The 121,896-nt window shown below is 39.3% G+C and overlaps 4 protein-coding genes across 4 annotated transcripts; 2 read left to right on the top strand and 2 right to left on the bottom strand.

Moving 5' to 3' along the window:
• Positions 1-2,466: 2,466 nt before the first annotated feature.
• LOC308666610 (di-N-acetylchitobiase-like) lies at positions 2,467-14,459 on the top strand (the record flags this gene model as incomplete). The annotated part of the gene is made up of 7 exons (XM_081325504.1): positions 2,467-2,653; positions 3,803-3,941; positions 5,746-5,954; positions 10,651-10,819; positions 12,178-12,275; positions 13,187-13,348; positions 14,274-14,459. The coding sequence occupies exons 1-7, from the start codon at positions 2,516-2,518 to the stop codon at positions 14,457-14,459; spliced, it is 1,101 nt and encodes a 366-aa protein (XP_081181630.1). The 5' UTR covers positions 2,467-2,515.
• Positions 14,460-16,987: 2,528 nt separating this feature from the next.
• On the bottom strand, positions 16,988-44,903 carry SPATA1 (spermatogenesis associated 1; the record flags this gene model as incomplete). Its single annotated transcript, XM_081325501.1, has 14 exons — positions 16,988-17,826; positions 21,212-21,310; positions 24,464-24,642; positions 24,869-24,994; positions 26,809-26,932; positions 27,618-27,678; positions 27,986-28,121; positions 29,517-29,738; positions 30,500-30,728; positions 30,821-30,874; positions 31,974-32,091; positions 35,072-35,178; positions 42,747-42,816; positions 44,854-44,903. The coding sequence occupies 14 exons, from the start codon at positions 44,901-44,903 to the stop codon at positions 17,722-17,724; spliced, it is 1,680 nt and encodes a 559-aa protein (XP_081181627.1). The 3' UTR covers positions 16,988-17,721.
• An 8,977-nt stretch (positions 44,904-53,880) lies between these two features.
• GNG5 (G protein subunit gamma 5) lies at positions 53,881-62,116 on the top strand. The gene is made up of 3 exons (XM_081324616.1): positions 53,881-54,341; positions 57,111-57,240; positions 60,750-62,116. Exons 1-2 carry the CDS (start codon positions 54,261-54,263, stop codon positions 57,234-57,236), a joined length of 207 nt encoding a protein of 68 aa, XP_081180742.1. The 5' UTR covers positions 53,881-54,260; the 3' UTR covers positions 57,237-57,240; positions 60,750-62,116.
• Positions 62,117-62,195: 79 nt separating this feature from the next.
• On the bottom strand, positions 62,196-70,543 carry RPF1 (ribosome production factor 1 homolog). The gene is made up of 9 exons (XM_081324608.1): positions 70,248-70,543; positions 69,511-69,567; positions 67,330-67,410; positions 66,593-66,688; positions 65,138-65,291; positions 64,817-64,899; positions 64,556-64,737; positions 64,353-64,479; positions 62,196-62,602 (listed from the first exon to the last, which is right to left on the bottom strand). The coding sequence occupies exons 1-9, from the start codon at positions 70,452-70,454 to the stop codon at positions 62,561-62,563; spliced, it is 1,029 nt and encodes a 342-aa protein (XP_081180734.1). The 5' UTR covers positions 70,455-70,543; the 3' UTR covers positions 62,196-62,560.
• Positions 70,544-121,896: the final 51,353 nt, after the last annotated feature.

Genomic DNA, 121,896 nt, shown 5'->3' with positions numbered 1-121,896 from the left:
TCTGTAAGGTGTGGCTGAACTCCTGTGTGTGTTTCAGTCCACCAAGCCTTTGCAAACGTTTCTTTTGAAATAAAACTTTGTTGCTGGAATTCCAAGTGTTTGTTTTGTTTTGGATCTTGAGCCACGTTCCAAACATTGGAAATCCAAAACTGCCACAGCAACCTGTAATGAGTGTAATTCTGTACAAAAGAATTCAGATAGAGTAGCTTTTCTCAATTGAGATTCCATGAGAGGTATGATTGAAGAAAAATGAACATTTTTGGGACTTGATTGTAATGTACTGGCCTTTTATATGCTGTTTGCTTGTGTTGTACTGTTTGTTAATTGCTTAATTCACGTGTATGTTTTGTAATGGTTGCTGGGCCGGCCTAGACTGGCTGTCTCCAGCTGGTTAAGAAGGTTTTGGGTGGGAAACTGTTGTTTTAAACCTGTTGGTCGCCGCCTACTGGCCAACCATATAAATAGCTGCGCAGCAGCTTCTAGTTGCTTCTGTTATGTTCTAACCTTCAGTAAAGCCTGTTGCTGTTTGAACCTCCCATCTTACTCAATGCCTGCAAAGTACCGACTACACAACTGTAGGAAGAAAAGTCTTCATCATGGTTCCTCCAAGCGGGGAATAAACATGGCAACTGTTTTGGGAAGAAGGTTGTAGTTTATTGCAGAGGAAAGCCAGACAGAAAGATGGATCCAACAGAAAAAAAGGACTGACCACATGTGGGTAATGAGTTTTTATACCCCCTGGACTCTATTGTTTGGAGTTATTTCCTGTTTCAAGCTTTGTGTATTCTGTCCTGAGCCTAGGTATGCCCCTCTAGGATTCTTGATGGTTGTGGGTATGTCCTATTATGTCCCCTGCTTCCCTGGGGCTGTGGTTGATGTTGACTCTAGAGATCTTTCTTCCTAATCCCAGTTTCCTGATGAGATTTATCACATCTGCATTCCTGCAGATTTGGTTTGTGCATGGGACAGAGAGACTTGGGGGCAGGGTTGGTTTCTGCTTTTAAAATCCTCTAGGGAAATATATTCTTCCCTTTTAATATTTCCTTCTCTGGGGAGCTGGCTTCCCACACAACATTGAGCTTAATGTTGAATGTATGGCCTGGAAACCAGACTGTGTTCTAGGTCTCCCTTAAGCGTAAAAGCCTTTGGATCAATCACTCTCTCTCAGCCTAGCCCACCTCACAGGGTGGTTGTTCTGGGAAGAGGCAGGAGCTTTAGGTATGTTGGTTGCCTTGAGCAGGATACAAATAGAATAATAATTCCATGGACTGTGCAATGTTAAAACTCACGAGTGATAGAAATTCTTACACACCACAACTTAATTTAATTCTAATTTATTCCTCCATTTGCATGACAAGATAAGCAATGGGTGATCAGGACTGTGGTGAACAGTCATCGCTTTCCTATCTTGGACTAACTTTGCCCAAAATGCAGTATCGTAAACCATAGATTACAAACCACAGTAGTTTAACTACTCAAATACAAATCTCATATTAAGCTTTAGTGTGTGAATTTAGCTACTGCATGCAACCGTAAATTGGTTTGTTTCTTTTGGGTTAGCTAGGCCCATGGCATCAGGGTTGCAATATTCTAACCCAGGGGTAGGCAACCTCGGCTCTTTTATGACTCGTGGACTTCAACTCCCAGAATTCCTGAGCCAGCCAAGCTGGCTCAGGAATTCTGGAAGTTGAAGTCCACGAGTCATAAAAGAGCCGAGGTTGCCTACCCCTGTTCTAACCAGCAGCACAGTCAAGAGTTTTCTGAATCACTTTGCTGCCACCTAGCAGTAGATCAAAATATTGGTAAAGATACTGGTCAAGGAGCCCAGGTGTTTTCAACTTCTCTAGAACCTAGGGCCAGTTAAGTTCTTGAACCAAATGCGGGTGCTGATGGCGGTATTGGTTGAGACGATGTGAACCCCAGAGCCTTGGTGGAGCAGTGGGCTAATGCCTCCTTAAGTAACACCAGCTGCCTGCAATTAGTGCAGGTTCGAGTCCCACCAGGCTCAAGGTTGACTCAGCCTTCCAGCCTTCCGAGGTAGGTAAAATGAGGACCCAGATTGTTGGGGGCAATTAAGCTGACTTTGTAATAATGCTGCTTGGGGGTGTGTGTGAAAGCCCTAATAAGCAGGCATATACATAGAATGAAGGCTACTGCTAAGCTTGTAAGCCGCCCTGAGTCTTCGGAGAAGGGCGGGATATAAATGGAATGAAAATAAATAAAATAAAATAAATAAATATTTGATTGACAATATATCAAAGCCTAGGTGCCTTTGTTATTTGTGAGCATTTATCACTTTTAGTCTTTTTCAAGCGAGGGAGGGAAAAAAAAATGGGGAAAAAAATCCATGCAGAGTTCTCAAAGCGCTCGAAGCAAATAAAATTGGCCCATCCCACTTTCCATCGCTCGTTTCAACGCCCGCGCAGCAGGCAGGCGGGTGGGTGGAAGGAAAGGGAAAGGATAAGAATATCCACAGTAACAAAAGAAACTGATTCCAAGCGGGGAAATCTCCGGGATGAGGCGGTTGCTAGGTGACGGGGGCGCGCTCCTCTGCCTCGCGCTCCTCCTCCGCCGCTGGCTCTTGGGCTCCAGCGCGTGCCCGTGCGAGCATCCTGCGCTTTGCAAACCTATCTCGACTCACTGCGACTTCGAGGTGCGCAGACGGAGGGTCTTCTCAAACGGCGCAACGGGGGAATTCCAAGGGCAGGAATGGAGAGACACGTGTTACTGCCATCGGCCCTTCGATCTGCAGCTCTCTCAATAGGTTGCCGCAATGTTTCTGAGCGGTCACTTAAAATGTCAAAAGTGCTTCAGCGTAAGCCCACGTTAACTACTGTGGCTCCTCGCCTTTTGAAGTCGGGGCACAGTAGCTTTACAACGTGGGTAAGGATCTAGCATAGCAGCTGCGCTTGCCGGATCTGATGAGCTTTGTTGGCATTAAACGTGGTCAGGTTTTTTTTTTTTTTGTTGTGGCTTAAGAGAATCATGGGAACCTGATTTCTTTAGTAGTGGCTTCGTGGTTCCAGGCATTGTTTGAAGGTAGTTAGTGGTTTATGTAGCGTTCAGATGATTGAGTGGCGACCAGTGCTAAATCTCTAGACTTTGGGCAGATGGAAAAGCTCCCTACTTCATTTCGGACTGCTAGATTATGAAAGGTATTATGAAAGGGCCTTGTTGGTGAGGAATGGAGGACAGAGGCAATCTTAATACTGTTATTATATACAACTCATATTTTACACTTGTTAACTGGATAAAGTCTCTTATAACAAAATGCTAGCCTGCTGGCAAAATTGTGGCACCTTTGAATCGTTGTTATTAAATAGCAACTTCATTTAAAAAATTGCCACTCTACATTTTATGAATTGAAAAACACAATTTTAATATTTGATCATGATCGTTTCTTGTGGAATACATTAAGGAATATGCCTATCTGCCAAATCTAATTCTAATGCCAAAAAATATCATGTCAAGAGTTAACACCAGCTGCCTGCAATTAGTGCAGGTTCGAGTCCCACCAGGCTCAAGGTTAACTCAGCCTTCCATCCTTCCAAGGTAGGTAAAATGAGGACCCAGATTGTTGGGGGCAATTAAGCTGACTTTGTAAAAATGCCGCTTTGGGGGGGGCGAAAGCCCTAATAAGCAGGCATATACATAGAATGAAGGCTATTGCTAAGCACATTGATTTGTGCTTCTTAGATTGTAAGCCGCCCTGAGTCTTCGGAGAAGGGCGGGATATAAATGGGATTTTAAAAAAAAGAGAAAGAAGGGGAAAGAGATATTATTTTTTGCTGTGCCTTTCTAGGTCTTTGTATTTGATGTTGGTGGGAAGACCTGGAAATCTTATGACTGGACACAAATTACAACAGTGGCAACTTTTGGAGACTATGACCCCGAGCTTATATGTTATGCTCATTCAAAAGGATCCAGAGTTGTTTTAAAAGGTTTGTTTTATCCAGAGTAACATAAATTATTAACAATTGCATTTTATACAATTTAGCTGCTATGAGTCCTTTTTGTTGTAGTCAATTAACTTTATTCCTTGGACATGTGCCTAATTATAACCCATAAGAATTATTCAAGAATGATGTCTTATTTTTCATACGTTTATAGTGACTATGCCAACATTTTATGGATACCTCGTGTTCTCCGTTATGTGAAGCCCCCCTCCCCCAATAAATGGAAGATATGTTGACTGAATTGCCCTAGAAATCTATTTTAAATAGAAAAACATCCTACTGGTTTTTAAGTAAGTTTTGTCAAACAGGTGTCAATCTGGGTTGGCTGTCACCAAGCCAGTCTGTTCCTAAATAATATTAAATTGCTCAGCTCAGCATGATAGTTCGAAACGGATAAAGTGTTAGAACAGTACTGGTGAGACCACACTTGGAATACTGCATCCAGTTCTGTCATTGTGATACAAAGAAGATATTGAGATTCTGAAAAATACAGAGAAGAGCAGCAAAAATGATAAAGGGTGTGGAAGCTAAATTGTATGATGAATGGTTGAAACCTAAGTATGTCTTGCCTGTTGAAGAGAAGGATCAAGGGCGGACATGATAACTGTCTCCCAGTACCTGGAGGAGATAAAGAAGAGGAGATTGAGTTATTCTCTAAGATGCCACAGGGCAGGACAAGAATTAATGGGTGGAAGCTTTCAAAGAGAGGTACAACTTAGAAGAAGAAATACTGACAGTAAGAACAATCAGTGAAATAGCTTGCCTTCTGGGGTTGTGGTTGCTCCATCAATGAAGGTCTTCAAAAATAGACTGGACAACAACCATTTGACTATGATGGTATTAGACGCCTGCCCTGAGCAGGGGGTTGGACTAGAAAACCTCCGAGGTCCCTTCCAGCCATATGATCTATGATTCTATAATAATTAGAAATAGACCATTCTCCTGGGTGAGGGGAAAAACGAGCACAGCTGGTTTTAAGATGTTGGTTGCATCCTGCTATTTCCTTTCAAAAATTGCTTGTATTTTTTAAATTCTATAGACCTGTTATTTAAGAAATATTTTTAGCTACTTAAATGTGCTTTAAGCTCTAGAAACTGTTTATGATACATTACTCGCAGGTATTCTGTAGTACAGGGGTCCCCAACCCTCGAGCATGCTAGTAACCGGTCCACACAAACAAGCAAAGCTCCATCCGTGAGGTGCAGGCAGCACACAAAACCACACCCTCCAGTCTGTGGAAAAACCTCTCCACAGAACCGGTCCCTGGTGCCCAAAAGGCTGGGGACCTATGCTGTAGTATAATACAAGTAGCCTTGTTCAAGGTGGTTCCCCCCCCCCGTGGAAATTCTCAAAGGAATAATACTACATAAATTCCTCATTTCAATTTATGTTTGAAGGAAAAAGGCCATATGGCCAATGCATTTGGAGATAAATGATATTGTGGTAATTTAAAAGAATTAAATATATGTGACTATTGATGATATGCATATGATAATGAGTGTTACTATTTGGAACTTCATTGTTGAGTATAGCTGCAGTAGAAACAGTATTTTATTTTGAATCATTTTTCATACGTGCTTTGCCTCATAAAACCAATTCCAGATCATTCATTCAGAGAAATGGAACTGAATTAATGTAGCTGTGATATAAGTTTCCTTCTCTCTCTCCCCACACCCCCCACCCCAGTCTCATGGGACATAACTTCAGGGCAAACATCTGGGTGATTTCTTTTTAAAATTCCTTTTAGTGGTGCAAACATAATGGCAATTAATTGTTATGTGTTGTTTAGGAAACTTATCTATGAAGAAAATTTTAAAACCTGCTCTTCGAACAGCCTGGATAAAACAAAAAATCAGCCTGGCTAAAAAGCAATATATGGATGGAATCAATATAGACATTGAACAAACAGTTAAAAAATCCTCAGCTGAATATTATGCATTAACTGCTTTAGTTAAAGAAACAACAGAAGTTTTTCACAAAGAAATTCCTGGTTCTCAGGTAAACTAGAAGGAAAGATTATGTTTTACATTAAATTCTCCATTTAGTCAATCCTCAGTCTTAACATACGAGTTTCTTTTGACAGTATTGGCTGTTATGAGCACACATTTTAATGCTGCATATTTGTTGGTGCTAATATATTGTCAAACCAGCATCAACACAACTAAAGGCTTTTCTTCACCGATACTTAACTTACTTAGCATGGGAACCTCTATTTTTCACTATGTTGCCCTGACGTTCTCCTTCATCTTCCCCTTTCATCTTCAAGTCAGCCCAGTCTATTTTTAAAGACATTTTAGCATTTCTAGTGTTCAAGTAGTGTTTTTCCCTTAAGTAGACAACAACCATAACAGTTTTACCATGGGTATCATCTGTTATGCTTCACTCAGCCATTTTGTTGTTCCTGTCAGGTGACCCCGACAGAGTGTTAAGAGTGTCTCCATGCTCAAAGTTGGCCACTTCAGACTGGAGTAAGGACATTTCATCTGTATCAAGCACTGGTTTCTGTCCTGCTTTCAGCAGCAAAAGAGCCTGGTTTTTCAAACCTGGCTCTCTCCCTATACCTGCCAGGCTCCAAGCTGATCACTGGCTCAAGATCAGCCCTGGCAAAGTAAGGGGGAGGAAGCTGCACTTGAGGAACGAGCACGCTTCTGCTTCATAGTACAGTCTACCTATTGAACCCCTTAGCTGTTGTTTGGAATTTTAAACATGGGCGCAGTTCTGACTTATACCCACACTAGCTGTTGCTGTTGGAACTATGCTAAACACGCTTGTTGTTAACCATAAGATGTGCTGCTGGATAACGGCTTTAGCTGGTTTCAAAAAAGGATCGAATCAATTCCTGGAAGTCATGCGGATGTATGACTACTCACCTTGATGGCAGCGTAATCGACTCATAGACATCCTTCTGCCGGGAGACTAGCGGTTTCATGTACAGTTGGTTGACCACTGTGAGAACAGACTGCTGGACTAGATGGGCCAAGGGTCCGATCCAGTTTACTGCTTCTTATAATCCAGGCCTATGAGCTGGTGATTACCTCAAAAGCTGTTGGATAAAGGTCTCCCCTTTTCTCTGTTTGGTCAGTTGTTACACACACAAAAGGAGGTAGAGAAAGCAGAAGCAAGTTTTGACAGTTGGCTAAACTTGCAGGTATGGCTTCACTATCAGTGAAAACCATCAACAATCACAATTGTGTTATGATTGACAGATGACTTTTCCCCTGGTTTGGGAAAGGTGGGAGAGTAGAGACCAGTGCTACGTGGGAAATGTTAGACATCCATCTAATGACTACAACCCAGAACAAAGGAGTTGGGATTGGTAGCAGGAACAGTATAATCTGTGCTGGTTTAGTTTTCTGCTGGCTCATCAATAGGAAGGGAGCGTTTTAATTGAGCCATGATGAAGAACGGAAAGGTGACTAACAATAGAGTCACACTAGAAACAAAACAATTATATTTGGGAGGCCACAGCAATCTGAATTTTAATTTTCTGAATGATATATTCTATCCTTGTAAATTACAAACGACATTTTACAAATAGTCATAAAGTAAAATTAAAATGAAGATGGTAGCAGGAAAACAATGTGAATAACCCTGTTTTCATTAAAAATGTAAAGGAAAAAGAATATTTTACATGGCATTTAAAAGATACAACTGAGATATATAATAAGCCCGTCCTTTTCTACTAATTTGAAACCCCAACCTATAGCTTGCCTTTTTGGCTATTTACTGCTAATACATCATGTTGTGAGTATGGAATCCAATAAATTCACATATAGGTAGTCCTCAATATATGACTGGTCACGGAATGACTGTTTGAAATTATGACAGATTCACCCCTGACCCTGTTTCAAAGTTACAATAGCTGCATTCCCCACATCATGTAATCTCATTTTGGAGGCTTGGCAACTGGCCATTTGCATGTGACTTTGATTTTTGACAGTTTTTTTGCTGGTTTACTTCTGATTTCCAGCAAAAAAAAACCCACATTGTAGAAAATGGCAACTGCAGCAAAAAATGCAGAAAAAATGGGTCTAGTTGCGTGATGCCTCATTTTATGACTGTAGTGATTTACAACTAATTCAAGGCTCAACTATAATTGTTAGTGAAGGACTATGTGGCAACTCCAGATTAGCACATAGCTTTTCTGTACCAATCAAATAATAATGACATTAAGTGCTCTCAACCCAAAGGAGATTATTTTTTAAATTTCCAAATAAACTGCCTGAAATTTGGATTGGTACCTTGAAACTAACAGACTTGAAACTATTTGCCTTTGAATTTGAACAGCATAGACAAAATAGCTGGTGAGGAGCAGAATGCAGAATTAGATTCTCAGCATCCTTAATTGCACTGATATATAAAATTATGGTTGAAAAATATATGCCACAGTCTTTTCTGGTCAAATTGTTGCTTTGTATAATATTTTTAAAAATTTATCACTCATTGTGAACTATACTAATACATTCAAATTCTCACATCAAGTGAACAATGCTAATGTAAAGGACATATAATTCAAAGTTTCTTCATATTGTATATCAAGGCTATACAAGTTTTGAAAAATAACAAGAAAAGATGGGTCAGAATTTAATGATCAAACATCACTACTTTTTTTCAGATGTGGCCGCTTTCAAGGAAGTGCTGTTCCTGCATTTTGTTTATTCTAAAGTATCTTCCAATCATTTTCAAAGCATACATATCGCTATTATGTAGCTTAATTAAATATGTTTAGATTTGTTTTAACCACATTTTAGGCAACTGTGGGTTTTGCAATAAACTATGAAAAAAATTAAATCATTCCAGCACATCTTTACTCATACTAGAACCTTTGCAATTTACTAATTAAATCCCTGGTACTCAGCCCATATACCCAATGTGTGTGCCAATGTGTGCATTTTAGTTCCCAGAATCCTCAGTAATCACTGTGTGGACCAGTGTTTTTCAACTTTAGCAATTTTAAGATGTGTGGACTTCAACTCTCATAATTCCATTTGAAGTCCACACATCTTAAAGTTACTAAGGTTGAGAAACACAAATGTTGGGATTTGTTCCACTTGTTTACAGATTTCCCAGATTTGGGAATATAGTTTTAGCCTGAACCACCTTGATAAAATAATTCTAGAACAAATTAGTCAAATTACTACCACAAATTCCTTTCCCAAGGTTAACATTATTAAAAAGAGTTTCAGTTGTAAAGCTTACTAAAATTATAGGGCAGCTAGCTTCCACTAAAATTATGAGCTGCATTTAGACTTTGCTGATGAGCCCTGACACAACAATATCCTCAATGCTTTTTGCATTGCATTTTCTCCCCACCCCCCACTGTATCATCATTTTGTATGGCTCCTAACTTAGACAACTAAGGTTTCTCTTTGTGCTGGGTTGGGAAATCCAGGTTGGAAGATAATGGGTAGGAGATGTCCACAGGACCAAAATCAGTGTAATTTACATGGGTTATTATAGGATTTATAGCCTGCCTTTGTCCTGTGAACATATGACAGAACTTACGGATAAACTGTGGGTTGAAAGAAAATGACTATGTTGAACCCATTAGCAAGCCTTTTGATCAGGTAGGTTTTGAGGCTTTATTCTATTTAGCCTATGTTTATCACCTATTTTCTCCCCCACAAAATTCATAAATTACACACAAAAGTCAAACCTAATTAGAAGGTTTGCAAGCTTTACATATAAACGTGTGTAGAGAATGCTTATTCACAGCCAAATCTGTACAGCAAGCTTGTGGGAAAATGCCCCAAATATATACCAACTACAAAGAAACTGATTTTTCAAAGAGCAGGATGTTGAGATAAAGGAGAAAGCTGCATGTTCTGTGAAATGTAGGTTGCAGGTGGAGAGTCTATGAGATTTAATTGGATATGCATCTTTGAACTCTTCAAACGAAGTCTAAAACACTCAGAGGATTATGCTGAAAGACATAGAATTTTATCACAAAATGTTTCCAAAAGAAATCTTTATATTCTTTTAAAAATACAGGTAGTCCCCAAATTACTACAACAGTGATCAAATTTCCTTTATTAAGCAAAGTGGTTGTTAAGTATGTCATGCCTGATTTTATGCTCTTTTTTAACCATGGTTGTTAAGTGAATCACTACAGTTAAGTGACCCATTCATTCATTAAACAAATCTAACTTCCACTGACTTTGCTTGTCAAAAGCTGGCTAGGAAAGTCATAAATGGTAATCACATGATTCTGGGACACTGCAACTATCGTAAATGCTGTTTGTTCAACGCCCAAATTTTGATCTTAAGTGTGAGGATGGTCATAAGTCAGTGCCATCGTAACTTTGAATGGTTGCTAAACAAATGGTTGTAAATCAAGAACTACCTATAATGGACATGGCTGTGGTTTTAATGATTTAAAAATAATTTAAATTTAATAATTTTAAAAAGTTATTTAATGGTGAAGTATAGCCTCGGCTTGGTCAACAGTCTGAAAAGTTGGGCAGATTTGAAAAAGCTGAATTACGATGATTGTTTAATCCAGCATCTTGAAAAGAGGCAATAGCAAGACATTCTTGTATTGCTGCTACATCATAGTGCTTATCAAGAGGCAAACGTGACTGAAAGAAAAATTTCACCTAACTTTTTTTCTTTGTATACATTAGAAATGATTTTGGGGTAGTAAAAATGAAGAAAAGAAGAGAGATATACTGCTTGTGCTTTTCTTTCTCTGCAGGTAACTTTTGATGTGCCTTGGTCTCCTGAATGTACAGACAGATGTTACAACTATACTGGAATTGCTGACTCCTGTGATTTCCTATTTGTGATGTCTTACGATGAACAGAGTCCATTGTGGTCCAACTGCATAGCAAGGGCCAATGCCCCATACAAACAAACTTTAGTGGGTAGGAATCAGTTTCATCTCCAGAGTATAAAGAATTATTAGCTTCTTTAGTTGGGAAAAAATGAAGACTGGATCTTTGTATAAAACACCATAGGTCTTATGGCATAGGGGACTGAATCAAAATCAGCCCTAGTCCTACAAACTCTCTATAACCAGTTTCCAAGCTAGAAGGCACATTTCCCTTCTCCAAGTATTGGACCATACTATACTGCAAGACCTGGATACATGTAAACCTAGCTACTTATTAGTGTTCTGGTCCTCTTTTTACTTCCCGACGCGGTGGCTCAGTGGGTTAGGACGCTGAGCCTGTCGATCAGAAGGTCGGCAGTTTGGCGGATCGAATCCCGAGTGCCGTGTAGCAGAGTGAGCGCCTGTTACTCGTCCCAGCTTCTGCCAACCTAGCAGTTCGAAAGCACGTAAAAATGCAAGTAGAAAAATAGGGACCACTACGGTGGGAAGGTAACAGCGTTCCGTGCGCCTTTGGCGTCTAGTCATGCTGGCCACATGACCACGGAGACGTCCTCGGACAAGCGCTGGCTCTTTGGCTTTGAAATGGAGATGAGCACCGGCCCCTAGAGTCGGAAACGATTAGCACACATGTGCGGGGGAACCTTTACCTTATGTATCATTTTATCAGACTTGCGATAAGCTTTTTGGATAGCCAGATGGTTTTTTTTCTGTTAGCTTTTCTCTCCCCTCCCACCCTGTAATTGTTTGCAATTCTGCCCTAATTATCTCCTGTTTTAGGTTTGTCCACCCATTCTAAGCACTTTTTTTCCCTAATGCCTTCTGCCATGAAATCCTACTTAACATTTCTATGATGTTATTAAAATCCAAGGTATATGCTAGATTACAAATACTTTTAAATTTCCTAAGTTTCTAGAATTCCAAGTCTTTCCCAAATTTCCCACTAATTCCACTTTATGTACTAAGACTTCTGGTTGATTAGGATCAAATCAGGAGTGGCTGATTCCCTTATACCTTCCTTTCTTTTCTAATCCGAACAGTCATTTGTAGATTTGGGAGGCAAGATTTTGGCAAGATGTCAGAGAAGGATTGTATACAATTAAGATTCCTATTAACCCATAGGAATCTTAATTGTGTACAATCCTCCTCTGATATCTTTAAATCTATTAACACTTCTTTTCTTCCTGAATAAATAGAAATAAATAAAGTAAATTATATCTAAATTAAATATAAAATTAAAGAATAAAATGCTATATGAAAAAACCCTCTACTGGTTTGGTTTCACTTTGAATGCCTATTTTAATTACTTTTGTCTGGTTGATATTACAAGTGTAGATTCCTGAATGCAAATAAGTATAGCAACCATGAGAGTACATTTCTGTATTAAATCAGGATATGACCATTACATTCGCATGGGCATTAATCCAAAGAAACTGGTGATGGGCGTTCCATGGTACGGCTATGATTATACATGTCCAAACTTAGTTAAGGTAGGAAAAAAACAATTCATTTCTATGTTTTTGTGGGCATGAATTTCACCCCAGGACTATAAGTCAAATAATGTTAATAACCAGTTTGTCTGCCAGGTCTTAGCTTTAGATTCTCAGTCTCTAGAATCTTAAATAAGCAGTTGTATTTAAACAGGAAACCACAAGAGAAGGCTCCAAAAGTAACCAGTGGGGTGGAGGGGAAAATAAAATAAAATAAAATCTTAAAAGAAAATTTTTTAAAAGAAAGAAGAGTGATTAGGATAGAGCAGCATGGATTTTTTTTCCCTCCCTATTATAAATTCAACAAAAATGGCCACCATTCAGAGAAAGAAATCCTGTAAAATGAGATGTGTGGACTGCAGAATTCTGGGAGTTAAAAGTCCATATATCTTGAAGTTGTCAATTTTGAAAAATATTGGTCTAAAGTGACATGGAATTTCTTCTGAAAAAAAATGAAAAAATCCCAGTGATACTGGCTATATCCACATTCAGGCTGCACAAATGCCCCCCCACTACAAATGATTCAAACACTGCTGCAGGAGATGACAACTGCTGAATGAAAAGCTAAAGCGATTGAAGGAACCTCGGTAAGATTTGAAACTCTTGCTTAGTTTGTAGTCTGAAATGTGGTTCTGGAATCAATAAAACCCACTTCTAAGATAACACTGAAAGTCCTGAGGTACCCCTCTTGCCTTAGATAATGATTATTCTTCAAAATACCTGTCTTCCTATAATAGCGTACACAAGCTTACCACTTAATTTTGGAAATTGAGATTTTCTCATGCATCAGACAAATAAGAATTTATAAAGTTTTCCAGTGCTGCATATTTGAGAAATGATTGTGTGTATTAATAACAGAACCCTTTTTGAAGTTTACTGTAACTATATAATGGAAATTACCCTTTTTTCAGGATCATGTTTGCTTCTTTGCAAATAATGTTTTCTCAGGGGCTCCGTGCAATAACGCCACAATAAGACAAGCCCCCTACAGAATCATCATGACATTGGAAAAGACCTCTACATCTAAGATCCTGTGGGATGAGGAACAAAAAGCTCCCTTTTTAGAATACAAGGTAAATTGTTCTAAGGGTTCCTTTGCATAGAAAGTACACATTTATAAATATATATATGTGTAAACAACAAAAATATATTAGTACAAAATTAATGTATATTTTCCTGGCTCCATGTGAACATCTTTTGTACACTTCAAATTCCTCTGTTTAGATTTTTAAATTCCCACCACTCTTATGGCTTTATACATATACTAAAAGGGAAAAGTACAAATTACGAGCAATAGATTGCAACTCAGGAAAGTAAAGATAGAAGTGTAGAGGATAAGAAATAAGATATTTTTTAATTAAAAAATCAGGGAGACAATATAGCCATCCCAAGATCTCCACAGTCTCTAGTATAAGTACATTTTAATTCCTCTTACAGCCATTTTTATCAGTGGCCTTAAGCAATGGAGTTAGGGTTATTAATGGAAGGAGTATTAGTGCATCCTATTTTATGCATCTTGTTCAAAGACATATTCATGGTTCATATGCTTGGCTGAATGAATTGTTTAATAGAAAATGTATAAAAAATAACATTCTGAGTTAATTAAAAATATATTCTTCAAACTATAAACTGAAGCTCTTGTTCATGGGTTGTTTTAATAATTTGTTGTTTAATTTCAGAAACTTCTTTGTATAGTAGTTTTTATTCAGTTTTTCCTTCAAAATGAAACTATGAGGATGCCTATTTTCATTTTATAGAGAGCAAAATCAGACTTACAGGACCCATTAATTTCACAATAGAAACTTGTCTGAAAGCTCCTTTTGCTTAGCCTGGCTTACCTTGCAAGATTTTTGAGAGTAAAACTGTGTGGGAGACAGTAGCCCTATCAGCTCCATTTTAGTATGTTTAATGGACATGTAATGAAGTGTTGTTTCTCATTAGCAGCATTTTCTGACCTGGATAACTAGTTAACACATTCTTTCTTTTGGCCCTTTGCAGGACTCAAAGGGTGCTTTTCACCAAGTGTGGTTTGACAATCCCAAGAGCATTTCTCTGAAATCAGCCTATGCAAAAGAACGTGGTCTGAGGGGCATTGGGATGTGGAATGCAAATTGCCTGGATTACTCAAGTGATGCAGCTCAACAGCAAACAGAAACAATGTGGAAAGCCTTGAAAGGCACATAATTTATGAATTCAGACAACCAGGAATGATTAATTAAGTTTTTAAATGGATACAGTATAGTGCACAGGAAAAAGCTTGGAAGACTACTTGATGTTAATTTACCTTGTTCCACAATGAGACGTGTGCCTCGTTCATAAGAGCTGTGACATTTTATTTCTCCATAAGGAAAATAATTTACATCAACCATTCTAAGCATGTCCTCTACTTCCAAGAAAGGAAAGGGGAAATATATGTTATAAATATGGCAAATAAAAGTGGTTTTTTATAGTTATAGTAAAAGGTTTTTGCTTAAAGCTGTAACTTATAAAATCAATAATTGGAGGGGAAGTGGAGGGAGCGAAAAATGGTTGCATCAATGAACTGTTTTTAATTTACAGTTTGATTCAGAATATGTTGTTCTGTGTACTTAGTGAAGCAGGTTTGATTTTTCAGATTATGTATAATGTTTTTGTTTAGTATATACCAGAATTAGAATTATTTGGAATGTAAAAGTCGAGTTCTTCTGGAAAGTGTTGTAAAATTTTAATATCCTCTTTCTTATCTTCTTTTCCTCAAAGCAATTTGTACTTTTCTATCAACAGCACATTGTGGCCTAAATTCCTTGGTGTAGGGATAGATTTACAACTTGTCTTTCAGGCTGAAGAATTTGAAGAAAGAGCTTGTCTGGGTTTACCACAATGAGATTTACATTCCAGAAACTCATTCTTTAAGGACAAGAAAAGGTCCCAAATCTAAGTGCCTGTTTTTTAAGCAAACTATTAAATATATCTCTAGATTGCTTGGCCTTGTAAAATTAACCCTGTTTCAGTCTTTCCAAAGGAAAACACACTTGCTAACAAGTAATAATAGCTCCAACAGATTATGGAGCCAAGGAATTTGTGTAGGCTAGTTCACATAATCTGCTTCTTACATTCCTTCATTTGTTTGTCACAAGGAACATTAAAACATTCCCACCCATCTATAGGAACAAAGCACCTCATCAGTGGCAATTCTGACTCAAGACCATTTCTGATGCAATGTTATATTGTCCTTAACAGTAATAGCAGCTTTTGTATCTTTTCAATGTGCTTCTTTCTGGTATTGTTATTATCACTAAGAAGCTCAAAGCAGCAATATTGCAGTTACGAGAAGACATTTGCCTAGAATGGTATTTTTACCTATTCAAACGTGCTCAGTTATACCTTTTTATGGTATATTAGGGCAGAGGCAATGTTAATGATTTTCCCATGTTTTGGTAGTATTTCTGTAAAGCTTTGAGAGCTCACTGGCCCTAATCCATCCATCTTCCCTCCCTCCCTCCCTCCCTCCCTCCCTCCCTTCTTCTGGGTCATGGTCATGCCAATTCAGAAATGTGTTTACCATTCAGCCTTCTTTAGGTAAACTTGTTCCTATATCACTTTAATGATGTAATATGTATTAGCTATTAATTTTACAAAACTTGTGCAGGAAGACAGAATTTTGTTAATTCAGGATTAGTAAAATCCTTGCGAGTAGAACACACATTTATTAGTTTGGAAACATGAGCAACATGATAACTTTACTTTATTGTCACTTTGAATGTACACCAATCGGCATACATCAAAATGAAATTTCGTTGCATATAGCTCTCAAAGGGTCACCACCTCTGATATATACTCCTTGTTCGGGGCCCGCTCAAATTTCACATTGTCCATTTTAGTCTAGGGAGTGAACGATGGCAAACAGGACAGATGGAAATGGGGCTCCATGTGGATTAGCCCTCAAATTAGCTTGTATTCTGACAACCTCGCCTTCTTTCCTTTTTCTGATCCTGACTCTTCCACCCTTTCCTTAAAGAGGCCTTGCTTCTTTTCGCCCCTGGAGCACTCTCCCACCAACTCCTCCAAAAGCCTCTCTCTCTTCCTCTGGGCCTGCCGACAGCCTTATCCAGTTCCTTTGCTCCATAAGCTCCAGGTCCTCTCCTCCTCTGGCTCCTCTGGAAACAGCCCTGATTTGCAATACAATCCATCACTGGGCCAGCAGTCAGATCTTGCTGCTGGTAGAACAAATTCAAACAGCACCAACGACTTTTAACGGTCTCACCAACAGTTCCAAAACAACTAGAAACTCGCCATGCCAGCAAAGATTGTTGGTCGTATGTCGTATGTTACCTTAGTTCCACCATGTTGCTCAAAACACATTAAAATCTTCCTGATCATGTGGCCTATAGCCCTTACTATCCCTCCCAAAACTATTCGCCTTCAAGAGCCAATGCAGCCGCAGCCATTCCAGGCGCCACCATCTTAGAACATCAAAGGAAAGCTCTAATTTTGATACAAGCAAAAATATAGACATGCTTGAGCTTCAAACATTTAAATATTAGAATGTAACTGAAGAAAAGAATTCATTTCTCTAGCTTCGTTTTATAGTAGTTGGAAACTGGCAGTCTGATTGTTTGAAAGTGCTGTTAAGCTTGAGAACAAGAAAAAAAAGTGTTGTATTATGAGATAAAAGCAATCAATCTTCTGTATACCAAAATTGCATCTGGACGGAGGAGATCAAATGTGTCAAGAATCCAAATAGAGTTTTGCTACATTATATATAGAGAGAGAGGGAGAGGGAGGGGGGGAACTGGTTCTGTTTGCCCAGGTTCAATTTCCCATATTCACAGATTCTTAGTAAACATTTATTCATTCAGCTATACCAGGAAACAAAACTGAAAACAGACACTTACTTTATATAGTAGTTTTTTTACAGTAATAAAAAGTGTATTGGTATACATGACAATTCAGTAACACAGCCATCAAATGAATGTGGCTTACAGTAAATAAAAGGCAACCAAAAAAGCTGAAAAGAAATTGAGAAATAAAAAAATTGTTTGCAATAGGGAAAAAATTACTAATAATTCTCTAGTCATTCTTCTCCCTAACCCAGATGTGCTATCATTATAGCAAACTGTTCAGTTAAATAGACTAAAGTCATTCTACTCCAAGAGATGATACACAATGGAGGATAGGGGCTTGAAGTCAATCCAGGGATTTCTTCACCATCTCCTAGTAGTTCTTCCAAATATTTATTTGGAGGTTTTCTCTCCCCATTAACAATGCTGTTGCAATGGATGCAACTGGGGTTCCCTCCTCCAAGCTTGTTATTTCTGGTTTGCAGTGCTGTTGTCACATCAGCAATAGAACCAATGAGTGGTTTAGCAATGAATAATTTTTCACTAGAACGAGCTTTGTTATTTTTAATCAAAACAACTAGGTTTTTGAGTAACTACAGACTGAAGAATTTCATTAAAAAGGTTAACTAGAATATTTGCTTTCCAGACAGAAATCTTAAAGATGACTGAACCTTCTTGTGCACCAGTTCTGCCTTCAGCGTTTGTAAATCAGAAGTTGCTTGTTTTTTCATCTGCAAAAGATCCAGAGATTATGACAGGAAGAATTAAATTACAACTATTATTTTATAGATAAGAGTCAACTTTTGAGTGCGCAATCTTGGTCTTCAAATTTTATAGCCTAACCAGTTACAGTACGATGCATTCTGAGACATGTTAATGCCTCAGGTCATGGTGGATTTTAATATACATAAGGCATCATGTTTGATTTGACGTAAATGGGAAATTGGCTAAAGAAACAATTTTAAAGAATTTTTGTTGTGTTGTGTTGTATTCTGGGAGATGAAGTCCACACATCTTCAAGTTGCCATGGTTGAGAAACACTGCTGTAGATTGTATTACAGATTTCTAAAGCTCAGTCTTCTATTCATATCATTTTTCTATCTAAGGCAAATGCCTAAAATAATTATGATGATTGTACACTAGCTTCAATGTGTAACATACTAAAAAGGAGTACAGAGAAGAGCACTGAAGATGATTAGGCGACGAGGCTAAAACATATAAGGAATGGTTGCTGGAATTGGGCATGTCTAGTTTAATGAAAAGAAGGATTAGGGGTGACATGAAGGCAGGACAAGAAGCAATGGATGGAAACTAATCAAGAAGAGAAGCAACCTAGAACTAAGGAGATTTCTTGACAGAACAATTAATCAGTGGAATGACCTGCCTCCAGAAGTTGTGGGTACTCCAACACTGGAGGTTTTAAAGAAGAGGTTGGACAATCATCTGTCTGAAATAGTATAGTTTCCTGCCTGAGCAGGGGGTTGGACTAGAAGGCTTCCAAAGTCCCAACTATGTAATTCTGTTATTTTATAAGCAAATAAAACCTTCCAAAAAGTATGCTTTGTGAAGGATTTTCTGATACACAAGAAGAATGAGCAACAGCACTCATGCCTTTTGTTTCTGATTTTAGCCTCCCACTGCTATATCTGCACAAGGGCAATTTGGAAGTAAGGTCTTACTAATATATAGGCGTTCTTGGCTGTGCTGCCTCAGACGCTGAGAATTGTAGGAGTTAGTTTGAGAAGTATTCAGTAATATGATTGGTTTGAATGACAGGACTATAAATGACAAAGTAAAGGTCATTTGTTAACTGCCATTCATCTTTCTACTGAGAAATCTATGACAACTTTCCAGATCATAGTTTCAAAACCATTGGAATAAGTGTTTATTAACACACAGTGTAAAATTATTTGTTAATATATGACAATTATGTGCAAATATGCTCTGAACCTACTGTGCAGTATAAGTGTATCTACATATGAAAGATGTATTAAAATGGCTATGCTTTACACCTATTAATAGCATTATACCACTAGATGGGGCTATAGAGCAACAACAACACACACACAATTATATGCTGAGGCATGACAATACAGGTTCATAGTATTAGATATACCACAGAAAAAGGAATTTCTCTTCTTTTGCACGTTCAGCTTTCAGATTAATGGAATCCTTTAAATTAAGATAGTAATCTCCCCAGGGCTTCAAATGTTGCAAAATTTTATCAGCTGGATTAATCAGAAATTTCAAAATCCTAATAACTGAAGGTTAATTTAACAGCTATTTGATGGACGCCACTGAGAAGAACAGGTGTTCCATGTTGCTGGAGCCTCATCCTCTATGCACTACTATAGTCTATGTTGTTGTTGTTAGTTGCAAAGTCGTGTCCAACCCCATGAACAACGTTCCCCCAGGCCTTCCTGTCCTCTACCATCTTCTGGGGTCCATTTAAGCTCACGTCTACTTCTTCAGTGACTCCATCCAGCCACCTCATTCTCTGTTGTCCCCTTCTTCTCTTGCCCTCAATCTTTCCCAGCATTAGGCTCTTCTCCAGTGAGTCCTTCCTTCTCATTAGGTGGCCAAAGTATTTGAGTTTTAGCTTCAGGATCTGGCCTTCTAAAGAGCAGTCTGGGTTGATCTCCTCTAGGACTGACCGGTTTGAAGGCCTTGCAGTAGAAGGGACTTGCAGGAGTCTTTTCCAGCACCATAGTTCAAAGGCCTCAATTCTTTGGTGCTCAGCCTTTCTTATGGTCTAACTTTCACAGCCATACATTGCAACTGGGAAGACCATAGCCTTGACTATACACACTTTTGTTGGCAGGGTGATGTCTCTGCTTTTTAGTGTGCTGTCTAGATTTGCCATAGCTTTCCTCCCCAGGAACAAGCTTTTTTTAATTTCTTGGCTGCATTCCCCATCTGCGGTGATCTTGGAGCCCAGGAAAATAAAATCTGTCACTATCTCCATTTCTTCCACATCTATTTGCCAGGAATTGAAAGGGCCGGATGCCATGATCTTGGTTTTCTTAATGTTAAGTTTCAACCCAACTTTTGCACTCTCCTTCTTCACTCGCAACAAGAGGCTCTTTATTCCTCTTCACTTTCTGCCATTACAGTGGTATCATCTGCATATCTTAGGTTGTTGATATTTCTCCCGGCAATCTTAATTCCAACTTTTGATTCATCTACCCCTACCTTTCTCATGATGTGCTCTGCATATAAATTAAATAGGCAGGGTGACAGTATACAGCCTTGCCGGACTCCTTTCCCAATTTTGAACCAATCAGTGGTTCCGTGTCCAGTTCTCACTGTTACTTCTTGACCTACATATAGGTTTCTCATTATAGTCTATAATGAGGTACAATATTTGTCTTTTCAAACGGTCCTTATGGCTGGCATAGAGATACAGCTCATGTATAGACTGACCCTTGGACAAGACGTTTTTAAAAGTTACTGTTGATGAATGAAACAGTGATACACAAACGTCTATAGGCAATTTTCACCAGTATTTTTCCATGCCACAAAGCCATCTTCTAGTCTTAATTTCTTTTATTTTTTCTTAGTCCTTTTATAAATTATCAGTGTAAGCCTATATGGGGTATGTTCAAAAGCAAAGCACAGTTGATTCAATGTATGCACTTACAAAAGCAAATGTGGAATCATTTACTCCAAGCGATTGATAAAATGGAACTGATTTTCTGTATAGCTATATAGATAATTTACTGTTGTGATACTATTGTGCGGGTTTCTGAAACAAGTAGCATTAGCTGAAACTGATTCTTCTGAGAACTAAAACAAAGTACCTGGTGTGGAACAGTGATAGGCACCTGTAACCAAAGAAATGCGCATGTGCACAGAGCAATTGGTAACCAAAACAAGTAACCGTCCCCTCCCCAAACCGTAATTAAGATTTCTTGACTGGAGTGTGTACACTTTGGAAGACAGCCCTCTATGCTTCATTCTCAAAATATATTTCAAGAACTACTACTATTTTCCTTGATTTCCAGTTGTGCAAGCCCAGTCTTCAAAAAAACCCTTTGATTTGTTACTGGCTTCACTATGTGCATATATGTGTATGTGTATAAGTGCAAGGACACGTGTAATAAATTAGTACAGTACCTTAATTTCTATGACAAGCTTCATTTTGGCATTGTCTAGCTTTCTCTTTAGCTGGTCAATTTCCCGCTCCAGGGTTGTAATCTGGATTATTACAGTATTCTGTCAAACAACCCCCCAAAATTCATTTAGAATATAACTTCATATATAAATACACTCATTTTGTGATATAACTGTTATTAATATAAGTTAAACTGATGCCTAGATGCTCTCCATGAGTTTCTTTTTAAATATATTTTAAGTCTTTTAGCACTCTGAATACCTGTATGTCAGAGGCCCCCAACCTTTTGGGCACCAGGGACCAGTTCTGTGGAGAGAGGTTTTTCTGTGGAGCAGAGAGTGCATGGTTTTGTGTGCTACCTGCATCCCCCGGATGGGGGCTTCTCTTGTTTGCGTGGACCAGTTTCTGGCATGCTGCGGACCAGTGCCAGTCCACAGACCCCACTGAATGTCATCCTTCCTCAGAAAAATATAGTTACTATCTCCATATATTATATCTCACATAAGATGATGGATTGACCATAGAGTAGAGCCATGGTGGCAAACCTATGGCACGCGTGCCACAGGTGGCATGCAGAGCCCTCTCTGTGGGCAAAAGCTCCGTCGCCCCAGTCCTAGGCCTTCAGCTGGGTTTTATAAAACCTTTTTGCTTTAGGCCTTCACTGCCGTGTGCAAAAAAAGGAAAAGGTTCAATTAATCAATCAACTTCTTGCAGGAAAAAAAAAGATCTCGCAAAGTTGGAATTGATTGATTGAACTTTTTAGTCCCACCCAGTCTTCCGTTACCACTGCAGCCACGCCCACCCAATGGGCCATGCCCACCCAATGAGCCACATCCACCCAATTGGCCACACCCAGCCAATGGGCCACGCCCACCCAGCACCTGACGATACATAAGTGGGTTTTGGGTTGCAGTTTGGGCACTCGGTCTCCAAAAGGTTCACCACCACTGTGCTATGAGGTATTGAGTGTTCATTGCGTAGTATCATCAGCATTTATCCCTTGCAACCCCCTTTTAGTGCTGCTTCTGTGTTCTAGCTACTGCTTTCTTTCTTTCTTTTCAATATCCGTCTCCCATCATGCAACATCCACCTCTCACTTTCTTCTACTTCTCATGTTTCTCTCTTTCCATATTTCTATAGTACATTCTTGTTCCTTGGTGGAGCAGTGGGCTAATGCCTCCTTAAGTAACACCAGCTGCCTGCAATTAGTGCAGGTTCGCATCCCACCAGGCTCAAGGTTGACTCAGCCTTCCATCCTTCTGAGGTAGGTAAAATGAGGACCCAGATTGTTGGGGGCAATTAAGCTGACTTTGTAATAATGCCGCTTGGGAGGTGTGTGAAAGCCCTAATAAGCAGGCATATACATAGAATGAAGGCTACTGCTAAGCTTGTAAGCCGCCCTGAGTCTTCGGAGAAGGGCGGGATATAAATGGAATTAAAATAAAAAATAAAATAAAAAAATTCTAAAGCTTGTGTTAAGGCATACAATTCCAACAATTTTAATGCATGTAATTCCCAAGTCTGTGCAAACCAACTTAAAAGCAACTTTCCTGTTTCTTCCTTCTATTATTCCATTCCTTCATTTCCCTTCTGCCACTCTGGCCTAACTTCAGTCTTTTCTGCTTCCACAAGTACAGCTTCTATCAACTTTTACATGAGCCAATTGTTTCCCTTAGCTATTAATCATGATTTATTGTTGTACTCTTATTTATTTGCCACATTCTTATGGTAGTGTTTCCTTTAAAAATTATGTTAATAATTACCACATTCTCTAGTAAGTGTGTGCTTTAGATTTCAGTGACTGTTGTGTCGGTGGCCTTAATATTTATTGAAGATATTAATCTTTGTTTTGGCCGAAGTTACACATTCTTTGGCCAATTTTCTCGGATGCAAGATATAACACATGCCTTTGGCAAGAACAACTGATGCCCTTTTTTCTTTTTTTGTTCCTCTCCACGTTTGTTTCCTTTGTCATCATTCTTTTCCCTTGTTTTTGTCTTGTTCTTTGTTTTTAAATGTTTTTAACAAATGCAAACTGCCCAGAGTTGTTGGGAGACAATGGCACATGAAATGAATAAATGAACTATATGAATTATAAATGAACTAATGAACTATGACATGCTAAAAATGATCCTAGCAAAAAATGATCCAGTGACCTTTGAGATGACTCTGCTGCTATTAGTACTTGAAGTCTTCTTAAACAATCCTCCTTTTTCCTAGTTATCATAGTCTAGAAAGATATGTATTAGATACAAGGAGACCACTGTATATTTGACCTACTTAAGTTAAAGCTACAAATGAGAAACAACAGACATAGATGTTTAAAATTAGTAATTACATTTTTTAAAAAATAAATTTATAACATCATTGTTTTGTGAAACACTGGACACAAACTTATAAAAAAAATTCAGAAAATTCCTCTCACACAGTTTCACTGCAATCTATGCTTCTCTTCCTATTGTGATCAAAACAAAACTGAATGAAATTGACATATTTTATCCCTCACTCAGAGAACTTTGCTTCTTTACTAGAGAAACAGTAAAAGAATTACTGTTAATCTTAACTAAAACTTTAGAAAGTTCTACAGTTTGATGAAGATATTGAATCCAACTGTAGGACTGAATAGACACCACAAAGTAAGTTTTCAGTATCCTCCTTAGAGAAATATAAGGCATATAGCTGAATATATGAAATTGTGACTTAGCTGGAAAAAAAACCTTAACAACAGGAGAAAGTTTACTAGGTGGGAAAAAATGATAGAACATTTCTTAAACTTATTAACCAAATTCTCTTGATATTAAAAAATCATGATTCATATGGGAAGTATTTAATTACTTTTAAACTTTATTCTCATGAATTTTATTGTTGAACTAGGAAGAAAAAGATCATAGGTATATCATGTTATAATAAGAGAATGAGGATTTACGGTAAATCATTTTAGCAACTTGTAACACTAATTCAACTCAAGGGAAAAGAACCTGCAAAATATTCTTCTTCGTTCTTGCCAACGGTACTTTCTTTTTATTAATTAGGATCGTGATATATTTATAATAATTTATGTTAAATCTTAATTAGACTATAAATATACTCATTTTATAAGCTGTTTAATTTTTGCATAAATTTTGCTTTCAGCATTTTTCAAATATATTAGCAATCTGTTTAAAACTGCATGATCATTAAGATTCCAAGATTTGCTGTACTGATTGACAAAGCTTAGTTTTTATAGGCAAGGAAAGTTTAAAAAAGTTAATTACCTTTGAATTGCTGGTTTGTGTTAAATTATTTCTTTTTTTCTTCATATCTCTAGCTTCTAGCTGCTTCAATAATTTTTGGTGGCGTAGTTCTATATTTTCCTGCAATTTATTTAAAGCTTCCTCTGAGAAAACTGTGACTTTCTTCATTTCAAAATATTTTTTTTTCCAGGAATCACGGACTGCAAGATTAAAAAAAAGGATTCCATGCAGTTCAATAGCAGCTCAATAATTTATTCTAAATGAATGTATAGAGATCACAGCTAAAGAATCAGGGAAGTATATATTTGATTCAATAATGAAAAGTTAAAAAAAATATTTTATAAAACTCAGACTTGGTGCTGGACAGCATTAGTTTTTATAATTGTTGGTCAATGGAAAAATTGGATGTATCAACCTAGAACATACCATGGCATCTCCTGAGCCTGTGCTGTTCAATCAAGTTTTTCACTTTTTTAACCAGTTCCTCTCTAGTGTTTTCCAGATGTCTTCTTTCTATCTTAATAAGTTTCAGCTGCTTATGTAATTCATGGCCTGAGGAAGAAGAAATCCCATACTATCATATATGCAAAAGTTAATAATGAGAACAATTCTGAATAAAATTAAAGTAAAAATGTGTCATACTTCTATTGGTAAACACAGGGTTGATCCACTACAATGAAATAAAATGAAATCAACCAAAGATTGATGTAATGGTTGGTGTGGGGTTGAAAAGATAAATATCTGTGTATTTTCATTTGAAGCAATTGTCTGGTATGTGGGATCTACATAAACAGATTACAGTACTCAGCAGATAATATGAAGGAACAATCATGGTGTCCAGACCCCTGTATTCTATCAAGAATTTCTTTCCATGCTTTGAATCATGAATTAAAGGTGGAAAAAAAATCTATATACTGATTTCTGCAAGAAAAAATGTGGCAGAACACTGGAAAAGGTAAACTTTGTGATGCTATTAGGTTAGATTAAAATTAGAGAATACTGTATGTTGCAATATACATTGCAACAAAACTGATGATATCTATCCATAATAGAAGTTTAGTCAAACTCAAATAGGTATGGTTCCTTTACATACAACACATTACACAGCAAGGCAAATTTAGACCTTTGAATTATAGTCTGTAGAACTTAAACAGAAGCTAGCCACAATCTTAAGTGTTCAGTGTACAGTATAGCTGTCTGAACTGTGGTCAGCATTTGGGGACACAAGGGAAGAATATGTTACTAGTTACTCCTTTTTTATCTATCTATCTATCATCTATCTATCTATCTATCTATCTATCTATCTATCTATCTATCTATCTATCTATCTATCTATCTATCATCTATCATCTATCTATTTATAAATACACACACATAATTCTTCAGTTTTCTCCTATTTTGTGTCTTTCCCTTTCATTTTTTTAACAATAAAAATGTTTAAAAACTAAAAAATTATGAAGAATCCATACACACACATACAATATAAACTTCTGTAGCTAAACTATAAGCAAACTAATAAAGACCTGAAAAGCACTTTTAAAATATGCCTAAACTGATACAAATAATAATACTCTTAGAATGGCTTTTGCACAATCTCTCTGAAGAACATATTTTTATTTTTGAAAAAAAGTACTAGAAACTAAGAGTCATTCCTAGAAACCTGTGCTAATCGTATATACATAATGAGCCAAATGTGAACATAAGGGATTCAAAATGCTATCCATTCACAATTACTGTTGGGTTTGGAGGAAAAAGAGGAGACGATAACTTTAGGGAGAAAAACTAACAATCCAGTTAATGGTGATTGTTGTCAGTAGACACAGAATGAGGCCCAGTTGGTGGGGTAAAGGAAGAGAGAATAAAGAAAAAAAAACTGAGTAGATGGAATATGTACAAAGTTTTCAATCCTGAATAGAAGTACTCGAAGTAACATGCTTTTTAGGGCAATTGTATGTGGGTTGCAAAAGTCCAGAGTACCACAAGAGGGCAGCAAACTCTTTGTGATATGGTTATCAGAATTTTTATCTTCCAATATCCTGTGCTTGGTAGGCATGGAGATAGTGGCTAGACAAATTCTATAGCTGAATAAAAATACCCATTTAGCCTTTTCCAAAGTCATTTATACAAAAAGAAGGTACGAATTACGCTATCTGAATTATTGCCTTAAGAAAACTGCTGATACTCACAAATGACCCTTTAGAGGCTTTTTGATTATGTTTACGAGACATATGAAAACACACCTTGGCTTTCAAGCAAACCTGATCTCCTTCTTCAAAGGCAAGAGGGCAAAATCCCTACCAACCCTGCTGCTGAAACTTTTTGTCACACCCTTAACCTCATGAGAGGTCTTGGACAGATTTCCTCACCTTCTGTTGGAAAACCTTTGTGAGGAAGTTGAACTCTATTTACTGAGACAGCCAGAAGAGGTGGTGGAGGAGGGGAAAGATAGTGACTGGGATGTGCAGAGTCATTAAGGTTATTCCCATCAGCCTAGGATCAAATAAAAACGTGTCAGTGTTCATTGTTATTTTTAGGATATAAGAACTCTGGGCTTAAAAAATTATACATGTAAAGCTAAAAACTCAAAAAAAAGAAGAAAAGAAAAGAAACAAGAGGGGACCTTTCTGACAATCCTAACAGAACATGAGTCAAACCATAGGAGACATTAGAAAATGACTTTGCCTGGGGTGTCAAAATGTCTACAGCCAGCCCTGATATCATGTGTAAGTGTGTCTTGAGTTACAGCAAACTTTTACATTTTGAACATCTCTCAAACGTTAAGAGTGCCTAATTTATTTTAGATTTTGAATGTAGTCCAAAGCGTTTTAGTTCTAAGCCAACAGGCATAGACTTATTCTGTCCCTTATCTGATACTTTATTATATCTATATTATATACACGTATTATATTATATACGCAGAGAGAGAGAGAGAGAGAGAGAGAGAGAGAGACAATACTCACTGCTTGTAATGTATGTCCTACTTTAAAAACATTGCTTTCAAATCAGTTCAGAAACTGGCTAGATATGTAATGATTAATCACAAGAGTTATATGTAATTGCAGCAAATCTTAATTAATCTTAATAGTCAAAATTCATTCAACCCAAGTGACAGAAATGTGTTAACAAACCATTTTAACCAACTCAGTTGTGGTGCTAGACTCTTCTGGGAACACACCTGATTATTCTGCACATTACCAGGGTCAGCAGCAGTCTTAGTAATTCCAGGATGTTGTTGGCTAAAGATGAGATCAAAGGAACAGCTACATTAGATAGAAATTTCTGATTAAACCTGTTGGGGCTGAAAGTTGCTTTGATTGAGTTATTAATCTGAAAAATAAGATAGTAAAATCAGACTGGAAGAGACTTTTGGTGACAAACTGGATTAAGAACAAGTATTCCAAGGCTGCACTAACCTCACACACAGGAAATTAAGCTAGATGAACTAGTTTCTCATGCTTAATTATGTTTATCTGAAAACTAATTAAAGGGCTTTTTCCATTATTCAATATATTAGAAGTTCTTAATATATATCTATCTCCTTACCTCCTCTTCTTGGCTGAGTATGTCATGTCTCGGTCTTCCAAGGATTTTGGGATTCCAGAATCAGCAGTAGTAGTACGCTCTCCATTTTCATTTCCTGTTAAATTCCCTCCATTTTCCATATGGAGAGAAACCCCTTCTGCATCAAAGGTCAAAATATTATCTCTCTCTACATGAATGTGTATGCATATATACATATATATGTCAATTGCCAATAGCCTTAATACAGAGCATAATTGGCTACTTTTTGGTAGTCATCAAAACAAAAATACTTCCAATATTTTTTAATACTTTATTAAACAAGTTTTAAATAAAAACAACAAGAACATTATTACAAAATACTGAAGAGTGCATCGAATAGAAAAACACCAAAACACCCTATACTTCCAATATTTTGAATAAATGGGAGTTCCCCAAGTTCCACATATTTTCTGAATTTGAAATCTTTTGCAGATATAGTTAAGATCTCATCAGATACATGCTATCCACACCTGGATTTGAAAGATCACAAATATACTGTGGTGTTATATGCTCCCTTCCTAATTATATCAATTGTCTTATAGTTCTCTATTACTCTGGAGTCTAGCCTTAGTTTGTTGTAACTTAAACCAGACAGCTCTGGTTAGATCTAAACCCCAAAATACTGACACCATTTCACTTCAAAACACAAAAATCACAGACTGAAAATTAAATGTAATCATATCTTTGCTCTGTTTTGATACCACTGCAAGCAATTAAACTGGTATTTAAAATTAGAGAGCAAAGTTGGGAAAGAAAGGAAGGGAGGGAGGGAGGGAGGGAGGGAGGGAGGGAGAAAGGAAGGAAGGAAGGAAGGAAGGAAGGAAGGAAGGAAGGAAGGAAGGAAGGAAGGAAGGAAGGAAGGAAAGGAAGGCATGCACCTGTGGCTATTTCCAGTCCTCTAAGCAGCGTTGCTTTTGATAAAATGTGGTATTTAACAGGAATTTTACAAGAGAACTATAGTAACTTGTGCAAGACGAAATTCTGAGATAAAGAAGTGTTAAAAACATCCAGAAAAAGCATGTAATATGTTTTAATAAAAAGAGTCCAACCCTACAGCACAGAAGGAGGCAACAACCAGGAAATGGGATGCTGGCTGGATCTAAGCTATCAATTTACTATTTCCTGGATTGCATTTTCCTCATTTTTTTATACCACTGTCATCTACAGAATCTATTTTTTCAATTACATCAAGAGCAGAAATTGTCACTTTAATTTTCTAACTTGGTCTCATTTTAAGGTCACCTAAGTATATTTCCAGTAAAGCTATCCTCGTAGAAAACCTAGATCCATTCATTCAAAGAATTTATTTTGCATCAACAAGTAAAGAAATGTTCTTCCACTTGAAATACCAGTATTTTTTATCATCAGGACTTAGAAATGCCAACTTCTTACAAAAAGTGTAAATTGGGACAAGAGCAGAGAAAGTTGTAACTGAATACATTCCTTACACTACTAATTGCAGATACAAATGCAAATAAAACTTATACGCAATACTTCATGCAACAAGGTATACCTTTTGGCTTCTGTGAGATGGGACTTTTTTCATTGTTCTGATCTATCTTTGGAGATGCGACTGTCTTTCTGTATTTTTCATCCTTTCCTGGAATATTATGGCTTTCTGTGGTTGGGCTGAAAGTCTTTTTCTGATACATTTTCACTGGTGCTGATTTCTTTGCAGGGTGATGTTTTGAGGATGGAACAGATTCTGTTTTGTTGATGTTACAACTGATTTTGCCTTAAAAATGACACAATGATATAGTAATAAACATAAATAGACATAGACAGTGCTGTAAACTCTTACTTTCCAATATAGAAAGTATATACACATTTATATTTATTTATAATTTAAAGACATGATATTAATAAAATATAAGACAAATGTCCTATTTTCTAGAATATATGAGAAAGATAAAACAATCAGATCAGATTAACAAATATGTTTACAAATATATGTATATGTTTATTTCTTCTGTCATGTTCGCATCATACAATTAATAATAGACAGACAAAAAGACTAAAATGCAAGTCAAACTCTGCAAGTAACATGGCAGAGATGTCACACACAGCCATAAATTATTATAAATTATATAAGGCAATCCAAAAGTTCCATTGCTCAATTATTGACATGTTGCTAGAAAATCCTGATACCCCCAAGTTTCCAGGAGCTCATTTTAATCAATTATCTCTGTGCTGTAAATGCAATACTGAAGTGGAATTTTAGGAATTGAAACCAAAGAAAGGAGAACAGGAAATATTGCTGTAGATCTAATAGCAAAACTAGATATATCTTATTTGAAAAATTACGATAACTCTTCCATTAGTGGAAAAAAAATTACCTTATTTATAATTTGACTTTTATAGGATGCTATTTAAATTCCAAAGTCTCACCTTTCCTTTATTGTGAACTACTTTTTCTTTGAATACTTTCATTTTTTTGTTGCTCAGAGCTTTGCTTTTTATGTAGAACTGGAAGAGTTTCCTTTTCATTCCATTCACCTAAATCAGCTTTTTCCTGAGTCTGACTAAGATTGTTTTTGAAGCAGCTATCCAACATTGTTGAGTTTTGATAAATATCAGGATTGGGAGAAATTAAACTATGTGGTCTTTCATATGATGCAGATGTAAGCACATATTCTGGATTATTATGGTGTTTCTCTGGAGTGGATGACAAAGATGAATAAATACTTTCTATTCCTGGTAACAAATAAAGTTCTGGATGAAATGCCTGCAATATGAAACATGGTAGAAAATAAACTAAGAACTAAAAAATTTAGCTTTGTTCTTAAAATTGAAATAATTATAATATACTGTACATACATACGGAGGAGCAAATGATTTGAGCTTCAGTTCCATCTCTTGTTTTGTTTTCACCTTGGAACATTACAACAAAGGTAATATTATCAAAATGCTTCCAAATGTCCCATCACCTTTATTTATAGAAATTGGGCAAAGTTTCAATTTCACATGAATAAAAATACAGTTTTGCATCATTCTCCTGAAGTTCTGTAAAACTCCAAAAATTTACCAGGAACAAGGGTTGGAAGACCCTTTGCAAAAGACATCTTTTCTCCTCCAGTAAATTATGTCCCAAGCATAAAACATTACTTTGTTTTAGATGTCATATTCAAGAGCAAGAACAAAATCATAGCTCATTGTAAAAGATACTTATATAAGATTTTGTTGGTTTAGAAAGACTTTTTAGCGTTATTCCATTGTTTTATTTATTTTTAATTTTAGTTTTCACATTTTATTTTTCTCAATGTGATTGTTTAATGCACTGTTTTATGTAACCTTCATCCCTGCTTTTTTTTAATAAAAAGTATTTCATCAAGCTTGTTAAAAGGAAAAAAAAATACTTTGGAAAACTTTAAAGCCCAGTATAAGTAGCATTCAACAAATGTTTGTTTATACTGATTTAATTTCAGAGTTGCTTTTCAAATCTTATGCAGCACTTTCAACATTCTCAAAGGGATGCTTATATTTATAAAAGCCTGATTTGAAATGTATAAAACTAAATGAAACCTGCAGAGGAACTCTAAGGCATGTGTTTTCAGCAAATTATAATTTGCAAATTGGGAGGATATCTTTGGAACCTACAAAATGTCTGTTCCCCACTCTTTTCCCTCCCCTTGTAAGAGTTTTTCCTATAGGATGCTTAAATAATCTTCCAGCCTCTCTCATGGTACTTATGGAAGTTTTTACTATTGATAGAAAAGCAGGATTTTAAATGAGAACAAACCTTTAGGTCACTTAGGTTTTTCATTTCCTCTGCAGACTAGTTAGAACATCTTAATTGATGAAATGCTCTTGGAGTTATATTATGCAACTTTATAGAATTTTAGTATATAAGTTTTACATACTACGTACATAGATATCATATTATTCATTTTGTTCTCAAGTGAGATTCTTGATTATATTGTGTATGTTGGCAATCCTATAAGACAATCAGCAAGAAACATGAAATACTTACCACCACAAGTTTCTCTCCAATACATTTTAGAAAGACATACTTATCTACAACTGCTTCTTCACCCAGGTATTCTCCAAGGTTTTCTCTTAATATTTTCAATGTCATATGAGGTGACACCCTAGAACATCAGATGTTATTGCTGCATTTAATATGGTGTGTAAGATAATGCTTATATTGTACAGTATTTAGTTTTAGAGAGGTGGGAATATAAAGGGAATAAAACATACATAGAAGACACCTGAATGTTAGAATTGAGATATTAACCCCTATAATGGAACTGGAACTTTGAGCAGCATTCAAGATTGCAGTGCAATTTTATTAAGTCTTATTCACTTTTATAGAAATAATGAAAAGAAAGTCTAAAATATAAAGTAGGGTAGGTACAATATTCTTTGGATGTGTACCTGTTTGCGAACAGCTATCACTGACCCTCTTAAGATTAAATTGACACAGTAACGTCTCTGTGGTTTGATATGATAAGATAGAAAGCCAGTTTGGTATAGTGGTTAAAGTGCTGACTTAGAAACCAGGAAACTGTTGAGTTCTAGGCTGCCCTGGGCACAAAGCTGGCTGAGTACACTAACTTTGGGCCATTTTCTCTCTATCACCCAACTCACTTCACAAGGTTGTTGTGGGGAAAATAGAGGCAGAGGTATTAGGTATGCTTGTTGCCTTGAGTTATATATATAAAAAGGCAGGATAAAAAGTATTAATAATAAAAAGCATGAAGCTTTACATTTCATGAATCATGTTTATTGCCATAACCTGAATCAAAAATAAAAAATAAAGTTTTTTGTTTTCTTATAAATTCAGTTAAAAGCTTAAATGTTTCTATTTACAAAACAAGTATAACAAAAATTCTTTTATACATGATAATCTCGTCAAACGTCTACCTATGGATTATTGAACCTTACATTATTTTTCATAGACCTCTATGACTATTGTGGATATATTTTCTAAATATTGATTATAACAAAAGGAAATGGCAGAAGTATGAAATACAACAACTCTTTATTCCCAATGATTCATTCAGGTTATGTGGGAGAGCAGTCATACCATTCGGGAAAGGAGCTCAAGTGGGGAATTAATCTGGATTTTACCAATAGGTAAACTCAAGAGGGCAAGGTCTGACCCTCTCTGAATGGCCTTGAGTCCTCCTCCAGGCTAGAGGGGAATTATGAATAATTGAGATGATGCTGTTAATTTCACTTTTAAATAGCATCAGTGCTAAAATTTCTGGCATTCTCAGTAATTTTGTAAATTACCTTGAACTTTTTTAGTCCCATTTTTTCCCCCGGGACTGCACATGGCAGAGGAGGACTGGAAGCCGCAGGAGACGGCTTAAAGATCCGCGGGTTGCCAATCCGTGAATTAGCAAACTGTTAGAAACTGGTGTCCTTGGTAAGCAACTTGATCTGTCCATAACTTATGCTCCTTTTTCTTTGTGGAAATGTTTAGACTATGTCAATGCAAAGCAGTTTTAAAAATGGTATATTATAGAGATGGTCATACTGTTCAAGTGAAATGTAATATTTATTCAATATCAGAACATTCCACCACTATGAAAATATTTCTATCCCTCCAAAAATATTGATGTGCTAAATTCTCTGCATAGGAATTATCAATGCATAAATTACAAAGAAGAGAGCAATAATTCCAAAATAATGCCATGAAAATAAAGTCTCCCTAGTTACATAAAGCTATATTATAAATTACATCCTTCCATTTTTTTCCACAAGCAATGACTAAAATGAACAAAGAGTTTGCTTGCCTTCCATATTTTCCATTCCATTCAAAATTTTATTCTCTATGAAAGAAGATACAAGGTGCATGAATGTTTCCCATATAGAGAAAAACAATTTGCATGAGAGTTTCAGCAGGGAGATCAAAGTTTCCCTTTTTGCCAGTTTCTTTGCTCATGATTTCTATTTATTTATTTATTTATTTATTTATTTATTTATTTATTTATTTATTTATTTATTTATTTATTTATTTATTTAATTTTATTAGATTTATATACACCCTTTCCCGAAGGACTGAGGGCGGTTTACAGAGTATTTAAAAATCAAACCAATACAAAATACAAAAGTTAAAAAACAATTAAAAAGATTAAATTATCCCTAAAAATAAAAACCCCAGTTAAAAATTCTCAGCCTGGGCCGGAGAGCTCAAAGAGCCAGGTCTTCAGGTCCCGGCGGAATGAACGAAGGTCAGGGGCAGTCCTAAGCTCCACAGGCAGCTGGTTCCAGAGGGCAGGCGCACCAACAGAGAAGGCCCTCCCCCTGGGTGTTATCCGCCGGCAATCTTTTACCGGCGGCACCCTGAGAAGACCCTCCCTGTGTGAGTGCACTGGACGAAGGGAACTTGATGCTGGCAGCAGGTGTTCCCTCAAATATCCCGGACCCAAGCCATTAAGGGCTTTATAGGTCATCACCAGCACCTTGAATCTCACCCGGAAGCCAATGCAGCTCGCGGAGTAGAGGTGTTACATGGGAGTATCGGGAAACCCCCATCACAACTCGCGCGGCCGCATTCTGCACTAGCTGAAGCCTCCAAGTGGTCCTCAAGGGCAGCCCCATGTAGAGAGCATTGCAGTAGTCTAAACAGGAGGTCACGCGCGCATGAGTGACTGTGCGTAGGGCATCTCGGTCCAGGTAGGGTCGCAATTGGCGCACCAGGCGAACCTGGGCAAAAGCCCCCCTGGTCACGGCTCCTATATGGTCTTCAAAATTGAGCCGTGAATCCAGGAGGATGCCCAAGTTGCGAGCCCTATCAAATTATCATAGCAGTTTTTGTTTTTTTCTAAAGAAGTTAGAAGATTCATAGAAATTCCTTATCAAATGTTTAGTCTTTGGAGAGCTAAAACTTTTGTGTAGGTGTTTTAATCAATTGCTAAATAGTTACAAGAATTGCTAAATATTAAGGCAAGCCTATTTATTTATTTGATTTTTATCCTGCCTTTTTTATACATAACTCAAAGCAGCAAGCATACCTAATACCTCTGCTTCTATTTTCCCCACAACCTTGTGAAGTGGGTTGGGCAGAGAGAGAGTGACTGGCTGTAAGTCACCCATTATTATTATTTTATTGCATCTTACCTTATAAATCCAGCTGAGAAGAATTTGCTAATAACTTCTATAGAAACTGTATTCAACTTGAAATTCCATACTTCTTCAGGAACATAAAATACATGCAGCTCTAAAAGCTAAAAATATGTAAAAAGAAACTGTTTAGCATTTATCATAGCCAATTTTAATAATGGAGATAATATCTGACAATATATGGTAATGATTTGTTCTTAAGCAAAATGATGCAAACTATGAAAATGGAATATCATGCTGTAAATGGACATATAATTTTGGAACAATGTTTAAATATTTCTCTCAGCTCAAAACTGCATGCAAAAATGAATAATTTTGACAAGTTGCATATAAAAAGTGAACCTTTTGTAAAACTTGTAAAAAGGGATTAGTTGTAGAAATTGTATAAAAAGATATTGGGTGTGTGGAGAGACAGAAACAAATATATATAGGTTAGTCAGGTTTGTTTGGATATTCGGTATGGAATTTTTTAAGTAGCTTAGGTGTGTTAATGTGGCATTTGTGGACCCATTCGTTTTGGGAGGGTGGTGTTTCCATGCTACCAGGTATTGGGTTGACCCATGGTGTTTCCTGGAGTCTAGGATTTCTTTGATTTTAAAATGCTGTTCTTTTTCAACAATAATGGGTGGAGGAGGCGGAGCGACAGTTGGTCTTAAGGGTGAGTGTTGCTCACGTTTTAGGAGGCTGCAGTGAAAGATCGGGTGGATTTGTCTGAGGGATTTTGGTAGTTTTAATTCCACTGTTACAGGGTTTGTGATTCTAATGAAGGGGAATGGTCCTACATATTTGGGTCCTAGTTTCTTTGATGGCTGCAATAACTTTTAAGTATTTAGTGGATAGGTAAACCATTTTCCCTACAACAAAAGGTTTTAGCTCGACCCTTTTTTTGTCTGCCTGGGTTTTGTATGCTTGTCTAGCCTTGTCTAGTGCCTTCCTAACTACTGGCCACATATTTTGCAACTGTGCGAATCCACTCTTTTAAAGAGGGGATGGCAGGTTCGGTAGGCGACAGTTCTGGCATCGGGTTGAAGCTTTGTCCGGTAGCTACTTGAAATGGCGTGTAGCCCATGCTGGAATGAATAGCGTTGTTGTAGGCGACTTTGGCAAACGGAAGTAGATCTGTCCAGTTTGTCTGTTGGTAATTACTAAAGTATCTAAGATATTGTTCAAGTACTGAGCTTGAACGTTCAGTCCCACCATTCGTTTATGGATGATGACTAGATGACAGCCCCTGGATGGTCCCTAAAAGGGACAGAAACTCCTTCCAGAATTCTGATGTCAGATATGATGCGCTGGGGGCTCCCATGCAAGCGATAGATGTGTTGAACAAACTGCTTTGTTAGTGTCTTTGCCGTGAAGATTTTTGTGCAGGGAATAATATGTACTTGTTTGGAAAATAGGTCAGTCACGATCCAAATTACTGTGTTTCCATTGCTCTCTGGTAGTTCTACTATAAAATCCATGGAGATTTCCTTCCAGGGTGCTGAGAGGATTGCTACCGGTGTAGCAGTCCAGGCAACCTTCCTTGTAGTCTTTTTGCTGATGCACATGTTGGCCACCAAAACTGCCTTTAACTAAGTGTAGTGTTTTCATGAGTCCAAAATGGTCTGCCGATTTTGAATCATGGCAGAGTTGCATGAATGTCAACCTTTGTATGTATAGCTTCTCTCCCACCCAGGGTAGCCCATCTGTAATAGTGCACAAATTTTTGTGACTCAGGAGCCATTCATTTGTTTCTAGCACTTTTCTGAATTCGATCCCTGCCTGGCTTGCTAGTGGTTTTTGTAGTCTGGGTGCTCGGGTGGTTACTTGTGCTGCCAGCTGTGTTTTGGGCATGAGTGGTTTTGTTACACTGGGTCAGTTGCTGTTGTATTGAGGCATTCTGGATAGCGCATCTGCCAGAAAGTTCTTTCCCCGGTAGGTATTTTATAGTGAAGTTAAATTGGTGGAAATGTTGCAGCCACTGCGCTTGTTTAGGGGTACGTTTTCTGGGCATTTTCAATGCTTCCAGATTCTTAAGATCAGTCCACACCTGGAAGGGGATTTTATTCCCTTCCAGAAAGTGCCACCAGGTGAGAAGCACCCATCTTACAGCATATGCCTCCTTTTCCCAGATTGTCCATCTTTGCTCAGTTTCGGTTAATTTTCTTGAGGTGTATGCACAAGGTTGTAGGCTCCTTTTATCGTTTTTTTGTAGCAATACAACCCCCACTGCTACATCACTAGCGTCTGCTTGGATTACAAAAGGTTTGTTGGTGTCGGGGTGCTGCAGCACAGGTTTGGCAGAGAACAGCCGTTTTAGTCTCTCAAATGCAGCTTGGCATTCTACTGTCCATTTTACCTGTTGGCTGAGTTTAGGTTTGCCTTCCCCTCTGGTTTTTAATAAGTTTGTGATGGGCAAGGCTATTTGGGAAAATGAGGGAATAAATTGGTGATAGAAGTTGGCAAATCCCAGGAAGCTTTGCAATTGCTTTCTTGTGTGGGGTGGTGCCCATTCTAACACCGCCCTGACCTTTTCAGGGTCCATTTCTATGCCCTCGGGGGAGATGCGGTATCCTAGGTAGTCTATTTTCTCTTTGTGAAATTCACACTTAGACGGTTTGGCATAGAGGTGTGCTGCCCGTAATTTGTTTAGGACAGCTCTGACCAATTTTACATGCTCCTCCATAGTTTCTGTGAATATGAGAATATCAGCCAGGTAAACCAATACACCATTGAGTAAGTGCTCCCTTAGTACATTGTTTATTAGTTGCATAAAGATGGCCGGGGCTCCTTGTAGCCCAAATGGTAGGATCTGGAACTGGGAGCACCCTAGTGGGCAATTGAATGCAGTTTTCCATTCATCTCCTTCCTTAATCCTGATTTGGTAGTACGCCTCCCTGAGGTCTAATTTAGTAAAAATCTTTCCTTTTGAAAGATGGGACAACATGTCCTTCATGAGGGGAAGTGGGTATAGGTCAGTGATGGCAAACCTTTTAGAGACCGAGTGCCCAAACTGCAACCCAAAACCCACTTATGTATCATCAGGTGCTGGGTGGGCATGGCCCACTGGGTGGGTGGGGCCAATTGGGTGGGTATGGCTGTGGTGGTAACAGCAGACTGGGTGGAACTAAAAAGTTCAATTAATCAATTCCAACTTTACAAGATCTTTTTTTCCTGCGAGTTGAAATTGATTGATTGATTGAACCTTCTTTTTTTTGCACACAGCGGTGGAGGCCTAAAGCGAAAAGGTTTTATAAAACCCAGCTGAAGGACTGGGGCGACGGCGCACGTGCCCACAGAGAGGGCTCTACGTGCCCCCTGTGGCACGCGTGTCACAGGTTCACCACCACGGGTATAGATTGCTTTCGCTTATGGTGTTCAGAGTCCTATAATCCATGCAGAGACCCATCCTTCTTTTCTCTGAACAAAACAGGAGCCACCATTTTTGGTTTAGCTGGTTGGATGAAACCCCTCTAAATTTTTATCTATGAATTTCTGCATCTCCTTCAGTTCCTTGGGGCTCATAGAATATAGTCTGGGTTTGGGGAGTTTTGCCTCTGGTCTGATCTCTATGGCACAGTCCATGGGCTGATGCGGTGGCAACTCGTCTGAACTCTTCTCGCTGAACACTTCAGCCTAGTCCCTGTATTCCTTGGGTATTTCAGGCAGTTCCCTTTCCCCCGTCGCTGTTTTCTCTGTTGGGGTCTCTTGAGAGGGGGGTCGGTTTGGTGTCTTGGTTGATTTCTCCTTTGGGAATCTAAGCTCCGCTGTTCTCCAGTCCACCCGTGGATTCCATTTGGCCAGCCACACCATGCCCAGGATTATGGGACATTCCATGCCAGGGGTTACCACAAATGTTACAGTCTCTATGTGGCCCCCCAGGGTGAGTTGGAGTGGTACCATCGCTAGGGTAGCCGGCATGCCCCCTGCTATGGACCCATCTAATTGACCAAATAAAATTGGTGTATGGTTCCGATTAATGAGACAGATCAAAGAACACTGCATGATTGTTTATTCCAAAAAAGTCTATAATAATGAGAATGGAGCATCGACACTCATGGATGGATGCCAGAATCTGAATTCTCCTCCCCTTTACACATTATATCATACAGAATCTCCCTCCCTTAATTACATCATACAGAATCTCCCTCCCTTAATTACATGTCATGAATCACATTCACCAATTAGTTTAACACACGAAGTTTCACTTCCCTTCTGAAGCACGCTCTTATCCTCTCAAAACATCCGGGTTGAATTCCTCCTGCGCTTTAGGACAGGCAGGGAATTAGCATAGCACATTCCTAAATATAAAGTAACACTGAGAAGGCACACTGAAAAGTTCTTAATTTTTCAACACCTGGACAGATTCAGCTACAGTTTCAACCCAAATCCAAAAGCGCTAGAGAATTCCTGGAAGCTTGGCACTGAGACAAATAAGCAATCAATAGACACATAAGATGAACTACATTTATATGCCATTTAATAAATACAACAAAAAGCAAAGGAAAGCGAAGGAAAGAAAAAAGACCAAAACACATCCCCTCCAGGGACCACACCCAGATAAGCAGGGACCAATGGACCAGGGCTTTTCAACATTTTTACCCATTGTACCACTTTTAGGATATGGCAACTTCCGAGTACCACCAGTTGCCTAGCAAGGTATCAAAAACTTGATAACCCCCCTCCCCAAAAAGGAAAAAAGAGATTAAGTACAGGTAGTCCTTGACTTACAACAGTTCACTTAGTGACTGTTTGAAGTTACAATGGCACTGAAAAAAGTGCCCCCCAAGCCACAGCCAAGCAAGACACCTGTCTGCCTGCCCGGCGGCACTTTCCTCCTGTCCGAGGTTTTCATTGTTGTGAGCATTTCTGTTGAGGATTGGCAGCGGGGGTGGGGTGGGGTGGGTGTTTGGTTTTTATTCCATCTGCTGGGTGGTTGCAGGAGGTTTTGGTCACTTCACATGACCCTGGGACACTGTGACCATCATAAATATGAATCAGTTGCCAAGCATCTTAATCTAAATCACAAGACCCTGGAGATGCTGCAACATTCCAGCTGATTGACACTTCCTTTGGGCTCAGAGGCGCCAGGTTCAGTGCCGAGCTCCAGCTGGAGCCCGGCGCTTATCCTGGTGCTTTCGCTAAGCCCTGACAGCCCTGCAGCTCCAGCCATCTCTCGCTCAGGCTTGCGCGATGCTGCCACCGGTTCAGCTCATTCCCCTCCCCTGCTACCACTTTTCTAGGATGGTTGCGTACCACCTGCCAGGTGCCAATGTACCACAGGTGGTACCTGTACCACTGGTTGAAAAGCCCTGCACTGGACAAGCAACCAAACAAAAGTAAAAACCCTTAATCAAGGAGCTATCAAAGAAAAAAAACCACATGCCCACCAAAACTGGCAGGGCAAGCTAGTATAAAGTAAAGGTAAAGGTTCCCCTGCACATGTGTGCTAGTCGTTTCCAATTCTAGGAGCCGGTGCTCATCTCCATTTCACTGTGTCCAATATCAGTTTATAATCAAGTGGTGGGATGTATTCATCCATTTCATTGTTGTTTGCAGTTAAATCTTCCATGGAGGCTGTTTTAATAATAGTCATAGATTTTCCACCTCCTGAAGAGTTGTATTCAGTGCCAGGTGTTTCCACCCTTATCTTAGTGTCAAGGACAGCTCTGTTATTCAGTGAGCTCTCACAACAAAAAAAGGAAATTTACTTGCTGCACCAGGTTTCGCCACAAGATGTCATCAGTAACATATAACATACAATGTAGGAATTTTCTTTTCCTTTTTTTCAAATTAATATAGAACTTTTGTAGAATTAGTCCAAATTTTTCCTTAATTCACAGCTTAGAGAAAAGATAGGGTAGTGGATTCCCAGCAACAAATTGAAACTTTTTAGTAAATACAGATGAAATTACTTAATTTCTTTGCTGAATTAAAGTTCTTTTGTAGCTTTGAGGCTTTAAGATTTGTTCCCAGAGTAGATATTCGCCGTTTTCTCAAAAAATGGGGAAGGAGGTTTTCAGGAAAGTCCCACAGGAAGATGGTTAGGGAATGAGAAAAGTAAAAGCTCACCCAGGTCCTCCAGATTGCTTCTTAGTGCTAGGTAGTGCTTTGGCTTTCGGCAAGGAGCGGCTTAATGATCGGCCATCTTTATGGCTGGTCTCTTCTTCGGGCCAAAGGAGATGATTCCAGATTCCAGCGGAGGGCTGCCATCCTTCCGCAATCGCAGGAAAGTCCCTCCAGGGCGATTTTTGACCCTTTCCAGGGTCCTCCAAAAAAGAAACGGACGGCAGGAAGCAGGCTGTTCCTGCACGTCCGGAAGCGCCGTGCATGCAAACCGGAAGCCCTTAGCAACTTTCTTAATGGTATGAAGTTCCACAGGTGTAGAGAATAGAAAACTATTAATAATTGACAATTAGTTTATTTTATCCTTCAGGTTTCCCAGGTACAAACTCTGCAAGGCTTTCAACTTCAGAACCACTATCTTTCATGTAGATTCTTACCAGCAATTAAAATGCTGACTTAAAAGCAATGCTTATATACTCCTGAAGCTGTACAAGCAATTAATAATAACTGCTACACTTTGGTATAGCTGAAATTTCAGAATTGTCTCTAGGGCAGACACATGTACATCACACAGTAGTCCAAATGAGACTGGACTGCACCCCATTCCTAATGAAGTGATACCACTGTCATCCAATCAGATGTGATTATATCCCTGTAAAGGAGGTGCAGATCTTCCTGAGATAAATAATTCCTAAATATGCTTTTTGTTGTTTAAGCAAATTATCATCACTGAACTATTTTGGTATCATTCAGAAGATGAGACAGGGAAAGAGACAGAAACACCACTCTTCCATTCATTCTAAAAATACTGTATTTTCTTTAGACTTGAAACTGGTATCACTAGAAATGTTATTGCCTGTATTTGGGTCCATTATCAGGGATAGGAAATCTGTGGTCAAGTTGTTGATGAACACCAACTCTAAAAATCCATTCACTGATCCTGCTAGCAGAGTATTGCAACTTGTAGATCAATACCTAGCTGTTATTTTTATTGCATAATTCCTTTACTTAAATTAGGAAAACATGAGTTTGACATTGCAGAGAAGCTATTCCTCTTTTTAGTATGCACATTTGTACTATACTTACTGCTACTAGTGCTGGTTCAGACCCAGCAATTTAGGGCAACTACTCATAGTGCAGTACTACAGAACCTGACACTTATGACATTCTGTTGCTAATATCTTTTTGTCTCTATTTAGTCAAAGAGCACTGGAATCATTCCTGCATGTACCTAGCAACAGGTGCAACCATATTAATTGAATTATTTCTGACTGCAGGACCATGACCCTGTGCTTAAATGTTTATGGTGCCAAATAAAGGAACAGCTATGAAACCAATTGTTCTTGCAATCTGGAGGGAAGAGAATTATGGTAATCACCTGATTAAAAACTGTAAAATCTTGATCACTGCCTATGTCTGTAATTAGCATAACTAAATACTAATAATAATGTTTTCAAATATTAGTTATTATTATAGTTTAAATTTAACCTATATGTAATTCCATTTTTGAAAGATCTAACAAGTTTCTTTATATATTTGTATTCTTATCAACCAACAACAGAAAATATTGCAGTATAGCATACATAAAATTTATCTATGGTTATTACAATCCATTATTTCTTACCTCTGAAGTGTGTGGTCTGCTTTGATTGGACAGCATATTCCTTGATGTCATTTCTGATTTATGCAGAAGTCTGGAATTGTTTTTTTAATCACATATGGAATTCCATGTATTATTTAACACTATAAAGATAAATCCTATAGGTATTTAAGTTGCAATATTCCATATTTTAGAATAGTTTCCATATCCTGTAAATTTGGATATAAAACAGGGATAGCTTCAGGGCAGAAACTTTTGTTTCTTGTTAACTGAAAGGAGCCAAACATTTGCTAATACAGGAGCTGAACCACTCCCTCTGTGTAAGTAAAATCACCTTAGTAACACAATGAAGTACCTAGCCAGGACTGTGCACCTGCGATTTGCTGCAGTAATCCAACTCTGCTTTACTTGTGTTGCTTACATCATCCGTGTTTCAACAAGTGTTCCATAACCAGGGCAATGCAATTTAGGGAATAAAAAGCCTTGATCAGAACTCCATATAAATATTTACTTAGTACTATGAAGAATTAAGGGTCTTACTGCTTGTTTTCTGTTCTTTCTCTTCAATAACAGCAGTAATTATATCTGCTTTAATTCAATTGACTAAAATGGACCTTATAGCTCCCTTAAAATGTATACTTGACAAGACAGGAATGAATACCAACCAATCTTAAACACAATATTCTGGTTCATCCAACAGGCTTGGCTGTATTTGTTTAATACACAACCAAATTCCCAAAGAATCTTACCAGATTTCAGGAATACAATAACAATTAAAATATCATGGTCAGCATCCAAATGCATGCATACATGTATTACTAAAAACATATGCAGTACACCAAAATCATCAACACTCTCTGGAAGGGCTCTCTTTTCAACTTATTTGAGGAAGCAGTTTGGGTAGGAACTAAACTAATTGCTTTATGACAGGACATTCTAATCTAGAGAACTGGTGGCAACTCAAAGTCCACTCTCCCTCATCATATGAAAATGGGAATCTACCAGCTGTTTACCCAGCAAAACTGAATTCATGAGGCCAATTCTAGTGGGCAAATGCAGTCCTGAAAAATAACTTGGTGCTAAGCCCTGGGCCTTAATATAGGTTAAAACCAGCACTTTAAATTGGAAGCCTATGGGGGAAACTAGTGCAGGATTCAAAGTGAAGGTGTAATATATTTTATTGTAGAGTCACCAAACCAATCTTTCCTCTTTTACCATCAAGTAAAACCATTCATTGAAGGAGCAGAACCACTGCAAAAAAGTACCACCAATTCTCAATTACCGTAGTCCGTCAAGAAGTGTACCAAGGGCATTGATAATGGCCACTGAAAGATCTAAAAGAACTAAGAGAGGATATTATCCCACCCAGGTCCCAACAATTATGTCCTAGATAAACTATACTATCTGTCCCATGCCCCGATTGACAAGGGTCCAGAAAATCTGCTTCATTTAGGATGCTTTGCAGTTGATTTGTTCTTATTGTCTCAAAAACCTTTGTTAGTAAAGAAGGTAAGAGACCAGGAAGTAGTTGTCTAACCTTTCTTGACCTAAAAAATGCCTTTTAATGAGGGAGTGTACCAAAGCCTCTTTTAAAACTATCGACAGTGGCTTCTCCCACAATAAGGTGCTAACAATTTCCCTGATATAGGAACTCTCCCTCTTCCAAATGCCTGATAGAGGCAAGAGGGACTACAATTCTGCCTCCATGTAGCAGAGGACATCCTAGAGAGCACCCAATCTACTTTCTCAAATTACAAACCAAAAAGGAATACCAGATAACAGGGAAGACAATACCCTACTCACTGGTGCTGCATGCCTCAGGGACTACCCTATGAATGGTTTGATGTGGGTATAGAACCTGGTAGTAAAGGCAAATATTCAAACTCCTAATTGGTTACTAACTATCAAGCATAATGTATATTACATCTGATACCAGAATTCTCAGTAAAAGTAGTTTAAGGACTACAAGTAGGAGAATGTCCCAGCTTGTAGCTTTTCATAACCATCTGACTGGTAGATGAAGAGTCAAAATATTCAATTAGTTAATCTTCGTACAAACTTGATCTAAATGATATACAGGCTAGATTTGCTGTGCTACTGCACTATAATCTTCTGATTAAACCTCAGTTACCTGGGTTTGTACAATACACTTAAGCCACTATTTGTATTTGCCAGCAGCATGGCTACATTCATGCAATTCACAGTAAGCAAAAGCCAACTCCATTATGATGCAGCATGTTTTTTTGAATTATACTACTAATTTGTTTAAAATCTGACCTGAATGAAGCTCACAAACTATTGACACAATAAATGTCTTGTCACACAAAATTTTTCTTCATTTTAAAATTTCAGTTTAGGGTAGCAGAAACCATGTTTTATTAATGCAACTATAAGATGACTGGGCTTATAAGACGACCCCCCAACTTTTGAGAAGATTTTCATGGGTTAAAAAGTCGTCTTTTACGCCGGAAAATACGGTAGATACCAGAGGGGTATCCATGGCAATAAGAGTTTGAAGAGGAGGGACGCCTCCCCGGCCAGTGTGCCCGCCAATAAGGAAAAAAGGAAAGGTATTTACATTCCGGAATGAACCCCCTTAGGGAGATGGGAATCCCTTAGGGAGAATGTTGAAGTATTTTAAGTCAATGCTTTAAACCAGGGCTTTTCAACCTTTTCACCCATTGTACCACTTTTAGGATATGGCAACATCCGAGTACCACCAGTTGCCTAGCTCCATCCATCTCTCGCTTAGGCTTCTGTGGTGCTGCCACCAGTTCAGCTCATTCCCCTCCCCCGCTACTTTTCTAGGATGGCCACGTACCACCTGCTAGGTGCCAATGTACCACCGGTGGTACCCGTACCACTGGTTGAAAAGCCCTGCTTTAAACAAGGTATTTGAACAGAGGAAGGATGATACATTACAGTATATATCTGGCCTAAGTACATGTTTGGCCACCCAATAAATTAAATTGGGCTTCTCAGCTTGGCTTAGAGGGCTAGGGGAATGGATGGGAAGTGGTTAAGGTCTATCAGAAATGCTTCTTGCATTTCCCCACTGCCTGGAGAAAAAGTTGCAAGTTGCCCCAAAAGAGTAAAAGAGGAAATTTAAAGGGACACAAACCTCCAAAGGTCTGGAAGTGATGTTTAAGGGTCTCTGTGTTTGTGTGTTTGTGTTGGCTCATTCCTAAAGACTGAGGGATGGGGGGAGAGACCCTCTAACAGTAATATACAAAACAACAAGGCCTTATTCCAAAAGGAAATTGGCTTGTGAAAAAGCTTCTTGAAAATAATGATTGTTTTGCCTGGGATGAAGTATTTGGAAATTTTTTGTGTCTGGTGTAATTGCAAGAAAGGGTGAAAAAGGTTAGTTTTTTTAGTAATTAGAAGGAGAATAGAAGGTGTTAAAAGAATGGAAATAATCAGATGGAAGAGAGGAGAGAGAGAGAGAGAGAGAAAGAAAGGAGCTGTGTGAAGTTTTATGTATGGCCATGATGAAAGGGGAGAACTCTGATCTGCTATTTTGTGTGTGAGAGTTAAGTAGAAAGCTATCTATTTCTTGAGGTTCCTATAGTTTGGAAGATGACAAGAGAGGGGAAAACCCCTCTCCAAGAGGGGAAAAAATGCTGGCCCTAACAGCTTTTGAAATCAGGCAATTTAGGAAAGAATTGCCCAAAGTAACAGAAGATCCTATTGAAGTAGGAAAACAGGGTAGAAATATTTTTAGGACCAATGGAATATTCATGGGGAGAAATGCAATCCATTTTTAACAGGTTTACACCAGAAGAGAATGAGATGATTAGGTGAGTAGCTAGGGAACAGCGTAAGAAAAAGTTTCACAAAAGAATGAACAGGCTGAGATCCCTGATGCAGATCCAAAGTGGGATGGTAACAGGAGTGCAGAGAGAAATGCTATGGCTGATTATAAGGGATAGAAGGTATTTAAATATGCAGTGCCTCAGAGTCTTAGCATTCAGAAGGCACTGTGATTAGAACAAGGAAAGGAGGAAGTATGACTGAATGGTTAGAGAGATTAAAAAGCCAACTTCAAATGTATGGACATTTGGATCCTGGTCATCCAGGACATCAAATGATTTTGAAATATCAGTTTGTAGGGAAAGCATGGGAAGATATTAGGGTAAAAATGCAGAAATTAGATACATGGAAAACTAAAACAATGGAAGATTTATTACCGGTAAGAGATGCTCAGAAAGTATATGCAAAGAGAGAAGAGGAGAGAGATAAGCATAAGATAAGATAAAAATGATGGCTCAATTGGTGCAAACAGGCCAGCAAAGAGGATGGGGAGTAGTAATCAGGAAATTAGTAAGGGGTCTTGGGAGAGGTCTAGGCTGGGGGTGAGGACAGCCATTTGGCACCAGGCGATATAGACCCCTAAGAAAAAAAATTCCCCAGTCCGTAAAAAATAAATAAATAAATGTGCCTTTTGTAAGGAGGAAGGACACTGTAAAATGAGGAAGGAGGGGGAAGAACTAACAAATGTAGTGATTTTTGAGGATTAGGGGTGTCAGATCCAGCTGTTATCTGGTCCAGCTTTTTAGGAACTTCTGATAAAACTTAAAGATTGGACCCCTGGAGGAGGCGGAAAGGGTGTACTCGGTGGATGCCGGAGCCACCAGATTTACCCTGAACTATATACCTCCAGGAATGCAAATTGGGCAAGGGAAGATTAAGGATCAGGGAATTAGGGACATGTAGTAGAAGCAACAATATTTAAATCTGCGATGGTCCAGACAGTAGCAAAAGGACCTGAACTATGGTGCAACTTTGTATTGGTAAAAGGGAGCTGCAATTTGGCCAGGAGGTACTTGTAGTGTATGCTGGGATAGCATACACGTGTGACAGCTGAATAAGGAGGCGCGGAGCTGGACAGCTCCGTGCAGGAACAGCGTTCGGTGGGAAAGCCGGATTTAAAGGGATTGGCTGCCCAGCCGGCGGGAAACCTGAGTTTAAACCTATTGGCCAGGCATTCACCTGGTCAGGTATACAAATAGGCAGGTAACCTTTGTTCCCCAGTTCGGACCACACTTCCCTCCTAATAAAGGCTCTTGCACACCTGACGTCTGTGTCTCATCGATCCGCGAACCTGACACAACAGTACTTAATTGGTAAATTGGAGGTTGTTGTTATGGGGAATGAAAGAGAAGTAATTGTAAATATTATGGCCTTGAGTGAGGAAGCTCAAGGAAATGTGGACCCTCTTATATGGGCCCAAGAGGGCAATAGGAGAGTGGTACACATGGATCATTTAAAGGTGACTTTAAAGAACCCTGGTGAAGTAATTCACCAGAAACAGTATATAACATTACATTGGAAGGAAGAATGGTTTTAAAGACCATGGTGGAAGGGCCATTGAAGGGGGGTGAAATTTTTGAGCAATTCTGCCTTGGAAAAGTAAGAGATGCAGAAAAGAGAAAATTAAAGCGGGGGAGGCAGTTTCTGTCTGCATGTTTGTTTGTTTGTTGTTTGTTTTAAAGAAAAGAAATTGGGTAAAATTTCCTGACTGTAAGAATAATTAATGAGAGGGATAATTGTCTCTAGAAACTCTGGATGCTTCATTATTGGAGGTTTTTGGGAGGAAGTTAGAAATTGATAGGGTCTGGAATGGATAGTTTCTTGTTTCAGTAAGGGGTTGGACTAGACCTCTAATGTGCCATCCAACTCTGATATTCTGTTTTTGTACGTGTGGCACGCTTCAGTGATTTTCCTTTGCATTTTAGTTTGGATTTATCCTTAATAATGCATTTGAGGGTATTCATGTCAAAAAGGAACAATCCTATGTTTTATTTAACATCTGATAAATATGTGTCTTTGGGATTCCTTGCTACTGCAAAAGAGATGATTAATGGCTGCATATTGTGTGTGTTCAATTTGTTTTTCTTTTCCTTGGAGGGGAAGGGAAATTTTATAGAAAAAGAGTTTGATTTCAGGGTTATAGCCACAGGCTGCAAGGCTGGATTTGAGTTCAAATCCTGATTTGGCCATGAGGGATGGCTGAGTGTTTTGGGGCTAGTTTATTTTTGTTCAGCCCTGGGAGGGAGGTTTTGGCAGGACACTTCTGTAAATGTTATGGCAATTTTCCTCCTGAGGGCTGTTTCAAGTTCTCTGAAAGTAAACGTTTTGTGTAAATTTTTACTCTGTCTGGTTTGGTGAATGGGGGAAGGGGGAGACAATCTTTTGTCTTCTTAGATATCCTGTTGTTCTTTGATGTACTGCCACAAGAGTAATTTGAATATTATCTGCCTGAGACAAAAGGCATTCCAGAAATGTTGGCCCAATACTGATTGGTGCTTTACCTTTTAAAATCCTAAATGTGTTATTTACAATAGGTTTAATGAGTTATATTTTTTGTAACATGGTATCTAATTAGGATGAAAGGGGGAGGAGAAAGAAAAATGTGACAATTTTTGATAGAGCTTCCATGGACAGGTATAGTCTATCTGACACAGGACAAATGGTTTTTCTTTTTTTTTCTTTCCTCCACTTTTAAGCTGTGGAAGGAAATACATTCTTATGTAGCTTCCCAGTTTTGTAAGATCTTATTCTGGGAATTATCAAGAAATGGGAAAGCAACTTTTTGGTAGAAGAAAGGATTGAGGGTGTTTAGCAAATAAGGAGGTAAAATATCTAGGATATATTATAGTTGAAGGGGAAAGGAAAATAGATAGGAAAAGGATGGAGGCTATAGTAGATTCATAATTATCAAATAATAAAAATGGTTTTAAGGGAATTCTGTGGTTATCACAAGGTACTGCAAGAATGGTGATCCAAAAACTATATGAGGGGAGTCATTGGGGAATTAAAGCATAGGTAGAAATGTATCTGAAATTCTAATGCTACCCTTGGAATTTATGGGATAGCCCAAAGGGCTACAGAAGGATTTTTGATATGTAAAAGGGTTAAGGCTCCCAAAGGAGGGAGACCAATAGCTATATGTAGAACAAGTACTGGGGTCTCTGTTTTTTCTTTGACAGGAAGGCTTGGTGGCGCAAACAGCTCCTTTAGAATTTCCAGTCCATAAGATCCAGCCGGGACAGTAAATGGAAGGAGGAACTTCTACTGTACAACCAAAGAGGGGAAGTTCCTTATATTGAATCTGCTGTCCGGAGGGCTGAGAACGGTTGGACTCACTACACACGAGCAAAGGTGGTGACTGGACCTGAAAGAGGCTGGACGGTCATTCCAGGACAAGGATTGAAAGCCATGGTTTGCTACAAATAAAAACAATAACTGAGACAGAAGTCACACCATTAGAAACTGAAAATGTAGAATTGTAAATTGTAAGAATTAGGTGGTAAATGGAACCAGCTGCCAGTGGAGCCGAGGACTGCCCCCGACCTCCGTTCATTCCGCCGGGGCCTGAAGACCTGGCTCTTCGAGCTCTCTGGCCCAGGCTGAGGATTAATTTATTTTAATTGGGGTTTTATTTATACAGGGATAAATTTAATCTTTTTTAAACTTGGTTTTTAACTTTTGTATTTTTGGTTTTTAATTACCCTGTAAACCGCCCTGAGTCCTTCGGGAAAGGGCGGTATATAAATGTAATGAATAAATAAATAAATAAATAAATAAATAAATAAATAAATGTATATTTTTTGTTATTGTCAGTGTAACTGCTGTTATTGCTGTTGTGACTGTGGATCAATTTGTGGTTGTGAAATACTGTGGATTCTAATTCTAATATTACTGAAGACAACACACCAGAACAGCCTAGGAAATAAAGGTAAAACTTTGTGGGATTTAAAGGTAGATGACAATCATGAAGCAGTAATGGATATTGCAAAAGGAATTAGGAAAGTGGCTAAAGCTCCTGAACAAAAGTATGAAAATATGTGGTGATTGGAGTTGGTTAACTAATTGGCTTCTCAATTTTGGATGGCTAAAACAAATGTGTGTAGGACTTATGTGTTGTGCATGTCTGCAATGTATTCCTTTATGTGCATCTACTTTAACCAAAGCTGTAGGAAAAGCTTTAGGAAAGCCTTAGGAAAAGAAGAAGTTATACAGCTAATGGTTATAAGATTTTCTAAGCATGATAATGAAGACCTTTCAGTGTAATAAAAATTAAAATGGGGGATTTGATAGAAGTAAATGAAAGGTCTTCAAAAATTTTAATATTGAAAGAGAAATTTAAAACTGAATATGCTGCAGTGGAAATTTACTAGGTGAATGGAGATGAGAACCAGGAAAGGAGAGCACAAAGAAAGGATGCTAAGTGAAACACGTAGGCAAAAATTAGCTGGGTCTTAAGAGTGGGAAGGACGCGGCGGCTCAGTGGGTTAGGACGCTGAGCTTGTCAATCACAAGGTCGGCAGTTTGGCGGGTCGAATCCCGAGTGCCGTGTAGCAGAGTGAGCACCTGTTACTCGTCCCAGCTTCTGCCAACCTAGCAGTTCGAAAGCACGTAAAAATGCAAGTAGAAAAATAGGGACCACTACGGTGGGAAGGTAACAGCGTTCCATGCGCCTTTGGCGTCTAGTCATGCCGGCCACATGACCACAGAGTCGTCCTCTGACAAGTGCTGGCTCTTCGGCTTTGAAACGGAGATGAGCACCAGCCCCTAGAGTTGGAAACGACTAGCATGCATGTGCGGGGGAACCTTTACCTTTACCTTTAAGAGTGGGAAAGGAAGAAGACAAGCTATAAAAACGTAAGAGAAGATAACTAGTAAAACAGGAAAGAACCTATTTTTTTCTAAGAGGTGACAAAAAGAGGGCTAGAACTCAAGCAACTGAGCATGTGCAATTAGTTGATTAAAATTAACTGACACACCTTGCATAAATTATCACTTAATTTTAATGTACATGGGATGTATGACTTAGTATGTAGCAGGAAATATGTAGGAGGCAGAGTGTAACCTCATAGTACCTCAGCCAATGGGGAAAGAGGAGGGATGTGCAGCTGGGGCCAGGGATCTATAAAAATGGGAATATTTTGGGTTGAAACTTTGGAGAGAACCAAGTTTTGATAGCTTCTCTCCCCACTTATTGCAATAAATGAAACAAAAGGCCTTCACTGTGTCTTGGCTGGTTATTGGTCAGGAGAGCTTGTCTCTGGCCACGAAGGAAATTGGCCAGGAGCGCATAACACAATTGTTAAAAATTCTTGTTATTGCCATTTTTGTCAGTTAAATAATTGTTGAGTCATTTGTTTTCTATCAATAAATCCAGAGATGTATTACTTGGTACCAGGAGGAATAGTATAGTACCAGGAAGAACTTAAGTGCCATTTAATCTTAAATGTCTGAGATAACAAAGTGCACAATTAAGACTAGGTGTTTTACTTTCATATAAATATACACAAGATTATACTAGGCACTGGAAGTGAAATAAATCATAAAGTAGTGTTAAGCCTTGGCATTCGTGAATTTTTAAACTGAAATTGGTGAAGTTTTGCACTAAAACAAAGTGTGCTGACTGAAAAGAGGGGAAGAGCAAAAAATTTCTTGAAGTTGTTCCCTATTGAAGTACGTGTAGCAAAACCCTGGGCAGTCTTCAACATGCAGGGAGGGATCGTGGTTTAGTAGTGTCTGGTTTTGGCCCAATAAATGTTACAACATGCGGGAAAGATGTACGACCCTCATTTGCACTTGCTTATTGCCTTCAAGAGGGACGCGGTGGCTCAGGACGCTGAGCTTGTTGATCAGAAGGTCGGCAGTTTGGCGAGTCAAATCCCGAGTGCGGCATAACAGAGTGAGCGCCTGTTACTCATCCCAGCTTCTGCCAACCTAGCAGTTCGAAAGCACATAAAAATGCAAGTAGGAAAATAGGGACCGCTACGGTAGGAAGGTAACAGCGTTCCGTGCGCCTTTGGCGTCTAGTCATGCTGGCCACACGACCACGGAGACATCCTCGGACAGGCGCTGATTCTTCGGCTTTGAAACGGAGATGAGCACCGGCCCCTAGAGTCAGAAACGACTAGCACGCGTGTGCGGGGGAACCTTTACCTTACCTATTGCCTCCAAAGTGCATCTCGATGACTTCCGAAAAGAGGCCAGACCTCCTCCCTTTAAAAGCCAGCTTCCCAACTGTTCTCCCATTAGGGTAGCCTGAGGGCTTCCCACGCACAGGAAGTTGGCTTGTATCTTCGCTTTCACTCTCCTCCCGCTCCCCTAAGCCGTTGAAAGTGGCGGGAGACAAAAATACTAGAACCGTTTCGCGGGGGGGGGGCGAATTAAACGGAGAGGTTCCATTTTACGGGGAAGCTCAGCGACGGGTGGCAGGAAAAACGTGGTTCATTAGACAGCGGGTCCGCCTCGCCTCCGGGTTAGTGTTAAAAATATTTAAGAAACGTGTTTCTGAAAAAGACTTGAACACCGCAGGCCCGTTGGAAATATAAGTGTGGACGTTATATAAAACAATCATACAAATTATTTGCAGTGGCAGAATAACCACCTTAACCTTGCATCTTAATTTAATTTAATTTTATATTGGATTGTTTTTAAATTTTGCCTTGTAAACCGCCCTGAGTCCTTTGGGAATAGGGCGGTATATAAACCGAATAAATAAATAAATAAATAAATCTCTCCCCCCCCCCCCGGCCGCGCAGACGTCTGTAGTTCTGAAAGCTGTGGGGTGAGTTTACCAGAAACCTACACACGTGTACGTTAGGAGTAGACTTTGGAAATGGATCGCTGACGACCTGAGGCTGCTTGGAATTTCCAATCCAAAATCTCGGAACTTTCGCACCGTTGTCGAGACGAGCCTTTCCCACTTTTCTCAGCCCCCAAATCCAGCGCGCTAGGATCGCATACAAAACTAGCCTTTTTGGGCGACCTATTGACGCGCAGATGCTACATCCAGCTGTTCCGTTTTGCACGGGCAAAGAGGGGCCGGGGAGCAAACACCACGAACACACGACATTTAAATTATACAGTGCCGCTTTTAAACGAATTACAGCGTCTCGCCCTCACGCACCAACGCTCGGGCGACAACGAAGAGAGAGCCGACTCCGTGGAGTTGTTGTTGTTGTTTTTTCCCCAGCAGTTACGTCCCCCAACTGTTGCGGCAGTACAAAGCCTGCCTTCCCGCCCGACGACGCGCGGGCGACGCCCCAAGGGACTTTAGCGAGGAAACTGAGGAAAGTTCGTTGCGCGGCTGCCCCTCCCCCCCTCCCCCCGCCGGCCCTTAAAAGACGTTGACTCCTCTCCTCTCCTGCCGCTCGAGACGGGACGGGAAGCCCCGCCCGCTCAGCTTCTCAAACTTAATTTCCAACGGGCAACTTCGACTTCCGCTTCGGGGGGGGGGGAAAGCGCCCGGCTGAGTTTGCGCAGGGAGCCCGCCAGCGCGCGCTGCTGCGCACGAGTCTTTCCCCCCCACCCCCCGCCTCCACTCCTACTCCCGCCCGTCTCGAGAGTCTATAGGCGGGGGAGTTTTCCAAGCGCCGGAAACTTGTCCGAAAGTTCCGAGAAGCAAAAAAAAAAACCCTCCCCCGCCCCACCCCGTTGCCAGCGGCGGCGTTTTTACGGGTTCGGCGTCGCTCGGAGTGAAGTGGCGTGAGGGAGTGAGTGAGGGAGGGGGCCATGTCCGGCGCCTCCAACGTAGCCGCTATGAAGAAAGTGGTGCAACAGCTGCGGCTCGAGGCCAGCGTGAGCCGCGTGAAGGTGAGCCCCGGAGTGGGGCGGAGACCCAAGGCCGCCCGCTCGCTCGCTCGCTCGCTCGCTCGCCGGCCCGTCGGAGCGCCTCGGCCGCCATTTGCGCACCTCGGGGGAGAAGGCTGCGTGGGCGCTCAGTTTACGGAGCGGCCTCGGGAGTCTTTCTCGGGCCTGAGCAAGAGTGCCCCGGGGGCCTGTACAGAGTGCTTTTCTTTTTAAAGGCCTTCTTAAAGTGTGATTTTTTCCCCCTCAGGATTCCTGAGGGACCCTCCCCAAGACCTTCTTAGGGGGCCCGCGAAATGGCAATTATTTGTCAATTTACGCTGGGGGGGGGAAATCATAACAGTATTGAAATCGGACGACTTCAGAAAGTAAACGCGCCAGTTTTTAATACGGTAAACATGGAGAAAAATAACCCCCGCGAGCAAAAGGGGATTAATCTTGTTTTAACTGGGGTTTTATTTATACAGGGACAGATATAATTTTTTTTTAAATTTGTTTTTAACTTTTGTATTTTGGTTTTTTAATCACCCTGTAAACCGCCCTGAGTCCTTCGGGAAAGGGCGGTATATAAATGTAATAAAATAAATAAATAAATAAAAGCTCTTTTGAGGCTTCTTCGTCATTTTGAAAGGTGGGAAAGGATCCCTAGATGGGGGGGAAAAAAATGGAAGAAACGGTGGCCTGTGTAATGAATGCCGTACAATTTTAATTCCGTCTCAGCAGCCCTCACCATAATTTGGGGGGCCCTCCCTGGCAAACCAGATCTAGCCCGTCTGCTTTTGATTTTACCCGGTGCCCTCCAGATGTATTGAACCAAAGAAACCCCAAATTGTATTTTTTTTCCCCAGGCTATGGGAGTTGGAGGGAGGGGCGCCGTGTTGCCGAAGTCGGTCCCAGTCGCGTTGTCCAATTTTCCACTTAGATCAAGTTTTTTTTTTGCCGATTCTGATCCTTTTGCGGTTCGTTCAGGGTTTCCCCGTTTTAGGTTTGGGATCGTTGTGGAAAGGAAGGGCGCAGTTTGTCATCTCGATCTAGAGCTTTTTTTTGTTCTTCGGAGGAAAAGAAAAGAATAAACGCCATCTGGCAAACCAAGGTGGGACTCCACCCTTGTTGCAAAATGGGGGTGTGTGTTATTGGCTAGGAAAAGCTGGAGAAGGAAGGATGATTTGCTGGGTTTCGTTTTTTTCAAACCTGAATCAAAACGTACTTTGCTTCCTTTGTTAATTAGAAACAGTTGATTGTAATAATGCTGCTTGCTACTGTACATTTGTTGTTGTTAGTTGCGAAGTCTTGTCCGACCCATCGCAACCTTATGGACAACGTTCCTCCAGGCTTTCCTGTCCTCTACCATCTTCTGGAGTCCATTTAAGCTCACGCCTACTGCTTCAGTGACTCCATCCAGCCACCTCATTCTCTGTCGTCCCCTTCTTCTATTGCCCTCCATCTTTCCCAGCGTTAGGCTCTTCTCCAGTGAGGCCTTCCTTCTCATTAGGTGGCCAAAGTATTTGAGTTTTAGCTTCAGGATCTGGCCTTCTAAAGAGCAGTCAGGGTTGATTTTCTCTAGGACTGACCGGTTTGATCGCCTTGCAGTCCAAGGGACTCGCAGGAGTCTTCTCCAGCACCATAGTTCAAAGGCTTCAATTCTTTGGTGCTCAGCCTTTCTTATGGTCCAACTTTCACTGCCATACATTGCAACTGGGAAGACCATAGCCTTGACTATATGCACTTTTGTTGACAGGGTGATGTCTGTACATTAATCATCTTCAAAACCTGAATTGTAACACGTTTGCTTTCTTCATTAATCAGGAAGACTCATAATAAAATAATGCCACTTGCTAATGCACATTTCATAAGCATCAGGACCCTTCAATTCTTTTACAAGAATTCTGAAGAACAAAAAACGCACTGTCATATTTGACAATATCCAAACATGAATTTTAATATTGAAAGTTAGCTTGTTGAGCAGTTACTGAACTTTAAATATACTTTAGCAAACCGTCCATATTTTCGTTTGATGTTCTATCAATAACAATATGCTTTGGAACAAATATCACAGTCCTGGATTATTAATTACTTTGAGACATTGAGGAACTGACATGCAACACCTGCAACTGTAAAGACATGATTTAAAAGTCGGTGATTTTAAAAGGCTGAATTGGGGAGTTATATTAGTTGGCAAGAACTTGATAAGATTTTGGGGAATTCCTGACAATAAACAGTCTGGTTGTGAAGAGGTTTTTGTATGAAGATAGGGTGTGCATTTGACAATCCCAATGTTCTCATATACTTTTGGTGGGATAATTTTGGGCAATACTGTAATTAATCTCTTACTGTATAGACAATCTTTAACTTATGATCATAATTGAACTTGGAATTAAGAGTCATAAGTTGTTGCAGTCATAAATTGAGGGATCATGTGACTGGATTGGAAGTTACAATCATTTTTCCAATAATTGTTAAGCAAACATAGCAATTGTTAAGTAAATCCATTTTTCCCAATGACTATAAAGGTGAGCCAGTTGCCCAAGTGCCCAAAATGTGATTACATGACCATGGGTGTGTCTGCAGCTGTTGTAACTCCAAAAATTGTAAGTACCTAACTAGGTAGGTCAGTTGTAACTTTGCTCATTAAATTACTGATTGTAAGTTGAGGCACCTGTACAGTCATTGAGGAAAAACCCTGTTTTTTGATGTCTGACCAGTTTAAATATCTGTTACTAATTATATTAATAAAATACAATATTACATTATGTAAATGTGGTTTTCTGTTCATAGGTTTCACAAGCTGCAGCTGATCTGAAGCAGTTTTGCCTTCAAAATGCACATCATGATCCTTTATTAACAGGAGTTTCATCAAGTACAAATCCATTCAGACCACAGAAAGTCTGTTCTTTTCTCTGATTTGGTAAGCCACTGCAATCTTTCACTTGTAAACCTTTAAAGTTAACTATGACTTCACTTTCCCTAAAGCAGGGATGGTGACCTCTAGACTTTTTTTTGGCAACTTTACACAGTGTTGCTTGGTTGTAGTTGTAAAAGTAATCAGAAATTCTGTTTCTGGAAATAGAAAATAAACACAAAATAAGAAACTTATCATTTAAAAAAATAAAATTTCCCCACATCTCCTTTAAAACCTACAGAAGCACAGCCTGATCTATGTGTCTCTTAAAAGGCATTAAGTGTCAGTCTCTCTAGCCATCCAGTAGTTGCCACCCTTGTCCTCGGTATAGTGATTCAAGACTTATCCTTCAAATATGTCAGATGCTTTCCTGTAAACTAATTTTATACAGGGCTTCTGGGAAGTAAGTCCCTTTTTATTCAGCACTTACTTCCTTGTAAGTGTCAGATTGTACCTTAAGTTTTTACTGAAATTTGTAGTCTGACAAAAGTATCATTTTTGTTGAAATATATATGACAAATATTTCACAATTTATTAGAATTTTGAATATTGAAAGTCTTTCACAGCAAAGTTCAATCTTATTGAAAGAGGTAAAGAACCCTGAATGTTTAGCTTGACTTCCAATAACTACATGCCAAATACATATAGTTTGTAATAAGTAATTGGATAAGTTTTTTTCCTAAAGTAGTCTGGGATTTCCTGATGGTTTCCCAATTAAGTGGTACCCAGGTTTAACCCTGTTTAACTGTTTCAGCATCCACCAGGCTTGGCTAGGTGCCATTACCTGATCTTTTTATGGGAATGAGATATAGGTAGTCCCTTGACCTATGTCTATTAGTTTAGCATCATAACTTTGATGATAGCACTGAAGAAATGGTAGTTATGAGTGGGCTCTTGGGTATTTGGCTATCTCAGTAAGCCTGTGGTCGTGGGATTGTGATTTGTATACATGGTAACAGGTTCACACTTAGCAGTCATGTGATTGTCATTTGCAACCTTCCCTATCAGCTTCCCCCAAAGACAATGGGGAAGCTGACAGAGAAGATGTGTCACAAGTCACTGAGATCAGTCTCCCCCATTTGCTCATTCTCACACAGGCCCTCTATGCTTGTGCTGGCCACTTGTGCACCTCCTTCCACGCTTCCCAATCCATGCTGCACTTCTTGTCATCCCTTTGTCTTCTTCCTGACCTGTGCTCTTGTGCTCCCTATCTAAGCCATAGCACACCTTCATGCACTCCTCCCAACCTGCACCTCTCACACATGGCCTAATCCAGCGGTCTCCAATCTTTGTGGTTTGACGGCCCAGCTGGGTGGGGGGAGAGGAACTGGGCTGCTGCTCATTCACGTGGCCCAATTCCAAATAGACACGGCTCAGTAATGGGCCACGGTCCAAGGGTTGGGGACCCCTGGCTTAGTTCCTTGATTGGCATTGTGTCTGTCATGCATCCCCTTATATCTTACCCCTATTCTTTTGCCCTCACTCAGCAGCATCCATTTATCTCCCTGTTGCTCTGGGTCTTGCAGCCCCACTGACTTTAGGTGTGGGAAGGAATTTGCCTCAACTAATGACTGTGGGATTCAGTTAATCATAGCAAACGACTGCAGAGTTTGTCATCACTAAGTGATGCAGTTGTGTTTTACAACATCACTTAGCAAAGGAAATTCCAATCCCCACTGCCATTTTAAATCCAGGATTATATGTAGTTTGAAACCTGGTAGTGATTTTTATACATTCTGCCCAATTTTGTATAATTCCATGATTCATTTATTTTCTTTTATTGTACTTTTATGCCAACAATTAACAGTTTTCTCGATGATCTTTTGTCACCTCTATTGACCTTTACTTCTAAATAAGTTTCCTGGCAGACCAAATATATCCTATGGTTCATTTTTTCTCCTAGATGTATCTTTAAAACTCAAATTTTCTTTCAGACTTTACATTATTGGGAAACTGATAATAAAAGTGATGATTATACCTAATCTACTTAGAAACAAATCATATAATACAGCAATTTTATTAAAAATAGCATATTATAGCTAGGATATATTTTTAAGTGGATAGTTTTAAATGAATTCCATTATAACTGAAAATTTTTCTTTTATACCCTTTCAAACTAGCTTTATAAGTTAACAATTTAATCTTTAGTAAATACGCGGTGGCTCAGTGGGTTAGGATGCTGAGCTTGTCGATCTGAAGATCGGCAGTTTGGCGGGTCGAATCCCGAGTACCGCGTAGCAGAGTGAGCGCCTGTTACTCGTCCCAGCTTCTGCCAACCTAGCAGTTCGAAAGCACGTAAAAATGCAAGTAGAAAAATAGGGACCACTACGGTGGAAAGGTAACAGCGTTCCGTGCGCCTTTGGCGTCTAGTCATGCCGGCCACATGACCACGGAGACGTCCTCGGACAAGCGCTGGCTCTTCGGCTTTGAAACGGAGATAAGCACCGGCCCCTAGAGTTGGAAACGACTAGCACGCATGTGCGGGGGAACCTTTACCTTTACCTAAATAATCTCTTGGCTCTCTTTGTACTAGTATTTTATTGCTACATTTTTTTCTAATTTAATCAGAATGTTTACTGTGTTTTCATGCAAGCCTATTAAAAACTGTTATACTGGTCAGTGACTAGAACAGAGATGTTCTGCTCTGGTTGATATGCAGTAATTTCAGTCACACATCTACTTAGAGAATAGCCTAACGTTCTCCCTTCCAGTTAAATACATGAATAATAGCAAATACCCCTCCTCACATCGTCACCGAACAACAAATATATAGAAATATAAATTGAGTATTCATTTATTGCTGAACAACACAATAATTGAAGTGACACAATCTCATGTTTGTGTTTTTTTAAATACAACCTTGTGAATGTTTTTATAGATTAGAACTACATATGAGGGCATTCTGTTAATGCCTTTTTATGGGATTTTGTTAACAGAAAATTTAAAAATTATGTGGTCACTACATAAGACGTAACTACAAAATATGCTGAGCCTGACCTAACTAACCTAGCATTGGCCTACCCAACAAACTAAGAGCATTTCTGACTTGCTGAAATCGTCTTGGCTGATATGTTGATCATCTTTCCCATATGGCCTGGCTTCGCCCTTCTAATTTGTTCATTGGTGAAGTAAAAATGAGTATTTCTTTGATAGACAGAACATGGAATAACTCATTTTCTGTCCCCATCTCTCTACTCAGAAATAAACATGTACAGAATAATGGGAAATAATTGTGAGAAAGGGGAGTTGGGAGCCCCATTTTGTGCTGCTTTAGTGTCCTCTCTTGGTTTGGAAGCCAAGAAAAGGGGTGAAGAATTTTAACCACAAAGTAATGTTCACTTCTTTAGCTTACATTATAAGTGAACATGGCCAGCAACTGATTTGTTTTGGCTTATTTTGATTTGTTGTACTGTATTGCAAACTACCATTAAAATGTCACGAGTTTAAACATTTGTCAGTAACTTAAATAATGCTTCGCTTTGTTCAATGAGTTTATGTATTCTTCTGTCTTACAGATATGACAACTTTTCCTAGCTGGTTATGTTGAATATGGAAATGAAAGAAGATGGCTTGGAACCTGTATAGAAATTTTGTATTAATGTGCCAACTTTGAGCTTGTAAGATTGCTATTATTTCAAACCCCCTTAAAATCTACCTCTCTAAACAAGCTGTATGCTAGTTGCTATAACTCTATCATGAGGGAATCAATTTTATATTCAAGCAGTAGTTGACATGATTTTGAATGTTAGCATAAAGTATTTCAACTTGTCCTAATACTTTGAACTGTGTATCCAAAGCTTCACTATTGTTCTAAATACTGTCAGTTCATTTTGTAAAAATATTCCTGCTTTTCCAAAACAAAATAGCATCTTCATCTAAACAAATTAGTAATTTACAATCAGTATAGTACTTTTTTCCTTTTTTGTTATATAGTCATAACTAATTTGGAATAAACTGTATTCGCCTCTAGAAGCATCCTAAATGGTGAATATCCTTTTAAAAAAAACAAAATAAATGCCTTGTTATACACTATTTACCAATCTAATACGATTTTATTTCTTCTGTTTTAAAAAACTTTTAAAGCTAGAGTGGCATAAATTAGTCAAAAAGGAAGTCGAGATTGAAATTGATTACTAAATACATAATATAGAACAAGACTATAATGTAGATTTTAAAATAGTTTTGGAACAAATGCTGCATCATCTTAAAAAATTGGTTGGATAGTTTTTCTTATTTACAGGTCCATAATTTATCATACCTGACAGGTCAAAGCAAGATCCAAGTTAACCAAGCTGACTGTATCAGTTTATATTAAGTGCAGAGGTAATGCTCAGTTGGTTATAACATTTGAAACAATCATTCCATGGAGAACATGACTTAATTTTCTGACCTATCTGCAGAGTGATTTTTAAGGGTTATGGTTTGTTCAGTTTTAAGTCTAAAATTTTCCTTTCCTTTGAACATCTGGGGGACAATTAACAAAAAATGGGGAATACATAATATCATTGTGTTCAAACTGGGAACTGCTTTGTAGTACCTATATGTATGTAAACAAATACTAATGCATTTAAAATTAATCTGTAGATTAAAATTACAGATGAACTGAGTAATATTGATCAGATTATATTCAAGAGGTTTTTTTCTCACTCCTTAAGGAAGCCCTGTGATTATAGATAATAGAACTTCCATTATTTCAATTTTCATTAAGATAGAGAAAATGAGTTATTACCTAATTTCTTCCCCCTTTTAAAAATAAGATTAATTTTCCCCATATATTTCTTGTATAAGCATTTGGCTGAATATTTCTGTTTCTTGTTGTCTAATTTTAAAACAACTTTAATTTAGCTTACTGAAGGTCAAATAAACAAGGTTTGTGTAACCACTTTCTACATGTGGAGTTATACTGTTATTTTTCTGCATTAATGAGCTACGCTTGGAACAGTCACCAATACATGGTAATAGAATTTGACATGTAAAATGTTTATTTTTGACAATATAACCAACATAAAACCTTATTTTAGCATCCAAAACTAGATATATTTTAATTCAGAATAAGCTGTGAAAGAATTAAGTTACAAAATATTTCTGAGAAGGGTCTGTGACGTTTTAACAGAAGATAGTGGCTAATGCAGTCTCTTTCCTCCAACTTGAAGTCTTCTATTATTTATAAAAAATAACGAGTTTTCAGCCCTGAACAGAACAAAGTCATGGCCATGTTGAAAGGGGGGTGGGAGGGTGCTCCATGTATAACCTGAATATCTTCAAGGGTATTCCAGAAGATTTTGTTGACATGAAAAATACCAAAATGGCATTTCTGTGTTCATTCTTATAAATGAAATTTTCTTCGGCTTGTATCCATTTCACGGCGCTAAAAAACAGCAACATTCATTATAGTTTGCCCCAAAATACATATATTTGTAAATTCATGTACTACAATCCATATTCTGGAGTAATAAATACAAAATTACAAGATTTTGAATGCATCACAACAAACTTTAGTCAGCCTAAGTTTAGTCTGGAACTTTAGACTTCTTACTGCCAAACAAGAATGTCAGTTAATAAAGATTTATTGGATATGATCTTAAGCACATAGACATCAATTAAACTTTTGTAGACCCCTTTATCTGGGGACATTCTGCTTTCTAACAACCTTCAAGCCTAGAACTCAAGTAGAAATCATTTTAGTATGTAATATAAATGCAAAATATTCATTTATCCTCTGCACCAGCTTATGCATATTTACAGAATTCTCATTTATTTGATCTTTCAATAACCTGTCTTTGAAACCTTATTGTTTCTCCAAATAATTTTAAATAAGTAACCTTAAAAATGCATTGATGTGAGGATACAATACTGCCTTGAAAACAGTATAATTATAAATAGGCAAGGCTCTAATTGTGTTAAAAGCCATCTAAAAATTTATAGCACTCCGATTGTTCCTTTTCAATTATATTTTGAATATTTTTCTTTTGATAAATGACTCCCATTTGGTACTACAAAAGAACTTTTGAATGGGTTGGGCATGTGCACAAAATAACTTGTACTGGTAATAAAAACTATTCTTACTATTCTTTAGGATGCAATTATTGTAAGCTTACCATTTTTATGAGTGATTTTTTTATTAATGAAATTAGAAATTATGTGTCAGGTATCTAAAAAATATCTCAATTATAATCATAGGTAGTGAGAACATGAAAATAATCCTACTGGCTCTGACTAAAGGCCAGCTAGTTAATATTCCATTTCACTGAGTTGCCCACCAAAAACAATTGTAGGTAGTCCTTGCCTTACTGCCATTTGTTTAGTGACTGAAGTTTAGAAGGCACTGCAAAAAGTGACTTATGACTGGTTCTCACATTAACAACCACCGCAGTTATTCCGATAGACACAGGGCACTTAGTGAGCAACTTATGTTTATGACAACTGCAGTGTACTGGTCAAGTGATTGATATTAGTTTCAAGGCAGTATTCCTAACCAGCTTCAAAGAAGCAGTCAATGGGGGAAGCTGGATTCACTTGACTCCATGTTTCACTTAACAACTGATGACTCATTTAATGACCATAGCAAAAATTAAAATTAGATGCAACTCATTTAATGACCGCCTTGCTTAGCAATAAAAGTTCTGATCCCAATTGTGTTCATAAATCCAGGACTACCTTATAATGGAATGTTTAGATGACCTTGGGAAATGAGGGGAAGAAATGCTACCTAGGGACTAACCATTAAGCCTCTCAGTGGCTTAATGGCCAGAGAAAAATTTAAGAAGGACCTGTTCTAATGGATCAAGAAAAAATGGTAGCAGTTTTTGTTAACGTTAAGATTCTGTTAACGTAGCCTTACAATAAAGGCGAATCATTCATCTAGTTGTGTTTCTTGTGTGGTTTACTTGAGAGGACTGATTATATCTGTAACTTGCAAATAGGACATCAAAGCAGCTGTCTCACTGTTACTCACGTACACCTAGTGTATATATAGGTAGACTGCCCTCATATCTGCAAGCAGCACCCACTATTAATAGATCACACATATAACACCTTGTAAGAAATTATTTTAACTGCAAAATTCAGCCAAATATCAGCAGTATATATGACTGCAATGCTTTATTAAGGGACAATACCTTGTGAATCCATTCATATTCCCCAAACTTGGAGTCAAAAGTTCCTTTTTGAAGAGACCTTAATTTTAAGGTAAAACGTGGGCCTAGTTCTTGAATGGCCACTTTTTTCTCATCTTTGAAGATGTATCTATTAAAGGCAATACACAGCATTAACAAAGTGGTCGTACAGACATCACTTGTAGCATCAATGTTTAAATACTTACCTATGAAATCTGAAAAAGATATAATCACGCTGATTGTGAAATGTAGCTACTTGTCTGCCAACAAACTGAGGATCATGAGGAAAAAGAGAAGCCAGCATGCGACCAATGGAATGGCCCAATCGTGTTGTAAAATTATTCAGGATTATTTCAGGCTGATGTTCTGTGGGGTTTTTCCCTTTTCGCTAAAAGTTAATGATGAAAACATTGTATTAAATGTTAACATTAACAAGCAGAGAAATTTGACTACTGAAATAAACTTACCTTTATTTCTTTACGTAGACGAACACTGCTCACCCTAAAGTGAGCAGTTGGGCCTTCAGGCAAATGACTTAATACAAGTCCATCTATTTCAAATGTTAAGATACAATTAAAAATGTGATTTATAACTCAATGCAATTTATGCAGAAAACATTTTTCCCAGAAAATCCATACTCCAAAACAACAAATTTTGGTACTTTGTACTTCATATCCAGTTTGTTTTAATAAACATGCCATCCAGAAAAAAGTACTAAATTCTTTCTCTTCTAATCCAATAGTAAATTTGCTGATAAAAAAGTACCATGTAGTTTTCATGAAGGATACTTGGTATTTTACGATCTTCATTAATAACAATCAGATCTGTAAAATCCCTTGAAATACACTGTGGAATAATTTTTTTTAAAGCCAGTCCTCTTCGATAGTAAACATGTGAATTTGGAATACACGTAGACAACTGTTCACAGAATCTCACAGTTCTCTGCCAAAACAAAAAAAAGGTTCAAGTATAATTATACTGGTGTGTGTGTGTGTGTGTGTGTGTGTATGAATGAATCACATTTACTCCTATAAAGAAATTTTGGTCACGCTTTAGATCAGACATGTCAAACACAAGGCCCGGGGGGCCAGATCCGGCCCGCGAAGTGGTTTCATGTGGCCCGTGAAGCCATCCTGGAAACAGTGAGGGAACGGCCCCCACTACTTTGGCCCTGGCCCAGAGACCCTCCTGCCAGAGACCCTCAGATCTGTCCCACTCCTGCCCAGGCCCCCATAGGCACCCTTGATGCGAACGATGTAGAGCTGGCCACGCCCACCCAGTAGGCCATATGCACTCTAGCCACGCCTACCCAGTAGGCCATACCCACCCGGCCCCCTGAGGGCAACCGCAATGCTGATGCGGCCCTCAATGAAACTGAGTTTGACACCCCTGCTTTAGATAGTCTCTTTACATAAGGAAAGGAGACAACTATTATTGGACTATGTTAATGACCCAGAAGAACTTGCAGAAAACAAACGCTGTGCTATCTACAGTTCATTAAAAAATTATTTGAACAGAATAGAGCTGGAAGGGACCTTGGAGGTCTTCTAGTCCAGCCCCCTGCTCATGGAGGAGAACCTATACAATTTCAGACAAGTGACTGTCTAGTCCAGGGGTCAGCAACCTGAAACAGTGAAAGAGCCACTCGGAACCGGTTCCCTCACAAAAGGAAAAACTGGGAGCTGCAAAAAATGTGTGCACATGCACGTACATGCGCGCATGCGCAGAACAGGGTTTGACTGAAGAGTGGAGCCTAGACGAGATATGCACCTACCCTGCATATTTGAATTGATTGGTTGAACTTTTTTAGTCCCACTTTTTTTTCTTTTTTTGGACTGCACATGGCAGAGGACTGGGAGCCGCAGGAGACGGCTGAAAGAGCCGCATGCGGCTCCGGAGCTGCGGGTTGCAGACCTGTGGTCTAGTCCTTAAAAACCTCCAGTGATGGAGCAACTTCCGTCCCACTGATGAACTTAAGTATTCTTATTATTTTTTATTTAAATTTAAAACTTTTAAGTTTACCAATGACTATTTCTATCAATCAATTTTGGCTATAATAAAGCACCCATACAATGTAAGGCAACAGTGACTGCTATAAAATTATGAAATGTTTACTGTTCATTGTATCTCACACACACAAACTAGTTTACAAAATAATATAATACATTCAGTAGTCCACATTATTAAGTATACATATTCCTCAATCAGAGCAAAATATTACCAATTTTAAAAAGTTAATTTACCCCACGAGGTCTGTCAGATGTAGTGATAAGAATTTTTGGAACAGTTTGCCTATTGAAGTAAGGAGCAAATTCATCTGTAGCTTCATCTAAAGTAACCTGAGAATATATAATGATGACATTTGTATGACATTGCAATGATAGTTAATTTACAGCAGACGTGTCACGACGAAACTGCACCCACCCCACTGCCGGCAATGGGGAAAAAGCTCTGATACGTCACGCGACGTCACAATTTTGACATGTCTATTTACAAAAATCAGAAACTTCCATCTAAAAATAAAAATCAGTAGCTCTGTTGTTATCTATATTGTACTTGTTACAATAAAAAAAAATTATGCACAACCCTGAGACACAATCTTGCATCAAGCCCTTAGATACAGGATTATAAAAATAGTACCGTAGGTTTTAGGCTTATTAGATATATTTTAAAAATTGGAATTTAAATTTCTTTGTCTAGGCCAGCATCGTCAGCAAGTTTCTACATCAACTTCCACATCAAATAATTGTAATTACATATGCTAGATTTTAAATATAGCTCATTTGCAAGAAACTTTTCAGATAGAGAACCAGACAAAATAGTTTTGAAAGGAAGAGCCTGAAGAATTGAATTTTGAAGAAATGGATGCATGAACTTCAAATAACCATCCTGCCAGCTGTTACAATATATTACAGAAAGGTAAAAATGTCTAATTATTTATCTGGCATTTGTTTCCTTGAAAATGCTTACAGAAAACTACCTCTTCGTCATTTGGATCAACTGTGGTTTCATCATATACACGCTGGTTTTCAATGGTTTTTGGTTCTGGTTTTGGTGGTGCCTAAAAAGTAGAAGTTCAAATCAGAAATTGATAGAAGACTTCATACTGAACAACTGTTCCATTTAAAGAATATTGATGCAGTTTAGCAATAGCATCAAAAATGCTAGAAAAATGTAGGCAATCTGAGCTCTTATAAGCTGAAAGCTGATCTATGAATTACAGAACAATAAATGGAAGACAACAGATTACCCAACTAGTAGTCAAAGTTTCAGAGGGTAGTGCAGTACAAACATTAATTCTTGAGAAGGGCAAAATTCTTGCTAGGGATCATTAAAGAAAGGAACTGAAAATAAAAGTATCACTATTATTAATGCCTTTGAAGAAATCAATATTGCAATCATAGTTAATATTACAATTCTAATCATGACATCACAAAGAATACTGTAAACCAGAAAATGCTGCAAAAAACTGCAACAAGATTTTGGTCTATAAAAAAAGAAACACTTGAGCAACATTCATGTTTTAAAGAAAGTGGATTAGAAAAAATGTTTTTCTCTTTTAAACTATAGAAATTGAAAGACAGAACTCGGTTCAAAAGAAAGTCATTCTCAACATAGCAGAACATAAATTGGAATTTCTTATGGCATAAAGAGGTGAAGATGGAAGAGAAGGCTATCACTGATTACCAATCACAACAGCTATACATTGTTGTTGTTGTTAGCTGCGAAGTCGTGTCCGACCCATCGCGACCCTATGGACAATGTTCCTCCAGGCCATCCTGTCTTCTACCATCTTCTGGAGTCCATTTAAGCTCACGCCTACTGCTTCAGTGACTCCATCCAGCCACCTCATTCTCTGTCGTCCCATTCTTCTCTTGCCCTCAATCTTTCCCAGCATTAGGCTCTTCTCCAGTGAGTCCTTCCTTCTCATTAGATGGCCAAAGTTTTAGCTTCAGGATCTGGCCTTCTAAAGAGCAGTCAGGGTTGATCTCCTGTAGGACTGACCTGTTTGATCGCCTTGCAGTCCAAGGGACTCGCAGGAGTCTTCTCCAGCACCATAGCTCAAAGGCCTCAATTCTTTGGCGCTCAGCCTTTTTTATGGTCCAACTTTCACAGCCATACATTGCAACTGGGAAGACCATAGCCTTGACTATACGCACTTTTATCGACAGGGTGATGTCTCTGCTTTTTAGTGTGCTGTCTAGATTTGTCATGGCTTTCCTCCCGAGGAGCAAGCGTCTTTTAATTTCTTGGCTACAGTCCCCATCTGCAGTGATCTTGGAGCCCAGGAAAATAAAATCTGTCACTGCCTCCATTTCTTCCCCATCTATTTGCCAGGAATTGAGAGGGCCGGATGCCATGATCTTCGTTTTCTTAATGTTTAGTTTCAACCCAACTTTTGCACTCTCCTTCTTCACCCGCAACAAGAGGCTATACATTACATCTAGTAATACATCTAGCTATACATTACATCTAGTAATACAGGTAGTCCTCAACTTACAACAATTAGTTTAGTGACTGTTCAGTTACAATGGTATTGAAAAATGTGACTTATGACCGTTTTTCAGTTAAAACCTATGCAGCATCCCCATGATCATGTGATCAAAATTTAGATGCTTTGAAACTGGTTTATATTTATGACCATTGTTGTATCCCAAGGTGATGTAATCACCTTTTGCAACCTTCTGACAAGCAAATGGGGAAGCCAGATTCACTTAACAACTGGGTTACTAACTTATCAACTGCAGTGATTCACTTAACAACTGTAGCAAGAAAGGTTATAAAATGGGGCAAATTTTGCTTAACAAATGTCTCACTTAACAGAAGTTTGGGGCTCAGTTGTGGTCGTTGAGGATTACCTGTAGATCAGGGGTGTCAAACTGCCAGCCTGCGGGTCGGATCCATCACAGCGATACCACACCCACCCCACTGCCGGCAATGGCAAAAAAGTTGTGATATGTCATGACACATCATGTCATGTTGCAAGTTTGACACCCCTGCTGTATGTAGATGAACCAATTCACAGAAAACATGAAGTTGTGTTCTGCCTGTGGGCTCACCTATCATCTGATTGGCCACTAACAGCGCTAAAGTGCTACAGCAAATTATAATTATTGACCTGTTTTAAGTATCTCTCAAGTCATTCATTCCTCCTTTCTACCTTATCTCCAAGGGCTTCCCGCTCCTTTTTCTTCCTTTTCTTCAGGGCTAATTTTTCCTATAGGAGTAAGGAAGTTGAACAAAAGAAATGAGATGGGTTATAAAACAATTAGGCATATGTCGCCATACAGAAGAGAACCCACCATGCATTGCTTTAACGATTTCCAAGTCTGGGTGCTAAACCTGGGCTCTATTGTTTCTTCTCCTGCTTCTGAGGATAACGATTTGCCTATCAATCATTGAGACCCCACCGAGCAACTTAAGACTCGAGGGCTCCATTCCTCTTTATTTCATTAACATCTGTCCTCCTGTCCCAATTATTTTTTTTTTATTTTATTTTTTTATTACATTTATATCCCGCCCTTCTCCGAAGACTCAGGGCGGCTTACAAGCTTAGCAGTAGCCTTCATTCTATGTATATGCCTGCTTGTTAGGGCTTTCACACACACACACCCCAAGCGGCATTATTACAAAGTCAGCTTAATTGCCCCCAACAATCTGGGTCCTCATTTTACCTACCTCGGAAGGATGGAAGGCTGAGTCAACCTTGAGCCTGGTGGGATGCGAACCTGCACTAATTGCAGGCAGCTGGTGTTACTTAAGGAGGCATTAGCCCACTGCTCCACCAAGGCTCATTAACCTCACAACTACCAACAACGTCCCCCTCCTCACCACTGAGCAAGCTCGGGCTTTAAACGCGAAGGCGACTCAAAGCTCGGCGACCCTTTTCCTTCGCACCTTCTTCTGTTGCTGCTTCCAGCGCAGGAACATGAAGTGGCGCCGCTGCTTGTTCTTAATTTCGGAGACGCTAAAAGTCGGCGGGAACGCGGCCTGGCTGGGTTCCGCGGCATTTCCATGAGCCTTCTCGCCATAAGCAGCCTCGCTCGTTTCGTCAGCATCAGGTCGCCCCTGAGTACGCTTTCCCTGCTCAGAGCCGCCAGCCATGCCGTCTTTTTCAATAGATGACCTTTCACCTCTTCGTTCTCTTCCGGGTTACCCAGCGTCCCGTCGTTTGCTCACTGCGCCTGTGCAAACTTTCCTTGGTGTAGTACAGGGGTAGGCAACCTCGGCTCTTTTATGACTCATGGACTTCAACTCCCAGAATTCCTGAGTCAGCTCTGCTGACTCAGGAATTCTGGGAGTTGAAGTCCATGAGTCATAAAAGAGCCGAGGTTGCCTACACCTGGTGTAGTATGTCTGATTCGAGCCTAGACGTGCGTATTTAACCCAACGCGCCTAGCGTCCCCCGTGTCGCTGTTGATTTGTAGGCTCCTTCTTTCACAGTTACAGCAACCATTTTCTACACAGGCTTTCAGGCAACTCGCCAAAACAAAACAAAACAAAACAAAACAAAACAAAACCCAGCCAGAGGCTCGAGACACGCACGCGCGTTCTCAAAAGCGTTCACGTATTTGTTGGGAATGGACGGACGGGATTGGAAGATAGTTTGCGCGTGCGCGAAATGAGGAAGCGAAGAAACTGGATGTTAAAAGGGAGTTTGGGTTCCTCCGCACCTATGAATTTCTGTTGTGCGGGAAACGAGCCTTTGACGTTGGGAGTTATACTTTTCGCTGCTTTAGCCATGATTTAAAGATGATCGATTAATTGTGTACCATTTCGGTCATCGTTGACTCTTAGCGACCACATAGATTTTAACCTTGCTGCTTGGTCATCCTCTTCCATCTTCCCGGTGTTAAAGGTCTCTATAGAAAGCTGGGTTTTCGGGTAATGTGTCTAAAATAGAATGATTTGAGCCTGATCAGTTGTGACTTGAGTGAAAAGAGAACTCTAAGTAGGTTTGTTTAATAATCCATTTGCTGGTTTTCTTTGCTGTCCAAAGCATTCTCAGGAGCCTTCTCCAACCCCAAAGTTCAAAAGCATCAAAACGTGTGCTACAATATCTCAATTCAGAATGAAATAAGACATTGGTCAAAAAATGTTTAATGTTCTTTTTTTCAAAATCTTGCTAATACAGTAAGACACCAGCTAGCTAGGTTATCGGAGTAAAGAGTTTCTCCTAATGGAATGGCTCCACAATGGTAATTGTGTTGTCTCATTTTCAAAGTAGGAGGATGTGAGATTTAAAAACCCAAGATTTTATACTGATAGCTGGAAGACAAGTCTGGTTAACAAAAACAAAGATTTATTGAAAATAAAAATAAAAATAATAAAGCGTTTGCAAACGCGGCCTCTTAGACCCTTCCCAAATTGGATTGGATTCAAAGACCATGCTGAGCAAGTTTCACACCAGGCATTTTATACTTTTTTCACGATACACGCCACCCCTAAGAAACAAGTCATTCTTTTGAAGTCGTTTTATAAAAGATCTTCTTTGAAGCTTTTAACTTTTCAAAAAGACTTATTCTGACAACTTCCTTACATCATCACTATCTTGTCTTGTTTACTTGTAATTTTCACCTTGGGATGTTCCTATCTTCTTTGAAGCTTTTTAACATTTCAAAAAGACTTTGTTGATTACCATTTGTGAGTCACTCTGCCTGGGCAGGAAATAGATAGCCTCACATCTTGGTGTTACATTTGATACAATTTATAAAAGAATAACCTTTATTTATTTTCCTTTATTCAGAATGAAATAAGACATTGATCAAAAAATGTTTAATGTTCTTTTTTCAAAATCTTGCTAACACAGTAAGCCACCAGCTAGGTTATCAGAGTAAAGAGTTTCTCCTAATGGAATGGCTCCACAATGGTAATTGTGTTGTCTCATTTTCAAAGTAGGAGGATATCACAGATTTGGAAGTTTATTATGTATATTATGCCAATATAGATGACTCTAGATGTTTTTAAGCAGCAAATATTTGAATTGTATTCAGTAACACAGCCATGAGAAAGTGCTCCCACAGCCAAGAATTGTCTAATACCTTGTCTCTCAGTCAGCATTTTCTTACCAGAAGAACAGCCTGTCTGCATATCTGGGAAATGAATTCAATCCTGGCATCCTATCAGCTGATTGACTTGTAAGATAAAGGCTCTTAACTCTTCTCAGGAACTTAAGCAGAGCAGCAAATTAAAGGCAATAAAAGAAACATAATACTGTTTTGCAAAATGAGGCATGCTTTTGAAGCCTGCTTTATCTGAACAGAAGCTCAGCCCCCAAACCATAAATGCTAATTTTCAAATCAGAAATACATCAGGTAGCAATGGAGGTCATTTGAGAGCATCCGCAGAATGACTTACTCATCTGAACTGAAATTTATAACCAGTATCTTTAAGCATTTGGCTAATATGATTCTAAAACATTTTTTTTAATCCCAGACCATGTTTTCCCATTATTTTGTGCTGGTTTCTTTTTTTCTTTAAGCCATTTTAAGGGAGCCAAAATAAAGGAGAGATCCTTATACCCTTTTAGTACTCTTATATGAAAGGATCCTGAGAAATATACTTCAGTAAGAGGCTGGACAAAGATTGCTAAAAAAGTTCTTAGTGTACCTGTCAAGCTACAGTTTCTTCTCAATCTTTGGGATGTACCAGACAGAACTCTAAAAGGTGAAACACAAACATTATTTGGAGGTTTGTTACTTTTTGTAATTTTTAATGAAAATTATAAAATACAAATGAAAAGAAAGATGATAGGAAAATGACAAAAGAAAGTTGTAGGTACAGAGTTTGTTCTTTTCAATAGATCAAAAATGGCCAAATATTTATTTTGATCTTGAAACAAATAATCTGATATTCTCTCAATCTGTTTTATCTACAAACCCCAACCAGATTGTTCAGTTATCTTTATACTAGCAACAGAACAAAGTCCTATTATCTTGGAGGGCAGCAAACTAGCTTTAAGGTTGCAGAATTTTAAGATAACAGAGTAATCTTTTGCTGGCAGCATAAATTAGGAGGGATATCATTTTGATATAGTAGTCAGCCTGTGTGTACTTGGGCATTCCTGGCCCTACTTTTAGAATTGAGAGAGAGCAAGCTAACATGCTGTGAACGGAAAAAACTTTACTACAGGAGATTTTTCTCATTTTTCTGTTTTTATGCAGGCGTGACCAAAACATCACAGAAGGCACAGTGGCATTTCATTGTTACCAAGACAACTTACTTACATGACAAGGAAGTGACTTGAAGGAATCTTTATCTTTAAAACAACAAAACAAAACAAAGCCCTTTAGTTATCTACATGTCAGTACTAGTTTTTCATATATTGTTATCACCAATATTAAATATATCAGGTGTCACAAAAATGTCTGGAATGTGCAATTCAGGAAAAGCCAGAAGTATTAATAAATTTAATGGTTGCAAATTGGTCTGTCATCAGAGTCCTGAGGTAGAAAAGTTGGAATTGCTAACAATGCTAATTTTATTTATTTATTTTTTATTTTAATTCCATTTATATCCCGCCCTTCTCCGAAGACTCAGGGCGGCTTACAAGCTTAGCAGTAGCCTTCATTCTATGTATATGCCTGCTAATTACAACTCCAAAATCAGGATGACTTGAAAAGTGCATTATGTGAAATTGTCAGTTTCTTTTCACATATGGGTTGGCTGTTCTGATTATGCCTAATTTTTCAGAGAACAAAAGTAACATTCACTGAAGCTTCTGAAAACAATTTATCCTTAAGTGCTGACTAAAATTTGTACCACCACTCCCAAATTTGTCACCTGCTTTACAGGCAATGTAATGATTTGGAGAGAGATTCCTCCCTAGTTTGTGGATCTTTATCTTATTGTAATGGTTGGAGGGAGATTGGATGGATGGATGGATGGGAGAGAGAGAATTTGAAAAGTCAGCATACAGAAAGAGTTGAGTCCTTTGTTCTATTTGAAATCCCTTCTAGAACCAGCCTCCATTCTAGCCAGTTGAAAACAGATCCCTACTGATAGCCAAACAATTCTCAATCAAAGACATAAACAAACTCTTAATTTCTCTGCAAAACAGAGCAGGAAAGAACATGTAATTCAAAACTTCCTCATCTCCAGATTTAAGGAAATGTCTGAGATGCTTACATTAGCATTCCTAAGATAGCATGCTTTAATAATTGACAGCCAATGCAAATTTTAAAAAATTCTACACCACCAGATTAAGTATCACAGACAGATCAGCTGTTTCTGCCTAGCCCATGTGGTTGGTGAAATCTTTGTTGTATTGGGATGGTTAGGAACTGGGATAAGGGAAAAAGAAGGGAAAAGCAAAGGTGTGGTTCCAAGGAGGACCTGATGCCAATGAATGGTGCATATGCTGATAAAGCCAGCGGTGAATGAAAAGTGAAAAATGTATAACCACATCTCTAAATGGTGGCTGAGGTTACAAAAGCTGCAGTTCCTTTCCAAGCCATCCATGCGGCTAAGAAGGGGGAGCCTCGCTTTTTAGTCCTGGAAAGAAACGCAACCTCTTAGGGCTCAAAAGAACAGGAACTCTTCATTTTGCTGCATTGCATACAGGAGACGAGTGGGTGGATGGGTGTGCCTTTAATGCTGTAACACCATAGTACAACAATATTTGCTTGTACAGTCTTTAAATATGCCCTTGTTGGCATATTGGTAGTGCATTTCTGGGAAATCTGGCGTGGTTTATGTAAGGTGCCTCCTACTGTATATGGTCCGTCAGTAGTATCCTGCAACAGAAATACATCAGTTGCAATAACACTATTTGGAACATTATTTTCTCCCACAGCAATATTGTACTGTAAGCTTGGGGAAAGGGTAAGAATTGCGCAGCCAGTATTGTTTTTTAGACAATCCCTTTAGAGATAGCTAGGCAAGGGTTAATCCTGCCATATCCAGGGTGGGACCCTGACTTCAGGTTGAAGCTTGAGACTGATGGCAGAAAACATCTCCCATGTGGTATTGGAAACCTAGTTTTTCCTATCGCCCACCATGTCATCTTATTGGCTATGGCTGTGGTCTCCCGTCTAATACAGGCACTGCTGCAAACTGCAGTGCTACATTGGGAAGTGTCCTTCAAAGAGAAACATGCAGCACAGCCCTGGAGAATGTGCTTGCGTGCTTTGCCTTTTGTAAAGGGGTTGTCCCTGCCTTTTCTGCAGGGCCGGTAGTAGGCTGGAACAGAACACATGCTTGCTGGGGGAGAACTTCCATACCTAGATAGAAGAGAAGGGCCATATGGAGTTCACCAGCTTGTGTTTATTGTTCTTCTTCATGTGTGGCTAATGGTGATGATTTTGAGCAGATTGATCTAAAGTGAGTGAATCTTCATGCAAAAAGAAGACCTTGTTCAAAATTAGTAAAATGAAGAGAGAAGAGCATCTGGAACAGAATTGCTTTGGTCAAGTGGACCTTTCAGGAGACTCCTGGGGAGGCCAGAAATTCTTTCCTTAGTGAACTGCGGTGATCCTGTGGGAATGAGTCTCTCTGTGTCTTCATGGATGTAGAACTCCTACTCCAGCAACCTAACCAGATATGTTCTTTGTTGAAAACAAATGTCCAAATTGATGCAAAGAACAAAACTTACTATTTTCAATACAGCCAGCATCTTAGAAGCTTTTTTCCCCTCATTCTCTCTCACACACGGTTAATTAATAACAAGCCTATACATATTTACACAAAAATAAAGCTTAGCATTTACTGCCTTTCCAAAAAGCCACTAAATCTAGAAGACACCCGAAGGAATTGTCCTCTTAGCTCTTTAGCTAGACTTCTATTTCATAGCCATTTTCAAAACAATTTCTCTACTATTGTTTCTTTCCCCAAGGACTAAAACCTGGCTCTCTTTAAGTAATGCTTTGCACTAATGTGTGGATTGGTTGTAGGCTTGATTGATATCACAGTGTTGTCTGTTGAGCTGGATCACTTTTGTTTGCTTGGATGATATTATTATTATTATTATTATTATTATTATTATTATTATTATTATTATTATTATTATTATTATTATTATTATTATTATTATTATTATTATTATTCTACTGTGGCTTTTTGGAAATGGCAGAAAAGTTGATCTTTTCCTTTGCATTACTGCAGCTTCATAGACGTAAGAAGTCTGATTTTCCCAGCAAGATATTTTTGTCCTACTTAGTGAGTTTCTCTCTCTCTCTCTCTCTCTCTCTCTCTCTCTCTCTCTCTCTCTCTCTCTCTCTCTCTGTCTCTCTGTCTCTCTGTCTCTCTCTCTCTCTCTCTCTCTCTCTCTCTCTCTCTCTCTCTCTCTCTCTGTCTCTCTGTCTCTCTGTCTCTCTCTCTGTCTCTCTCTCTCCCATAATGCCACATAGAGGTCCAGTGTCCCTTTTCCTACAGATGGTCTTTTCTTATGTACTTTGGTTATAGCATAGCCAACCCCAAGGACCAAAGTGAACATCTGTTGATATGCCAGCTTTTCCCATTCATGGATCACATGGGCTTTTGAAGGGAACAAAGGAATGGTGGCAAAGAAGCTAGGAAAACTTGCAAGAGTTTCAATCTTTTTGTTTTTATTCAGTTTATTTTTTAAAATCAATCTTCCATGATAGCAATCTTCCTACTACGACAACAACTAGGAACTTTTTTCAACCAGACAAATTTGCTATTAAAAAATCTACATATATATAAGTTCTGAACAGCATGAAGTTGAAGAGATTTCTGAATAAAGTCTCCCTAATTTTTAAGATGTAACACACCCATTTCAGTCCATCCAGATTCCTCATTTTACTATAATTTCCTAAGTGAAGAACAAAGATAGAATGCTTTCTATTTTACCTTAATTATAATTGTTGAGAAAGACAGGGCATAAGTGATTTTAAAAAATAAGACTTCCTATATTTTGTGAAATTCAAAGGCACTGCTTTCACATATAAATACAATGATGCAATAAATGAAAAGGATTGGTACCTTTCATGAAATAATTATTAGTTTATAAAATTGTTTTTGGTTTTAGTGGTTTTAAGTATGTTGAAATCTGGGAAGTATCAAGAGCTAAATGAAGATCTTGAAAATGTTACCGTATTCCTTCACCTATAACCAAAAGGGTTTAGAAAACAATTATTCTTTCTACAGTTGAATACACAAGATAACTCAGAGAACCTTGTTGATAATTCAGAACCTTTAAGAATTAATTTACTACATTTTCAATGTGCTCATAAACAAAAACCTAATTGTTTTATTTCATCATTGGTGGTGGAGTTAAACTAAATTCTTCTACAATTCACTAAACATCTTCACTTAATAAAGCTAGAGAAATGCAATTTCTAGATTATACAATTTGTCAGAGTTTGGTGAGACAAATATGAATGATGTGATCAGGAAGTCATCCAGTTTTACCAGACCATTCTGGAGCTTGTACATATTCTGCTGCACACAAAATTGTAAATGTTAATGGCATATATATATATATATATTTGCTTTGTATGTACAATGTATCCAAATTTAAACTGTATTAGAGCAAAACAATTTTATAAATTATTATTTTTTTCAGCCAAATATTTTTCTAGAATAAAACAAATTCAAATATTTTTATGAAAATGATGTTTTAAATTTGGAAGAGTAAATACATAGTTTTGATAAAAATATTACTGAGCTTGTCGATCGGAAGGTCGGCAGTTTGGCGGGTCGAATCCCGAGTGCCGCGTAACAGAGTGAGCGCCTGTTACTCGTCCCAGCTTCTGCCAACCTAGCAGTTCGAAAGCACGTAAAAATGCAAGTAGAAAAATAGGGACCACTCCGGTGGGAAGGTAACAGCGCTCCGTGCGCCTTTGGCGTCTAGTCATGCCGGCCACATGACCACGGAGATGTCCTCGGACAAGCGCTGGCTCTTCGGCTTTGAAACGGAGATGAGCACCGGCCCCTAGAGTCGGAAACGACTAGCACGCATGTGCGGGGGAACCTTTACCTTTACCTTTATATAATATATATAGACCATAATCATTGTGGCTGAGCTGAAATAAAATATTTGAGATAATATAATCTTTATATATTATAAAATTTTTGTAGTAATAAGGAACTTCTCAATAAAGGTCAGATAGAGTAATGTTACTACAACTCTTAGTATCTGTTCAAATCTCTTTTGGCTAATAAAAATAGTACAGTAGAACTTCAAGCAATGTGGCATTATACCCGTTTTGAGAATTTAATACTTCATTAGTTAGATCAACCAAAAGGAACAATCTGAAAAATGTATAGGTTATTATTGCAATTAGAAATAAGTGATCCACCCTATGATTTAAAGGAAGCTTGGGATAGTGATCTTGGTAATACCATACAGGACACATGTTGGCAGAGATTATGGAAACTGTGGATTCATCTTGTTTCGATGCAAGAACTGCAGTGGAAGATTATACATAGCTGGCACTTTACTCCAGTTAGAACGACACATATATTTCAAAATTATTCTTACAAAAGTTGGAGAAATTTAAGAAAAGGATCATTTTTTTTCATTTGCATTAGTCATGTGAGAAAGCTATACAGGTGATCTTCTAGTTACAACTGTTCAGCAACCATTCACACTTTGGACATTGCTGAATGAGGGAGACTTATGACTGGTTTTCTCCCTGAGGTCATGAAATTGGGGGACTTATGACTGAATCTCTCCCTGAGATCATGGAATTGCGATGCGACAGTGATGAATGAAGGGGACTTATGACTGGACCTCTCCCTGAGGTCATGGAATTGGAGGGGGACTTATGACTGAAACTCTCCCTGAGGTCAAGGAATTGCGATGCTGGTGCTTGGTACGCAACTCGCACTTACGGTATTGCAGTGAGCTACAGCCATAAGATGACAATTTCCAGTGTTCCCTGCCAGCTTTCCACAAGCAAATCAATGGGGAAGCCGGCAGGAAGTTAAAAGTCATGGTCATCTGAGGTCCTCATTTAAGGACCTGAGTGGTCCTCACTTAAGAGCAGCAATTCAGACTGCTGGAATTGCTGTTGCTAAGTGACACAGTCATGTGATGTCAAGCTTGATGACTATGTCATTTTGCAATGGCAATTCTGGTCCCAATTGCCTTCGTAACCTGAAGATTACCTGTACCATTCTTGGGTTAAATTTTTCTAAGGTAAGTAGGATTGCTAAACAAAGAATTGAATGTTCCTCAGAGTTGGGCTTACTGCATTTATTTACAGGACCAAGCCTCAAGCTTAAAAATAAGGACCTTATTAGTTACTTAATTTTAGCAGCTAAAATAATAATTGCCTGATATTGGAAAACTCTACATAGCATAACAGTTAAGATGTGGGTTAACAAGGCCTCTTCAATTGCCATGTAAGAAAACAAAAACACAGACAAATGAGACATTCAAGTCAGGAACCATAGTTTTATCAACTATGCTTTACCTCGTTTGCAATGGAGCATAATATACTGCTCAAAAAAATGAAGGGAACACTTAAACAACACAATGTACTGTATTTAATAGTAGGATGTCTTATCTTGTGTTTCCTTTATTTTTTTGAGCAGTATATAATGATATTTTACATTTGTAAAATTGTATATGTACAGTACCTGTCTGCTTTTATACATTTTGTTGTTGTTGTTAGCTGCAAAGTCGTATCCGACCCATTGCGACCCCATGGACAACGTTCCTCCAGGCCTTCCTGTCCTCTACCATCTTCTGGAGTCCATTTAAGCTCACGCCTACTGCTTCAGTGACTCCATCCAGCCACCTCATTCTCTGTTGTCCCCTTCTTCTCTTGCCCTCAATCTTTCCCTGCATTAGGCTCTTCTCCAGTGAGGCCTTCCTTCTCATTAAGTGGCCAAAGTATTTGAGTTTTAGCTTTAGGATCTGGCCTTCTAAAGAGCAGTCAGGGTTGATCTCCTCTAGGACTGATCGGTTTGATAGCCTTGCAGTCCAAGGGACTCGCAGGAGTCTTCTCCAGCACCATAGTTCAAAGGTCTCAATTCTTTGGTGCTCAGCCTTTCTTATAGTCCAACTTTCACTGCCATACATTGCAACTGGGAAGACCATAGCCTTGACTATGCGCACTTTTGTTGGCAGGGTGATGTCTTTGCTTTTTAGTGTGCTATCTAGATTTGCCATGGCTTTCCTCCCCAGGAACAAGCGTCTTTTAATTTATTTATTAATTTATACATTTAGTAGATTTTAAAAACATTTCCTACATTTTTCTTAATGCATCTTGATTCATGTTAACTTAATTACTTGATAATATTTGTTAATCATGGTTCACTAGAAACAATAAAGAAAAGGAAATCACTGGAGCTTTCAGCAGTCCCTTCTGGAGTTTATATATATCTGTTGCACATGAAGTTGTACACCTTAGTTATGTCAAGGTAATTATAATTTAGTAGCTGACTGGCAGAAGTGATATATAGAGCCTTGGTGGCAAACCTATGGCAAGCGTGCCACAGGTGGCACGCAGAGCCCTCTCTGTAGGCACGCGTGCCATCATCCCAGTCCTAGGCCTTCAGCTGGATTTTATAAAACCTTTTCACTTTAGGTCTCCAATGCCTTGTGCAAAAAAAAAAGAAAAAAAAAGGTTCAATTAATCAATTTCAACTTCTTGCAGGAAAAAAAAGATCTCGCAAAGTTGGAATTGATTGAACTTTTTAGTCCCATCCAGTCTGCCATTACCGGTGCAGCCCACCCACCCAATGGATGATGCCCACCCAATTGGCCACACCCACCCAATGGGCCACGCCCACACGGCACCCGACGATACATAAGTGGGTTTTGGGTTGCAGTTTGGGCACTCGGTCTCTAAAAGGTTCGCCATCACTGATATAGAGAATGAGTCAGTGGAGTATTTTTGGGGGTGTTGTTGTTGTTGTTAGCTGCGAAGTCGTGTCCGACCCATCGCGACCCTATGGACAACATTCCTCCAGGCCTTCCTGTCCTCTACCATCTTCTGGAGTCCATTTAAGCCCACGCCTACTGCTTCAGTGACTCCATCCAGCCACCTCATTCTCTGTCGTCCCCTTCTTCTATTACCCTCGATCTTTCCCAGCATTAGGCTCTTCTCCAGTGAGTCCTTCCTTCTCATTAGGTGGCCAAAGTATTTGAGTTTTAGCTTCAGGATCTGGCCTTCTAAAGAGCAGTCAGGATTGATCTCCTCTAGGACTGACCGGTTTGATCGCCTTGCAGTCCAAGGGACTCGCAGGAGTCTTCTCCAGCACCATAGTTCAAAGGCCTCAATTCTTTGGCGCTCAGCCTTTCTTATGGTCCAACTTTCACTGCCATACATTGCAACTGGGAAGACCATAGCCTTGACTATACGCACTTTTGTTGACAGGGTGATGTCTCTGCTTTTTAGTGTGCTGTCTAGATTTGCCATGGCTTTCCTCCCCAGGAGCAAGCGTCTTTTAATTTCTTGGCTACAGTCCCCATCTGCAGTGATCTTGGAGCCCAGGAAAATAAAATCTGTCACTACCTCCATTTCTACCCCATCTATTTGCCAGGAATTGAGAGGGCCAGATGCCATGATCTTGGTTTTCTTAATGTTAAGTTTCAACCCAACTTTTGCACTCTCCTTCTTCACCCGCAACAAGAGGCTCTTTAGTTCTTCTTCACTTTCTGCCATTAGAGTGGTATCATCTGCGTATCTAAGGTTGTTGATATTTCTTCCGGCAATCTTAATTCCAACTTTTGATTCATCTAGCCCTGCCTTTCTCATGATGTGCTCTGCATATAAGTTAAATAGGCAGGGCGACAGTATACAGCCTTGCCGGACTCCTTTCCCAATTTTGAACCAATCAGTGGTTCCATGTCCAGTTCTCACTGTTGCTTCTTGACCCGCATATAGGTTTCTCAAGAGACAAATAAGATGGTCTGGTACTCCCATCTCTTTAAGAACTTGCCACAGTTTGTTATGATCCACACAATCAAAGGCTTTAGCATAGTCAATGAAGCAGAAGCAGATGTTTTTCTGGAACTCCCTAGCTTTCTCCATGATCCAGCGTATGTTGGCAATTTGATCTCTAGTTCCTCTGCCTCTTCGAAATCCTGCCTGTACTTCTGGTAGTTCTCGATCCACATACTGCTGAAGTCTAGCTTGTAGGATTTTAAGCATGACTTTACTAGCATGAGAAATGAGTGCAATGGTGCGATAGTTTGAACATTCTTTGGCACTGCCTTTCTTTGGAATTGGAATGTAAACTGATCTTTTCCAATCCTGTGGCCACTGTTGAGTTTTCCAAATTTGCTGGCAAATTGAGTGTAGCACTTTTACTGCACTGTCTTTTAAGATTTTGAATAGCTCAGCTGGAATACTGTCACCTCCACTAGCTTTGTTGTTGCTCAGCTTTTCTAAGGCCCACTTCACTTCACATTCTAGGATGTCTGGCTCGAGGTCAGTGACCACCTCATTGTGATTATCAGGGACATTAAGCTCATTCTTGTATAGTTCTTCTGTGTAATTTTGCCACCTCTTCTTAATCTCTTCTGCCTCTGTTAGGTCCCTGCCATTTTGGTCCTTTATCATGCCCATTTTTGCATTAAACGTTCCCTTCATCTGTCCAATTTTCTTGAAAAGATCTCTGGTCCTCCCTATTCTATTGTTTTCTTCTATTTCTTTGCACTGTTCATTTAAGAAGGCATTCTTATCTCTTCTAGCTATTCTCTGGAATTCTGCATTCAATTGGGCATATGTATGTTTTTCTCCCTTGCCTTTCGCTTCCCTCCTTTCCTTAGCTATTTGCAAAGCTTCCTCAGACAGCCATTTTGCTTTCTTGCATTTCTTTTTCTTTGGGATGGTTTTGGTTGCTACCTGTTGTACAATGTCGCGAACCTCTGTCCATAGTTCTTCAGGCACTCTGTCTATCAGATCTAATTCCTTAAATCTATTTGTCACCTCTACTGTATATTCAACAGGGATATGATTTAATTCATACCTGAGTGGCCTAGTGCTTTTCCCTACTTTCTTCAGTTTAAGCTTAAACTTTGCAAGGAGAAGCTCATGGTCTGAGCCACAGTCAGCTCCTGGTCTTGTTTTTACTGACTGTATAGAGCTTCTCCATCTTTGGCTGCAGAGCATATAGTCAATCTGATTTCTGTGTTGACCGTCTGGTGATGTCCATGTGTAGAGCCGTCTCTTGGGTTGTTGGAAAAGAGTGTTTGCTATGACCATCGTATTCTCTTGACAAAATTCTATCAGCCTGTGCCCTGCTTCATTTTGTACTCCAAGGCCAAACTTGCCTGTTATTCCAGTTATCTTTTGGCTTCCTACTTTAGCATTCCAATCCCCCATGATGATAAGGACATCATTTTTTGGTGTTAGTTGTATAAGGTGCTGTAGGGCTTCATAGAACCGGTCAATTTCATCCTCTTCAGCACTGGTGGTTGGGGCATAGACTTGGACTACTGTGATATTGAATGGTTTGCCTTGGATTCGAACTGAGATCATTCTGTCATTTTGAGGATTGTATCCCAGTATTGCTTTTCCTACTCTTTTATTGACTATGAAGGCTACTCCATTTCTTCTGAGGGATTCTTGCCCGCAGTAGTATACCTGATGGTCATCTGAATTAAATTCACCCATTCCTGTCCATTTTAGTTCGCTGATACCTAAGATGTCGATGTTCAGTCTTGTCATTTCTTGTTTGACCACGTCCAGCTTTCCTTGATTCATGGATCTTACATTCCAGGTTCCTATGGAGAAAAAATCTTTACAGCATCGGACTTTCCTTTCACCACCAGACACATCCACAGCTGAGCGTCCTTTTGGCTTTGGCCCAGTCGCTTCATTCTTTCTGGCGTTACTAGTACTAGCCCTCTGCTCTTCCTCAGTAGCATATTGGACAACTTCCGACCTGAGGGGCTTATCTTCCAGCGTCATATCGTTTTGCCTTTTGGTACTGTCCATAGGGTTTTCATGGCAAAGATACTGGAGTGGGTTGCCATTTCCTTCTCTGCCATTTTTGGGGGTAGTATCCCTTTAAGAGACTGTGCCTGAGGAGAACAGCGGTTGGAATCTTTAGCTCATTTGAACTGTTGGTATATGACTACCTTGTATTCTGTATGCTCCCTGGATGTTGTTGTTCCATACTGTATATTAAACCACAGCTCTTTTAACAAACCAGGTATCCCTAGACCACGTTGATGGATGGTGCCGCATCCTGCTGATGGTAAGATCTGTAGCTTTAGAATGCTTCAGAAGAAGAGGTGGTGTTAGTGCCCCACCCACTCAAGCTTCCATGCCATAGGTCAGTGCCTACTTGAGTTCTGTGCAGGGTCTGGTTCCTACTTAAAGAACCTTTAATGGTTCTCATGGGGAAAAAGAGCCAGCATGCATAATTTCGTAATAGGTAATAGTTACACCAGTCAAAATGTGTCAGACTAGTGAGAGTATTTTTAAATTCTCAAGAATTTTTTAATCTAATGCTACAGGTAGTCCTCAGCTTACAACCACAACTGAGCCCAAACTTTTTGTTATTGAGACCCTTGACTTTTGCCCGATTTTACGACCTTCCTTGCCACCGTCGTTAAGTGAGTTGCTGCAGTTGATAAGTTAGTAACCTGGTTGTTAAGTGAATCTGGCTTCCCCCTTGACTCTGCTTGTTGGAAAGTTTCCCTGGGACACCGCCACCGTCATAAATATGAACCGGGTGCCAGGCATCTGACTTCTGATCACGTGACCATGGGGATGCTGCAACGGTCACAAGTGCGAAAAACGGCCATAGCTCACTTTTCTTCAGTGTACTGTAACTTCAAACAGTGACTAAATGAACTGTTGTAAGTGGAGGACTACTCGTAGAAAGTTGGGAGTAGAGATAAGAGGGCAATAGAAACGGTAAGAAAAAAAAATACTTAATGCTCTATTTCTCAGAATACTAACTGTAGTATTAGATAGGTTTAGATAGTTCCTTCCAGGTTTTGCAGGGATTAAGGACAAGCCATAAGAACTAATAGATGATCTGTACTTTTAGAAACATAGAGAAAATAAATCAGCTGTTACTTAGTTCAGTCTCCAGGATGGTTTGGTAAAAGTAGCTCATGCAGTTATCTAAGCCTTGTTAAATGCAGTCAGATTGATATTAAGATGTTTGTATCTTTTTTGCCCTCAATCCTGATAGGTATACTCTACATTTTTATCTGTTGCAGTAGGTGGGAAAGTCTACAGTGTTTGCTGCTCACAAAGTTCTTCCTGTTATCTCTGTTTAGGAATTCCACATTCATTCTGAGCAACATGTGGATGATTAGGCCTTAACACTTTTTGATGTGACTACATGTATTTATAATTACTTTTCTCTCTCTTAAAAACAAATTCTTTTGTCTTACTTGCATTGCACAAAATGCACAGCACTTTGAAACATGAAACATAAATTCGATTAAATGGTGTGATTAATGGACTTGGGTGTCAACAGTTGAAGAATTCATAAGGATCTGCTATTAATCCCCACCCTCTTTTTTTGTTGTTCAAGACAGACTCTTGGTAATTGCAGAAGTCTTTTCATGTTGAAAGTAATGCAAACTCATGAACATAATTTGATGACACAACGAGGCCACTAAAGACTCCTCACCGTAATAGAAATAGGCAGAGATAAAATTAGCCATCCCATTCAGGGAAGTTATATAATAAGGAATTAAATGAAATGAGAACTAAATTAAAGCTACATAGAGGACTGGTGTGTCTCCTACTAATTCAGCGGACAGAATGTTCTGTCTTTGAAATTACCATCCTGAGTAGAAAAGGGAAAACCTTTGCAGCAAATGAACTTCCCAGCAGGAAGCAACTACTAGTACATAAATAACACAAATTCAAGGATAATTTGTGTCTGGGAAATTTGTGTCTATTCTCCTCTTTCAGTGACAGGGAACAAAGGAAAATTGTCTGCAATATATGAAAAGGATGTTCCAAGGAGAAGGGGAAATTAATGTGAAACTCTACAGTTCCGCCTTGTTTGTTTACTAGTTTATCACTTTTTAGGGCTCACTGCAGATGCAAATTGGAAATGACATTATCTGGACTGCCCATCACATTCATTGAATAAGGAAGTGGTTCTCAACCTGTGCTCTGCGGACCCTTGGGCGGGGACAATGTTGTCACAGGCGATCCCGCAATGGCTGGAAGAATGGTTATGATTTAAATCTTGAATTAATTCTTGGTGGTCTGTGGCCATGGTTCATGGCCACAAAAGATATTTTAAGGGGTCTGCGATGAAGAAAAGGTTGAGAACCACTTTTATTTCCTTAAGAACTCCTGGAATAAAATGTACTAGATACTCCATTTGCTGTAGCCATCTTAGCTATCCTCCCCACCATGTGTACATAATTAAAACTACTTTAGATATAAAAGCTGCTCCCAGAATTCCACTGTTCCCTAATAAAGTTAGAATTTATTTCTCTATTCTCTTTCAACTGATCATCACTGTGAAGCATGCCGTAAGAAGGTGGTTTCTAAAATCATCCTGTTCTTTATTTCTTAATCATATTTAAAAAAATGGGAAAAGAATCCTTCCTCTCACATCTTGTGTCTGTGTGTTTTGCATCATTTGGGAAGATGTGTACATTTGACACTTTTCTGTCAACACAGTGGACAGGACTCGATGTAATTGGCCACTCCTGGCACTGTCTGGCTTTTCCTTTTTTTTCCAGCCTGTTTCTTCTCCAGATCCAGAAGTTTGCTTCTTAAAAACAACTTTCAGTTTTTCAGTTGTGCGCTCCTAGTACTAAAGCAGATAAAAACCCTGTTTTTGCAAAATGATTGTGTGAACTAATCCATTTTCACCATTCAGAGTGTATTTTCAATGTATTCATTTTGAAAAAAATGCCTACAAATTGATTTCTTTTTCACCAGTTGCTGTCTGCTGTTTCTAGTTCTTTCCCAACCCAGACAAATTTATAAACTTGTGTATAAAGCAGATTGCATGCTGAAAGTGATTCTTTCAAATTTAATTTGAAGTTGTAAAATGACTGTATGAAGGAAGAATGAGTATATCAAGGAGAAGGCTGAGAAAGACAGGATGAAATATCCTCAAAAAGAGAGGTGAGAAGTTTAAAGAAGAGATGGTGTATGATATATAGAAAAAGATGCTACACTGGATATACAAATCAAACCAGCTGATGTCTTAATAGTTAAAAGGGATATACAAATAATGGTATATGGAGCGGTGTATGGATATGGTGGAAGCAAGATTAATTTACAAGAATAGACAAATATGGAGAGAAATGATGCTGATTTAGCTATATATATATTTAATCATACCTTTAATTTCTTTGAGTTATATTTTTTACTCCATTTCTGTGCCCTGTATAATGTAGACATGGTAGTTTGATTTAAACTGTTATGTAAATTTGAATAACCAACTTTAATAATAAATTTGTCACGTTCAGAGAATGAGTGACACAAAATCTGGGAGTTAATCAGCTTGTGTGTTCCACTATCCTTGTCACAATGCTGTACTTGTGGATTCCATGCAAAGTGATCTATTCATTTGTTTATTAAATTTTTATGCTGTCCATTTCCTCTATAAAGTGACTGACTCTGTGCGACTTGCAAGTTATAAAATAAGTAAAAAATAATAATTAAAACATTAAAACTTCATAGATTATGATTATAAAACTATAGTGAAACCAGAGCCAAGAGACGGGTGGGATAGGGATGAGGTCTTAGCCCATCAGCCACCTCCAGCAGTGAGTACCCCCCCTTGGGGCCCCAGGCCAACTGGCAAAGTCAAGTCTTGATACCCTAACAATTGATGACAATTGAGCTAGTTTTAGTTGGTTCCATCAACTTCTCATCAATAAACTTTTTTTTAGAGATATGCCTCCGATATATTGCTGCTGGTATAAAAGTATACATTTAATTTTTAGTATATTTCTCTTTAGAGTTTTGCTTTTTATTTCCAACTTTGCTTAGTTGTCCCTATTTCTGAAAAGTGGTTCAGTCCAGATTGTTCATTTCCCTCCCTAACCCCCACACTTTTGAGAGCTGAAGCAGTGGCAGTCAAGCAAGGCACCGCAACAGTGTAAGAATACATACTATACAAATCAGTTCATTAATCAAGATAGAGTCTATGGTTGTACAAATACTGCTGGGTTCCATAAGCACCAGCCATCATAATCAGTTTTCAAGTATGATAGCAGCTGGCTTATAGAAAGCAAGATGTTCCTTATCCCTGAATTAAAGTCCTTCTATGATTGCTATTAAAATGCAAATAGAAGTAGAAAGACTTTCAATTAATTATTACATTGCCTGCATACATTGACTTTTTGGGTTGTTATGTATAACTTCCCTATATTAACTAATGAACATTTTTGGGGATAAACAGCAAAAGGATGATTTAGAATGTTGACTTTGGAAAGTTACTAATGGACTAAAAGTCCAGATGGATTTGAAATAACATTTCTGAAATTAATTATAATAACCCTTCCCATGAAAAACAGCTGTTGTTTTGAATTCTTTAAAAAAAATAACGATAGGTTGAGGCTTTGAAGGTTGGACCAGAAGGAATTAAAGATTGCAATTAAAAGAGTAGAACACTTCACATTTGACTTACTAATACAGAGTGGAGCAGTGGTGGAGCCTTGGTGGAGCAGTGGGCTAATGCCTCCTTAAGTAACACCAGCTGCCTGCAATTAGTGCAGGTTCGCATCCCACCAGGCTCAAGGTTGACTCAGCCTTCCATCCTTCCGAGGTAGGTAAAATGAGGACCCAGATTGTTGGGGGCAATTAAGCTGACTTTGTAATAATGCCGCTTGGGGGGTGTGTGAAAGCCCTAATAAGCAGGCATATACATAGAATGAAGGCTATTGCTAAGCTTGTAAGCCGCCCTGAGTCTTTGGAGAAGGGCGGGATATAAATGGAATTAAAAAAAAATATTTTAACATTGGACATATTGAAGGCAATTTGTGAATGATGGATCCAGACATTAACTACAGAGTATTTGCCATTATAAATAGACTGTGTTTAAAAGATGTTATAGAAGACAGATAATTTTTACCAGACAAGACTGATTTGAAAGTGGATTTAAAAATGATACAGCTACAAGAATGACATAGAAAAAGATGCTACACTGGATATGCAAATCAAACTAGCTGATGTTTTAATAGTTAAAAGGGATATAGAAATAATAAACCAAAAGAATGACCTGGATAATTTTCCTATAGTGAATTTACAAAAGAAGCCTGTAAAAGAATTCACAAGAAGAAACAAAGAAAAAAATGAAAAGAAATCAAGTTGTAGCACATTGTTTAAAAGGGTTAAAGACCATTTTTAAAAACTTTTAACAAAGGAGGGAATACAAAGTTGGTTTATTTGTGTTATCTCTGGTAACCCTTACTGGACCTTTGCAAACCAGGACTGAAGAGAATAACAAGGCTTTAAGGATTTGTTTATACTTAACAGATAGGATATGGGGAAAAGGGATTATTTGTTTTATTTTTTAGAGAATGTAACAAAGTACCAAAATAGTTTATACTTGGTCCGATGAAAGTTACAGTATATTGGATTTTTTTTCTCTTACTATATTCTATTTTTTCTTTCTTTTCTATTTTTCTTTCTATTTTTTCTTATTTTCTCTTCTCTTAATTTTTTCTTTTTATTCTTCTAATTTTTAGTTTTATCCTTTTAATGGCAGTGTTTAATAACATTATTAAAAAAGCAAATAGCTATATGTGAGGATTTTTCAGCCTGGTAATATTAGTTGTGAAAAAGAATCTTACAATAGTAGTTGATACAAAATGAGTAGGAATTAGCAGTGTGATATGGTTGAAAAAAACCCCACAAATGCTCTTTTAGGCTGCATTGACACAAAAATATGGTCAGACCCTACCTCAAATCTTGTGTTCATTTTGTGCCAGTACATTTTAAGAAAGATTCAGAGAGACTGGAAAAAGGGATCAGAGAAAAGTATTGAGGATGACCAGTTAAACAAGGAACAAAATCTTGTGAAAACAGATCGAGAGAACTGGCCCCTGCTTTGCTTGAGAAGGGAAGATTGAACGGGGTTCTGACAGCACTTTTATTATTTATTTTCAATTATTTAAATAATTTATAAGGCAGCCCAGCTCATAGTTTGTATCCCTGGCCAATGTACATTGATTAAAAATAAAATACAAAAAAGTAAATAAATACTTAAAAACAATATGGCAAATCCCAATAAAGATATGGTGACATACTCAAGGCTGGGTATAATAAGCACTGATTCTCACAACAGTGCTCTTATCATCTTAATCTGATTTATGGATTGGGAGGGGCTGCCCTTCCCAGGAGGCTGATTTTCTTCTTTTTCCTTTTCATTTTTGGGTCACTTGTGTCAATGATAAACACCAGTGTCACTAGTGTTTATCACTTATTTCTAATCCTGCTTCTACTAAAATCACATTTCTTTTGAATTGGGCAAGAGTCATTCGATGTAAGGATAGATTAAGATTGGACCTAAAGAGGCTTTTTTCCTATTTTGCACTGGTAAATTTCTTAGATCCGTGGACCGGCACAGGTCTGCAGCATGACGGAAACCGGGCTGCGCAAACAAGCGAAGCCCCATCTGCAAGGTGCAGGCAGCATGTGAAACCATGCCCCTTCCGGTCCGTGGAAAAAACTCTCTCTACGGAACCAGTCCCTGCTGCCCAAAAGGTTGGGGACCTCTGTCTTAGAGGACTTTATGACAGATGCACAGGCTGAGATGAAGCAAATCAAGAGGCAGATTTTGCACTTATTCATGAAACCCAATCAGTACCCCAGCCAAAAAGTTATGTAGGTCGTGATCAGCCACTAACAGTTTCTTGGTGATGTAAACTTAAAGCTTCCAGCAAAATAACCTTACCAGGATTTGTCTGTAAACTGGTCTCACAAGCTTAGGGAAGCTGTGCTAAGAAAACACTAATTATTATACAAAATGGATGCCAGGCTTCTAATTATTTCTTTCACATGCAACCACTGTGTAGCATCACTAAGGGTTTGTTTCTATATTTTTAATTTAGCCAGTAAGTGTTGCTGGCTACGCCTACCACGTAGAAGAAAGCAGGGCCTTGATTATGATAGGATGGAAAAGAGCCATTTCGACATGCTTTCTGGACCATCGTTTGCTCCATAGGGAACATATTCAGGATGAAAAACGTGGCTGTCTTTCTCCTGTACTATTCTCCATTTCTGATTACACAAAATTTATAAACTTTATATATTTATAAATATATATCAGGACAGAGAATGGGCCTTATCTGACTGCTTCTGCTGGCTGTCTATGCTGGGCTGAGCAATATAGCAATATATCCCTGTCAATTTGAACGTTTTGAATGTTTTTATATTTTTGTTTTTGTAGTGTTGTAAGCTGTCAGGAGTCTCTTGGGACAGTGAGATGGGCAGCATTTAAATTTAATAAATAAATAAATAAATAAATAGCCACCCATCACTATGTTGCTCTAAACAGACACAATTATGCCCTGGATCATAGGAACTGCTGCTGCTGCAATTAATTAATTAATTAATTTCTTACCTCTCATAAGAGACCTAAAGAGGGTTGATAAAAGTGAAGTTTCATTTCTATGGATGGGCTTATGTTCACCTCCGCTTGGCTATTCAGGGGACTGGAGAAATATGAAAAGAAAGTGTGGGGGGAGACATGGGGCAAGACCTCCTTTTGGTAATCTTATAGACTTTGATTGCGTCACTATAGATTTTCTTCATTGGCTTGGAGACTAAGTAGAAAAAAAATTAAATAGAAAATGACAGTAGGGAATGCATGCAAAGTCTGTTTTCTTGGAATTCTTGGAAACAGTTTCATCAATAATGGTCATAGCAAGAGACATTTTCTTGTGTGTAACAAATGTCTTACATCTCTATGTTCTGGTTTCTACTGTCCCGTTGTTTGCATATGTGTATGTGTGTGCACTGGGAAGCATAAGACCAGCTGCATACACTTGGCTGAGGATCACATGACCAGAAAAGGGGGGGCAGTCATTTGCATTCTGAGCAACTGCCCAATTGCCCTCCCCAAAAGGGGCTTTATTCTTAGTTGTTTGAACTGAGCTGGACATGATCCATTTTGAATCCAGTTTTTCTTTTGCCACTTTCTCCCCTACACTAAATTTGGTCTGGTTCTGTTCAGTTTTGGAGAATTATCCTGCAGATGGACAGTCGACAGAGTCTGAAGCCAACACAAATTCAGCTATCCTTATTTGTGTGCTTTAAATATGCAGCTGTGAGCCACTTGACCAATACAGGGAAGACTGGATATGCTTTGAGAACACAACATGTTGGGCCTCCTCCAGACTGGGCCACCAAGGAATATGACTGACAGCAGTGACGGTGACTATTCCAAGTGACTAGTTTATCCCTCTGAATTATGATGTAGCAGCCTTTTTCCTGGTGATCATATCAAGAGAACTTTTCTGGCAGATAAAGATGGTGTATACACATCACACTAACATAGTCACTTCCTCAAAGACAATGATACACATACATGTAGAAAATAAATAAGGTTTAGTTTTAAATGAGGAGAGGAGAACCAATTTTTGCTTCTTCTGTTCAGTAATTGGATCCACTGAACAGTTGTGACACCCTTTTTAGGTGCTGGACTATAATTCTGATCTGGCTATTAGATCTGTAGACTGGGAATGGTGAGGCTGACTCTCCATCCAACACAGAAGATACCAAGCTACAAATACAACCTTAGTGAAAATCATTTTGTGATGTGCTATAAAAGGCATTCAAAAGATATCCCAAACAGGAATTTGGACTCCCAAAGAAGAAAAATAATTTGTCCCTTTGTGTGGTTTCAAGTTCTATCTCAAATTAATTCATCATTCCATCTAAAACAGAACTGTAGAAAACAGGATGCTCCTGGCTAATGATCTCTCATGATGCAAGTTGGGAGTCTCCATTCCTGCCCCCTGAGTTTAGCTGTGGGATGATAGCCAGATAGCTCCTCTCCGTTCCATCCTCCTATAATTAATTGAGGTATTTGTGGATAGCCTCTTCTTTTCCAAAATGAGAAATGCTGTGGCTCAACCTACTTGAAAGCTACACCCCATTGACTCTCGCTGCTGTGCAAACACTAGCAGTTTGATCTACAGATATATCATGCTACAGATATATATCATGCTTTAAAGTTTAACCTGTTTATTCATGCTGATCAAGCTGTTATTAAGAATCTAAGAGAAGAAAAAGCCATTCTCAACAACAGGTCTACATGGATTCATGGGCTGAGACACTGTTTCTACGCTGATACGGTACAGAACGTGTCAATTGTCTAATTCTTCCAAAGTCATTCTCCTTTCAGTTTCCCCCCCTCATTTTTTTCCAGAGGATACTGGAGCAGAAATGCCATGGTACAATTCCAGCATGGTGGATTGACAGTCCTCTAATGGGATCATAAGCCAAACCAAATCTTAGCCAACCGGGCAAAAGGAAAGCTCAGCCAAGCTCAGGATCTGTTGGAATTGGGTCAGCTTGTAGTAGCTACCCATAAACTTTGTTACTGAGGCAGCATACAAGTAGATTGATGAATAAATAAAATAAACACATAAATAAACCGTCTCCAAATACAGCTGTCCCTCTATCTTATTTACTTCTTTCACAGACTTCGAAACAAATCTTAAGCATCAGGACTGGAGTGTTATAGCTGACAGAAGACAAGATGAGGCCAATCCAATAATGTCAGACTTGGGCAGAGCCAATTGTACTTTACTTATTTACTCTGCTTATGTGCCACCTAATTTGAGCAGACTCAGAGCAGTTTACAATGCAATACCTGTGCAACATAAAACCACAAGTAAAATCTGAGTAAAAACATGCATAATGTCAGGCTTCCATTTCCAAGAAGCACATTTCTCAGAGCTCAAGTTGACAGCATTTTTAAGAAAGAAGGTTAAATTCATAACACAAGGATTCCATCTTATTTTCAAACATGGCTACATGGCTGAGACAGTATTTTTATGTTGATATGCTGTAGATAGAAATTTCAGTTGCCTAATTCTTCCTTATAAACAAGTAATTATGGTGGCAAAATTCTTATACATTTGTTCACACTCTTACAATGAAGGAAGTTCTCTTCCTTTGGGCAGAACGTATCCGTTGACTATTTTGTTAACTGCTAATCTCATCCATGTGAAAGGTAAATCTTAAAATCATTTGTTCAGTTTGTGTCAACACCATGCAAGCAAGACAATACTTTTAAAGGGCTTTCAAAAATTTCATTTTCTTCAAATGGAAGTCTGTTGTGGAAAACATTTACCTCTGTGTCCTACCTATCTAGCATCAAGTGGGATGAGCACATAGGACAAGCCATGCTAAAGAATACATCCTTAAGATATCTAGAAGCCAAGTAATGTCACTCTTGCTTTTCCGGATGTGAATTAGCACGTAAAAATGCAAGTAGAAAAATAGGGACCACTCCGGTGGGAAGGTAACAGCGTTCCGTGCGCCTTTGGCGTCTAGTCATGCCGGCCACATGACCACGGAGACGTCCTCGGACAGGCGCTGGCTCTTCGGCTTTGAAACGGAGATGAGCACCGGCCCCTAGAGTCGGAAACGACTAGCACGCATGTGTGGGGGAACCTTTACCTTTTTTTAACATATGCATGAATATATTCATTAAAGAGAATCTGGAGATAGATGCAAAGGCTCATTCTATCTGAAACAGCCAAAGTCTCTTCATTGCTGCCATGTCTTTAACTACTTTGACCTTTTGTGTGACAAAATCCTATTAGTCTGTACAAGACTCTTCCCAGAGCTCTTGGCTAATTTGGCCAAAGGATAGACTAAGAAGGGTGGTTAAGGAGCTCTTTAAACACATGTGTGGTATTGAGAAAATGCATACATTTTTCCTTACTCTTTCACAGATGGGTCAGTGAAAGAAGCTAAATAATACATCACAGAGCCTTCAGTGGAATTCACTTCCCAGATGACCACTAAGAGATATCGCTCTAAAAGATGATTAAATAGTATAAACCTGTTTATGGGTATTAATGTTTTTAATTGAGAACTCATACAGCTGAGTGCTGTTGGGATCATATTCAAGCTTACCATCTGCATCTGGCTGGCCACTATAAAATAAGATACAATTAACATTTCAAAGGAATAAAATTCACAGGGGAAGAAGTAAACCACAATATACTATCCCTCCTGAATAGTCTCATCAGCAGAGGAACTGATGGCAAATTAGAAGCACAAGTCTAATGAAAAACAACCCACACTAACCAAGTGCTCTATGCAACTTTATCAAAAATAGTTTGATCACTCAACACACTAAACTACAACCAACACAAACTATGAAAAGGGTAACATTACTATATAGCAGAAACATCTCAGAAATAAGCATAGCATTACTATAGCACACAACCCAATTTAAAGCTCTCCAATATGTCTTAAGTAAACCAAAAGATGAGTAGCCAAGAAGAAAAGAGGAATCGTCTACAACAGACGTGTCAAACTCATGATGTCACGTGACATTGAGTGATATATTGGAGCTTTTTCCCCATTGCTGGCAATGGGGTGGCCGTGGTTTTGTCGTGACGTGTGTGGCCCATGGGCCAGCAGTTTGACACCCCTGATCTACAACATACAATATAAGGATTGTAACAACCACTATGTAGAACAAACAGGCAGAAGACTAGCAGAGCACATCCAAGAACACCAACTAGCAGTCAGAAGATACATTGTGTTATGTATCCAGGTGAAGAGAACACATACACACTTACATAGCAGTCACCACCAGGGGGCGTTGAACTATAACTGTTTTGGCGGGAACCCAGGTTTGGTGTGGTGTGTTGGGATAATAGGAAGTCCGCCAACCTGTGATGCCAGTCACCGACGATGATGCGCCTGAGTGCGTCCTTGGTCGTTCTCACCATGCGCTCTGCTTGTCCATTAGTCGATGGGTGGAAAGGCGCGGATATGATGTGTCTAATCAAATTTTCTTTCATGAAGGCCTGAAATTCAGCAGCGGTAAATTGAGCCCCATTATCCAATACCAAGACGTCAGGCAGGCCATGTATGGCAAAAAGTCTCCTGAGCACTTGGATTGTTCTGGCCATGGTCATATTGGGGGCTGGCACTACCTCCAACCATTTGGAGTGGCTATCTACCACTAATAGGAAGAGCTGTCCCTGGAATGGGCCCGCGTAGTCTATGTGGACCCTGGACCAGGGTGTGTGTGTGGCCTCCCATTTGTGGGCAGGCGCTTGGGGCATCTCAGGTCTGGACCTTTGACAATTGTAACACCCGTGTACCTGCTCTTCTATTGCCTTATCTAGCCCTGGCCACCAAAGGTAACTCCTAGCTAATGCCTTCATTCGCACTATAGCAGGGTGCCCCTCATGTAAGGATTTCAGGACTCTATCCCTCAGTGTGTCTGGCATGATGACCCTACTACCCCACAGCAGGCATCCCTTATGGGCAGACAATTCATGTCTTCTTATGAAATAAGCCTGGAATTCCGAGCCTGGAGTCTTATCTTACCACCCTGTGAATACCTAAGACTGGACCCTGCTCAGGATTTTATCTGATGCAGTCTCAGTTGCTATGTCCCTTTCATGGAGAGGGCATTCCGGTAGCTCTTGGATTGCCAGTATCTGTGCAGCAGGTGCCAGATCAGGTTCTTTGTTAGTCAGGGGTAGCCTACTTAACCCATCCGCATGGCCCATTTCTTTCCCTGGTTTGTGAACCAGCTTAAAGTTGTACGCTGATAAGAATATGGACCACCTGAGCATCCTTGGGGAGAGAATTTGGGGGGTTTGTTTGTCCGTGGTGAATAAACCTAATAGTAGCTTATGATCTGTGAATATAGTGAATTCCCTACCATAAAGGTAGTCGTGGAATTTTTTGACCCCAGCCACTATTGCCAGGGCCTCCTTGTCTATCTGGGCATAGTTCTTCTCTGCCCCTGACAAGGTTCTGGAGTAGTATGTGATGGGCACCTGTTCCCCATTTTCCTCTAGGTGGCTCAGTACTGTGCCCACTCCATAGGGTGAAGCATCGCAAGCAATGCAGATGGGCTTTGTTTCTATGAAGTGGGTGACTGTAGACCTGCTTGAAAGTAGGGCCTTTAAGGATTGGAAGCTTTTTTCGTGGACATTGGTCCAGCTCCATGCAGCTTTCTTATATAGGAGCCTGTGCAAAGGCTCAGCTATTGCTGCCTTGTGGGGTAAGAAGGAATGGTAAAAGTTGAGCAGCCCAAGGAAGGCTTGCAGTTCAGCCTTGCTCTTGGGAGTGGGGGCCATCTTAATTGCCCTCACTTTGGATTCTGCACGGTGGATCCCACTGGCATCTATTCTAAACCCCAAGAACTCAGTGGATGCCACCCCAATGCTGCATTTTCCCCTTTTTAATTTGAGACCTGCAGCATGTAATCTGCTTAAAACTGCCCTCAGTCTTTCAGCCAGTACTTCTTCTGTGTCCCCTGCAATGAGGACACCATCAAAATAAGGGCATACCCCTTGAATGCCCTTAAGAGTCCGCTCCATTACCTCCTGGAAGATGCCTGGTGCTACACTGACACCAAACTGCAGGCGGTTAACCTTGAAGGCTCCCTTGTGTGTTACTATTGTTTGCGCTTCTGCCGTCTCCCTGGTAACTGGCAGCTGCTGGTACGCCTGCGTGAGATCTAGCTTAGCAAAGATGGCGCCACCTTGGAGGGAAGCGAGAACGTGGCTGACCGTTGGGACCGGGTAAGCGTGCTGGTTAAGGGCCTGATTTAACATACATTTATAGTCGGTGCAGATCCTGACCTCCCCATTAGCTTTGAGAGGGGTGACTATGGGGGTCTCCCACTTTCCCCCTTCTACTGGCTGTAGGACTCCCTGTTCGACTAGTTTGTCTAACTCCCCTTCTATCTTGTGTTTAAGCGCGAAGAGGACTCTCCAGGGTTTAATCCTAATGGGGAGGACGCTGGGGTTTAGTTTAAAAGAGATGGGGGGCCCGGTGTACCTGCCTAGCTTGTTATTGAATACGTCTGCAAATTCTTTGCAGACGGATTCGATGCTGCTTCCCTGGGTCCTATAGATCCCTGATATCCCTTTGCCTAGTGCCTCAAACCAGTCTAGCCCGACTAGACTAGTTCTCCAGTCCTCAACTACAATAATATCCAAGTGCCCTTGGAACTTCCTAAACCGCACTGAAAGGGTGGCCTCCCCCTTGATTTTTACTGGGGTATTTTGGAAATTGGTGAGGATAATGTTTGAGGGCCTCAATTTGACCCACTGCTTGCTCTGGCCGCAAATAAGTTTAAAAGTCTCATACGATATGACTGAGACTGCAGAGCCAGACTCAAGCTCTATGTTACAGGGGATGCCCTGTAAATGGACGTCCAATTTAATTTTGGGTTTAAGTGGCCGGCGGGCCCCAGTTCGGCAGATGGCCCTCCGGCTTTCGAAAAATCCTATGCTGGTCGGTTTCTAGAACCTTTCTGCAACACGTCCTCTGGCTGTAGCTCATGGAGGCCCTCTCGTAAACGGCTATGGCAGACCGCTGCGATGTGGCCTGATTTTCTGCAGGCCCGACACGTGGCCGACCAGAACTTGCAGTTTGTCTGCGCGTGGTCTCCGCCGCAGCCTGCACATTTCGGGAAGGGAATTGCCTTCCGCTGGTTCTCCCGGCTTCCTCGTTGTCGCTCCCATTGTTCCAGCCTCCTCCGAACCTGGTCGATGCCGGTCTCCTCTGCTTCTCCACTCCCGCTGTACGCAGTGTCTTCGAGGTGGATGGATCCTCCTGGGCTGCTGGGTTGGGGGGTCTAGACTGCTTGCCCCGTGCCACCGGCTGCCTCGTTAGCCAAGATCTCGTCCTGAGCATCTTGGAGGGTTAAGTTGGGCCTTGCAATCAGCCTCTGTTGCAGGCGCTTGTCGCGTAGGCCGAACACGAGCCGGTCGCGCAGCCTCTCGTCCAGATTGGAGAACTTGCAGAGGTGGGCGGCCTGCCGCAAGGCCGCGATGAACTCCGACGCCAATTCACCTGGCAGTTGGACCCTCTGGACGAACTGGAACCGCCAGGCCAGCTCGGACATTCGTGGCTTGAAATGCCTGTTCAGCTTCTTGGTGAGGTCTCGGAATGAGACGGTCTCGATCGGCGTCGGTGAGCACAGGCTTACGGCTAAGTCGTAAATGGGCCCGCTTATGCAGAGCATGGTCGCCGCTTTCAGGCCATCTTTGGTGATCCGTTTTACCCGGAGGAAATTTCCGACCTGTCCCAGGTGAGAGTCCCACCGTTCGGGGTGACGGATGTTGAATTCTCGGGGCTGTCTGATCTGTGCCATTTCTGCATCCAGCTTCTGTGAATCCTGCTTCACCGATGTGGCCGCTAGCATGGTGACTAGTCAGTCGTCGAGGGGGGGGAGATGCCTCTTTCCTCCAGCAAGCGATGCCATCCCCTAGTGACTTTCAGCTCTTATGGTGAAACAGAATCCCACCTTTGTCGCCACTGTTGTGTTGTGGATTCTGGAGAGCAGGAAGGACACAGAGACGATGAGTACAGCATGGCAGATCTTTATTCGGTGGAAGTGATTGTACTGGGGAATAGGGGTTACCTGCCCTCCTTTTATACCTGGCCAGGTGAGCAGCCGGCCAATCGGTTTGAACCACTGTTTCCCACTGAAACCTGGATTCCCGCCAAAACAGTTATAGTTCAATGCCCCCTGGTGGTGACTGCTATGTAAGTGTGTATGTGTTCTCTTCACCTGGATACATAACACATTGAAAATTTCTTAATCTCACAATAAATGAGAAGATTCAACCACAGTTTCAATTGAGAAACCAAGAGCACCCTAGTCCAACCTAAATCCAAAAATGTGAGGGAAGCTTGGTATTCAGGCAAGTCAGCTATCAACAGGCACATAGAGATAAACCACATTTACACATCATTCAAAAGAAACAATCAGAAAATTAGAGGGGAAAGAAAAAGATCAGAACACTTCCTGACCACAATCAATCCCTAAATAAACAGGGATTAACAGAAGGATTGACACCAGACAAACAATTATGCATTAAGCAATACCCTAATCAAGAACTACCAATTCAAAAAACCAAGCAATAAACAATAGCCTAATTAAGGAACTACCAAGGAAAAAACAGCACCCCAACCAACACTGGTAAGGCAAGTAATTGTATATAAACAGAGAGCAAACCCCATGTCCTTCTAAGGGTGAAGAGGTTATCTAGTTGAATAACAAAATGGCTGCAAGCAAACAACCATCATGGCTGCAAATGGCTGCAAGCAAACAACCATCATGGACTCTAAAATGAGAGATTTACAACACTATCATCTATGTTAGTGCTTGTTAAATTAGTTGAGGCTATATTGCATTACGGTGTTGCATACTGTAGCTACCTAACAAATTATTAGAGAAATGTGCAATTTCCTCTCATCATTTACAGTATTAAATACATAATTCCTTAGCTGGACCAAAAACCCACATATGATAACAATTAGTTTCCAGAAAGAGGCAAATATATGCAGCCCATTTATTTTTTTTCTCCAAGGATCTTTTTTTTGGTCATATTATTCTAAATAGTAGTTAGAATCAAGACATACAGACACATAGACAGGAAGCTGGCAGTATGATAGCATGTGCTGCCAACAATATCTTGCTGTAAGACTTGAATGCATGACAAATAATTAATTGCTCAGTTTGATTGGTCTGCCAATATTCTTCTGAAATATTTAGTCTAGTCTGAAAACAATGCCAATCACCCCATAATTAAGTTAACTTACTTCAATCAGCATTACTGCTCTTAATGCTATCTCTTGTCCTTCATTGGGGCACATGCATTTTTAAAATGTTCTTTCCTTGAAAAAAAAATCAAATCAAGGAAACTAGAGCAAAACATCAAGCTGAGGCAAACCTATTTCTCAAAGCTATAGTACAGATGATTTTGCAGGTGTTTTGATACAAAAGCATGCAGTGAATCATTACAACAAATAATTTCTGTAATTGATTCTTCTTATTAAAAAAAGGCAGGGAGGAGATATACAGTATCTTTCTACTTTTTGCCAGTTTTCAGCCAGCAAGGTGGTAAAAACTTGTTGGTGTGCGCCAACGGAAGCATTTAGTTCTCACGGTGTAATTCTTCATATAGATACTAGGATTTGCTTATGTGTGGCATTTTTTTTACCCCTTCCCCTTTTTCTTCTTCTCAGTTTCTAATAGGATTAGATTAATAAAATGCTGTTTCTTCTTTGAACATCTGAAAAAAGCAATACATTTAGTCATGGGTTTTTCAAAACATACATAGCAACACTGAGAAAATAATGAGTTTTGGAGGAGATGCTGTTTAGCATAAGGCACTGTGGAAGCCTCAGCCAGTGGTGTTGGGATGGCTGAATACAGCAGTGGCTGCCGAATATAGCAATAATTCTCTGTCCTCAACTCCATTTGACAGTAAGGATGGATCTTATCAGACTGAAAGGAAGAAGTAGAGACACATCTGCAGTAGAGTTTGTTTCCTGTTCATTCTATTGTAGGAAATCAATAGAGTAACGACTTCTTTAAAAAGTTTTTAAAATAATTTACTAACACATGCACACTCACAAAGTTGCTCTGGAATTCAAAAACAATTCCACTGTGGTTCAGTATTCAATCTCTGTCCTTTTCTCAGTGAGCTACTATATTTAAAAAATAGGATTAATTTGAAATATAGTTGTTAAATAGCGGGTTCTTTGGAGCAGGAATGAAGATGCCGAACAGAGTACAGGGTAACTCATCGTTTATTTCGTTCAGGAACTGTACTGGGGAAATGGCTGCAACTAGCTGCAATATATAGTCTAGCCCCTAGGCGGCAGCCAATAGGTTTGAATCAACCATTGCTGCCTGGAGATAGCCAATTGCAGCACAGGAGACTTGTACTCTGGGTTGCTGGAGAGCAACCCACATGGTATTCCTCAAGAGCCCAGTACATAACAATAGTATAAATGATAATTGTTAATTGGCAGGCAACATGCACACCAAATGGATCTCCTGAACTAATTTTGTCTGGTCTCTGGTGATTAAACAAAAGTCTGCTGATGGTTTCACTGATAAACATGTTTTAAACCTGTTTCTGACCTGATTCACATCTTGTATACAACTTTCACAATCCCTTCTTTTCTCCTCCTCTAGCGTGGTTGACAGATCAGAACTATTTAATTTTAGTCAGATTAACCACATTTAATAATTATATTGTTTCATCCCAACTGTGATTAAAAACATGCCAGCTTTGTAAACATTAACCACAGTTAATCCATACTGAGACATTGGCATGCTGCAGTTAACTTAGAAAAAAAATATCCTCTGTTCTTTTTTGCAACCATTTCAAGAAGTGATGGGCTACTGCATGCACTCCTATAACTTTGTCCCATAGCTTTAAATTATTGTGACTATTTTTTGACTCTACATAAGAGAGCAGCCCACATATTTTGATTTGTTCTCTTTTTCAAACTTCTCTTTTCAAAGAACATTATCTAATGTTCTTGTAATGTCTAGTGCTTCAGTCTTTTTTTGTCAACATCATTTATGTTTGGAATTACTACCCAGAACAATTGCAAGATGCAAAATTCTCTTTCTTTCCTTCCTTATTTTTACCTTTTTTTTGCCTTTTCCCTCTTAAAAATTTACAGTTCCCATGAGACCCTAAATCCCCATAACTTGTTAAGGGAAATATGCATTGAAATAAATACATATTATTCCCAATTTATTCTTATGTCCATTTTCTTATTCTCTTGTTTTCCCTATCCTGAATTTCTGGGGGGCAAGGACCTATCTTTATAAATTAAATCCTGTCAATACCGATGGCATCACACCATTATTTTCCTGCTAACTGAGCCAAGTTTATTATGCAATGTAGGACAAAGTTACTAAGGCAACACATTCAGTCTCTGATTTAGATGTATGTTGCCAATACACATTGAATTAGTATGTTGCCTGTACATTTTAAGTAAATATGCCATCACCCCCTCCACCGTCATCATCATATGTGAAGTTCTATCACCATAAATCTACCTAATCTCATCATCATCATTCTAACCATTGCCTATCCACTGCAGGATGAAGGCCTCTTCCGCATGTTTCCAGCCAACACAATCTTGAGTTTTCCTTTGCCAGTTGGGCCCATAATACTCCACCAAATCTATGTACCACTAAAACTTTCATTCCTGTAACCTTTAACTGGGTGAAACGGTACATCATAGACTAGAGGAACAGTTTTTGAACCAAGGTACCTTAAATATGCTAACTTATAGAATGCATCCAAAATCTGAGTTTGTGGACTCTAACTCCCATGGAACTGAAATTTGGTAATGTTATATAAAAAAATTAAAATATAAGAAAATACCATAAAGCAGATAATACAAAATGTCATTTCCTATGTTAATGTTTGACTATGCCCCGCAGTTCAATATGAGCTATTTTTAAGGCAGATACAGCTCTGGATGGATCCCAGGGAGCACATTAGAAATTATGTCATGGTTGAAGGCACTGAGGAATCTGGTAAGGAGATAGTTGTGCAAGGATCACTCAACGGGGCACGGGTTGTTTAACATTGGGATATTAATATTGATTGTTCAAATACAAGCGAACTTATTCCATTGCCTAATGAATTCCTTTGTTGTCTCGCATATTTTCCTTCATTAACATTTCTGCCTGAGGCTGGAAAACATGCAGTTCTACCTCTGAGTAAACTCTACAGTACTGACATCTGCTAGGCCAACCCTTCAATCATGGCTCCACCTCACATATTATGAAGATGACACTTGTATAAAGCACTAGCAGCAACAGTTTGCAGCCAGCTGTAGGTCTGAGTCCTTCTTGCTTTCCTGTGCCATCTTCCAAGAATCAGAAATGCAGAAATCTACTGGATGTCCGCTTACTGTAAGTCTGAATTCATACCTTCTTCTCCTTATGCAGTAGACAACCTGAAGAGACCTAAGTGTAGAGCTATATTTCTATGCGTATCTGGAATTGTCCTAAATCAAGAATAGCATCTTAATTCCGAAGTCAATGAATGTAAAAAAAATGCCTGGGGAAACCGCATAGATTCTAAACAGGAATAACAAACAAGAAGGCAAGCAAGGGTTTAGGATAAGTAATTCTAAATAAAAGATGGTGTTATTTCAAGGTTGCTTTCAATTTACAAATTGTATAGTACCAGACACCCAGAAATACAAAAATGTCACTTGTTTTGGTAGAAGAAATTTTTGGAAGAAGGATGAAGGAGTCCACTCATCCTACATGCTTTGTTATAAGCCCTCATTACAGTGAAAAACAACCACGTATTTCACACTAACCTGCAATTTATTAAATATCTATTATGTCAAAATGTACACTTGTAAACCTATTTTTTTTAATATGGCACTCTATAGCATATCTGGTATACGTTCTGTGTTTCACTTTGCTGATTGTTTTGGATGGTATAGATCAAATTGGATTACTTTGAAATACAGACTGAGCAAAACTAGTAATTTTTAAGCTATTATTATGACCCACCTGTTTTGAAACATTGTCTTTCAGGTTTTAGGGAAATCTCTCAGATAAAATTCAAAGAGACTCATATCACCGGATTCTGCTTTCTTATCATTAATAGCCTTTATATATTTTTCCCAACAAAAACACTTATATAATATTTAGATTTCTAAATGAGATATTTTTTTAAAAAAACATTTTAACTGAATTTTTTATTTCATAATTACAAATTGCATAAGGGTAACAATAACCAATTGGAGAAAAAAAAAGATGCAGCTGACATTTCTAAAATAATTCTTGAAGACAAGTTGTTTTACATATGAAAGAGAAGAATCTCTATTGATATATGAAAAGAAAAAGGATTGTACAGTATGAAATGTGGGATGTAATTATTCTTACAATAAAACCAGTTGTTGAGCATATTACTATCAAGTTGAAATACGGGATTATTTTAATTGGTGTTATTTCCATAGGATTAGCAATGAATATGAGAAAATTAAAAATAATTCTTTTTAAGAAGATTCTTGCTTCTCTTATTGAATCAGGGGAATTATTCCAGATCCAGATCCTTTGACACTTCTGAATATATTTTGTGACTGAAACCACATGTACTTTTTTACTCTGCACCCAGATCACTGTCACAGAATGTCTTCTCTAAGTGTTTTGCTAAAACTACTGAAAGTTAAACCTCATTTGTTTTGGATTCTTGGTTTTCAAATAAGTTCAGCAGAGAAAAATGTAGGCATTTTGAATTATAGCTATTTTCAGTTATTTGTTTCCAGTTTTTCTATTAACCACTCATCTGCTCAGTGCTTCTTTGAAAACTAATGTACAAGACAAGTGCTGCTTTACCTTGTCCTGCGATGGTATTTTGATACTAAGATATTACTAATCAGCTACTAATCACGTATATTCGGGATTACATACCATTGATCTCAGACAGAAAACATAATAGATTTCATAAACATGAAAAAGGATGTCTTAGTCCTCCTTGATAGTTATAGCTCAAATAAACACAAACACTATGAATGTTAAACATTGTTATCTCTGTTCAAGAAAAATGTCCTTTTTTGGATTCTGTGACATATATGTATGTTCATGTGTATGTTATATTAAAAAAAACCATCTCCTCTTTTGAGGGAAGGTAGTTGAGAAGCTGGAGCACAACTGCTTCAGAAGGCCTTGGATGAAAGTGGATTGTCTGGATCCTTTTCAATATGGAATGGACACGAGACTGGTCAGCCTTTGAAATGATCTCTGGTGAGGGCAGGATGGCGGTTGTGCATCCATCCTCACCCTACTTGACCTCTCAGCAGCTTTTGACACCCCTCAACCATAGTATCATTCTGGATCAACTCAGAGGAGTGTGGGTGGGCAGCAAGGTATCGCCTTCTTTCTTTAGGATCAATTCCAATCTGTGATGTTATGGGGAGTGGGAGAGAAATCTGGCCCTCAACCCCTATTGTGTAGGGTGCTTCAAGGGATGGTGCTCTCTCTCCTACTATTTAAAATCTACCTGAGGCCATTGGGTGAGCTTGCCCATTGCCATGGGGTGAGGTATCATTAATATGCGGATAATATCTAATTATACTCTCTATCCTTGGCGAATTAAGTGATGCTCTTCATGTCTTATCCTAGTGCCTGGAAACTGTGAGGGTCAAGCTTTGAACCCTGGCAAGACTGAGTGATTTTGGTTCTGGGACTATGCTACTTTTGGTGCTGGATGGGTGAATTCATTGCCCCAAACAGACTTTGTGTGCAATCTAGGGGTTCACTTATACTCACAATTCCTGCTTGAGAAGCAGGTGGCAGGCATAACTAGAAGGGCCTTTGCTCCACTTCCTATTGTGTGTCAGTAACACCTATTCCTAGATCAAGGGGCTCTACTCACAGTCTCTTATGCCCTACTCGTGTCCTTGGTTTACTGCAGTGTATTTTATATGGTGCTGCCCTTGAAGATAATTCAAAAGTTTTAACTAGTGCCAAATGCAGTCATGTGGGTAGTTACATGTGCTTCTAAAAGAACATACATTATTCTTCTGCTCCATGAGTTGCGTTGGTTATGAGTCTGTTTCTAGGTCCAATTCAGGCTGCTATTTTTGACCTTTAAACAGCACTACATGGAATAGGACTGGTTATTTGAGAAACTCTCTCCCTGATTACACCTGGCCATCCAACCAGATCCAGCAGAGAAGGCATGGTGTGGATCCCATTGGCTAGGAAGCTTCCTGTGGCAGTCCTAGGTGACGGGCCTTTTCTGCTGTGCCCCTCCACCACCACTTTATGGAACATTCTTTCCACCAAAATGAGCTTGGCCTCATCCCTTTTAAGTCCCTGAATATCTGGTTATGTCATCAAGTGTGGGCACCCAGGGTGCTGGGAAATATTGAGCTGGCTCCAATGTAATTAACGTGCTCCTCGCCATATATGTAAAATATACATACATATTTTATAATTTTATAGTTTTAACACTAACATTAATGTGTGTGTCTATATATTGTTTTTAGATTTGTGGTATGCTGCCCAGACTCATTTATCTGAGAGATGGATGATAGGTGGCCATACCAATATGATGAATAATACACATGCGCACACACACACACGCACACACACACACACACACACACACACAAATTAGGTAGGTATAAATGATATAGACATAGACAGACATAGACAAAGATAAATACACATCTATAAATAATTCTAAATTGTATTTGGGCCATGCAATCCCTCCCTGTTTTACTTTGGGATCTCAAAAACAAATATCACTAGGTTTTAGATAATTGTATTTCAGCTGTGTAAGCTATACAGGAGCACAGTAGATATTTGATCCCACACTAGGTGACTCTGATTACATCTAAAGTGATAATGTTAGACCCATAATTTGACACGTAAATATAAAGTCTCACAAATATCAACCTTCTCATACATATTTACATTCGTTCTTTCCTATTGTTTTTATTACAAGGTCAAGATGCAAGAATATCTGTGTGTGGATCTGTACAGTATATTGTCATCTTAAAAGGAAGGAAATTATGTCTCATTCATGAGTGGCAACTATCTGTGCAAAACTAATGACTTACAACTCTTTACGCTTCCCAGTCAGCATTCTTAACTACTATACCACACTGTCATTACTTAGGGTTTCTAACAGCCCATCTTTAACCATGTGTTAATGGGAACAAATCATATTCATTTCAGAGGCACCTGGGGTCAAGAAAGGATAAAGAGGATTGCAAGCTTAAGCAGCCGTTCATTGTTTAAATACATATGTTACTTACATGAGACCTTTCCTGGAAACCTGGCTTTATGTTCCTGTTAATCTAAAACAGGGTTGTCAAACTGCTGGCCCCCAGGCCGGATGCATCACAAGGAAACTGCGCCCAGCCCATTGCCGACAATGGGGAAAAAGCCCCGATACATCATGCGACATCACGTGATGTCGTGAGTTTGACATGTCTGATCTAAAATATTGCTTTAAATAGGGAAAAAAGGATATAACCAACTGTAATAATCCAACATGATAAATTTCTCCCATTTGCTTGATCAACATTTAGCGTTCTGTCAACTTTTAGCGTTCATGAAATCTGCTAATACACAATATAAAAACAGTTTGTTTTGAGGTAATATGCTGGTTGAACCCTGTCATAGCATTTGTAAACCATGAATTATGGCTTCATGTGTGGTGAAAAGCTAGGTAATCTAGATGTCATTAAACAAATTGTGGTTTAACAGAATTAGTGACTCAATTAATAATGCTGAATATTGTTAGTGGTACTTAGGTTGGGCTAACATATCTGAGCATCACATTCAGGCTATCACTAGACAGCATCAAAGATGATAGGAAATCCCAATTCTACTGCCATTTTGTAGTTATCTAGATTTTGTCACTTCAGTTAATGTAGACAACAGATTATAATTTGCCCAAATTCACAGAATGGGGAAAGTTCCAGCAGCAACAAGGGGCTAAGTCTAGACATAAAATGAATTCTTCTCTTTAACCAAAGCAAGGCAATTTGGTCAACAAAATTCAGGTCTCTATTATATGTACTGTATAAACAACAGGAAGTAAGAATTCTGTTAAATCTCGTCTTCCTGTTAACTTCAGTTATGAAAAAAATTACATTTCCAATGACACACAATGTTCTACAAGCACAGAATTGTATTCAGATTTATAATCATTTAATTAACTGGTTAATTAATAACCAGTCTTTCTGTAATTATAATAGTCTGCTTTGTCATTGTTGCAATGTACTTGGTGGTTATTTGGAGGGCTGAAAAGTATACTTTTAAAATTATTATTATGGTTATGGTCTCTTTGTCAGTCAGATGTTTAGATTAGATTTGGCATTTTTATCCATATAAGAAGTTCTTCCCAAGAACGTGGGATAGAGAAATTTGATGGTGTCAAAGGTATTGCCTTTTGCAATTGATTGATGATGATTTTGTCAATGCTGATGGTATTTGAGTGGTATTCCAGATGATTGGGGATTGCACCCAAAGCATCTATTGCTATTGGTACCATTTTTGCTTTCTTTTGCCATATAGGTCATTCTTCTTCTATTTGCATGTCTTTGTATTTTGTGATTTTTCTCCAGTTCGTTCTCTTCTGTTCTGCTGTCTCTAGGTACTGCAACGTCCATGATCTTTTTTGTCTTTCTTTTCAACACTTACTAAGTCTGGGGTGTTATGTGGCAGGTGCTTCTCTGTTTGAATTCTAAAGTCCCAGGACATTTTCCTATTTTCCTTCCTTTGCCTATTTTGGGCTCATACTAATTCTTGCTTGCAGACAAATGGCATTCCTCGCAGATATACCAATGCATCATTGCTGCTACTTTATATGTGTTGCTGTGTGTGGTCAATCTACGTGACTTTCTTGCAGCAGTTAACTAGGTATTATTATGGTTCATTGCATTAGTATTATTATATACACAAGAATATGAAATCACAGCTGCCATCTCTTTAGCTAGTCTTGGCTTTTCTACACATTGAATTCTTCCCAAGAATATAATATATTGGCATAGTAGTTCATGTACAGATCCAAGGAGTATAGCCTTTTATAATTGACAGATGAAAAGTTTGTCCCTGCACATATTTTTATTTTTATGATGATGATGATGATGAAATTAAGAGAGGAATAAGAAAACAAGCCAACAACAATAATACATGCTGGCTGGTGGAGTAGAAGTTCTCACATCTTCAAATTTCCAAGGTTGAGAAACACAGGTCTAAAGTCCAGTAGATACCAAACAGAATTTTCTAATCAGTCAATTTCCTTTTTGAATCACAAGACTATTAACATTTCATAAAACCAGGACACACTTATTTCCCAAACATAGATATTTCATTTTTCTTCCATAGTTCCTAAATCCCTATAGGGGATAAACAGATCTGTATTACCAGCATTAACTTCCATTTACTTCAGATTCTTATTAAAAATAAATGGTTGGCTGGATTTCAAAAACAGCTTCTTTAACAATAAATGCATGAATAAAACAGGAGGTCACTACAATCCTACGTATCGTCCCTCTTTATATCTCTAATTGGGCAAACACTGCCTGGGCTCTTGCCTGTCATTTTAGCTTAGATCAGCATAACTTGGATCAACTGGTTTTTGATTACTGTAAATGGCCTAGGTCCTGAATGAATCTTCAAAGGCAGCAGTTGGTGGTTGCTTTTACCCGTTTTTGGCTACAGATGTTTCAACTTCCTCTTCTAGTTGCAGGGTTTTTTGTCCAAGCCACCGCTGAAGCTATAATCCAGACCTTAGTCATGGGTCAATTAGCCATTCATCTGCTTTCTTGAGGAAGTAGGATTCCTGGTGTGCAAGATGGACAGGTTCATCTCTCTTTTCAGGCGACACAGCACTCTTTCCCAGGGCCACAAAAAGCTTAGGGATCTTCTGTAAAACTTGAGCATCCAAGATTTAGGGAAATGACTACATGGATGAACTGGAGTGGAACATTGGCAAGGAAGAGGGAGAATTTCTCAGGGCTTGTTATTCTGCTATGCCCAAAGCCACCACTTTCTCTCAACATCCTGTCCTCTATATTACACCTCCCATAACCGGATAAGATTAATGTCCTATTTAAAAAAGAAAAAAAAAGAAGTGTGCCAGTTTAATTTTACATACCTCGCTCTGTATAATTTTATGTGCATCTACATTCATGTTTTCTTCTTTGGCATGCCAAAATTCTCCGGAAAGGTTGGTGTATACAATCATGACTGATAAATGACATAGACTGTAGCAACACTTTAAAGGAGCTATGCCCATCCCAGATTCCACAAAAAGATAAACTTGGTTTGTAGTGTTGCAGTTGGGTGCTATGTTTGCACTTCTGCATACCTTCAAAACACCATTTGGAAATCAAAGCCAAAGTGCGGCACAGCCCTACATCACAGCTACCAACACCTTTCCATGGGTCTCTTTCTGTGGTCTTTTTTCCCCCCACCATACCCAGGTTTTTTGTTTTTGTTTTTAAATTGTCTCACTGGAAAACACATTTCAAAATGTTCCTTTTCCTCTCTCCTAGCTTTTTAGGAATCTATCATCAATTTGCTACCAGAAAAAGGAGAAATGGCTAGTAAAAAAGACAATAGGATGACAATCAACTGCAATCACAGAAAATAGAGACCAAAATGTCTTTTTGGTGTATCCCAACCACTGTATGCTGTGATACCCAACTACCTTTCCAAGTGTGGCAAAATGATTAAGTTAGTTAAAGTGTTGGAAGCTGTCAGGGAGCATTGGCGGCGATGGGGAAGGACTAGGAGTCAAGGATCAAACAACTCTTTTTTGTGCTGTCTTGTAAAGTTTTGGTAAACAAACCCTGCATTTGTCCGATCTTTTATCTTTGATATCTTTTCCAACTATCTTGGATATAATTTCCAACTATATTGGAAGCAAACGTCAGCCATTGAAGAAGGATTTACACAATCTCCATGTCCTTGATATAAAAGATATCGTAAACAAGACTTAGCTGATAAGAGGCCTGCTGCAGGGTTTCTTCTAGTTAATCTCAAGTAGGATGTTAATCTTATCTGATTATAAAATATGTAAAAGGGAGAAGGATTTGTTGGGAGTGAAGCAGTTAAGCAGGTTGGGAGTAACAGGAGATACACTAGTACTTATAGGAATCACCAGGATAAAGAAAGGGAAGTCCGAGTGTGCAGAATCTGGGCTGTACAAGCAGTCCTTGACTTACAACAGTTTGTTTAGTGACTGTTCAAAGTTACAATGGCAGCGGAAAAAGTGACTTATGACTAACTTTCACACTTGTGACCATTACAGCATCCCCAAGGTCACGTCATCAAAGTTCAGAAGCTTGGCAACTTGGTTCATATTTATGACAGTTGCACTGTCCAGGGTCATGTCATCTTGTGACTTTCTGCCAAGCAAACTTGTGGGGGGAAGCCAGATTCATTTAGCAGCCACATTACTGACTTTAACAACTGCAATGAGTCCCTTAGCCAAGTTAACTAACTACTCTAGCAAGAAAGATCATAAAATGGGGCAAAACTAACTTAACAAATGTCTCACTCAGCAACCTAAGTGAGCTCAATTGTGGTTGTAAGTCGAGGACTATCCTGTATTTAAGAGGGTAACTTAGAGTGTGTTACTTAACCTAAATGCAACAGATACAGCAGTTTACATAATGATTACCAAGAAGTAGATTCAATCTTGTTGGCTTCTCTATAGAGAGTTGAAGAGTCAGTGATTTTTATCTTCTACCTCAGGCAGGAAAATGTCTCTGGCCATCTCTCCCTCTTCCACACCTCATTCTAGCATTCTAACTTTTGCTCAGTGAATTGATTTTTATTCAAAACAACATACTAGGGTAGGTTTGTTTTGTTGTGTTTTGTAAATGTTCAGGTGTAGGCAGGAATTTAATACTTTAATTATCAATGTGTTTGCAAAACATGCGTACCATTTCAGTTGGAGACTTTAAGCTGCTTACAGTTAGTAAACACTCAGCAATGCCTTGGTAACAGAATCATTTTATCAGAAAAAAAATAGTAGTTTAACCAAAAGCCGCTCATGGGATAACATATTCAAAATTTGGACAAACTGGAATACTCATTCCTGAAGACTCTGCAGAAAAGTGGTGTTTTAACCGACCTCCTGAATATTACAAGTAGTCCTCGACTTATCGCTGGTTACTTAGCGACCAAAGTTACAATAAATCTCCCCGGGGCTACTTATGTCCTGGATTCAAAGTTCTGATGGTGCCCCCCCCAGATCACATGATCACATTTTGGGCATTCAGCAACTGGCCCACATTTACGGCTGTTTCCAGTATCCCGTGTGATGTGATTGCAGTTTATGACTTTTTTGTTTTTGCCAGAAACCAGAGTTTACTTCCAGTTTCTGGAGAAAAAAATGCTTCTTGTAGACAATGGATTCACTGTGTTTGCTCAATGGCTGCGGTTGATTCTGTTATGTTGCGGGGTTGGGTTTCTCTGGAACGGATGACAGGACAGCGGGTTAACAACTCAAGGTTTATTCATAGATGGAACAGATGGAACAGAGGGCTCTCTACAGCTCAGCTCTTTATATACAGTTGCCGGCTAGCAGGTGGCCAATCCACATCCTCAAGGGGTCCCGCCAAAACGGCCTGACCAATAGGATACTGTTGCCGGGTGTTACCCAGCTGATGGCCAGCTGAGCTGTCAAGTTAACATATAACATTCAATATATAACAGATTCACTTAACAACCGCTTCAAAAAAAGGTTGTAAAGTCGGATGTGTTCACATGGTGACCTACTTAATGACTGGCTGCATGGCTTATGACATTCTGGGCTCGATTCTGGTTGTAAGTCAAGGGTACAAGGATGACTTCATAACTTTCGCAGGCAAAGTATTCCAAAATATAGGGGTCATTACAGAGAAAACTGGTTTCCGAAAGATGACCTCTCCTTAATTCATGTGGGCTAGGCAAATTCTAAAAAGAGTTGAACTATGTAGGCTTTATAGCATAGCATCATGAACTGCATCTGAAATAAATTGATAGCCAATGTAGTTTCTACAATAAAGATATAACAAAGAGAACTCAGTTGCTACCCTCTGTGAGGTGAACAGCTGCATTTTGTATAGCTATAGTCTCCAGGTTGTCTTTAAGGGCAGATCTATGCAGAGATAATTGCAGTAGTCAAACCAGGAGGTATCAGGGGACGAATGATCATTGCTAGTGTGTCCTTTTCCACAAAAAGCCACAACTGTTGCACCAGCTGAAACTATGCAAAGGTACGGCTGGCCAGAGCTTCCCCTTGCTTCTCTATCAGGAACTCTGAGTCCAAGAAGTTTCCAGAATGTGGACCTGCTCCTTATCAGGAGCGCAACACTGTTCAGGCCAAGGATACAATTGGAAGGCATCTGAAGCAATAGCCATTCCAATTTAGCTGAGATTAAACCGTAGCTTGTTTCTCCCCGCCCATTTCCACACAGCCTCCAGATGCTGGGTCAAGACTTCCAGATTTCCTGCTGAGCAAAGAAATACAGCTGAGTATCATCCACATAATGATGACATTTCACTGCAAACTGATGGATAACCTTTCCCATTGGATTCCTTCAGAAATTACACAATATGGAGAAGATTCAACCTCAACCCCCCTTCTCCTCCTCCTTAAGCAGCTAACGTAGCTTAATTACAAAAACATGGAACTAATAAAAGAGTGCTTCCAACCCCAAACCTTTGCCAGTGGCTCAGAAGGATACCATGGTTGTCAATATTGAAAGCTATTGAGAGATCCAGCTGGATCAAGAATTCTGCATTTCCTCTATGTGGGGCTTACCATAGGTCATCCATAAGAGTAACCAGTGTGGTTTCTGTGCCATGTGTACACCTGAATTCTAATTGCAAGAGCTCCAGTTTAATGTACTTCATCTAAGGCCCTCTATAGTTGTTGTCCCACCACTTTTTTCAAGCTTTTTCTAAAAGAGCAAATTAGAGATGAGACAGAAGTCCATGTTGGATGGCTTGAGAGATGATCTCTAGAGGAGGAGTGCACTGAAGCCCTTTTCAAAGCAGATGATACTACTACCCCATTTTTCAGAAGCATTCATCATTTCTCAAAGCCGGTTCAACCCCCCCCCCCCCCATGACAGTCAGTTCTCACACAGTCAGTGAAAAACAATTTGGTAGAAAATCTTTTGATTCTAAGAACAAAATACAGATGGAGAGATGCCAGCCTATCCAAAATAGCGGGGACAAATAATCAGTTTATATAGACAAGAAGAAAAACAAAATGCAAGAGGTTTAAACAAAGTTTCTATACATAAGGCTAGTTCTTGAATTGCAGCAGTTGCTGAACTTTGAATGTGGTTTTCTTGCAACCTTGCTGAAGTCGTTCCTTCCTTCCTACTGTGTGAAACCTGATAGTTATTTTAAGACGCAATCTGGACAGGATTCAGCCATTCCGGGGATCCTTACACATACCATGAACACAATGAGATTGCCTTTCTCCATCATTCCAGCTCAGGAGGTTTTCTCCTGCTTGACCCCATTCTCAATAGATCATAGGAAAGAAGGCAATGTACACCCTGCATGCTCTAACTGCAGGGAACTGCCTTCATCAACCATCCCTGACTCATTCAGAGGATTTTTATTCTTATCACAAGTCTTCTCTACCTAGCTGAGCACCCTTTATATCCTAGCCAAAGGTGTATACCCATCCCCAGAAACTAACATCCAGTAGGTCTGTTCAAGAAAGTTGGAGTCTCTCTGCAGTAATATTTCTGCACTGAGAAATCTCCACACACTTGATTCAGAAACTAGCAACCATTGCAGACAACTGGACATTTCCACCTTTTCAGGTTTCTACTCTATCTCATGGGTCCCCAACATTTCTGGGTTGGTGGCCCGGTGGGAAAGGAAGGGGCAGGTACCTTTATGTGTGCATGCGCACACACACTAATGTGACGGTGCGTCAATGGGGCCGCAAGCATGCACACTCCGCAAATGGGGCTGCTAGAGCTGGTGTGAGGCTCACTGCTTGGGTTGTGCTGGCATGAGGCTCACAGCTTGGGTAGTGCTGGAGCAAGGAGGAGTGAGTGCACAGACACACACACACAAACACACACGTGCATGCGTGCATTGACCAGCCACTCACACAGCACAGTGGCCAAGAGGCCACGGCCTGGTAGTGGGCTGTGGCCAATAGGTTGGGGACCTCTGTCCTATCTCATTCTTAGCACTCCAGACTTTTTCTTCCTTCTCCATTTCTGCCCAATGACTAGATTCCGGTGGTAGCATTTACAAGCAGCAGCAACATAGATACATAGTGATTATTATTTATGCTCAGTCTGCCAATAATCAGCAGACCAACATACTCTTACTTTCTTGCTCCAAATGTCACAGTTTTCACATTTGGTACCATCATATGTAGCTATGGCAATGGCTGGAGCTTTGTAAGGGAGAACCACGCCAATCCCTTCCTAAGTCCTTCTCAGCCTTGAACACCCACCCTCAATGGCAGGACCCAGGGTATCAACTCTAGAATCTTCTAGATGAAATAACGAAAGAGACAGATAGTAGTTGCAATTTGCTAGGACATTAATAATCTCAGTGTTCATATCTTTGGTGCCATGGTTTGGTCTGCAGTAGCTACTTCATGGAGATCAATGTTTCTGCAGTCCATTTGGTGGTGGGAAGCCAAGATCATAGGAGGGCCACCATGAAAATAATTGGATTCATATTCCAAAAGCTTCAATAAAGGCCAAAATGTACCTTTCTTTTTTAATCATTCTCAGTTGCAAGCCAGGTCTAAATTAGCATTCCTGGCTGAAATCCATTGGATGAGGAATAGTTGGTTTAAATGACTTTTAATTGTTTCAAAGTATTTCTGATTTTAATGTCTCAGTGTTATTGTAAGCTGTCTTGGTATTTGGTAATAAAATTTGCTTAATAAATACAAGAGAAAGGAAGAAAATGGTGTCTTTCTGTTCATGGTATCAGCATTATAACTGGAGAGAGTACATTTATGAAACAAGATAGTCCCGTTCAGATCTCCACTGTAGTGTAATTTGTACATGAGAAAGATAGCAACCAATGATCATGATTATGCACATGAAAATGGGTACCAAGATTGTTTCCCCCTTCTCTTTCTTCTATTCCAGACATGTCAAACACAAGGCCCGGGGGCCAGATCCGGCCCGCAAAGTGGTTTCATGTGGCCCGTGAAGCCATCCTGGAAACAGTGAGGGAACAGCCCCCACTGCCTTGGCTCTGGCCCAGAGACCCTCCTTCTGCCAGAGACCCTCAGATCTGTCCCACTCCTGCCCAGGCCCCCATAGGCACCCTTGATGCGAAAGATGTAGAGCTGGCCACGCTCACCCAGTAGGCCATACACACTCTAGCCACGCCCACTCAGTAGGCCACACCCACCCGGCCCCCTGAGGGCAACCGCAATGCTGATGTGGCCCTCAGTGAAATTGAGTTTGACACCCCTGTTCTATTCCCTCAAGAATAAACATTATCCATTCTTTCTATAAATAGGAAAATCTCACAGAAATAAAAAACTTTCCCCTCAAAATGTTAATTCTGTAGCAAATAATAAAATCAATGGAAGAAAGTCCCCTTTCTCTTCCTCCTTTCTTTTTCTTTTCTGACCTCCTTTAATTCCCTCATTGCCACGTGTAGTATTTCCCACAAGACAGACCTCTTGTTACCTGTTATCGAACAGACATCTCTTATATATAACAATATTTGTTATCTGAAAGGTTCTTTGGTCAAATACTGGGTTTAAAAATAATGTACTCTAAAAGAAAGGTAAGTGATTTTGAGGTGGTTCATCAAAGTTTAATACTTGGAAATGGGGCACTGCAGGAATATAATTTTCCCTATAGAGGTGAGGTTGCTTACTTTTATTCTTTCGAACCCAAAGAAGCTCAAGACTCTGTCCACTTGCAAAACTCTTTGAGAACTGAACAAAAGAGGACTAAATTTATTGTGGAGGTAGAATCTGGCAAAGAAAATATTCTAAAAACCATACTCTGCATGCTCCCCTAACATTTCCTTTCTTTCTTTTTTTGTCACTGCTTAAGTGACTACTATATGTCTTACAATAGAAACACTAGCTTATGCAAATCAAGTAGGTCAACCAAAAGATTTATATAAGTAATACCCCAAAACCACAATTTTCTGTTTGCAGTATTGAAATTGCCACTAAATTATAGGGAGTAGTGTTAGTACAGTGACGTGTGTGTGTGTGTGTGTGTGTGTGTGTGTGTGTGCGTGCGGAAATAGAAAAATCGGACAAGATATAGTTACTGAGACCCATTCTTGAGAGGTGTTCAATTTCTGTTTTATGATATTGCAGCTTTTCAGCCATTTGCTTCTTCTATGGGGCCCAATTGCAATCATGTGGTGCAGCTCGAGGTATTTGTATTGCTAGAAGATGACAGGTGAATAGGTAGCAACAGTAAGAAGAGATAACTAGTGCAATTGGAAAGGTAGAAAAGTTATCATGATGAGGTTATCCATTCAAATCCGACTCCTGGTGGTTCTGTGGGCTAGGCCTTTCCACATCTTCTGATCTTGCACCATTTCTTTGAGTTTTTCTATGCTCTGTTTGGTGTCAGCTTTGATAGTGTCCACCCACTCTTTTCTTTGATGGCCTAGTTTCCTTTTACCGCTAACTCTTCCGAATAAAGTTGCTTACTCCAGTAAATTCCCATGCATGACATAGTCATAGTAAGTGAGACGAGAGTTATACCAAGCCCCAGTTGGTTATGGGCTTGGTTGGTGATCAGAATTCTTACTCCTTATGCTGGTTCTGAAAGAGATGTTGGGAAGAACAAGACAAGGTTTATTTATTTATTTATTTTAATTCCATTTATATCCCGCCCTTCTCCGAAGACTCAGGGCGGCTTACAAGCTTAGCAGTAGCCTTCATTCTATGTATATCCCTCAGTGGACTACACTGTCACAGTATCTTTAAAAAACTATAAAATACAGCAGTTGACCAGAATACAGATCATTAAAAATACCTTCTTTTCCCTTTGCTCTCTGAAGGATTTGAATGTTGTCATTATAATAATAATAATAATAATAATAATAATAATAATAATAATAATTAATAATTAATAATTATAATAATAATGATGATGATGATGATGTTGGAAGGACCTTGGAGGTCATCTAGTCATTGCTACAATTGTCTCTGGAGATTCTCAATCATCCAGGTCATGGCTGTCCCAAAGCTGCTTCTTCCAAGCACCTTTGGAAAAAGCACCTTTGCAACTATTGTTATAATTATTATTGTTGTTGTAATTTATATCCTGCCTTTCATTTGAGAGCTAAAAGCAGTTGCATACTATTCTCTTCTCCTATTTTTCCTCACAATATCTGTGAGAAAGGTTGGGCTGAAAGAGTAACCAGTTCAAAGTTGCCCAGAGTATATGTTAGTGTTATTTTGGGAAGTTTCATTTTCTAATTTTTAATAATTCTTTTGTAAAGATCAGGAACCCTACTTCTTCCTGGTAGATTTTTCTTCATTTAAGACAACAGCACACTTTAGCCAAGGTAGTGTAAATATTTCATCCTGGAATGGTTGCACATTGGTATGTCTTTCTATCCTAGAGATTGGTGTCACCTTTCGTCCACAGAATATCTATAGCTCTGACCACAAAAATATGCATCGGAATGGTTGTATATATTTGAAGTGTAGCATATCAATTGCGTAACAAAACAAAACAAAAGTTAGCTGAGATTATAGTTAGGTGTGTTGTATAAAAAAGGGAAGTTGCTGACTGTACATGCTTGCCCAGTTTAGAAGTAGGTAGGTGGTTTTGTATAAATATTTTTGATGGGAAGCTACATCAGACTTATCTCCTTCCCAAGCAATATGGCAATGGGGTTACAATCCACTGATTTCTTGTTTCTTGCATTACAGAGAACTACAACTTTTCTATCCCTCTGAGCAGAAACAGCATAATAGGATTCACTCATCACATTGTTTCTCTTTTGTCAGAGGACTTCCCCTCCTTCTCTCTGCTTGTGCCAAATTAGGGCAATTGGACTTTCTTTTTTCTCTTTGAAATATTTTCAAGAAATATAAATCCTTCCATTTCCCGCCATCCAGTCAGAGCTGAAGAAGCTTCTTGGATGAGAAGCAAAACATCTTCAAAGAGAAAAAAGAAAGTCCAGTTGCCTCGTGATAGAGCACCTTTGGGACAATCCTCAACATACTTTCAAGGAAGTTGGCCCCATTGGGTACCTTTTCTAAATAAACTTGCGTAGAACAAGGCCCTGGATTGCAAACAAGAGTATCCTTGTGCCAGCTGTAATTTGGCATGATTATATTCCAATAGCTTGCAATTAACTATACGCTCCAGGTCTAGTTGTCTGTGTCTCCCATTTGGTTCATATGCCAGTGAGGAGTGACTAAAATTACCAGGAAGACTCCACTGATCCTGTGATTGGTGTTCCACCCAAACTGGAGCCACCAAGCCAGGAGTCTGAGATAGATGAAATGCCAATATCCATAGGTAGAAAATTCCTGCTCTCCTAAGCTGCCTTAAAGGCAGGATGCCTCAGATGGAATTGTCCTTGCAGCAAGTACCAACAAGGTGCTCCTTCACCTTCAAGTCTTTAGAGACCTATTCAAACATGGCATCAGTGCTTAACCGGTTCCTAGCTCTGAACTGAGCATCAGAAAAATCACTGACTTTGATTTCAGCTCGCTTCTTAGTAAGCTTCAAAGAAGGAGGTTTTTTTTAATGTCAAATGTAATGAATACAAGAGCCATATGAATCACTCTCTTAGACAATCCCTGATCAATAGGAAGCCTCTCCCAACGATTATCACTTTTTTATAACTAGAAACGAAGATGAAAGACTGCTTTTTCTTCCCGGTGGAAATTATAAGCCTTCCCAGGAAATGAAAGGAACCTGGGAATACAGTGCTGTAATTAACAGGGAAATTTTGATAAACATTTTTGTACAAGCAGAAACTTGATACAAGCAGAAGGCCTCTACAGTCGAGAACTGAGCTATGGACTCAATCCATAGCTCTGTTCTCGGCTGCAGAGGCTTTCCGGAAAGGCCTGACTGCGAAATGCAGGCCTGCACTCCATTGTGAGCTGCAGAATGAAGCTACTCCTCCAGCCGCAGAAGAAGTGGGCCGGCTGGTGGGGCTGGAGGTGCTGGAGGTGAGTGGAAAAGACAATCACCCCTCTCCCCCCAAAATAAGACCTGGTGCCCCTTTTGAAGTAAAAAAAAAAAAAGACCTGGTCTTATTTTGGGGGCAACGCAGTAGAGATTAAAAAATAACCACAAAAAATCTTCAAGTCAATGAAGATTGTGGTAAACTTAAGGTAACATCCCATCTTCGCCTCATTTCTGCACCTTTAACTTTCTACCAATGTCCAAAAGATATAATATTTTCCTATCTTGAAAAAAAAAATCCAGTGTGTAGGAACGATGCTCATTAGTGGTACATGAGACCAGAACAAAGAGAAGAGACATTAATAGAATACCTGACAGAACATGTCCTTTGAGAACGATGGAGCTCTATAGAATCACGTTGTGGGAGGTTTTATGAAGTTAGGAGTTCTATTTCTGTAAATTGTGCTTAAGCCTTTTCTCCTGTAATTTAGGATTAGGGAGGAGGTGTTAATCAGGAAAATAGCATTGAAGGAAAGGATGAAATAACTTGTCTCCTAGGTATGGGGGATTGACCTTAGGAGAGACAAGGAAGAGCCACAACTAAGACAATGGTCTCATAAATGAAATTGGAGTCTGAAGGAGGAGGGGTGGCAAATGCATCTCAGAAGGGACCCTCCCTACTTTTCAGGAGCATAAAAGTAAGAGAAGGATGGGTACTTTCAGACTTGCAAGATTCTGCTAATGTCAGCTTACAATAAAGCCAGAATTAGGACCTCCTGGGTGTGCTTTTGTGTGGACTACATCAGAAGTTTAACATGCATAGTAAGGCTAGTAAGGTAGGGGTCATGTGAATAACCAGGGGGATGCTGTTCCAGAGGGCAGATGCTGTGCTGGTGAATGCCCATCCTGCATCCTGCTAGATGAGATTGCTTCATTGGTGTGGGCAGGAGAGAACCAACTATGCCAAATCTAGCAAGGCAGACAGAAACCAGAGACAGTCTCTTAAATCAGAGGTCCACAACCTTTTGGGCACCAGGGACCAGTTCTGTGGAGAAAGGTTTTTCCATGGACTGGAGAGTATG

This window comes from Vipera berus, assembly GCF_964194415.1.
Source record: "Vipera berus genome assembly, chromosome: 3".
In the NCBI taxonomy this organism is placed as follows: Eukaryota; Metazoa; Chordata; class Lepidosauria; order Squamata; family Viperidae; genus Vipera; species Vipera berus.
The sequence above is the reverse complement of the archived record's forward strand: the minus strand, read 5'-3'. Positions and strand labels throughout refer to the sequence as shown.

Bases quoted from the DNA above. Each gene is read 5' to 3' on its own strand.
- GNG5 (XM_081324616.1), top strand. From the start codon at position 54,261: ATGTCCGGCGCCTCCAACGTAGCCGCTATGAAGAAAGTGGTGCAACAG. The intron at 54,342-57,110 runs GTGAGCCCCGGA...TTCTGTTCATAG, and splicing joins CCAGCGTGAGCCGCGTGAAG to GTTTCACAAGCTGCAGCTGA.
- RPF1 (XM_081324608.1), bottom strand. From the start codon at position 70,454: ATGGCTGGCGGCTCTGAGCAGGGAAAGCGTACTCAGGGGCGACCTGAT. The intron at 67,411-69,510 runs GTAGAAAGGAGG...TCTACTTTTTAG, and splicing joins GGGAAGCCCTTGGAGATAAG to GCACCACCAAAACCAGAACC. The intron at 64,480-64,555 runs GTAAGTATTTAA...TGCCTTTAATAG, and splicing joins ATCTTTTTCAGATTTCATAG to ATACATCTTCAAAGATGAGA.